Source organism: Anabrus simplex, chromosome 9, assembly GCF_040414725.1.
Source record: "Anabrus simplex isolate iqAnaSimp1 chromosome 9, ASM4041472v1, whole genome shotgun sequence".
Classification (NCBI taxonomy): Eukaryota; Metazoa; Arthropoda; class Insecta; order Orthoptera; family Tettigoniidae; genus Anabrus; species Anabrus simplex.
The window spans coordinates 36,239,634-36,377,327 of NC_090273.1; the positions used below are offsets into that span (position 1 = coordinate 36,239,634).

Below are 137,694 nucleotides of genomic sequence, written 5' to 3' on the forward strand. Positions count from 1 at the left end.
GTAACCACGGTATCCCCCACCTTTCGTAAAATTTAACTGAAAGGGCAGCTTTAATCTAGGGAGCGTGGGTTGGTGACAACAGGTTACCTAGCTGAGTCTGTCATTGCTTCCACTTAATTGTGTCAGGCTCCTCCCCTTCGTGCCCCAGGGGCTCTGATCTTTGGAGCGTGGGTTGGCGACCACGGGGCCCTCAGCTGAGTCCCGGCATTGCTTCCACTTGTGCCAGGCTCCTCACTTTCATCTATCCTATCCGACCTCTCTTGGTCAACACTTGTTCTTTTCCGACCCCGACGCTATTAGGTTTGCGAGGGCTAGGGAGTCTTTCATTTTCACGCCCTTCGTGGCCCTTGTCTTTCTTTGACCGATATCTTCATTTTTCGATGTGTCGGATCCCTTCCATTTTTTCTCTCTGATTAGTGTTATATAGAGGATGGTTGCCTAGTTGTACTTCCTCTTAAAACAGTAATCACCACCACCACCACCTCCCCTTCGTCTTTCTTATCCGACCTCCATTGGTCAATTCTTGTTCTTTTCCGATTCCGACAGTATTAAGTTTGCGAAGCCTAGGGAGTCTTTTATTTTCACACCCTTCGCTTTGCCGACACCTTCATTCTTTAAAGTGTCGAACCTTTCTCAATTTCCTTCTGATTAGTAAAGAAAGGAGGATGATTAGCCAGTTGAACACCCTTTTTAAATAATAATCACCACCATTATCAAGAAAGTCTTTAATCTTCGTATCTTCTTGTATTATCAAGAACAATAGTATTTCCATAGATGTCAGGGAAATAGAAACACTTGTTTTGTCGTCCTCTGTTAGCACCATAAGGAAGAACGGAGTAGAAGAAGGGTGTGCCGGACGTTATGGCACGTATCCTCGTACTTCCTGAGCACGTCTGCTTAAGATCAATGACCCTCGCTATTCACAGGTCAGCGAGAGCTACCTAGACTTCTAATGCCTTATCGTGATACACACCTTTTAAATACAGTTCAGGTGGAAACTGTTCTGTTACACTGGACAATAGCATCTCTAGCCGTGCTGATCCTGGAACCTGCTATCGATAGTGGAGTGTTCCTTCTTCCTTGTCAATAATCATCCTGAGATAATATAATTTTTATTTCGTTTTCTGTAAAACTTGGGGTGTTGCACCACAGTGCTGTTCTGGTTGGATCTTTTTTTTTTACTAGTTGTTTGACGTCGCACCGACTCAGACAGGTCTTATGGCGACGATGGGACAGGAAAGGGCTAGGAGTGGGAAGGAAGCGGCCGTGGCCTTAATTAAGGTACAGCCCCAGCAGCTTGGATCTATATAGTCCTCTCTTTCTTTCGTTCTTTCTTTCTTAGTCCTTTTACCGTCCAGGGTTGGTTTTCCCACGGACTCAGCGAGGGATGTCACCTCCACCACCTCAAGGACAGTGTCCTAGAGCGTGAGACAATTGGTCGGGGACACAAATGGGGAGGAGGACCGCCACCTCTCCTAGGCGGCCTCACCTGCGATGCTTAACAGGGACCTTGCAGGGGATGGGAAGATTGGTTCCCCCTGTGGGTGGGAGCGGTAGAATAACACCCACGGTATCCCCTACCTGTCGTAATAGGCGACTAAAAGAGGCCCCAGGGGTTCTGAACTTCGGAGCGTGGGTTGGCGACCACGGGGCCCTCAGCTAAGTCCTGGCAATGCTTCCACTTACTTGTGCCAGGCTCCTTACTTTCATCTATCGTATCCGACCTCTCTTGGTCAACTATTGTTCTTTTCCGACCCCGACGCTATTAGGTTTGCGAGGGCTAGGGAGTCTTTCATTTTCACGCCCTTCGTGGCCCTTGTCTTCCTTTGGCCGATATCTTCATTTTTCGAAGTGTCGGACCCCTTCTATATTTTCCCTCTGATTAGTTATATATAGAGGATGGTTGCCTAGTTGTACTTCCTCTTAAAACAATAATCACCACCACCTGGGAAGATTGGAGGGGATATACAAGGAAGAGGGTGGGAAGCGGCCGTGGCCTTACATTAGTACCCTCCCGGCAACTGTCTAATCTTCTCGACGGGTGAATATTGTACCCCAGTTTCGTTGAACAGTCCTCATGTTAAGTTAGTCATCACCCGACTTAATAATTCCGTGAGACTATTCATTGACCTAAGAAGACCGACTCCTACCTACAGTATTGGCTTCCATTTCTCAGCGGTATCATCTGAGTAGAAAAGGTGCTCTATACGAGACTCGCACCATTTTATTCACGGAGTCATCGCTGATCTTAACAGGAAACCCCCTGTGGGTGGGGGCAGTAGAATAACACCCACGGCATCCACTGCCTGACGTAATAGGGACTAATAGGTGTCCCGGGGACTCTGAGCTTGGGACCGTGGGTTGGCGACCACGGGACCCTTATCTCAATCCTGGCATTGCTTCCACTTACTTTTGCCAGGCTCCTCACTTTCACCTATCCTATCCAACCTCCCATGGTCAACTCTTCTTTTCCCAACCCGACGGTATTAGAGCACTGGAGGCCTAGGGAGTCTTTCATTTTCACGCCCTTCGTGGCCCTTGTCTTTCTTTGACCGACACCTTCATTTCTGAAGTGTCGGATCACTTCTATTTTTTCTCTCTGATTAGTGTTAGGCCTATATAGAGGATGGTTGCCTAGTTGTACTTCTTCTTAAAACAAAAATGTCCACCTCTCAACAGGAACGCGATGAAATCCAGACATCTGACAATTAGTTATCCCCCGAGTTTCACAGAGAGTCATTTGACACACATGCCCTGAAGAGTGAGCAATGGAGCTTGAACACTAGCGCCTTCTGTGGGTAGGGTTGGTAGAATACATCAACGGTGTCCATTGCCTGACGTAAGAGGCGACCAAAGCAGGGACCTGGTATTTTCAACTTGGTTGCGTGCGTTGGCGAACACTGTTCCCCTAGCGGAGTCTGGCATGGTTTCCACTATCTTGTGTTAGGCTCCTCAAATTCATCTTCCCTATCCGACCTCCCTTGGACAAATATTGTTCTTTTCCCACCCCGACTGTAATAGAGCACTCGAGACCTAGGGAGTCTTTCATGTTCACGCCCTTCGTGGCCCTTGTCTTTCTTTGGGCGATACCTTCACTTTACGAAGTGTCGGACGCCTTACATTTTTTATCACTGATCAGTGTTATATAGAGGGTGGTTGCCTAGTTATACTTCTTCTCACATTGCTGTCCGGCCCATCTGACGTATAACTGGCCCCTGTGGCCGGAAGGTTTTGGCAGAGACATGGAGTTATTGCAGGGTATCATAATTTAATAATTTTAGGTTCATTCACAGTTATATCTGTCCACTTTAAAGTTTTTGGTGAGATTTTATATTTCGGTTCATTCAGGTATTGATATCTGTTTGATTCCTCCACCATATACGCCAACAAATCATTACAAATGAACAACTTGACATCACAACCTATATTTTCAGGTTCACTCGGCAAAATTTTAACGCCAGGCGTCCACGAGAAAGACTCCAAAAACAGTATAATATCCTGTTAGGCCACTCACTCCAGAAACAGGGAGAATATTATCAACAGTGATTACATCTAGACCATCTTTGCTATCTGAAGCATCAGGTCATTGCTCACATGGTGCAATAAACGTGTCATTCAACTCATCACTTCCACATTAATGCATGACACTAGCACTCGAATTATCATTAGACAATTCATCTTCACTCTCCTCACAATCACGGGAAACATATGACAAATTATCAGCGTATAATTCATGTATAATATCACCAGGAGTCAGTCCACTGTTTTTGTTTACCGGGGCTGCCATTTTTTTTTTACTAGCATTGATGGATACAGGGAAGATATTCAAAGGCAAAAACAAATGCAACTGACGCACTAAAACGGGCAAAACCAGTACTAAAAGAAGCGTAATTTTTCTACCATTTAGGCACATCAACGATAATCTCCAAATAGTTCCTCAATAACCGTTAGATGGCATCAGAAGACAGACTTGCACAAACACGTATTTATACGTGATCGGCTGCAGAGCACCGTGCTTGGAAACACGTATTGATACGTGAGCGGACAGCATTGTGTTAAAACAATAATAAACACCACTTCTGGAAATATTGGAACCTTTTCTAAGGAAATCCTGCATAATTTGTACCTAAGACTACCTTGCTTAAAAACAGGGAGGCCTAAGATTCACCGCCATCTAGCACCACGTGTGACGTCACGCAAAGCCGAACATAGCCGACTCCGCTCCGACCCGGAACAGTCTCTTACTGTAGCACCCGACAGGGGCCAGCGGGTTCGCGCGCACTGGGACTCGCATTAATGCAATAATTTCAGAAAATACTGAAATATACACTTCCACTGTAGTACTCATGATGACATGAGATCTTCTCCAGTAGTCATTATTAAAAGTAACTATAAGTATATTTTAAAATTCGAAGTTCTTTTCCTTTTCAGAAATATAAATACAAAGTACACAATAAATTTGATATTAAATATCACTTTTGTCAGAAACATAATGCTGCTTATTCGTTTAGATACCAGTTCTCATTAAATAATACAACTGTACAAAGATAATATACACAATTTTATTCATGAGTAGCTAGTTATCTCCCTAAAAATTATGTCTTTAGGTAATCTCCGTTTCAACGCAAACCTCGTAATTATCTCTGTTTCTGTTTATATCTCCATGACAGTGAAAAGGTGGTGGTGGTGATTATTGTTTTAAGAGAAAATACAACTGGGCAACCATCAACGTTTAATAAATTGATATCAGGAAGAGGTCCGACACTTCGACAAATGAATAAATCGGCCAAAGAAAGACAAGGGGCACACAAGGCGTGAAAATGAAAGATCCATTCGCAGATCTAATACTGCCGGGGTCGGAAATGAACAACAGTTGACCAAGAGAGGATGGATAGGACTGATGAAAGTGTGGAGCCTGGCACAACTAGTGGAAGCGATACCAGGACTCGGCTAAGGACCAACCCACGCTCCCAAATTGAAAGCCCCGGAGACCCCTTTTAGCAGCCTCTTACGACAAGCAGGGGATACCGTGGATATATTCTACAGACCCTGTAACCTCAGAGAGTACCGAGCGAGTTGGCCGTGCGGTTAGGGGCGCGCAGCTGTGAGCCTGCATCCGGGAGATGGTGGGTTCGAACCCCACTGTCGGCAGCCCTGAAGATGGTTTTCCGTGGTTTCCCATTTTCCAACCAGACTAATGCTGGGACTGTAGGCCTACCTTAATTAAGGCCACGGCCGCTTCCTTCCCATCGTCGCCATAAGACCTATCTATGTCGGTGTGACGGAAAGCAAGTTGTAAAAAAACATCAGAGGGCTCCATGAAATCCGTTATATATTACGAACAAAAAGCCTACACAGTACCTCAGTTAAACTTTAATATTAAAGATTTCTAGATTGGATACTAATTCTGAATTTAAAAAAAATAATATGCATAGCTAAGTTATAACAAATAAAAATGTTTATTTAACAGATATTATCCTACGCTGCTATTAGCTCCGTAGCTTCTGGCCAGCATCAAGACCTCCATTTCAGAGCGTCATAGGTTCGATTCCCGGCCGGGTAGCTTTATAACTGCGTCTAGTTAATTTAACTCGGGGACAGGATGTTTTCTTTTTTTTTGCTAATGGTTTAACGTCGCATTAACGCATTTTCAGAGCTGCCGACGGTGGGATTCAAACCCACCATCTGCCGCATGCAAGCTAACAGCTGCGTGGTCCTAACCGCATGGCCAATTAACTCGGTACTCGTAACACATCCCTCCACATATAATTGGCGTTAAGAAGGGCATCCGATCGTAAAGCAGGCTCCAGTCCACATGTGCTGCACAGTTGGCACCCGACTTCACAAGGATGTGGGAAAAACGGAAGAAGAATAGGAAAATCCCATGGCACTATTGCTTTCCTATTGCATCTGTTATAGCTATGCACATTATTTTTAGAAATTCAGAATTGTTTGTTTTTTGTTTGTTGTTTAAAGGGGCCTAACAGCTAGGTCATCGGCCAAATTCAGAATTAGTATCCAATTTAGAAATCTTTAATATTAAAGTTTCATTGAAGTACTGTATAGGCTTATTGATGGTAATATATAACGGCTTTCACGGAGCCCTCTGAGGTTGCGGGACCTGTAGAATATAATATCCACGGTATCCCCTGCTTGCCGAAAGAGGCGGCTAAAAGGGGTCCCAGGGGCTTTCAGCTTGGGAGCGTGGGTTGGTGACCACGAGGTCCTTAGCTGAGTCCTGGCATTGCTTCCACTTCGTAGTGCCAGGCTCCACACTTTCATCAGTCCTGTCCAACCTCTCTTGGTCAACTATTGTTCAGTTCCGACCCCGGTGGTATTAGATCTGCGAATGCTACGGAGTATTTCATTTTCACACCCTTTGTGATCCTTGTCTTTCTTTGGCCGATACCTTCATTTGTCGAAGTGTCAGACTTCTTCCTGTGATCAGTGTTAAGCGTTGATGGTTGCCCAGTTGTATTTTCTCTTAAAACAATAATCACCACCACCTTCTCACTGTCATGGAGATATAAACAGAAATAGAGATAATTACGAGGTTTGGGTTGAAATGGAGATTAACTAAAGACATAATTTCTAGGGAGATAACTAGTATTCACGAATAAAAACGGTGTATATTTTCTTTGTATAATTTTATTATTTATTGAGAACTGGTAACTAATCGAATCTTCGTTTTACTTTAATATTAAAGTTACACTGAATTTTAAACATATCGTTTGCCGTCATGAAAATATTCCTTTTGTAACAGTAAATATTCTTTATTTACAGAGAGTTTTCCAAGGATTCTGTCTGAAGACAAAAATCTAACAGAACAGTTCTGAATAAAATTATTTTATGGTATATTCCTATCCCGCTGAAGTTCAGCATTATGTTTCTGACAAAGTGATATTTAATATAAAATGTATTGTGTAGGCGTACTTTGTATTTATATTTCTGAAAAAAAAACTTCAAATTTTAAAATATACCTCCAGTTATTTTCAATAATTATTACTACTGGGGATGATCTCATGTTATCACGTATAAAATGCGTTCTACAGAAAGTGTATATTTCAGTATTTTCTTAAATTATGACATTAATGCGAGTCCCATTAAACGCGCAACCGCTGGCCTCTATCGTGTGCTGGAGTAAGATACTGTTTGGGGTCGGAGCGGAGTCGGCTATGTTCGGCTTTGCGTGACGTCACACGTGGTGCTAGATGGCGGTGAATCTTAGGCCTCCCCTTAAAAACAAAGCTACATTTTCAATAGCACCAGTCAACATAAAGAACTGAGGATCAATTCTTAATTGCTCTTTCAGATAATTTGGACCAATGTGGTAATATTCTAGGAGAGGGATTCTCACATTTCACCTTGTAGTAGAAAGAATTTGAATACTGGTATAAAACCATCTTCTCTATAAATAAAATTAACGTTTTGTCTGTATATTATGAAACTGATCCCTTTGTTTTTATTATTTATCGGCATAAACTCCAACGCCTTTCCCCCTTAAATTGTGTAATGACTAAGTGTGAAAGCTTTATTCACGTAGTAGTTTACGAATTCCCCGACCAGTCAATGGATTATAAATACAGCCTACATAAATAAATAAATAAATAAATAAATAAATAAATAAATAGTCCGCCTCTGTGGTGAAGTGGTTAGTGTGATTAGCTGCCACCCCCAGAGGCCCGGGTTCGATTCCCGGCTCTGCCACGAAATTTGAAAAGTGTTACGAGGGCTGGAACGGGGTCCACTCAGCCTCGGGAGGTCAACTGAGTAGAGGTGGGTTCGATTCCCACCTCAGCCATCCTGGAAGTGGTTTTCCGTGGTTTCCCACTTCTCCTCCAGGCAAATGCCGGGATGGTACCTAACTTAAGGCCACGGCCGCTTCCTTCCCTCTTCCTTGTCTATCCCTTCCCATCTTCCCGTCCCCTGCAAGGTCCTTGTTCAGCATAGCAATAGAGGCCGCCTGGGCGAGGTACTGATCATCCTCCCCATTTGTATCCCACGACCCAATGTCTGAAGCTCCAGGACACTGCCCTTGAGGCGGTAGAGGTAGGATCCCTCGCTGAGTCCGAGGAAAAAACCGACCCTGGAGTGTAAGCAGATTAAGAAAGAAAGAAAGAAAGAAAGAAAGAAAGAAAGAAAGAAAGAAAAAATAAATAAATAAATAAATAAATAAATAAATAAATAAATAAATAAATAAATAATAAAATCAAAGGGATCAGGGTCGTGAGTTTCATGTAGCTATCGGCGGTTGTCTCGAGCGAACCACCAGCGAGGTACCTCCGTTGCTAGTTTCGCAGCCGGATATACGGCTAGATCTATTCCGTGGATCCAAGGTGAACACGGATGCCTCTGTTCAGCGGAGGTATTTCCAGGACTTCGTTCACCAGTATCTAGCCGCGAGAAATGTCTTCACGGATGGATCTAAGATTTCAGAAATTATGGGATGTTCTTTCGTCTCCGATAATATTAGCACGAAGGTATCGTGTTCCGGTGTCTGTAACATGTACAGTATACCGCGGAGCTTTCCGCCATCTTAAAAGAGGAAAGGGACCACTTTCTCGTGTGGACCGACTCGATAAATTCTCTGCCGTCTATTGACACTTATTTCCCGCAGCTCCCACTGATACAGCAGATTCATGACCTTCTAGCCAGGTTGTGTGACCCTGGCACCAGAATTACTTTCGCGTGACTCGCAAGACACGTTGGGATTGCGGGAAATAAACTTGCGGATGTAGCTGCAAAATAAGCGGTACTTTTATCACCTAGACCTGTAAATGAGCCAGCTGTCCAGCCTCGCGGTGTAGGGGGCGGCAACGCGTACGCCTGTCACCTGGCGGCCCCGGTTTAGGTTCCCGGCCGGGTCAGGGATTTTTAATTGTAATGATTAATATCCCTGGCCTGGGGACCGGGTGTTTTTGACGTCCTTAATCTTCCTTTCCTCACACACAACATTCCACACTACCGCCATTCCAATTACACGTTCATACAATATGGTATCAGTAGGGGCAAAAGATCCACATGGGTCGACGCCCCGAACAAAGAGCATTAAAAAAAAAAGAAAGATATATGCCAGCTAGGGATATTTGTTTTCAGCTACGTCGAACCATCTTGGCGTCATGGGAATCGGAGTGGCTAGCTATCCGAACTCCCAACAAGCTGAGAGAAATTAAGAAGACAACTGCCGTGTGGCGGTCCTGTTTCCGGTCTTCACGGAGAGAGGCCGTAGTTTTGTTGTGTATTCTGATAAAGGAAGGAGGAAGACTGCGCACTGTGACAGTAGATTATTCAAGGGCATGTACATTTCACGTGTCCGGCTCCATGGCTCAATGGTTGGCGTGCTGGCCTTTGGTCACAGGGGTCCCAGGTTCGCTTCCCGGCAGGGTCGGGAATTTTAACCTTAATTAGTTAATTCCGCTGGCACTGTGGCTGGGTGTAAATGTCGTCTTCATCATCATTTCATCCTCATCACGATGCGCAGGTCGCCTGGGGGAGTCAAATCAAAAGACCTGAATCTGGCGAGCCGAACTTGTCCTCGAACACTCCCGGCACTAAAAGCCATACGCCATTTCATTTCATTTTTCATTTCAAGTGTTTTGTTACGCAGGGAATAAATATTTTTAATTTATTTTAAATTCCTTTTCTACTCAGTTTGTACAGAGAGGACGATCACCTAGCTGCACATTCTCTTAAAATAAATCACCACCAACTACACCTGATTGATTGATTGATTGATTGATTGATTGATTGATTGATTGATTGATTGATTGATTGATTGATTGATTGATTGATTGATTGGAATGAATGAAGGCCCCATCTAGCGGCGAGGAAAGGAAATGTGCCGACTGCCGAAACCTGTCGCGCTCCCGGGGCAATGATAAATGACTGACAGATGAAATAAAATGTTAATGGAGAGTGTTGTTGAAATGAAAGATGACAAGGAACACCGGAGTATGTTCAATAAATTTCCAATTTCTTTGAAATCATTTAGGAAAAGGCTACGAAAGCAACAGATAGAGAATCTGCCACCTGGGCGACTGCCCTAAATGCAGATCAGTATTGATTGATTGATTGATTGATTGATTGATTGATTGATTGATTGGACCGGTGACCACGATTCCGCTAGCTAAGTCCGGGAATGCTTCCACTTATATTAATCCCCTTTGGATGGGGAAGCTAGAATATTCCACACTATCCGCTGTCTGTCGTAACAGGCAACTAAGATGGGCCTCAGGGGCTCTCAACTTGGGAGCGTGGGTTGGTGACCACGGGGTCCCTAGCTGAGTCCTGGAATTGCTTACACTTACTTGTGCCAGGCTTCTCACTTGCATCTATCCTATACGACATCCCTTGGTCAACTCTTGTTCTTTTCCGACCCCGACGGTATTAGAGCACTCGAGGCCTAGGGAGTCTTTCATTTTCACGCCCTTTGTGGCCTTTATCTTCCTTTGGCCGATACCTTCATTTTTGGAAGTGTCAGATCCCTTCAATTTTTTTTCTCTCTGATTAGTGTTATATAGAGGATGGTTGTCTAGTTGTGCTTCCTGTTAAAACTGTACCGGGAGGAACACCTCAATGCCGCGCATTTAAGATTCAGCGCCTAAAAGAACTCCTCTATTGGTAAAACAGGGAAACTGAAACTACACCAACTTGGAACTTTACTCAGAAGATGTCACCACAGAAATATGATGTAAATTTGTTATTGTGAAGTTTCCTAACCTGTGTGAATATCTACTTGTTTTGTTTCACATTCATCAAGAAGTTTGGACATTCTTCCACAGAGGACACCACTAAAAAGTATGTTTTTGCACCCTGGTGCGAGGTATAAGAAGTTATAATTTAAAGAAGTTTTGTATTCATAAGTTTTTTCTGACTGATGTTCATTTATTTTTGGGTTGGCAATATTTCCTTTTTATTTCCGCCAGGTTTGAATTTAGCCAATCACGAATTTCTGTAATTAATTTTCAACCTATCACACGCTTCTTGTTCGATTTTCTGTGTTACTTTTGGATCTGCCACTTAAATTAAGAGGGCGTGTCCTGATTCCTCCTGAATGATCTGGAACCTTCCCTGAGGGTTTATAAACTGCGGCTTTTCACGTCTCTTGGACAATTGATCGTCATCTTATTCAGTGTGTGTGTCAAAGCAGGAGGCGGGCGGCCTCTTTCATCGGTCAGCAGTACATCTACAAGGTAATGGCCACATAACATCTTTCTTTCCTGCTTACTCCGCAGTTTAACCCGAGGGAAAGGTCCGAATCGTTAACTATGTAACCTGCCTTTCTAAAAATGTAACTTTTTGCCAGCTAATGTAAAAACTTCATAAATCTTCAACTGTAAATCGGGGATAGAGTGTGATGTACCCTCTCCGAGCTCCCCTTCATCTAGGTTTGAGGTGATTGCATTTCATAACTGTTTTTCATTCTGTAATTGGTTAATGTAACTCCTATACGAGTCACCTCAGTAGTTTGGGAATAGCCCCTGTTTCGTCGGCCTAGAGCCCCTTAGGTTCTTTTAGTGTTCATATCTAGGAGTGCAATTATATGCTTCCATTCAATTTGTGTTTCGGGCCATTTACTTAACCTGTTCTTTTCCACCAAAAGGCCCTGTAGGTTGGGTACTAGATACCCCTGTATAACATTACCTTTTAATTTGTAAGTTGTGCGTTGATGGCGAGTGATTGTAGTTTTCTGACATTGCCTTGAATAGGCTAGAAGAAACTGAGAGCCTGTTAGCTCTTTTTCTAATTTTGTGATTGTAACGAGTGCCTCTGGAAGGCTAGATATTGTATTTTGGGAGCAAGTGCTCCATGAATTAGGGGATTTCTGCCCTTGGGTAAATTGGTGCTCTTTGTAAATTTGACCTTGTAGCTCAGGAAATGTAAAGCTAGGGGCTTAAAGCTCAAGGTGTTAAGGTTCTGAATCTTGGATTTTTTTCCCAATCTTGTTCAATGATTGCTACTTGTACCTGCAATATTGTCATGAAAATCTTGTCATGTGTGAAGTTCTGAAAATATAACCTTCAGTTTAAATTTTAAATTCTATTCTTGACATTGTAGTTAAACCCATTCACCCCAGCACCTTCTTTCACCTCTGCGTTCCATGAAAAACCCCGGAACAAAAACAATAATCACCACCACTTCTCTTCCGAAGTAGAAGGTGATGATGATGATGATGCTTGTTGTTTAAAGGGGCCTGACATCGAGGTCATCGGCCCCTATGAAATAGAAGGTTTAGGCTTGCGAATACTAAGATGTCGCCGGGCTAAGACGCTGTTTTTCTGAGCCCAACTTGTCAGGTTCGATCCTGACTCAGTCCGATGGTATATGAAGGTACTCAAATACGTCAGGCTAGTGTCGGTAAATTTATTGGCACGTAAAAGAACTCTTATGGGACAAAATATTCATACTCAAAGAATTGGAAAATGGATTCAGTCAAATGGACTCTGTGGCACTATCTGCGAAGAGAGATTGAAGATCTCGCACAACACCGTTACAACAAAGGATCGATATTGTTCCAGGAAAAAATCAGGCACTGATCAAAAGACGTGAGCAGGAGGAATTGGAAGCGAAAGAAAGGAAAATACGTAGGGAATTTTCGGGACCCAAAATAATAAAGATGTTTGGACGAAGAGAAAAAATGAAAACCTCTATCGGAATATAGAGAAAATTAAATACACAATTAAAAGAAGACTCAATTTTATGGTCAATGCCAGGCCAACTAAGAAGATTTTTGGTTACATTGCCAAATTAAAACTCACCATCGATTGGCTGGAAGAGATACGATGGGATCTACCAACAACAACTCATGTACGCATAGAGAAAAATCTGACAATTGTGCTATGATGCGGATCAAATCAAACTGGAAATGAATAGCCATTTACCTCATCTTTGGAAACTGAGCAACTCGAGGAGAGTCCCCGCACAGAACTGAACTAGTTACATGGTAATGAGATGAACTGTTAATTACCATTCGAGGTGAAGTATGCCGAGAAACCGGTATTTAGCGGACTGGTTCAGAGACCGCAAATATGCCCCATGGACAAACTCAAGGCTAAAACATGTGAGCAAAGACCATCTTACATAATAACAATGCTCTCCATGTTTTTATAGCGGCTCCTACAGCACCGCAAAGGAAAATAGTTGGTGGCCTAGTATTCGCTTGACAGAGAATTCGGATTTATCTTTTACTGGTCTCGTACGAATGGACTTTGTAATCATCCTACCATATCATTAAGATTTTATTAATAGGGCCGGGTGTTTTAATTTTCTCCGACCTGGCCTTTACTTCCTGTGGGTGGAGGCAGTAGATCACGTCCACGGTATGCCCTGCCTGTTGTAAGAGGTGACTAAAAGGGGCCTCACCGAGTGAGTTGGCCGTGCGGACAGGGGCGCTCAGCTGTGAGCTTGCATTCGGGAGATAGTGGGTTCGATCCCCGCTGTCGGCAGCATTGAAGTTGGTTTCCAGTGGTTTCCCATTATCACACCAGACAAATATTGGGGTTGTACCTTAATTAAGGCCACGGCCAAGTCTTTTCCACTCCTAAGATTTTCCTATCCCATCGTTGCCATACGACCTATCTGTGTCGGCGTGACGTGAAGCCAATTGAAAAAAGAGAGAGAGAAATAAAGGTGGGTGGGGGGGAGGGCACCAGGAACTATGAACTTGGGAGCGTGGGTTGGCGATCATGGGGCCCTTAGCTGAGTTCTGTTATCGCTTCTACTTATTTATGCCAGGCTTCTTACTTTCATATATGTTATCTGACCTGCCTTGGTCAGCTTTTGCTCTCTTTTGATACCGACGGGAACAGATTTGCAAGGTCTAGACATTCTTTCATTTTAACGCTCTTCTTGTCCATTCCCTTTCTTTTTCGAATCTTTCAATCTTCGAAGTGTCAGACGTCTTCCGTTTCACATGTGATTAGAATTAAGAGAACCGAGATCGATATCTGCAATCGCTTAAGTCCGGCCAGTATTCAGTATTCGTGAGATATTGGGTTCGAACCACACTGTCGGCAGCCCTGAAGATGGTTTTCCTTGGTTTCCCATTTTCACACCAGACAAATGCTGGGGCTGTATCTTAAATAAGGCCACGGCCGCTTCCTTCCTACTACTAACCCTTTCCTGCCCCTTCGTCGCCATGAGATCTATCTGTCGGTGCGACGTAAAGCAGCTTGTCATCAGAATTAAGAGAGGGTGGTTGCCCAGTTGCACTTCCTCTTAAAACAATAATCACCACCACCGCTTTGTTGGACAAACACTGAATAAATATTCTACGTGCCGACAGCGTACGGCATAGTGTGTCGAAGATACATTTTTTGTCCTTCAAAATGCCGACTTTCATTGCCATGCTTCAACCCAAAATCCGGGCACCGTAGGGCATCATTCGGCATTATTGTCTCTAAGCGGTGACAAGTATTCACTCACGTTTATGCATGAGGATACGGTAGATGAATTTTACTGTACACGAGGGACGCTCCTATGGACATATGTACATGTTTCAAGGTGACATACACACCGCTGTGATCACAATCGCTATTGGCTGACATCCAGTCTGTCGAACAGAATCAGTCAACCTCAACCTTATCCTCCATAATCGAGATGAGCCAGTACTGCAACTCATTCTTACTTTGTCAAGAGACACAATCTCGGTTCGTCTCTTAGTAGAAATCCCCCGCAGGTGGGGACGGTAGATAACATCCGCTATCCACTGCCTGTCGTAGTTGGCGACTAAAAGGGGAACTCCTAAAGGGTCTTAGCTTGGGAGCTTGGGCTGGTAACCACGAGACCCGTAGCCAAGCCTGTATTGTTTCAACTTATCCCCCTATGGGTGGGGACGATAGAATAACACCCACGGTATCCACTACCTGTTGTAAGAGGCGACTGAAAGGGACCCCAGGGGCATTGAACTTTGGAGCGTTGGTTGGCGACCACGGGGCCTTTAGCTGAGTTCTGGTATTGCTTCCACTTACTTGTGCCAGGCTCCTTGCTTTCATCTATCCTATCCGACCTCCCTTGGTCATCCCCCCGTGGGTGGGGGCGGTAGAATAACACCCACGGTATCCCCTGCCTGTCGTAAGAGGCGACTAAAAGGGGCCTCAGGGGCTCTGAACTTTGGAGCGTGGGTTGGCGACCACGGGGTCCTCAGCTGAGTCCTGGCATTGCTTCCAGTTACTTGTGCCAGGCTCCTCACTTTTATCTATCCTATCCGACCTCCCTTGGTCAACTCTTCTTCTTTTCCGACCTCGACGCTATTAGGTTTGCGAGGGCTAGGGAGTCTTTCATTTTCACGCCCTTCGTGGCCCTTGTCTTCCTTTGGCCGATATCTTCATTTCTCGAAGTGTCGGACCCCTTCCATTTTTCCTTCTGATTAGTGTTATATAGAGGATAGTTGCCTAGTTGTACTTCCTCTTAAAACAATAATCACCACCACCACCACTCCCTTGGTCAATTCTTGTTCTTTTCCGACCCCGACGGTATTAGAGCCCTCGAGGCCTAGGGAGTCTCTCATTATCACGCCCTTCTTGTCCTTTGTCTTACTTTGACCGATACCTTCATTTTTCGAAGTGTCGGATCCCTTCCATTTTTCCGTCTGATTACTGTTATATAGAGGATGGTTGCCTAGTACTACTTTCTCTTTAAACAATAATCACCACCACCACCACCACCATCTCCTTAAATCTCCCGATGAAATTTACGTCAGGAAGGGCATCCGGTCATAAAAACCCGCCACGACAGATTCATCTCATACCCGACTCCGTAGAGAAACGGGACAAGGGTTGGACAAACAAAACATTACTGTAAGAAATGTTACGAGATTTTAGGCCATTATCCAATTAGGTTTATAGCTCCCAGAAATATTTATCTCGTATATTACTTTTAAACAACAATCACTACTATCATATTCACAAATTTGGAGAAGGGTCGTACTAGGCAGTACTTAAGTTGTATAATATAATTTGTAACGTAGGTGGTATAATTGTGTCATTCAGACCCTAGATAGTTACTACTACATTAAACAATGTTTTCTTAATGTGTTGTTATTTGAATTTAATTCTTTTTAAAAGTAGGTTTCCAATCATGTAGCAACAAAACTTAAAAAAGAGAAAGAACAAACCCTGCAGCAAATGCAACAATACTAAAACGAGGCTCCGATAAAGAGGACCTTTCTATTTTTTCGAAAATATCTGAAGAAAAGAACGTCTTTTCTTTTGCTAGTGATTTAACGTCGCACCAGTACATCGAAGGTTTTCGGCGACGTAAGAATGGGAAATGGCTAGGACTGGGAAGGTAGCGGCCGTGGCCTTAACTAAAGTGCAGTCTACGTGATGTGAACATAGTAAACTAGGCAAAACCATTTTCAGGACTGCCGGCGGTGGGATTGGAATCCTGCACCTCCCGAATGCAAAATCACAGCTACGAGACCCTAACTGCGTGGCCAGTTCACTCGGTACAATTTTTGTGATCATTTCTCTGCTATGCAGGTCTTTTATAAATAACCTCCCTACAATATCCAATACTGCTAGTGATAATCTTAAAACTGTGGCTGTGCAGTTTTAGTCACGTACCTATTAGATTGCATTCGAGAGATTGTGGGTTCGAACACCACTGTCGGCAGCCCTGAAGATGGTTTTCCGTGGTTTTCTATTTTCACACCAGGCAAATGCTGGGGCTGTATTTTACTTAAGCCCACGGTCGCTTCCTTCCCACTCATATCCCGTCGTCGCCATAAGTAAAGCAGAATGTAAAATATATGAAAGTATATAATTATATAAATAACCTAAAATCGGTCAAATAAAGAGAAGTACAGGAAAACTCAAAATATAATTATTACATTTTGATGTTAGAGTGCACATTTTCCTTATCATTAGTTTTATGTTAGAGTGCACAATTAACACACACGGTACCCCCTGCCTGTCGCAAGAGGCGTTAAAAGGGGCCCGTGCGGCTCTCTACTAGGGGCGTGGGTTGGCGACCACGGGGCCCACAGATGAGTCCTGGCATTGTTTCCACTTACTTGTGCCAGGTTCCTCACTTTCATCTATCCTATCCGACCTCCCTTGGTCAACTCTTATTGTTTTCCGACCCCGACGGTATTAGAACATTCGAGGCCTTGGGCACTTTAATTTTCACGGCTTTCTTGGCCCTTGTCTTTCTTTGGCCGATATCTCCATTCTTCGAAGTGTCGGATCCCTTCCATTTTTTTCTCTTTGATTAGTGTTATATAGAGGATGGTTGCCTAGTTTCACTTCTTCTTAAGACAATACTCGCCACCCACCACCACCACCACCACCACCACCACCACCACCACCACCACCTTATCACTATTTTCGTATTAGAGTGCATAATTTTCCTTATCACAGAGCACGCTACTACTCTCATGTCAGAGTGCACAATTTTCCTGCCGGGCTGAGTGGTTCAGACGGTTGAGGCGCTGGCCTTCTGACCCCAACTCGGCAGGTTCGATCCTGGCTCAGTCCGGTGGTATTTGAAGGTGCTCAAATACGTCAGCCTCGTGTTGGTAGATTTACTGGCACGTAAAAGAACTCCTGCGGGACAAAATTCTGGCACCTCGGCGTCTCCGAAAACCGTAAAAGAGTAGTTGGGGCCGTAAAGCAAATAATATTATTATTATTAACAAATTTCCTTATCGCTATTTTGATGTTATAGTGAACGATTTTCCTTATCACTATTTTGATATTAGAGTACACAATTTTCCTTATCACTGGGTACGCTGCTATTCTGATGTTAAAGTGCACAAATTTCCTTATCACAGGCCACGCTCTTATTCTGATATTAGAATGAACAATTTACCTTAAAACAAGGTAAGCTAGTATTTTGATCCTAAAGAGCACAAGTTACCTTACCATAGGGTAAGCCACTACTTTTTTTTTCATGTATATAACTACAAATTCAGCAGGACCCTGGAAGGAGAGGAGTTGGCCGCGAGTAAGTTTGGCACCCGTCTGACAGATGTGTGGTATCAGTTGAGGGATAGTCATATTCAACGTCCAGTCTTGAACCTTGAACTTTCGAACGCTGTCTTTTCTATCCTGATGTAGCCTACTATCTATTGTGGTCGGGTATGAATATGAGCGTTAGAAGTTTAAACAGTGCATGCTCTCCACGACTAAACATAAAGAGCATTACTTTAATGGTTTTGTCGAATAACGAGACGTTTGCATACGTTCCATCCTATTCTATTATGTAATGATAAGATATACGAATTTCCACGAAATAGTTTTGTCTTGCACGACCACCCTAACGTCTCTCCCTCCGTTTGTCCACGGAGAGGCAACCATTTGGTATGCGGTGCCAGTCCCCCACACACCCAACAGTCCGGATGTTGACCCAAAAGCCCTCAGTTCTCTGCAGACCGTAGAGTAATGAAGAACTCCGTGGTGGTGACACTCTTGCTGCTGTCAGCGGTCGTTTGCCTAGCGGCGGCTATCAGACATCGTGGTAAGTCCATATCCAGTTTCTACATCATCATTCTTAAAGATATTTAAACAGTGATGGGAAAAATACAAGGAAAAACGAATTAGGATGAATTACAATTACCTAAGAAATATTGTCCTCGATTACTTTCAAGAAGAAAGCAGAAACCTTACAAATACAGTTACTTCACAGAACAGCAGTCTTACGGAAGTCACTGATATCTTTGCATGGGACTAGAACTTTGCAAGGAAAACGATATTACTTCATATTTCTTTTAGCATAGATTCATTAAGTGGCTATCATCACTAACCTCCTGTGGCTGGAGGTGGTAGAATAACACACAAGGCATCCCCTGCCAATCGTAAGAGGCGACTAATAGGGTCCTCAGTGGCTCTTAACTTGGGAGTGTGAGGTAGCGAACACGGGGCTTTTAGGCGAGGCATGGAGTTGCGTCCACTTGCTTGTGCTAGGCTCCTCACTGTCCGACCTCACTTGGTCAACTGTTGTTCTTTTCCGACTCCGATGGTATTAAACCCCTGTGGGTGGGGGCGATAGAATTAACACCCACGGTATCCCCTGCCTGTCGTAAGAAGCAACTAAAAGGGGCCCAAGGGGCTCTGAACTTCGGAGCGTGGGTTGGCGACCACGGGGCCCTTAGCTGAGTCCTAGCATTGCTTCCACTTACTTGTGCCAGGCTCCTCACTTTCATCTATCCTATCCGACCTCTCTTGGTCAACTCTTGTTCTTTTCCGACCGCGACGCTATTAGGTTTGCGAGGGCTAGGGAGTCTTTCATTTTCACGCCCTTCGTGGCCCTTGTCTTCCTTTGGCCGATATCTTCATTTTTCGAAGTGTCGGACCCCTTCCATATTTTCCCTCTGATTAGTGTTATATGGAGGATGGTGGCTTAGTTGTACTTCCTCTTAAAACAATAATCACCACCACCACCGATGGTATTAGATTGCGAAGCCTAGGGAGTCTTTAATTTTCACGCCCTTCGTGGCTCTTGTCTTTCATTAACCATGCCTTCATTTTTCGAAGTGCCGGACTCCTTACAGATTTACCCCTCTGCTTAGTGTTAATAAAGAATGGTTGCCTAGTTGTACCTCCTCCTAAAACAATAATCACCACCACTGCTATCATCGCTAAGTGAGACTGAACATCATACCTTGGAACTTTCAAATTATTTTTCCGTAATTTTTATTTTAGGTTAGTGACTTCTAGCATTTCAAACGATATGCCATTTGCTTTGCAAAACAATTGGTTCTTAAATTTCTCGTCGCAAAAGCTAATTACATCTTTACATTTGTTGACAAGATGACTTGTGTTCATTTTTTTTAAAAATTGCTTTACGTCGCACCACACAAATATATCTTATGGCGGCGATTGCAAAGGAAAGGGCCAGGAGTGGGAAGGAAGCAGCTAAGGCTATAATTAAGGTACAGTCTCGGCATTTGGCTGGTGTGATCCCCCTGTGGGTGGGGGCTGAAGAATAACACCCACGGTATCCCCTGCCTGTCGTAAGAGGCGACTGAAAGGGAACCCATGGGCTCTGAACTATGGAGCGTGGGTTGGCGACCACGGGACCCTTAGCTGAGTCCTAGCATTGCTTCCACTTACTTGTGCCAGGCTCGTCACTTTCATGTATCCTTTCCGACCTCTCTTGGTCAACTCTTGTTCTTTTCCGACCCCGACGGTATTAGGTTCCCGAGGCCTAGGGAGTCTTTCATGTCCACGCCCTTCGTGGCCCTTGTCTTTCTTTGTCCGATACCTTCATTTCTCGAAGTGTCGGATCCCTTCCATTTTTTCTCTCTGATTAGTGTTATGTAGAGGATGGTTGCCTAGTTGTACTTCCTCTGAAAGCAATAATCACCACCACCACCACAACCACCACCACCACCATCATCTAGGTACCTCATCCAGCACGGGTGAAACTACTAATTGTGCTGTAGTATAACTGTTCAATTTTCCTTCATTATAACTTAATTGCCTCCCATTTCTGCTTTCATACGATTTATATCGATTGCTAGAATGCAATTATTATTGGAATGTAACGACTGCAATTTTATTTCAAGACGTAAATTACGAGTAAATATTACATTTTGTAAAACGTAACGATTACAAGTGAAACTTATTAAAAAAGTATTCGTTTCTAGTAATTCGATTATTTTTACTCAATGACTTTCCAACTCTGTATTTAAATATGTAAATACATTTCTAGAAATATCTAAATACAGAATATCTTAGATTATTCATCTCTGATCTACATGTAGATCTACATTATTGATACAGGGTATTAACACATACTGTAGAAGTTAAGAGAGCTTTCTTAGAGAAGGTTGTTCTTAAAGCCAGTTATTCGAATCAAAGTATCAGTTCACTACTTTCGACATTGTTCGCATATATAAGACTAGTTTTACTAGCCGTTACTGGCGGGTTATTGAACAGCTCATAATCATCAGGTTAGCTGGAGAAGCTAATTAAAAATGTCGAGTGATGCTCGTCGAAGATGGAATATTAGCGTGTACATAAAATTCACGAATATCTCCATAATTATAGCCCACACCGTAAAAATACAGACAAAGCAAGACTGAATATTGTGTATAGCGTTAAGATAGAACTAATATTTCCGAACATATTTGGAAGTATGTTTGAAAATTATTAATTGCGAATATTTCCTTTATTGAACGCCGTATGGTAAAAACGCATAAAAGTAATATCCAGAGCCTGTTTTTAGTCATTCGACACGGCACCCCCTGTGGGTGAGGGCGGTAGAATAACACCCACGGTATCCTCTGCCTGTCGTAAGAGGCGACTAAAAGGGGCCCCAGGGGCTCTAAACTTTGAGCGTGGGTTTTCGACCGCGGGGCCCTTAGCTGAGTCCTGGTATTGCTTCCACTTGTGGCAGGCTCCTCACTTTCATCTATTCTATCCGACCTTCCTTGGCCATCTCTTGTTCTTTTCCGACCCCGACGCTATTAGGTTTGCGATGGCTAGGGAGTCTTTCATTTTCATGCCCTTCGTGGCCCTTACCTTCCTTATCCGATACCTTAATTTTCGAAGTGTCGGACTCCTTCCATTTTTCTCTCTGATTAGTGTTATATAGAGGATGGTTGCCTAGTTGTACTTCCTCTTAAAACAATAATCACCACCACCACCACCACCTGTGGGTGGGTGCGGTAGAATAACACCTACGGTATCCCCTGCCTGTCGTAAGAGGCGACTAAAAGGAGCCCAAGGGGCTCTGAACTTTGTAGCGTGGGTTGGCGACCAGGGGGCCCTTAGCTGAGTCCTAGCATTGCTTCCACTTACTTGTGCCAGGCTCCTCACTTTCATCTTTCCTATCCAACCTCTCTTGGTCAACTCTTGTTCTTTTCCGACCCCGACGGTATTAGGTTTGCGAGGCCTAGGGAGTCTTTCATTTTCACGCCCTTCGTGGCCCTTGTCTTTCTTTGGCCGATACGTTCATTTTTCGAAGTGTCGGACCCCTTCCATTTTTCTCACTGATTAGTGTTACATAGAGGATGGTTGCCCAGTTGTACTTCTTCTTAAAACAATAATCACCACCACCACCACCACCTTATGGGGGAATGGTAAGATTGGAAGTGCTAGACAAGGAAGAGGGAAGGAAGCCGCCGTGGCGTTAGTTAGGTACCATCCCGGCATTTGCCTGCAAAATAAGTAGGAAGCGACGGAGAACCACTTTAAGGATGACTGAGGTGGGAATCGATCCCTTCCTCTACTCAGTTGTCCTCCCGAGGCTGAGTGAACTCCGTTCCAGTCCTCGCACCACTTTTTTTAATTTCCTGGCAGTGCCGGGAATCAAACCCGGCCTCCGGGGGTGGGAGCTAATCACACTAACCACTACACCACAAAGGCGTATTTGAAGTAACCTATGAATGACATTTTGAGCAGCTAACGTTTGTGTGCCCGATCCATGTTATCATGTTGCATACCTATCTATTTGTGGTAATTGTTTGATATTGAAATCTCATTTTGTCAAGCGACTTATGACTGAACACACACACGGTATAGGTCTACCGTGAGAAAAGATTTTTTTTTCTTTACCGTTCTGTCATAAGACGTAAGTTCTTTTGACGGAAGCAAGAAATGCGGCATAACGTTAAAAGAGAGAGTAGGTCAAGCCTTGTAGTGATGAGGTAACCTTGCTTCCGGATGACTCCAGGTACATACAGTTGAAATTACTGTGTGTTCAGTGAGCACCGGGGCTTCACACAGGACAACAGAAGTATGAGATTAGTCCTCACTATCATACATGCTAAGAAGCATACCTTGTCGCATTTTAACTCTCGCCTAACACCTCTGTACCGGCAACGGGGCGTCAGCTGAGTCCTAGGTTTTAATTGTGTATGGCTCCTATAGTTCATCCTTTCTGTCGAATTCTTCTGATTAACTCTTCTGATCCCAACATCTAATAATAATAATAATAATAATAATAATAATAATAATAATAATAATAATAATAATAATAATAATAATAATAATAATAATAATAATAATAATGTTGTCCTTTGAGTCATCAGTCCACACACTAGTTTGATACAGCTCTCCATGCCACCCTATCCTGTGCTAACATTTTCATTTTGTCATAACTACTACAACTTACATCTGCTCTAATCTGCTTGTCATATTCGTATCTTGGTCTACCCCTACCGTTCTTACCGAATACACTTCCCTCAAAAACCAACTGTACAAGTCCTGGGTGTCTTAAGATGTGTCCTATCATTTTATTTCTTCTGGTCAAATTTACCCAAATCGATTCCCTCTCACCAATTCGATTCAGTATCTCTAAATTCGTGATTCTATCTACCCATCTCACCTTCAGCATTCTTCTGTAACACCACATTTCAAAAGCTTCCATTCTCTTTCTTTCTGAGCTAGTTATCGTCCATGTTTCACTTCCATACAATGCCACGCTCCAGGCGAAAGTATTCAAAAACATCTTTCTGATTCCTATATCAGTGTTCGAGGTGAACAACTTTCTTTTCTTAAGAGGCCTTTCTTGCTTGTGCTAGTCTGCATTTTATGTCCTCCTTACTTCTACCATCATTAGTAGTTATTTTACTACCCAAGTAATAATAATCATCTACTTCTTTTAAGACTTCATGTTCTAATCTAATATTCCCTGTATCACCTGACTTTTTCGACCGCACTCCATTATTTTCGTTTTGAACTTATTTATTTTCATCTTGTATTCCTTCTCCAAGACTCTGTCCATACCATTCAGCAATTTCTGCAGATCTTTTGCAGAGTCAGATAAAATAACATCATCGGCAAATCTCAGGGTTTTGATTTCCTCCCCTTGGACTTTGATACCCTTTCCGAATTCCTATTTGATTTCCTTTATCGCCTGTTCTATGTAAACATTGAAAAGGAGAGGGGAAAACTGCAGCCTTGCCCCACTCCTTTCTGGATTGCTGCCTCTTTTCGAAAGCCCTCGATTCTTATCACTGTAGACTGGTTTTGTATAGATTATAAATAATCCTCCTTTCTCGGAATCTGAATAATAATAATAATAATAATAATAATAATAATAATAATAATAATAATAATAATAATAATAATAATAATAACAATAATAATAATAATAATAATAATAATTGTACCGGGAGGTACACCCCAACGCCGCGCACTTTAATCAGAAGATGTCACCACCTAAATATTGAGTAATTTTGTTTTTGTGCTGTTTCCTACCCTGAGTGAATTTCTACTTGTTTTGTTTGACATCAAGAAGTTTGGATATTCTTCCACAGAGGACACCACTAAAAACTATCTTCATGCACCCTGGTGCGAGGTATAAGAAGTTATAATTCAAAGAAGTTTTGTATTCATAAGTTTTTTCTGATTGATGTTCATTTATTTTTGGGTTGGCAATATTTCCTTTTTATTTCCGCCAGGTTTGAATTTAGCCAATCACGAATTTCTGTAATTAATTTTCAACCTATCACACGCTTCTTGTTCGATTTTCTGTGTTACTTTTGGATCTGCCACTTAAATTAAGAGGGCGTGTCCTGATTCCTCCTGAATGATCTGGAACTTTTCATGAGGGTTTATAAACTGCGGCTTTTCACGTCTCTTGGACAATTGATCGTCATCTTATTCAGTGTGTGTATCAAAGCAGGAGGCGGGCGGCCTCTTTCATTGGTCAGCAGTACATCTACAAGGTAATGGCCACATAACATCTTTCTTTCCTGCTTACTCCGCAGTTTAAACCGAGGGAAAGGTCCGAATCGTTAACTATGTAACCTGCCTTTCTAAAAATGCAACTTTCTGCCGGTTAATGTAAAAACATAAATCTTCAACTGTCAATCGGGGATAGAGAGTGATGTACCCTCCCGAGATCCCCTTCATCTTGGTGCGTTTCATAACTGTTTTTCATTCTGTAATTGGTTAATGTAATTCCTATACGAGTCACCTCAGTAGTTTTGGAATAGCCCCTGTTTCGTCGGCCTAGAGCCCCTTATCCTCCTGTGGGTGGGGGCGGTAGAATAACACCCACGGTATCCCCTGTCTGTCGTAAGAGGCGACTAAAAGGGCCCTCAGGGGCTCTGAACTTTGGAGCGTGGGTTGGCGACCACGGGGGCCCTCAGCTGAGTCCACTTACTTGTGTCAGACTCCTCACTTTCAGCTATCCTATCCGACCTCTCTTGGTCAACTCTTGTTCTTTTCCGAACCCGACGCTATTAGGTTTGCGAGGGTTAGGGAGTCTTTCATTTTCACGCCCTTTGTGGCCCTTGTCTTCCTTTGGCCGATATCTTCATTTTTCGAAGTGTAGGATCCCTTCCATTTTTTCTCTCTGATTAGTGTTATATAGAGGATGGTTGCCTAGTTGTACTTCCTCTTAAAACAATAATGACCACCACCACCACTAGAGCCCCTTAGATTCTTTTAGTGTTCATATCTAGGAGTGCAAGTATACGCCTCCATTCAATTTGTGTTTCGGGCCATTTACTTAACCTGTTCTTTTCCGCCAAAAGGCCCTGTAGGTTGGGTACTAGATACCCCTGTATAACATTACCTTTCAATTTGTAAGTTGTGCCTTGATGGGCGAGTGATTGTAATGTTTGGATATTGCCTTGAATAGGCTAGAAGAAATTGAGAGCCTGTTAGCTCTTTTTCAAAATTTGTGATTGTAACGACTGCCTCTGGAAGGCTAGATATTGTATTCTGGGAGCAAGTGCTCCATGAATTAGGGGATTTCTGCCCTTGAATAAATTTGTGCTCTTTGTAAATTTGAGCTTGTACCTCAGGAAATGTAGAGCTAGGGACTTAAAACCCAAAATGTTAAGGTTCAGAATCTTGGATTTTTCCCAATCTGGTTTAATGATTGCTACTTGTACCTGTAATATTGGCATGCAAAAATTGTTAAGTTTAAAGTTCTGAAAAGATAACCTTCAGTTTAAGTTTTAAATTCTATTCTTGAAATTGTAGTTAGACCCATTCACCTCGGCACCTTCTTTCACCTCTGCGTTCCACGGGAAACCCAGTAATAATAATAATAATAATAATAATAATAATAATAATAATAATAATAATAATAATAATAATAATACAAATAATAGGCTTGGTCAAACACCATTCAAAACAAGAGAGTCGCTTTCTTTGGTCATCTGACATGAATGCCCAGCTCCATGGCTAAATGGTTAGCATTCTGGCCTTTGGTCCAAGGGGCTCTGGTTTCGATTCCCGGCCGGGTTGGTGATTTTAACCTTAATTGGTTAATTCCTTTGGCCCAGGGTTTGGGTGTTTGTGATGTCTTCAACATTAGAAATCATCTCACGTAGGGGCCCATCTTCACAGACATGCAGGTCGCTTATAGGCCGTTTACTAGGAATAGACCTCTACCAGGCCTCTCCGGAGGCCGTACGTCTTGATTGCCGGTATTATCTGACATGAATGAATTCAGGGAGATTATCCAAAGGATCTTTGCCTACTTTCTCGAGAAGAACAACATAGACCCTGAATCACTGAAGTAGTGAGGATCACATGTGATTACGTTCGGAAATGTCATCCTCTTCGCAAGAAAATTGGTGGACCCCGTAGTTTCTAGAAAAGGTCCAAACTCAAAAAAGGCCAGAAGTGGACTGAAGGGAGAAAAGAAGCTCACCGAGGGTGAATGCGGGAATACTGGGGAAAGCAGTTGAAATGACGTGGTCTACAGCTGGCCGAATGGTAGTAAAAATAATAATAACAAGAAGAATAGATTGGTGAAGGTCTTTCGATCTGATACTCGAGGTTGGGGACCTACCTAGATAGATAGATAGATAGATAAAGAATGGGTGAACCCTGCCTTCGCAGGGCTCCACACGTAGGTCTGTGAAGACCCTTTGTGTCCCTTAAACGGGTTTGCCTAGTCCAGACCTAGTGCTCCTATAAAGGATACCAGTGTCCGGATGTTGGCATTCCTGATGTCTTCCAGGCTCACGAAATGTGAGCCAAGGTATCGATGTCTAGTGCTTGCAAGAGCCTCACACTGACATAACAGGGACCTACCTAACATGAAATCTAATATTGAAGACGCCACACACACACTCCTGTTCCGAAAGCCAGAGGAATTGACCATTGGAGCTTAAAATCCCAGACCCAGGCAGGAATCGAATCCGGGACCCATTCAACCTGCATGCTAACCAGTTAGCTACGAAGCGGAACGCCAATTGATGTGCAAGTGGGGGTTAAATTATATCCACAAAATCCCAGGCCGTCGTTAGATGCATGAAAAAGGGGCAATCACTCATATCCAGAAGCTTTTAACTTGAGACGGTGGTGGTCACCATTGTTTTAAGAGGACGTACAACTAGGCAACCATCCTCTATGTAACACATGAGAGAGAAAAAATGTAAGGGGTCCGATACTTCGAAAAATGAAGGTATCAGCCAAAGAAAGACAAGGACTATGAAGGGCGTGAAAATGAGAGTCCTTAGGCCTCTATATCTAATAAGGTCAGGGTCGGAAAAGAACAACAGTCGACGAAGAGGGATCGGATAGGATAGATAAAAGTGAGGACCCTGGCACAAGTAAGTGGAAGTAATGTCAGGACTCAGCTAAGAACTCAGTGGTCGCCAACCCCACGCTCCAAAGTTCAGAGCCCCTGGGGCCCCTTTTATTCGCCTCTTAGGAAAGGTAGGGGATACCGTGGGTGTTATTCTACCGCCCCCACCCACAGGGGGATTTCAACTTGAGAGCGCATTTGACGACTACGAGTCACCTAGCTGAGTCTAGCATTGCTTTGGGGCGCTGGGCTTCTGACACCAACTTGGTAGGTTCAGTCCTGGTTCAGTTCGGTGATATTTGAAGGTGCTCAAATACGCCAGCCTCGTATCGGTAGGTTTACTGGCACGTAAAAGACCTGCGGGATTAAATTCCGGCATCTCGGCGTCTTCGAAAACCGTAGAAGTAGTTAGTGGTACGTAAGGCCAATAACATTATTATTACTAATATTGCTTCTGCTTACACCGGGCGAGTTGGCCGTGCGTGTAGAGGCGCGCGGCTGTGAGCTTGCATCCGGGAGATAGTAGGTTCGAATCACACTATCGGCAGCCCTGAAAATGGTTTTCCGTGGTTTCCCATTTTCACACCAGGCAAATGCTGGGGCTGTACCTTAATTAAGGCCACGGCCGCTTCCTTCCAACTCCTAGGCCTTTCCTATCCCATCGTCGCCATAAGACCTATCTGTGTCGGTGCGACGTAAAGCCCCTAGCAAAAAAAAAAAAGCTTCTGCTTACTTGTATTAGGTTCCTCACCTTCATCCCCCTGTGGATGGGGGCGGTAGAATAACACTCACGGTATCCCCTGCCTGTCGTAAGAGGTGACTAAAAGAGGCCCCAGGGGCCCTTAACTTGTGAGCGATGGTTGGCGACCGCGGAGCCCTCAGCTGAGTCCTGGCATTACTTCTACTTACTTATGCCAGGCTCCTCACTTCCATCTACTCTATCCGACCGCCCTTGGTCAACTCTTGTTGCCGGGCTGAGTGGCTCAGACAGTTAAGGCGCTGGCCTTCTAACCCCAACTTGGCAGGTTCGATCCTGGCTCAGTGCGGTGGTATTTGAAGGTGCTCAAATACGACAGCCTCGTTTCGGTAGATTTACCGGCACGTAAAAGAACTCCTGCGGGACTAAATTCCGGCACCTCGGCGTCTCCGAAGACCGTAAAAGTAGTTAGTGGGACGTAAAGCAAATAGCATTATTATTATTATTATTATTATTATTATTATTATTATTATTATTATTATTATTATTATTATTGAATCTTCCAGGTGGCTTTGATTTGCCCCGCAAGACATGGGTAGCCCTCAACAGAGTCCGTACTAACCACGGGAGATGTGGTTCAATGATGTTTAAATGGGGTATGAAATCTTCCCCAGCCTGTGACTGTGGTGCAGTTAAACAGACTATCGACCATATCGTCACCGAATGCATTGGAAGGACATTCGCTGGATCTAGCCAGGACTTTGTGGTTGCTTCTGCTGAGGCCATACAATGGCTAGAGAATTTAGATCTAAATCTTTGAACCCTTTTGCTTGCATGATTGTTTTCAATGTTATGTGTAAGTCTTATAATTATGTATATAATGGTTTGTGCTTACTGTTCATTTATATTTAATCTTTGTATTGTTTTGTGTACTTTACCATACGCTAATAATAATAATAATAATAATAATAATAATAATAATAATAATAATAATAATAATAATAATAATAATAATAATAATAATAATAATAATAATAATAATAATAATAATAATAATAATAATAATGCCCTTCGTGGACCTTGTCTTCCTTAGATCGATACCTTCATTTTTCGAAGTGTCCGATCGCTTCCATGTTTTCTCTCTGATTAGTGTTATATAGAGGATGGTTGCCTAGTTGTACTTCCTCTTAAAACAATAATCACCACCACCACCTCACCTTCATCTTTCCTATCCTACCTCTCTTTGTCAACTCTTGTTCTCTTCCCACCATGATGGTATTAGGTTTGCAAGGCCTGGGGAGACATTCATTTTCACGCCTTTCGTGGCCCTTGTCTTTCTTCCTTTTTGACCGACAACTGTTGTACGCTCTCTTAAAACAATAATGAGAACCACCTGGCGCTTCTCATTCCTCCTTTCATTAGGTTTACGGGGTTTAGAAATGTATTTGTCTTGTATCTTAAGGTAACAGCTTGACTTATATCAGTTTGATGATTTTACTGGGTGGTATGCTTTAGGTGCAGACCAGGAGGGTCGAGGGCTGAGATCAGGTCCTCTGGTGGAAGCCCTAAATCTGGGTAACACATCGACTAACGCGAGTCGAGCTGACTGTGTGTGGCGGCGAGGAATGGACCGAGATCCCTGTCCAGATCCGGATATCAAGTATTTTCTCTATACGAGGTGAGTGACTTTATTCTATACCTTTCATCATCAATGTAAGTTACTTTCCATTTCTTTTAGAATTAACTTATCGATTATAATCGATAATAAACATCGACATAACTGTTAGTTATTTCTTCTTTTTTTGCGTGTTTGAGTGTTCTGTATACAGCTGACCACGAAGGACCAGAATAGCTACAAAGTTATAAGTTTTAATAAAAGTTTAATATAAAACCGCCAACTAAATAAGTAAAACATTTTCTACCGTATTACTAAAAAATATAAATGGTGATGCAAAAGGTTCAGAGATCCCTTATCACAGACACAACGGCATTTGCCGAAAAAAGAAAATACACCAGTCTTTAAATTAATTGGCGATGGGTTAATCCGTGAGCCCTATTATTTTTCGTAGACGTAACAGTTATCATAACAGTGTCCAGTACGTGGCTTCTTTCGAGTGATTTTGCTGAAAGGGCATAGAGGTACATTTTAAATAGACTTTATCCACCACGCATTGAATGCCGACCAATTCAATTTACAGTTCTTGTCAGTTCCAACCAATCACAGTGAAATGTTATAGAATTGAGATTATCGCACCTGATAGGCAGCTGTTTGCAATTATCGAAGGTGATTCGCAATTTATTCCGATTGGTTACATTAAGTATAGTGGTGGTGGTGATTAATGTTTTAAGAGGAAGTACAACTTGGCAACCATTCTCTATATAACATGATTCACAGAGAAAAAATGGAAGGGATCCGACACTTAGAAAATTGAAGGTATCAGCAAAGAAAGACAAGGGCCACGAAGGGCGTGAAAAATGAAAGACTCCCCAGGCCTCGGAAACCTAATACCGTCGGGGTCGGAAAAGAACAAGGAGTGACCAAGGGAGGCCGGATAGGATCGATGGAGGTGAGGAGCCTGACACAAGTAAATAGAAGCAATGCTAGGACCCAGTTAAGAGCCCCGTGGTCGCCAACCCACGCTCTCAAGCTGACAGCACCTGGGGCCCCTTTTAGTCGCCTCTTACGACAGGTAGGAGTTACCGTGGGTGTAATTCTACCGCCCCCACCCACAGGGAGTAACCTAAAGTATAGTATTTACAATAAAGTGAGTAAATCAAGTACACGGAGGTTTGCAGAAGTGACCCAGCACATTGGTATGCAATAAATTCAATTAATTAATATTGTATAAAATACCTGTGTTATTTTCGTTTTATTAATACTGTTCATTACGCATTTCATTCAACAAATAGTATTACCAAATGCAGTCGAACTTCTATATGGCCTAAGTCGAAATTTTTCGATATCTCAAGGTAATTCTAATTTCCCTGCGGTATACTATCTGTTTTATATGCCATATTTTTTCTATGATTCGAAGTTCTATTATTCCAATATTTCGATAGCTCGGGGAATACTTAATTCCCCAGATGTAAATTATTTATCTTTATCTCGAAGTTTAGGTGAAAATACGGTTGGTTTGAATACTGGAGTTGAGACTTACGGATTGGAATATGAGTTGTGTGTTCACCTTGTGTACGGTACGGAGAAGTTATTTCTGTCAGTACTATGTGGTCTGCCGCATTCCAGAGCAGCCTGTGGCAAGGAAACGGGTTGGGGGTCAATGTGCGTCTCAGTAAGGCTGGCATTACACTATCAAAGAAATTTGTCAAAGATCTTTTGTAAAATATATGACAGTGTATTGGAGGAAAATTTTGCAAAATGCCCTTTTATCAAATTTTCTTGATAAAATGTATGAGCTTTGTGCTATCTTTTGCAAAAGTTTTTTCTTCTTAAATGCTACGAGAGGAATAGACAGTTGTGTTTATGTTTCGTAGATCTAGAGAAAGCATATGACAGGGTACCGAGGGAAAAGATGTTCGCCATACTGGGGTACTATGGGATTAAGGGTAAATTATTAAAATCATTCAAAGGCATTTATGTTGACAATTGGGCTGCAGTCACAATTGATGGTAGAATTTCTTGGTTCAGGGTACTTACAGACGTTTGACAAGACTGTATTATTTCACCTTTGTTGTTCGTAGTTTAAATGAATCATCTGCTGAAAAGTATTAAGTGGCAGGAAGGGATTCAGTTTGGTGGAAATGTAGTAAGCAGTCTGGCTATGCTGATGACTTGTTCTTAATGGCAGATTATACCGAAAGCCTAAAGTCTAATATCTTGCAACTTGAAAATAGGTGCAATGAGTATGGTATGAAAATTAGCCTTTCGTAGACAAAATTGATGTCATTAGGTAAAAAAATCCCCCGGTCTAGAACGCCAAGAATAACGGCCGAAAGAATTCGTCGTGCTGACCACACGACACCTCGTAATCTGCCGGCCTTCGGGTTGAACAGCGGTCGCTTGGTAGTCCAAAGCCCTTCAGGGCTATAGTGCTATTGGGTTAGATAAGAAATCCAAGAGAATTGTATGTCAGATTGGTGATACAAAGCTGGAACAGGTAGATAATTTCAAGTATTTAGGGTGTGTGTTCTCCCAGGATGGCCCCCTGTGGGCGGGGGTGATAGAGTAACACCGACAGTAGCCCCTCCCTGTCGTAAGAGGCGACTAAAATGGGCTCCAGGAGCTCTGCATTTTAAAGCGTGGGTTGGCGACCATGGGGCCCTGAGCTGAGTTCATGCATTGCTTCCACTTACTTGTGCCAGGCTCCTCGCTTTCATCTATCCTATCCGACCTTCCTTGGTCAACTCTTGTTCTTTTCCGACCCCGACGGTATTAGAGCTCTCGAGGCCTAGGTAATCTTTTATTTTCACGCCCCTCGTGGCCCTTGTCTTCCTTTGGCCGATACCTTCATTTTTCGAAGTGTCGGATCCCTTCCATTTCTCTCTCTGATTAGTATTATATAGAGGATGGTTGCCTAGTTGCATTTCGTCTTAAAACAATAATCACCACAACACCACCACTCCCAGGATGGTAATATAGTAAGTGAGATTGAATCAAGGTGTCGTAAAGCTAATGCAGTAAGTTCGCAGTTGCGATCAACAGTATTCTGTAAGAAGGAAGTCAGCTCCTGGACGAAACTATCTTTACATCGGTCCGTTTCCAGACCAACTTTGCTTTACGGGAGCGAAAGATGGGTTGACTGAGGATATCTTATTCATAAGTTAGAAGTAACAGACATGAAATTAGCGAGAATGATTGCTGGTACAAAGAGGTGGGAACAATGGCAGGAGGGTCCTTCGAATGATGATATAAAGGCTGTTAGGAATGAACTCAATGGATGAAGCTGTACGCATAAAACGGCTTGGGTGGTGGGTCATGTGAGGCGAATGGAGGAGGATAAATTATCTAAATAATGGACTCTGTTATGGAGAGTAAGACGTATAGAACTGAATGAGGCCACAGTATTAGTTGCAAATAGATGATTGTGGCGACCTTTAGTAAATTCACAGAGGCTTGCAGACTCAACGCTGAAAGGCATAACGGTCTGTAATGATGTATGTATGTATGTATGTATGTATGTATGTATGTATGTATGTATGTATTGTACCCTACAGGACCCTATGGTTCCGGCCAGGCGAATGCCGGTCTCGAACCCAGAGTACAGTAGTGAAAGAACTCCCACATGCGTGAGCTTGTGCACATAGTCTTACCTGAACACATATACACGCTCGGCCGCACAATCGCGCACTTCTCAGGGATAACAAAGGAGAACAAAGGGCAATATTAAGATAAAACACTAGGATATGTGACTAATCAGGTAAGAATCAGCTAAATTAAAATGAAAAAAAATATCTAACAGAAAACTTCCACGGTGTGAAGAATTATTTAATTTATTTTCCGGGTTGAACCGTGTTGTACTTGTACGCATATCACGTACAGTTTGCCGACGTTTCGAATACATTGCAGTATTCATTGTCAAGGCGACTGAAATACCCCTACTCGATCCGAGGTAATCAGTCTCCCAGGCAGAGTTACACTACTAGAGTGGCCTTGATCTTGGCCTTTTTATATCCTAGCCTATCTGGCTGGCGTAAGCCCTGGCTGTCTCGCGAGGCTTCTGGAAAGTTTATGTCACAGCCAGGTAGTGGGGGCTTGCCCGCGCTGTTATGTAATGGGGTTGCGGCCCGTGTGTTTATGTTGTGGTCTGTATGTCTTAAGCTATGAATGATGGGCATCCAAGAATTACTGATTTTGTATCCTTCTTCTAAATTTATGTTATTCGGATGTTTCTTGATTTCGATAGCCTCGCGGATTTTTCTTTCCAGATTCCAAGGGATAGCTGCTAGGATCTTGGTCTTGTCAAATGATATTCCGTGCCTAGTTTCGTAGGAATGCTTGGCTACTGCTGAAATATCTGTGTTTTGGTTCTTGGTGTGACGGATATGTTCTTTTAGGCGGGTGGAGATCAGACGTTTTGTCTCACCTACATAACAAGCTCCGCAGCTACATTCAATGTGATACACTCCAGGGGCCTGTAATTCTATTGTGTCTTTTACTGGTGGTAGATAACGGGCTAGCTTACGGTGAGGTTTATAGATAGTTTTTATGTTGTATTTGTCCAGTATCTTGCCGATCCTGTCTGTAGTGTTTTTAATGTATGGCAGTATCGCTGTTTTCTGGCGGGTCAGTTCTTCTTTCCCGTTGTTTTCTCCTGCGGCGGTCTTTTCTTTCTTCTCTTCTGATTTTTTAAGGACTCGTCGGATGTTATTGAGCGAGTATCCATTTTTCCTAAGGGTTTCCGTGAGGTGTTCTTTTTCTTCCTCGAGGTGCTCTGCGTCAGATATCGCTATGGCCCTGTTTACTAGTGATGTTAGGACAGCCTGCTTTTGTGATGGGTGATGATGAGACGAGGCGTGTAGGTACCTGTCTGTGTGAGTGGGTTTCCTGTATACTGCGCGACTCAGCGTCCCATTGGGGTTACGTATTACTAGCACATCCAGGAACGGTAGTTTTCCGTCTACTTCTATTTCCATGGTGAACTGAATATTTACGTGTATGGAGTTGAGATGGTCGAGAAATAGCTGTAGGTTATTGCTCCCGTGAGGCCAGATTACAAAAGTGTCGTCTACAAAACGGAGAAAACATTTCGGTTTCAGGGCAGATGTAGCTAAGGCTTTCTGTTCGAAGTGTTCCATATACATGTTTGCTATTATTGGAGAGAGTGGCGACCCCATCGCGGCCCCTTCAGTCTGTTCGTAGAACTCCCCGTTGAAATAGAAGTAAGTGGCGCTAAGGCATTCTTTAGCTAGTGTTGACAGGTCTTCTGGAAGTTTCTGATCTAATAGCGGAAATACTTCTGTTAGCGGCACCTTGGTGAAAAGTGACGTGACGTCAAAGCTTACTAATAGGTCCGTACTTTCAATTGATTGGTCCTTAAGGAGCTGGATGAAATGTCGGGAGTCCTTCACGTAGGTTTCAGTGTTTCCTGTATGTGGCTGAAGTAGTCCAGCTAGGTAGCGGGCGATCTCGTGCGTGGGAGAGCCTATAGCGCTCACGATAGGTCGCAGAGGTATGCCTTCTTTGTGGATTTTAGGCAGGCCATACAATTTTGGAGGTATCGGGTCCGAGGATATCAGTTTCTTCTGTATTTCGGCTGGGATACTGGAATTTTTTACTAGTGTGTGGAGTTTGTTCTTAATGCGGTTGGTAGGGTTCCTAATTTTCCTGTATGTAGAATCGGTGAGTAATTGTTCTATTTTCCGAGTGTAGTCTGTGCGTGTCATTATCACCGTAGCGTTGCCTTTATCTGCGGGTAGGATAATTGTTTCCGTATCTTGACGTAGTGTTTTTAGGGCATGAATTTCTTCTTTAGTCAAATTGGATGGCGGCGGCTTTGCGGATCTCAGTAGACATGATACATCCTGTCTGATCTCCTCTGCAGATTCGGTAGGAAGGTGCCGGATTGCAATTTCTACTTTGCTAATTATTTCTTCTACCGGTATACTATTCGGAGCTACTGCGTAGTTGAGTCCTTTTCTCAAGACCGAGGTAGTGGGTTCACTGAGTGGCTTATCTGTGAGGTTTACTATTACATTCTTCTTCAGTGGAGCAGGTGGTTTCGGTTTCTGTTTTTGTAAGAGGCGGTTGAATTTCTTGTTTTGCTTGGCAGTGGCTAGTTCCAGTGTACGCTGGGATTGTGTGTTGCTAATGCTGTCTAACGTGGTCCAATCATTGAGCGACAGAGTGCTGGCAAGTTGCAGGTGGAGATGAAATAATTTATTGTTGAGGTAGTCCAGAGTCTGTCTTGTGTCACTGATCCGTTCTCTGAGGAGTTTTGTGCTGGTTTCGTGAAGAATACGGTCAGTCCGTCGGTTCTTGGTGTGATATTTCAGTCTCACACATGCTGGTATAATGCTGTTGTCCCTGCAGCGTTTCAGAAAGGCGAGTCGAGCCAGGTAGTTACTCATTTTCTTCCGAAGGTTGTCGAACTGCCTAGTAGCTTTGAGAATATCCTCCCCGTAAAGGTTTCGTATCTTAGAAGTGAAGCTTCCACGGTGTGAAGAATTATTTAATTTATTTTCCGGGTTGAACCGTGTTGTACTTGTACGCATATCACGTACAGTTTGCCGACGTTTCGAATACATTGCAGTATTCATTGTCAAGGCGACTGACAGGATGTATCATGTCTACTGAGATCCGCAAAGCCGCCGCCATCCAATTTGACTAAAGAAGAAATTCATGCCCTAAAAACACTACGTCAAGATACGGAAACAATTATCCTACCCGCAGATAAAGGCAACGCTACGGTGATAATGACACGCACAGACTACACTCGGAAAATAGAACAATTACTCACCGATTCTACATACAGGAAAATTAGGAACCCTACCAACCGCATTAAGAACAAACTCCACACACTAGTAAAAAATTCCAGTATCCCAGCCGAAATACAGAAGAAACTGATATCCTCGGACCCGATACCTCCAAAATTGTATGGCCTGCCTAAAATCCACAAAGAAGGCATACCTCTGCGACCTATCGTGAGCGCTATAGGCTCTCCCACGCACGAGATCGCCCGCTACCTAGCTGGACTACTTCAGCCACATACAGGAAACACTGAAACCTACGTGAAGGACTCCCGACATTTCATCCAGCTCCTTAAGGACCAATCAATTGAAAGTACGGACCTATTAGTAAGCTTTGACGTCACGTCACTTTTCACCAAGGTGCCGCTAACAGAAGTATTTCCGCTATTAGATCAGAAACTTCCAGAAGACCTGTCAACACTAGCTAAAGAATGCCTTAGCGCCACTTACTTCTATTTCAACGGGGAGTTCTACGAACAGACTGAAGGGGCCGCGATGGGGTCGCCACTCTCTCCAATAATAGCAAACATGTATATGGAACACTTCGAACAGAAAGCCTTAGCTACATCTGCCCTGAAACCGAAATGTTTTCTCCGTTTTGTAGACGACACTTTTGTAGTCTGGCCTCACGGGAGCAATAACCTACAGCTATTTCTCGACCATCTCAACTCCATACACGTAAATATTCAGTTCACCATGGAAATAGAAGTAGACGGAAAACTACCGTTCCTGGATGTGCTAGTAATACGTAACCCCAATGGGACGCTGAGTCGCGCAGTATACAGGAAACCCACTCACACAGACAGGTACCTACACGCCTCGTCTCATCATCACCCATCACAAAAGCAGGCTGTCCTAACATCACTAGTAAACAGGGCCATAGCGATATCTGACGCAGAGCACCTCGAGGAAGAAAAAGAACACCTCACGGAAACCCTTAGGAAAAATGGATACTCGCTCAATAACATCCGACGAGTCCTTAAAAAATCAGAAGAGAAGAAAGAAAAGACCGCCGCAGGAGAAAACAACGGGAAAGAAGAACTGACCCGCCAGAAAACAGCGATACTGCCATACATTAAAAACACTACAGACAGGATCGGCAAGATACTGGACAAATACAACATAAAAACTATCTATAAACCTCACCGTAAGCTAGCCCGTTATCTACCACCAGTAAAAGACACAATAGAATTACAGGCCCCTGGAGTGTATCACATTGAATGTAGCTGCGGAGCTTGTTATGTAGGTGAGACAAAACGTCTGATCTCCACCCGCCTAAAAGAACATATCCGTCACACCAAGAACCAAAACACAGATATTTCAGCAGTAGCCAAGCATTCCTACGAAACTAGGCACGGAATATCATTTGACAAGACCAAGATCCTAGCAGCTATCCCTTGGAATCTGGAAAGAAAAATCCGCGAGGCTATCGAAATCAAGAAACATCCGAATAACATAAATTTAGAAGAAGGATACAAAATCAGTAATTCTTGGATGCCCATCATTCATAGCTTAAGACATACAGACCACAACATAAACACACGGGCCGCAACCCCATTACATAACAGCGCGGGCAAGCCCCCACTACCTGGCTGTGACATAAACTTTCCAGAAGCCTCGCGAGACAGCCAGGGCTTACGCCAGCCAGATAGGCTAGAATATAAAAGGCCAAGATCAAGGCCACTCTAGTAGTGTAACTCTGCCTGGGAGACTGATTACCTCGGATCGAGTAGGGGTATTTCAGTCGCCTTGACAATGAATACTGCAATGTATTCGAAACGTCGGCAAACTGTACGTGATATGCGTACAAGTACAACACGGTTCAACCCGGAAAATAAATTAAATAATCTAACAGAAAACATCGCTGCATTCAAAGTTTTACAATCAGGGATTTATTACATAAAAATATACTAATTACAAATATAAGAGCTTTCAAATATGATTGGGGTAAAGATAATGTTGAGCCGATGACAACCAGTTCACTGCCTTCACGAAACAGCTGTGCTGTAACAAGCATGTTACAATTGTGTAAGTAATGAAATCTAGAAAAATGGATATCTGCTGAAATACACATCTAACAGTAATTTCCATAAACTTTACTATGCCTCGTACCATCGAACCCCGGTGCAAACAAATATAAACACATAATGTACAGTGCCCTGACCCGGTCTCGAACCCTGGTCCCATGAAAAGCAAGGCGTTGAATATTCATATACAAACTATATAAAAGGAACACAACCAACATGTCCAAGGGGTCAATATCAAACGGGCCAGTGTTAAAATTAAAGTAGAACAAACAGAACAAAAATCTCTCCCTGCGTTCAAAACATCAAGGTCGTCTTCTCCCCCATACACACTCGACAAGCTGCAGACAGCCATATAATCAAGTTTCAAGACTGTGACGTCAGGCACAAGAACCCTCACCAGTCGTGCACTCGACAGGCTGCAGTCCACACAATTTATGAGCCCAGCTGACTGACTGCGTGCTAAGAAACCTCGCCTTTCAAAGTACCTCACATAATCTGGCTGCTTAAAAGCACTCTTTAAATACACACGGGCTATCCGCCCTCATCTCAATATCACCAGCAATATAACAAATCTTATTTCCGCCTCCCATGGGCTCAACCTTGATAATACAAAGGCACAATGCAGTAAACTATAGTCACATGGCCATAATAAGGCATCTCAAATGCATCCAATACTCTCTCAAACTGTGCTGGGGCTCTCTCATATCAATTCATACAGTCAGCTACATGCATAATGCCCACATCTCTCAAACATTCGGACTCGATCGCCCTGTCAGTAAAGCTAGGTGAATTACGGGGTAAATCCTGGTCTCAACTATACAGCCTACGTCTGCAGAGACAAATGCCTAAACGCGACACAATAAACAGTGCCTGCCTGTTTGACTAACCTACCATGACCAAGGGAGTTCGACCTGACCCATGAAGTTAACACGTACGCTAATATAATACTATCGAAATGAAATATAAACACACCAACAAGGAATCTACAAACTATCATCTACCCTAATGTACGGGGTTCGAGCTTGAGGCCTAGCTCTTTATTACCAAGAATTTTCCTACTATAAACTAACCTGTTGGCTGACGGCCCCCTATTCCTATCTAAATTTAAATGACATGCTTGAAACAGAATTGGAAAGCTCTGACCTTATATGATTGATGACATGACGGAGCGGCCCTTCCTGTGGACCACTGAATTTACCACATCATGACAAACTGCGACGCTTGCAGCAGATACTGGTGAACAATTGGAGACATTCTATCTTGCGTGAGTCCTTCGTACAGCTCCTTAGATGGTTGGAAGATGTCCCCTTCGACGTCGCGCTGATCAGGTACGCCCAACGTTCCTGGATCGATTCCCGATGTCGTGCCGGCTTCAGCTCTCGTTGTGGCTTCCTCGCAATGATGATGTAGAAGCTCGTTCTGGCTTATGCAGGGGTAATTCCTCGCAGATTCAGTAGTACTAGTTGTATGTGCAGCTCGAAGATAACACGTTGTTCTCGGTACCGACTTGCAGCATGACGACTTCGTTCAAGCAGCCTTACGGTCAGAGAATGAGGCTGATGTGCCAGGCGGCCTTGCATTTATAATCAGGTTGGCGTAGCCACGCCGCTTGATCGCGTGCAGGATACGCGCGCCCGCGACTCGAAGTTTTCCCGCACAAAGCACGTCAAGTACCCTACTTAACGAATGCATTTATGATTGCAGCCCTAATGCATATCAAAATTAAGCATAAATTATGCAGGTTGCAATTCTTGTATCAGATCCAATGCATCTCTTGCGTAACCAAAGATATTAATTTAATTCCTTCTTCCCTCCGAAGGTTAGTTTTGCCGGGATCCGGGAAGCGTCCCCAATCTTCATTAAGAGGCTTGGCTTGGGACATAACTCCCTTTAATGAGGTTCTGGAGATTGTCATAATGACGCTCTAGCTCTCTTCACACGAGAACGCTTCTTCTGGAATCTTTTATGAAATAAACTATAAGACAATGACCCCCTGGGTGGTCTTATGTAATCCCAATATCCAATACTAAAATCTATACTATTGGACCATGAACAGAATGGTTCAGTACGTATGTATGTATGTATGTATGTATGTATGTATGTATGTATGTATGTATGTATGTATGTATTGTTTCATCCAAAATATTGAATCGTAATTTCAGTTGGAATGTTTTTTAATTTTTAAAATATAAAATGATATTTGTTCTTGGCGTCGACCTCTGCAGATCTTTGCCACTACTTTCACTATATGAGAGGAACCTACGTGTAAGTGTAATTGCCGAAGTGTAAGAAAAGGAACATTAAGGACGACACAAAAACCCAGTCTCCAGGACAGCGGTATTAATCATCTACAAATAAAAACCCCTGAGCCGGCCGGGAATCGAACCCGGGGCCGCCGGGTGACAGGCGAACGCGTTGCCCCCTACACCGAAGAACCGTACGAGTTCAAATATTACTACAAGGAAAGTACTTATTTCCGAGTATGAAACAAGACGCCAGGAATATAAAATTAGAAATTTAAGACAGCAAGTGTGTATTTACCCGCCTCTGTGGTGTAGTGGTTAGCGTGATTAGCTGCCACCCCTCCCCCCCCCCCGGAGGTCCGGGTTCGATTCCCGGCTCTGCCACGTAATTTGAAAAGTGGTACGAGGACTGGAACGGGGTCCACTCAGCCTCGAGATGTCAATTGAGTAGAGGTGGGTTTGATTCCCACCTCAGCCATCCTGGAAGTGGTTTTCCGTGCTTTCCCACTTCTCCTCCAGGAAAATGCCGGGATGGTACCTAACATAAGGCCACGGCCGCTTCCTCCCCTCTTCTTTGTCTATCCCTTCCAATCTTCCCATCACTCCACAAGGCCTCTGTTCAGCATAGCAGGTGAGGCCGCCTGGGCGAGGTACTGGTCATTCTCCCCAGTTGTATCCCCCGACCCAAAGTCTGAAGCTCCAGGACACTGCCCTCGAGGTGGTAGAGGTGGGATCCCTCGCTGAGCCCGAAGGAAAAACCAACCCTGGAGGGTAAACAGATTAAGAGAAGTGTGTATTTAAACATAGCGGGGGCAATAAATACTAAACAGGAAGGATGCACACTTTTGGACCTGAAAAAGAAATTGAATGGATTACATAGCCAGTATTTGGCTGAAATACTGAAATTGAATATGATGTTTACATTATAACTTACATTTATTCCATTCATTTAATTTTGATTAAGTTTATTCTAAACAACTCACTTTTCTGATAAGCCATGTGAGGTAACCTAAAACCATGTGGGCTTTATATTAGTAGTATGAACAAGCAGAGAGATGTAGAACATGTGATGTACTCTACTGTGGTGGTTTAATTTGAAAAATACAGGTACTTTTTATGATAATTTCTGTCATTAAACCCCCCGTTTGTGAGGGCTATAGAACAACATCCACGATATCCCCTGCCTTTCGTAAGAGGTGACTGAAAGGAGCCCCAGAGGTGCTTTCCTTGGGCATGTGGCTCGGTGACCGCAGGGCATTGCTTCCACTTACTTGTGCCAGGCTGTTTACTTTCATCTACCATATCCGACCTCCCTTGGTCAAGACTTGTTCTTTTTCGACCCCGACGGTATTAGAGCATTCGAGGCCTAGGGAGCCTTTAACTTTCACCCCCCTTCGTGGCCCTTTTTGTTTCTTTGGCCGATACCTTCATTTTTCGAAATGTCGGATCCGTTCAATTTTTTTCCTTTTGATTAGTGTTAATAGAGAAGGGTTGGCCAGTTGTACTTCCTCTTAAAACAATAATCACAATCTTGACATGCCTGGTTAGACCCTACATTGTTCCCAATGCTATTCGGCTTTATGCGAATGTGGTACACGGTTACAGGTTTTGAATTCAATAAAATTATAATTTTTTCAGTACACTTCAAATATCGGCGTCATACTTCGCACTTACCTCGTATTAGATTTAAAAGCTCGAAAATAAGTTCAGTTCAGTTTTTGTCTGTCTGAATGTTTGTTTCAATATTACGGGAACACGGCTTGACGGAATTTCATTCTCGGTGTTCAAGTTTAGGATATCCAGAGAGTGCCATATATATGATTAGTAAACAGAGGCGTAGCAATATTAAGGGGACAAAATCAGGAAATGTCACATTTTTCGAGGTAAAATCGATACTAAGGGGGCGGTAAATTCGTGCTCGATTCAATTTGAAGGAGGTGGTTTCAATTTACCGACAGGAAGTCAAAAGGTTTCATGGTATTCCAACTTTCGGGGGAACCTACACGAAAAATGAGTACCAGGTTTATTCCTGGGGGAAAGGTGGCCGGGCGTAGAGCTAACCACTCTACCCCACCTTTGCCTTTGCCTTGCACCCCTCCCAAGCCTCTCATGGCCTTTGAAGATGACTTTGCTTTCTAAAGCCAATATCAACATCAACAGCTATTAAGAGATTTTTGTACAGTCAAGTCTTTTTTTATTTTTATTTCTTTACGTCTTTACCGACACAGATAGGTCTTATGGTGACGATAGGATAGGAAAGAGCTAGGAGTGGGAAGGAAGCGGCCGTGGCCTTAATTAAGGTACAGCCCCAGCATTTGCCTGATGTGAAAATGGGAAACCACGGGAAACCATCTTCAGGGTTCCTGACAGTGGGGCTCGATCCCAGTATCTTCCGAATGCAAGCTGATAGATATGTGACCAAAACTGCACAGTCACTTGCTCGGTGACGATAAGTTAGGACATGGCTAGGACTGTGAAGGAAGCATGCATGGTCTTAATTAAGATACAGCTGTAGCATTTACATGGTGTGGAATTTGGAAACCATGGAAGCCATATTCAAGGTTGCGGCACAGTTAACTCGCTCGGTAATGTTCAGAGAGGATGGTTGCCCAATTGTAACTCCTCTGAAAAGAAAATCACCATCACCTCCAGAGTCTAAGGCTTAAAACTAGCTATTACTTCTACAATGTCCGACTCGTTGGCTGAATGGTCAGCGTACTGGCCTTCGCTTCACAGGGTCCCGGGTTCGATTCCCGGCCGGGTCGGGGATTTTAACCTGCATTGGTTAATTCCAGTGGCCCGGGGGCTGGGTGTTTGTGCTGCCCTCAACATCCCTGCAACTCACACACCACACACAACACTATCCTCCTCCACAATAACACGCTGTTACCTACACATGGCAGATGCCGCCCACCCTCATAGGAGGGTCTGCCTTACAAGGGCTGCACACGGCTAGAAATAGCCACACGAAATTTTATTTCTACAATCGGTCCTTTGTGACAGCAAGTGGTAGTAGAAGAAGAATTTCTTACTTGATGTACAATTTCCTGTGTTTTTGGTTTACAGACAAAGATTGAAAGTTATTCTCTTCTTGTAGTGCTGATCCTCAACGTCGTAGCACCCTCTCCATCGTTGCTCGAGACTGGCTGCGCCTGAGTGGCTGGGATCCTAATCATGATAATGTGTTCATTATCCACGGATATGCTGGAGGAGACCATCAGTTACCCGTCGCTGTGCTCAGGGAAGGTAATGACTTTTTCTTCTATTGCGCATGTTTCTCCTTGGTACAGGAAAAAAGCCTGAAAGAGGGTAAGACCAAATGCTGTGTCACACTAGTAGTACGAGCGGCTAGTGCTTGTGGCAATAAACCTGTCACATTGGGCTAGTGGTGGTGGTTAATAAACCTGTCACACTGGACAAGAGCTTGTGGCTAATAAACCTGTCACACTAGGCTACAGCTTGTGGGTGATAAACCTGTCACACTGGGCTAGTGTTTGTGGCTAATAAACCTGTCACACTAGGCTAGAGCTTGTGTCTAATAAACCTGTCACACTAGGCTAGTCCTTGTGGATAGTAAACCTGTCACACTAGGCTACAATTTGTGGCTGATAAACCTGTCACACTGGACTAGAGCTTGTGGCTAGTAAACCTGTCACACTAGGCTAGTGCTTGTGGCTAGTAAACCTGTCACACTAGGCTAGAGCTTGTGGCTAACAAACCTGTCACAATAGACTAGAGCTTGTGGCTAATAAAGCTGTCAAACTCTGCTAGTGCTTGTGGCTAATAAACCTGTTACATTGGACTAGAGCTTGTGGCTAATAAACCTGTCACACTGGACTGGAGCTTGTGGCTGATAAACCTGTCACACTAGTTTACAGTTTGTGGCTGATAAACCTTTCACACTGGACTAGAGCTTGTGGGTAGTAAACCTGTCACAATAGGCTAGTGCTTGTGGATAGTAAACCTGCCACACTAGGCTAGAGCTTGTGGCTAGTAAACCTGTCACACTAGGCTAGAGCTTGTGGCTAGTAAACCTGTCACACTAGGGTAGTACTTGTGGATAATGAACCTGTCACACTAGGCTAGAGCTTGTGGCTAGTAAACCTGTCACACTAGGCTAGAGCTTCTGGCTAGTAAACCTGTCACAGAAGGCTAGTACTGGTAGATAACAATTCACTGTTAGTAACCTACTTGTTGAAGAAACTTTCCTGAGTGTGCAAGACAGCGGCTTTTGCATTCTTCTTCACATACAAATCACATGAGGGATTTCACAAACATTCATACTTTCTGAATAGGTTTAAGAAGTCTATAATTTGTTTTCCATTCCACTTAAATGCATCAGCAACCACTTTGCTTCCACAGAGAACCCAAGCGGATTAAGAAAGAAATACATTTCTTATAATTGATATTATCAGCAAGTTGGTGTTCATAGCAAATTATAAGAGGCATCATAATCAATCGGTAACTGGATATCCTGGTCATTAAGACACTGAATTTAGCTAATCGGGATATCTGTTAAATCTCGCTGTGGTCCTTCCATAGTATGAGCGAAGAGGGCTGTTATACATGATACACTCTATTACATTAATTTGCATATGTTTCAGCATACCTCAAGAACGGCAGCTACAACGTATTTACCGTGGACTGGGGCACTTTAGCTCGTGCACCCTGCTACCCCGCGGCTGTACACAACATGAGGACAGTGGCTCGGTGTATGGCTGGAGTGCTCACCTTCCTCCGGGACAGTGGACTTCCTGTCCACCGTACGACTTGTGTGGGGCACAGCCTGGGAGCGCACATATGTGGACTACTCGCCGGGTACCTCAACTTTAGGCTTCATAGGATTATCGGTGAGTCAACAGTGGGCACATATCTGGGGCTAGGTACCTCAACATTAGGCTACGTAGGTTTATTGATGAGTTAACTGTGTGGTTTGTTGGGTACCTCAACATTAGTCCACATAGGATTATCGGTGAGTTAACTGTGTGGTTTGTAGGGTACTTTAACATTAGGCTACATCGGATGTTCGGTGAGTTAACTGTGTGGTTTGTTGCGTACTTCAAAATTAGGCTACACTGTATTATTGGCGAGTTAACTGTGTGGTTTATTGAGTACCTTAACATTAGACTAGGTAGGATTTTTGGTGAGTTAACTGTGTGGTTTGTTGGGTACCCCAACATTAGGCTCCCTTGTATTATTGGTGAGTTAACTGTGTGTTTTGTTGGGTACCTTAACATTATCCCCCTGTGGGTTGTGGTGGTAGAATAACACCCACGATATCCCCTGCCTGTCGTAAGAGGCGACTAAAAGGGGCCCTAGGGGCTCTGAACGTTGGAGCGTGCGATAGCGACCACGGGGCCCTTAGCTGAGTCCTGGCATTGCTTCCACTTACTTGTGCCAGGCTCCTCACTTTCATCTATCCTATCCGACCTCCCTTGGTCAACTCTTGTTTTTTTCCGACCCCGACGGTATTACGTGTGGAGGCCTAGGCAGTCTTTCATTTTCATGCCCTTCGTGGCCCTTGTCCTTCTTTGGCCGATACCTTCATTTTTTGAAGTGTCGTGCCCCTTCCATTTTTTCCCTCTGATTAGTGTTTCACAGAGGATGGTTGCCCAGATGTACTTCCTCTTAAAACAATAATCACCACCACCACCACCACCACCTTAACATTAGGCTACATTGTATTATTGGTGAGTTAACTGTGTGGTTTGTTGGGTGCCTCAACATTAGGCTACATTGTATTATTGGTGGGTTAACTTGCGGTTTGTTGGGTACCTTAACATTAGGCTACAATGTATTTTTGGTGAGTTAACTGTGTGGTTTGTTAGGTACCTTAACATTAGGCTACATAGGATTTTCGGTGAGTTAACTGTGTTTTTGAGTACCTCAACGTAAGGATATATTGTATTATTGGTGAGTTAACTGTGTCGTTTGTTGGGAACCTCAACATTAGGCTACGTGGGATTATCGGTGAGTTGACTGTGTGGCTTGTTAGGTACTTCAACTTTAGGCTATATAAGATTATCAGTTAACTTGATGGTGACCGTGCGATTTGTGTCGTGTGCAGTGCTAGTTGCAAGTAGAGGATTGTGGAGGCGGTTAGTCCAACTTGTAGACCAGATGTGTTCACGCTGGGCATTTCGTTCCGCGGGCACACAACGTGGTAAGCGGACGGGGAGGAGATGAATGTATGTTATGCAGCCACAGTGACGTTTTGGTTGCGTCATAGACCATGGCTGTCATTTCCAGGCGAAGGCTTGCTAGTCAGACTCGATCATTGCGGCGATACCCGAGTTCGAAATGTTGACAGAAACTAATGAAAAAGAAAGGACCTTGCCGAATCTCACTGCAGAGAGCCAGTGGGAAGAGCAGTATTTTTTTGTGTGTGTGCTAGCAGTGGACCGTGTATAATCCCTTCCGTGAGGGCAGTCTATTATATATTATTATATACCACCACCACGGCTACTCATACCAATGTACAACAAGCCGCATCACCACCTGTCCAATCAGCACCTCACTGGTCCATAACACAACTCAAACCAATACCTCCGTCAGGGTTTGAACTAGAACCACTCCCAGAAAGCCTAATATCCAACAGTCTCTGCTAATAATGTGCTACAACTACCTCCAGCTTAACCACTCAGCTGCTGAGTGTCAGAACCCCACCCGCTGCAACCGTTGTGGTGATCATCACCACTCCGTCTCCAAGGTACCCAGCGACCAGGCGAAATGTGCGAATAATCTCAGCAATCATGCGGCTTCGTACCCTGGCTGCCCCTTCTTCAAAAAAGCTATTAAGGCACATTATGTCCGCTGTCAACTAAATTCAAGACTTCAGCCAGTCTCTCAACAACCTCCGTCCCTACAAAGCCTCAAACTCGCCCCCCACCCCACCGCTCCCCAATCCCTCAATAGCAACAAACCAAGTCACACAACCTCACCTTACCATAGAACTTTTAAAGTCATTACTTTCTCTCCTGATTGTTTAATGGTAATTCAAGACCCTTTCCCTTTAAACATTGCATACATAAGCAATGCCTGGCATCCCACAAGTCTCTCATAGCCCTTTTAAACGGGCTACTACAGATGGAACATTTCTTCGGGAGCTATGCTTTAAAGTCCCGAAAGCCCCTTTCTCCCCAAAACCTCGTCATGATCATTGGTAGAAATTCGCTTCCGACACCATATTTCAACTACTCCTCACACATCGCACCTCCTACTCTTCCTAATCACCGGAAGGTGAGGACAAAACTTCGACACCATCAAGATGGTAAATTCGCTAGAATCTTTAACCAATGAAATAAGCAATCTTCCAACCCGTCGTCCTGAGACAAAGGGCCTTTCTTTGAGGTCGGCAGTCCCAAGTTTCAACACCACTTGGTGCCGTGGCACCCAAAGGGGTCGCAAACGAGTTTGGATTTGGAAAGTAGAGCATGCTCATTCTAGGGGATGTTAGAATAAAAATGGTTGAAGATAGACTTTAAATATTATTTTTAGAAACTCAACGAAAGCGAAAGTCACAAAACACTAGAACACTGCGCAAAACCAAGCATACAACTTTTTAAATTATGTATTGCATTTTGCTCAATGGGTAATAGGAATTTTACTTTTCTTAGTGGAAATTTTGTCATTCCCATCTTCAGAAACAATTGAATCTACAGATATCATCTTTGTAGTGGTTTTCCACAGGGTTTGTATCTACATAGGAGGTGAGTTATATTTTGGTAATAATTAAGTTTGATAAAATATTACGTGTGAAAAGCATACAATACCATGTGCGCATTCGCTTTTTTCAGTGACTGTACGTTGTAACAAAAATTGTAACGTGTCCGTTTTCTTTGAGTGTGTAATACAGGAAAATAAAACAGTGTCTGTTAGTATTGAGCGCAGTATAAATCACACACGAATATTTGAAAAATATATCTTCTTCTTGCTATTATAGTGTATTCCTTTATACTGTACTGTAATCAACATTTCGTTGAAAATGGTCGAGAGAAGCTCTGTAGTCACAATCGAACGGCACTCTTCCAGGTAAGCTGCCAGCATTTATGTTAAGCCTGCCCAGCCACTCTGGGCTAGTCTCAACAGGAGCCCAGCTGAGCAGCTTTTTTGTAGATTGAACGCCGAACATCATCACTTGGACTCGGAAGTTGAAGACTTATAAATTGCCTAAAATATCCAAAAAATACCTGAAATGTGGCAAAAAGGTCGTATAAATGCGATCCAAATTCATTCGTAATTTTAGTTTAGATTATATATTTGACGAATGAATATAACGTTTAAAAATGCAAAATTCTGCGGGTAAGAAACATACAGTACAAAGATATATGAGCGAAATACTTCTTTCAGACAGCGCATAATTTTAGATTAATATAATTAAGTTAAAGGAACTTAGTGTTTGTTACAAAATATTGCAGAATTTATAATGACATATTTTTTCACCTAGAAAGAATTCAATGAGCCCGCAATAGGCATCCTGGAGAAAGAAAATGATATTGGTAAAACTAGAAATATTTGGCTTAACCACTCGAGGGTTACAGAAATTGAAATTCGGAAACTTTACCTCAGTTGGCTTTACACTACCGTATATCACAGTAGTCATCACCACGTTCTTAGGTGTAAAGTCCCCCTGTGGGTGGGGGCGGTAGAATAACACCCACGGTATCCTCTTCCTGTCGTAAGAGGTGACTAAACGGGGCGCCAGGGCTCTGAACTATGGAGCGTGGTTTGGCAGCCACAGGGCCCTTAGCTGAGTCGTGGCATTCCTTCCACTTACTTGTGCCAGGCTCCTCACTTTCATTTATCCTATCCGACCTTCCTTGGTCAATTCTTGTTCTTTTCCGACCCCGACGCTATTAGGTTTGCGAGGGCCAGGGAGTTTTTCATTTCCACGCCCTTTGTGCCCCTTGCCTTTCTGTGGCCGATACCTTCATTTTTAAAAGAGTCGGATCTCTTCCATTTTTCTCTGTGATTAGTGTTATATAGATGATGGTTGCCTAGTTGTACTTCCTCTTAAAACGGTAATCACCACCACCAGGTGTAAAGGATCGTCGATTTTCAGACAGAACGTGGCAAAACATAGAGAATTGTCTCTCATCAACGGATGTTAAGGGTTCATACTTGAAGCAAGTGAGGTCTTCCTCTTCATAAACACTCACATCAAAATGTTCTTTCAATATTTATCTTGCACATAGTTTGATACCCCTGTTTTTTTCAAGCTCTAGTTCTATTTTTTAAATTTCATTTTCGTTTCATTTCATCTCTTTTCAGATATGGTTCAAATATATGTATGTACTAGAGAAAAGATCTTTAAGACGTGATGGATGAACTAAAGATGATTCGAAATGGAGAAAGGCAAAATGGGACAAATAAAACTCACCCTTTTCCGGCCAACAATGGCCCAGAATGAACATACAGTATGTTCGGTCTCGTCTTTGGACACTCGTGAAATAAAGGATTTTTTCTCAACTTCCGAGCCCTAATTATAACAGCCTTATAATAAATGTATAATTATAATTACATCTCGAATTATTTAGATCTAAGAATGATACATTGTACAATTTCGTGCTATTTGCCTTTACTGAATGAACGTTTTACTATCAAGCATTTTTAACAGAGTACCGACTAGTGTCTTGCTCTACACTTTTTCAGGTTTGGACCCCGCCCGACCACTCGTACGGAACCAAAACAAGCTGAACGGAGGAGACGCTGGTGTCGTCCATGTCATCCACACGAACGCTGGACGATACGGCGAGCCTGGAAGGTTGGGACACGTGGACTTCTGTGTGAATGGCGGCCGCATGCAGCCCTTCTGTGAAAACAAGACTCGTGAGTGTTATTACATGATTCTTTAAAGCGTAATACCTTATGCGGCAAAACAATGGCCTCACTGTATTTCTCCAGCGGCATCCTTCACTCTATAGTCTGTGCCGTCTTTGCGTGTTCTCTTCCGAGACTTGACATGATAATGTCAACAGCTTGAGAGTGACGAGGAATTTGTCACAGCTGTCATATTTTCAGTACGTTCCCCGCATGTCGTACAGCTGATTACTGTACGCCATACAAATGAAGTGCTTACCGCACGTCAGCCACTATTACCATTAAGTGTTGAACGACTCTTGTGCGTAAGGCTCAACTGAGTGTAGAGTTCATAACAGCAAGCCGAAAAAGGCTGCCGGTGCCAGGAGTGATGGTCGATACCATAACTATGGTCCAATAGAATGAGGGGGGGGGGGGGAATTGAATTGATCATCCTCGATTCGAAGTAGGCTAATAATAATAATAATAATAATAATAATAATAATAATAATAATAATGTCCGCCTGTGTGGTGTAGTGGTTAGCATGATTAGCTGCCACCTCCGGAGGCTCGGGTTCGATTCCCGGCTGAGCCACAAAATTTGAAAAGTGGTACGAAGGCTGTAACGGGATCCACTCAGCCTCGGGAGGTCAACTGAATAGAGGTGGGTTCGATACCCACCTCAGCTATCCTCGAAGTGGTTTTCCGTGGTATTCCACTTTTCCGTCCCCAGGGGCTCTGAACTTTGGAGCGTGGGTTGGCGACCACGGGGCCCCTAGCTGAGTCCTGGCATTGCTTCCACTTACTTGTGCCAGGCTCCTCACTTTCATCTATCCTATCCGACCTCTCTTGGTCAACTTTTGATCTTTTCCGACCCCGACGCTATTAGGTTTGCGAGGGCTAGGGAGTCTTTTATTTTCACGCCCTTCGTGGCCCTTGTCTTACTTTGGTCGATATCTTCATTTTTCGAAGTGTCGGATCCCTTCCATTTTTTCCTCTGATTAGTGTTATATAGAGGATGGTTGCCTAGTTGTACTTCCTCTTAAAACAATAATCACCACCACCATCCACTTTTCCTCCAGGCAAATGCCGGAATGGTACCTAACTTAAGGCCATGGTCGCTTCCTTCCCTCTTCCTTGTCTATCCTTTCCAATCTTCCCATCCCGCACAAGGACCCTGTGTGGCCGCCTGGGCGAGGTACTGATCCTCCTCCCCAGTTTTATTCCCCGACCCAAAGTCTCACGCTCCAAGACACTGCCCTCGAGGTGGTAGAGATGGGATCCGTCACTGAGTCCGAGGAGAAAACCAACCCTGGAGGGTAAATGGATTAAGAAAGAAAGAAAGAAAGACAGAAAGAAAGAAAGAAAGAAAGAAAGAAAGAAAGAAAGAAAGAAAGAAAAAGAATTGAATTGGCCATCCTCAATTCTCAGTAATAATGATAATAATAATAATAATAATAATAATAAATGAAAATGAAAACCTACAACCAGTTCTCCAGTCATGACCGGGTCAGGGATGGAATGAATGAAACGGATATAGGCTATTAGTACGATGGGGTCGCCACTCCCAAAGTGATATATTAATGACTGATATATGCTATGAAATGAGAATGGAGAGTGTTGCTGGAATGAAAGATGACAGGGAAAACCGGAGTACCCGGAGAAAAACCTGTCCCGCCTCCGTCTTGTCCAGCACAAATCTCACATGGAGTGACCGGGATTTGAACCACGGTATCCAGCAATAATAATAATAATAATAATAATAATAATAATAATAATAATAATAATAATAATAATAATAATAATAATAATAATAATAATAATAGACCCCACCTGGTGGTAAACATTTTCACCATCAGAATGTTAGCCGTCAGGGTAGGAGAGGTGGTGGTTTTCTAATGACACGTAAAATAACCTTTGCGGGACTAAATTCCGGCACTTCGGCGTTTCCAAAAATCGTAAAAGTAGTTAGTGGGGCTTAAAGCCAATGACATTATTATTATTATTATTATTATTATTATTATTATTATTATTATTATTATTATTATTATTATTATTATTATTATTATTATTATACAATCTGCTTTTACGTCGCTACGACACAGATCTTATGGCTAGGAGTGGGAAGGAAGCGACCGTGATCTTCATTTGCATGATGTGAAAATGGGAAACCACGGAAAGCTATCTTCAGGGCTGCCGACAGTGGAGTTCGAACCCACTATCTCCCGAATGCAAGCTGATAGCTACGTGACCCAAACCGCACAGTCACTTGCTCGGTATACAATTTCTAATCACTACACTGTGGACCAGAAGCCTGTATTTAATTCCAAACTTTTCCGCAGTGCTCATATGGAATGAGGACATATGACGCTGTTGATGGTGATTTGTCTGTCGGATGGATGTGTTAAGCCTTGAGCAGAACCCATGGTGTTATTCGACTGGAGTAGGCTATGTGTCCGCTCCTGGTTTCACTCTTTCCTTTTTTTTTTTTCTAACACACATAACGTCATTCATTTCATCTCATTAACTGCTCTGATGAAGTTCCGTCTCATTGACTGAATGGTAAGCGTACTGCTCTTCGGTTCAGAGGGTCCTGCGTTCGATTCCCGGTCGGGTCGGAGATTTTAATCGTTTCTGATTAATTCTTCTGGCTTGTGGACTGGGTGCTTGTGTCCGTCCCAACATTTTCCTCTTCATACTACTGTAAGACAACATACCGCACTACCAACCACCACAGAAACACGCATTAGTGATTTCATCCCTCCATATAAGATTGCCGTCAGGAAGGGCACCAGGCCGTAAAACAGGGCCAAATCCACATATGTGTGACCCCACAAGTGTGAGATAAGCGGTAGGAAAAGAAGAACTCCTCTGATGAAGTTGACGTCAGGAAGGACATCCGGTCGTAAAAACTTGCCACGGAGATTCATCTCAATTCATACCCGACCCCGTAGAGAGATCTGAACGGATGGTTTAGAGGTATGCGTTCCAGATATTCCTTGATGTCAGCAGTTTTGTCAGGTTTTAGTTTCAGTTCTCCGCTAAAGCCGACGAAAAATAATTCCTAAGTTTGGTTACTTCTTGGACATTTCAAATATGTGTTTGACAGCATGTATTTAGAAATGTATCTCGTAGGATGTCCAGCATAATTTGCAGAGAGTTGATGTTTTGCCTAAATTACGCGAATTCTGAATAAGGATCTTTAAAGAAATACATTATTATTATTATTATTATTATTATTATTATTATTATTATTATTATTATTATTATTATTATTATTATTATTATTATTATTATTATTATTATGCCTTTGCTGGCGAGATGTAGTGTTTACAGTGCACTATGTCTTCTGGTATGGGCTATATCAAATTTGTTTCTTTCATTGACCTGTCTCAGTCTCATCCTTGGCTTTGACAATATGAAAGTGACTGAGGTATGAGTGATGCTAGTAATACCATTCCTTATGCAGCCAGTCCCTGTTATGAATGGTGTGAGAATATCGCTCATAGGGTCGGTTGGTTCATGCATTTCAGTGGGCTTGGCAGACTGATATGTAATAGCAACGTCTGGCTCGGTGAGGAAAGCTACGGGAAACTACCTCACTCCTCATTTCCCTAGTACGCCTCTTCAGTGACGCCTAGGCTATTTATGACAGCTGTTGGCGGAGCTGCAGAGGATCAAACCAGCCTTCGGGCTGAATACCCAATATACAACAACATACACATTATTATTATTACGTTATGTTAAAGGATTTAAATATGACTATTTGTTGATCCGACAGTACTATGGCTTGTAATTTGCGAGTAACAAACGAAACGGTAGAGGAAGAGGTGGGAATATGGAACCGCACTTTGTTTTTAAGCCATATATATTAGAAGATAAACTCGATTCATGCAAATGTATGGAATTTTGTTTCCATAATCTATTGACGTCCAATCCCTTAATTAATTCTTCGGTATACCAAACAAGAAATTTTATATTTAAGTTTTTGTGAACACACAGCAAACTCGTCTTCAGACTTAAGGTGTAGGTAATATGGACCCCAAAGGTGTCATCTAGAAAACTTCAAATTAAACACACATAAATATTGTGAGTTTTGATGACAAGTACAGTAGAAATTATAAATTGATGACTGCCAAAAATGATTTACAGTAAGTTCAAGACCGTTGTCCTTTTAACGGCGATAGTCACACACATACGTACTTCTTTCAGCTCCAGCACAATTATTGTAAGCCCATATCTCACAAATCATACATTGGACCCACAATTCCCCTTTTATGTCATCAGAAAATCTACCATCGAAAAACAAACAAGATGCATCTTCTTTATTAGGTTGAGGCTTGCCGATGGGCAGTTCCAAAGAACAATCAGAGTGATCTGAAGGAAAGTTTACAGATTCATCGCTTGAATCCTCAATTGCGGATTTATCCTGTCGAGTCTGTTCTGCTCTTCCTCCTCGTCCAGATCCTTTACCTCCAGGTCTCTGTCCTTTACCTCGACGTCCACGTCCTCGGGTTGTAACTGGATTTTCTTTTTCACTTATTTTCTTAATTGAGGCCTCTAAATGAGCTTTGTACGGTGATCCAGTTACAAGGGTTGCGGGGCATGCTTTTCTACCCCTTGTCGATTTCTTCTTTCTTGAAATGGGCACAGGGCGGATATCTCTAGGTGAAACTGTGAGAAACTGGGATCGCTATTTTGTAGCAAGAAAGGATACTGGTGTTCCGTTGGGTAAGGAGTGGTGTGAACATCCAGGAATAGCAGGATCCGAATGCACGAGTTTCATAGATGGAGCAGCTGTGGTGGGTTCTTGGTCTGGTGGAGGAGGTTCTTGTCTTTCGGCTTCTTGCTCGGCGGCGAGAAAGTCAGCGTCAGTGAAGAGCGTTCGATTGAAGGGCCAGATTCCTGTTACCTTAAAGCCATTTACTGCGATGGCACCAGTTGTACACTGCAGGTAGGCTTTCCCAAAAAGTTCTGCAATATCATAGGGTCCAAGAAGTTTTTCATGGTGTACCATCCACTGCCGAATGTGTTCACTGTAGTGAGTTTTAAGGGGACCCATGAATGTACGGTCCAAAGGTTGGAGTTTATGGGTCGTATAGACGGCAGGGAAAGTAGATGGACGTGATGTCTTCTAGGTAAGTCGATTATGTCAATGTTTCTCGTATGAGAATAATGTCTATCGAAGATAAGCAAAATCAGAGACGTCTCTGTTGGCACAGTCTTCTCAATAAAGTGTTCAAACCAAACTGTGAACAGCTGGTTCTGTACCCACCCTGAGGGATGAGCCCTCCCGATTGATCCAGGGGGAGCCCCTCTCATCAGAGTGTCTGTCATGTTCTTTCTGGGAAAGATAATCATTGGTGGAATATATGAGCCCCCCGCACTCATCGAACATATCACTGTGACCAAAGACCCCCCTGTGGGTGGGGGCGGTAGAATAACACCCACGGTATCCCCTGCCTGTCGTAAGAGGCGACTGAAAGGGGCCCCAAGGGCTCTGAACTTTGGAGCGTGGGTTGGCGACCACGGGGCCCTTAGCTGAGTCCTGGCATTGCTTCCACTTACTTGTGCCAGGCTCCTCACTTTCATCTATCCTATCCGACCTCTCTTGGTCAACTCTTGTTCTTTTCAGACCCCGATGCTATTAGGTTTGCGAGGGCTAGGGAGTCTTTCATTTTCATGCCCTTCGTGGCCCTTGTCTTCCTTTGGCCGATATCTTCATTTTTCGAAGTGTCGGACCCCTTCCATACTTTCACTCTGATTAGTGTTATATAGAGGATGGTTGCCTAGTTGTACTTCCTCTAAAAACAATAATCACCACCACCACCACCTGTGACCAAAGAGCCCCGCTCAGCAGCAGTAAGAGCGCATATTTGACGTTTCCCCTTCAACCCAACAACTTGGAGAAATTTATTCTGCACCCAGTCTCATCCACGTTCCATACTCTGTCAGGGGGTAGCCCAAGCTAATTATACAGCACCCCTAGTAGATCATAAAATACTGCAACCGGGATTTGAACCACGGTATCCAGCGGTGAGCGGCCGGTGCGCTGCCGCCTGAGCCACGGAGGCTTTCTTCTTTTCTTTCTCGATCAAAATAAAACGTAAACGACACGTGGCAGAAGGCAGTAAATGTATGTACGTATTGGAGACACGAAAAATCGACGAGGGAAAGGAGTTCAATCGTTGTAATATATCTGATAATTATTTATTTGTGCTTCCTACAACGACAGGCTGCCTAAATCTGACGAAGTGTCACTAAAATATTGTATGTTTGTTCAACCATGAAGTGTTTTCTGGAGTTATTTCTTTTCGTATGCAGTACTATAGAGGCGATTTCTAACAATTTGGACGGAGCCTTTAATGGACAAGACGGCTAAATCACAGTACAGGTACTTGGAAATGCCCACACTTTTGAAAAACTCAACTAAGAATTTTGATATGGTTCCTCTTGCCCCGATGAAAAGTCCTACAGCCCTTATACAGGGGATGTTGTATGATTCTCTGAAGTAGCTGATGGTTGGTTTTAGATGGGTCGCTTCTCCGCATCTACCACTGCTGGTTGACTGGAGTCGACCTCACATCTAATTTTCCCAGACTATTTTGAAGTTTAATTAGGCCTAATTAATGTTAATATCAAATATCGTCAACTACTACAAGTTTTTCAACGTTTCGTTCTCGCTAAACGATCGCACCACTATTATTAGAGAAATCGAAACTCTACAAAGAAGAATTTAATTGCCGAGAAAAACGAATCTAATGGATATTTTATTTGTTCAGGGAACTGGAAAAAATCCAAAGAAAAACAGCTCGATTTGTTCTGAGTGATTTCCGACAAAAGAGTAGCGTTACAAAAATGTTGCAATGTTTGGGTTGGGAAGAATTGAGAGAAAGAAGAAGAGCTGCTCGACTAAGTAGTATGTTCCGAGCTGTCAGCGGAGAGATGGCGTGGAATGATATTAGTAGACGAATAAGTTTGAATGGCGTTTATAAAAGTAGGAAAGATCACAATATGAAGATAAAGTTAGAATTCAAGAGGACAAACTGAGGCAAATATTCATTTATAGGAAGGGGAGTTAGGGATTGGAATAACTTACCAAGGGAGATGTTCAATAAATTTCCACTTTCTTTGAAATCATTTCGGAAAAGGCTAGGAAAGCAACAGATAGGGAATCTGCCACCTGGGCGACTGCCCTAAATGCAGATCAGTATTGATTGTATATAAGTGTCCTTACCTGCTAATTTGAAGGGCATAGAGCGCGCTAAATTCAAAATATTGAGTACAAGAAACCAGCTTTGCAAACCGCTAAACTACCGACACTGGTTTTTATAAGATGCCATTTGTTGCAGATCCCGAGCTGTGCAGCCATGCTCGGAGTGTGTGTTATCTGGCGGAGAGCATCAACACTGCTACATCGCGCTTGGCCACCCCCTGTAGTAGACGGTGTCCCACCGGCTTCTCCCGAAGAGAAGGAGCACGCCATGGAGACCCAATACTCATGGGAGAGCACACTCCAACTAGGTAAGCAGTGCACTGAGAATATAGTCTGGTCTTTCAGGGCACCATCCTTCTTGACATCTGATGTGTGCCACAATACCACAAAATGAGAAATTTTCGTCTGGTTCTTGCTTTAATAAAACTTGATTGACTTTCTACAAGATTTCACTGTCATTTAGAAAGTAGTTTTATGATACCTGTAATACATTTTGTCATCAAATAGAGTATTTAGAACTTTGCCTTACCAACTCTGGATTAGGTTCCCCCTGTGGTTGGGGGCGGTAGAATAACACCCACAGTATCCACTGCCGGTCGTACGAAGCGACTAAAAGGGGCTCCAGGGGTTCTGGACTTTGGAGCGTGGGTTGGCGACCACGGGGGTTCTTAGCTGAGTCCTGGCATTGCTTCCACTTACTTGTGCCCGGATCCTCACTTTTATCTATCTATCTATCTATCTATCTATCTATCTATCTATCTATCTATATATCTATCTATCTATCTATCTATCTATCTATCTATCTATCTATCTATCTATCCGACCTCCCTTGGTCAACTATCGTTTTTTTCCGACCCCGACGATGTTAGGTTTCCGAGGGCTCGGGAGTCTTTAATTTTCACGCCCTTCGTGGCCCTTGTCTTCCTTTGGCCGATGCCTTCATTCTTTGAAGCGTCGGATCCCTTCCATATTTTCTCTTTGATTAGTGTTATATAGAGAATGGTTGCCTAGTTGTACTTCCTCTTAAAACAATAATCACCTCCACCACCACTCTGGATTTGGTAAAGGGCTTTAATGCGACGTGGTATATACCACTGTGATGCCTTCAGCAGCAAGTTTCACCAATCAATCAATCAATCAATCAATCAATCAATCAATCAATCAATCAATCAATCAATCAATCAATCAATCAATCAATCAATCAATCAATCAATCAATCAATCAATCAATCAATCAATCAATCAATCAATCAATCAATCAATCAATCAATCAATCAATCACTCCCCACTGATCTGCATTTAGGGCAGTTGCCCAGGTGGCTGATTTCCTATCTGTTGTTTTCCTAGCCTTTTCTTAAATGACAGCAAAGACATTTGGAAATTTATTGAACATCTCCCTTGGTAAGTTATTCCAATCCCTAGCTCCTTTTCCTATAAACGAATATTTGCCCCAATTTGTCCTCTCGAATTGCAACTTTATCTTCATATTGTGATAATTCCTTCATTTAAAAAACCACTCTAAATTATTCGTGTACTAATGCCAATCCACGCCATCTTTCCACTGACAGCTCGGAACATACCACTTAGTCGATCAGCTCGTCTCCTTTCTCCCAAATCTTCCTTTGCAACGTTTTCGTAACACTACTATTTTGTCGTAAATCACCCAGAACAAAGCGAGCTGCTTTTCTTTGGATTTTTCCCGTTCTCGAATCAACTAATTCATATTCTCGCCTGGTGGCAAGACTTGAAAGTAACTTTTTGTGGAATAATTTGCAAGCGCAGTGCTTAGTTAGCACATCTACGCCACTTCAGACTCCTACGATCATTACAGCCTGTGCTGTGCGACGCTGAACACCGTCAGTTTAATTGTGGACACCCGGTAGATCCGGTGGAATATTCGCATCTTCATTACTCGTCTCTTCAGCTCGCGTAATGCGCTAGGTATAAAGACCTAATAATAATAATAATAATAATAATAATAATAATAATAATAATAATAATAATAATAATAGCTCGATTGTCTCAGTCGGTAGACCATGATGCTTTCAATCTCACGTTCGTGGGTTAGAGCCCAATGCTGTGCGTCTGTTTGTCCGCCTCTGTGGTGTAGTGGTTAGCGTGATTAGCTGCCACCCCCGGAGGTCCGGGTTTGACTCCCGGCTCTGCCACGAAATTTGAAAAGTGGTGCGAGAGCTGGAACGGGGTTTACTCAGCCTCGGGAGGTCATTTGAGTAGAGGGGGGTTCGAGTTCTACCTCGGCTATCCTCGAAGTGGTTTTCCGTGGTTTCTCACTTCTTCTCCAGGAAAATGCCGGGATGGTACCTAATTTAAGGCCACGGCCGCTTCCTTCACTCTTCCTTGACTATCCCTTCCAATCTTCCCATCCTCCGACAAGGCCCCTGTTCAGCATAGCAGGTGAGGCCGCCTGGGAGAGGTACTGTCATTCTCCCCAGTTGTATCCCCCTACCCAATGTCTCACGCTCCAGGACACTGCCCTTGATGCGGTAGAGGTGGGATCCCTCGCTGAGTCCGAGGGAAACACCAACCCTGGAGGGTAAGCAGATTAAGACAGGAAGAAAGAAAGAAATAATAATAATAATAATAATAATAATAATAATAATAATAATAATAATAATAATAATAATAATCATATGTGAATATCTTCAGATTTCGAAAACCACTGTTTTTTCAGATGATCAGCGTTTTATCAGTATATTAGCGTCATGCAACTGTTATTCTTCATTCTATGACTCTTCTATGTTTCCTTTGTTTCAGTGCCGCTGGATCGTTCTGCCTGTCCAACACAGACGAGCCATACTGCCCTAAGGCCCCAGGCCAGCCGGGAGATCCCCGATGTTGCAGTGAACTGTTGCCCGCGCAAGCACAGTTGGGAACCGACGGAATGCCTTCTCTCTAAATAAGAACTGCCGACCCATTATTAACCACAAAGAATATTGTCGAGGAGCTCCACCGAGAATTAAACATGCTGAATGCGGATGGCAGCAGTATTGTTTAAGAAAATATTCGTTTTCTGGAAGTCTTCTTAAAGATAGGCATTTCAAAAGTGTTAGTTATCGGCCTGCCCATTGTGCTGAGACATGTGCTGAGACGTGTGCTGATCTTTGGCCAAGATACGTTAACTGTAGATTATCAATGTGAGATGATGATGATGATATTTTGCAGTTTGAGAGTTTGTAAACTGATACATTGTCATTATACAGTATCATTTTACCCTAATTTTTATACTGATACTACAAACTCTGTATATGGTAATAAATAAATAAATAAATAAATAAATAAATAAATAAATAAATAAATAAGTAATATGAATTTAGGGCTGTCGACCATGTGGCAGATTACCTTTAAATTGTTTATTTAGATTACAGTATGTCTTAAATAATTTTAAAATCTTGGAATTTAATCGAACATTTTCCTAAATAAAATATTCCAGTCCTTCATTCCTCTTCCTATAAAAGAATATTTGCCCCAGTGTGCCCTCTTGAATCCCAACTTTATCTTCATATGATGTACATTCCTGTCTTTCATTGCAACATGTTACCGATAATAACATACCATGATAATAATGTTCTTAGTAAAGTATATTGTAATGAAGTTTACTCCACGATATTTGCTTTAGAGAGAAAAATATGATTCATTAAACCATCAACTTCCCGTATGTACGGGCTGCCAACAATGAAGGTTGAACCCACGATCTCCCGAATGGAAGCTCACACCTAAGTAAGTAAGTAAGTAAGTAAGTAAGTAAGTAAGGAAGGAAGGAAGGAAGGAAGGAAGGAAGGAAGGAAGGAAGGAAGGAAGTGTACAAAGGCCAGATCATCTGCATATATAAAGCTGCTTGTGTTTGGAGTCAACAGCTGGTCGTTGGTATAGATGTTGAAGAGAACTGGAGCCAAGGCGCTCCCCTGAGGTAGGCCATTTTTCTGTGCTTTTCGACGACGGTGCTGGCCTTGAAAGTCATCAAAAACCTGCGGTTATGAAGGAGATTGCTGATAAGTCTAGTTAGATGGAAGTCCTTGATTAGATTGAACAACTTGACCTGGAGTAACCGATGATGGGCAGTGTCATATGCCGCTGTTAGATCCACAAAGACCACTCCTGTCATCTGGTAAGTTTCAAACCCATCCTCTATAAAATGAGTGAGATTCAAGAGTTGGCCTGTGCAGACTTAGGCGAAAATCCTGCTTGCTTGGTTATGAGTTCAGGGTCAATTGCAGCCATTATTATATTCAGAATCATACGCTCAAATTGTTTATAGAGCTGGATAAGGAGACTAATAGGCCTATAATCTTGGGATGGTTTACTTCCTTGCCATGTTTCAGAAGAGCCACCACTCAGCTCTTTCGGTGGATCTTTGGTATTTGGCACTTGCTCATGCAGGTATTGAAAAGATCTAAGCTTATATCGTAATGGAACATATTAAGTAAATTCTTTCTTCATAATTTAATGATATATTTTGTTTACAACAAATATAAATAATGTATACCTAACTGTCTTAATCCTGTATTTTACCAACAACTAAATAATCTGCACTCACTCTCACGTATTCTAAGCCCAAAAAACATATCCATGACTATTCTTTCCCGTGTAGCGGAGAAAATGAACGAGTGCGAGTTTATCTTTACCAGAATCCACTAGAATTAACTTGCCCGACTTGGTACCGTATTCTTTTATCTGTCCTGAGTAGCTTTTTGTTGGCTATGGGCACGGTGAACATTTACTTGGAATGATAAGCCGCGAGAAGTTTGAAGGTAGAATATGCGTCAATAGAAAAAGTATTAGTAACAAGGGGTCCACAGTTATCTAACCAGATAAGAGCGAAGTTATCTGCGGAACAGTCTTGACTCTTCACGGATCCAACATGCGTGCAACATTTTTCTCACTGCTGTTAATAGTGGGTGAGTTACTAGTGCCTTATGCGGCCCTACTCATTACTGCATTTTAGATCGTTAATCATTTGTGTTATTATATCTTAACAGCGTGATAAGATCAATATGTGTTACTCTGCTCAGGAATGTGTGGTGCTGAGTAATGGCACTCAGAGCACGACTAGTGCGTGGTGGTGGTGGTGATTACTGTCTTAAGAGGAATCACAACTGGGCAACCATCCTGAATTAACATTAATCAGAAGGGAAAATGGAAGATTCCCCTGTGAGTGCGGGTGGTAGAATAACACCCACGGTATCCCCTGTCTGTCATAAGAGGCGACTAAAAGGGGCCTCAGGGGCTCTTACCTTGGGAGCGTGGGTTGGTGACCACGGGGTCCTCAGCTTAGTCTTGGCACTGCTTCCAATTACTTCTGCCAGGCTTTTCACTTTCATCTATCCTATCCGACCTCCTTTGGTCATCCCCCTGTGGGTGGGGTGGTAGAATAACACCCACGGTATTCCCTGCCTGTCGTAAGAGGCGACTAAAAGGATCCCCAGAGGCTCTGAACTTTGGAGCGTGGGTTGGCGACCACGGGGCCCCTAGCTGAGTCCTGGCATTGCTTCCACTTACTTGTGCCAGGCTCCTCACTTTCATCTATCCTATCCGACCTCCCTTGGTCAATTCTTGTTCTTTTCCGACCCCGACGCTATTAGGTTTGCGAGGGCTAGGGAGTCTTTCATTTTCACGCCCTTCGTGGCCCTTGTCTTTCTTTGACCGATATCTTCATTTTTCGAAGTGTCGGATCCCTTCTATTTTTCCCTCTGATTAGTGTTATATAGAGGATGGTTGCGTAGTTGTACTTCCTCTTAAAACAATAATCACCACCACCACCTCCCTTGGTCAACTCTTGCTCTTTTCCGACCCCCATGGTATTAGAGCAGTCGAGGCTTAGGGAGTCTTTCATTTTCACGCCCTTCGTGGCCCTTGTCTTCCATTGGCCGATAGCTTCAGTTTTCGAAGTGTCCGATCCCTTCCATTGTTTGTCTCTGATTAGTGTTATATAGAGGATGGTTGCCTAGTTGCACTTCCTCTTAAAACAATAATCACCACCACATTCAACAGACAAACCTACTGTATGGCTTCTTCGTTAGAATCTGGATGAGGATTCAGCCGAACACACTTTATTACAAACAAATATTTAAGAGATATAGCTAAAATAAAGTGCTCTTTTTTTTTTACTAGTTGCTTTACGTCGCACCGACACAGGTAGGTCGTATGGCGACGATGGGATAGGAAAGGCCCGGGAGTGGGAAGGAAACGGCCGTGGCCTCAATTAAGGTCTGGTGTGATAAAATGGCTTTTATTTCAACGTAATTATTAATTTTTTAAATTATAAATTATGTTGCCCATAGAGAGTTCTTCACATTCTCACTATAAGCAAGCTGAGAGCAGAGAAAAGCATGGCTACTAACAAGTCAGATATCTTATTGCTTTTTTATTTGTCTCCAAATTTAAAATTCCGTTTCACATTTCGTTATCTCAGATTAGACACGCAAATGTCGAAAATATGGCCAGTTGTGTTATTGTCTGCTATAGCGTTAGGGTGGCGAATGAAAAAAAAAAAGGATTTTTTCGTGTTGTATTACTCAGAAACAAAGTAACAGGACTCGCAACTACTGTATTTACATATGCACGGCCGACTTGATGTGTCGCTCTAGCTAGGTAAGGAGCGCAGCGAGGGATCCAGTCAGCCGTGACATAAGTCACATAGTTTGTAGTCGCACCCATAGATTGCGCACAGGTGCATAACTTGGTAAAACAGAACGTTGGTGTACTCCTGTGGGCAAGAGCGATAGAGTACGCCCATGGTATCCTCTGCCTCTCGTAAAAGGCGACTAAAACGGCGGATGCAGAGTGGATCTCGGCCCACAAGTGGCCACGGCTGGTCCGTGGTCCGACAGAACTGTACTCCGACCGGCCAACCGAGCAGAGGAGGTGTGGTTCTATGCCTCTGTAATCGGGAGACGGAGAGAGGCTATCCCTACCGTCCGCTGTTCTGAGAATGGTTTTCCGTGGTTTTCCATTCTCCTGTACTAAGACGAATGTCGGGACAGTTTTTAGTGTAGGCCACGGCCGCCAACCCTCTCACGTTCTCCTCCAATACAAGTCTCCTGGCCTGAGAGACGGCGTCAGCGTCTAAGAGGCTCGCCCCCCCCCCCCTTCAGAGGAGGAAAGAAAACATTTAGTAGTAGTAGTAGCGGTCCTGAACTTGGAAGTGCGTGTAGGTGATTACGGTTCCCCTAGCTCAGTCAGGCATTGCTCCTACTTACTTGTAACAGCTCATCAATTTCATCTTACCTATACAACCTTACTTGGTCAACTCTTGTTCTCTTCCAACCCCGACAGTATTAGGTTTGTAAGGCCTAGGGAAGTTTTCATTTTCACATCCACACCCCTTCGTCGCACTTTTTTGTTTACAGCAGAACACAATAAGCTGAAACCATGAATTGTATAGGGACCTTCGTAGTTTGGAAGAATCTTACTTGCTAAGTAAAACAAATCGCAAATGTGCGTAATTCTGTGTACTTTAGGTGCAATTTCTTTTATTTTTTCATTTAGCCATTTTATCGTCCAGGTTTGGTTTCTTTCCTCGGACTCAGCGAAGGATCTCACATCTACCGCCTCAAGGACAGTGTCCTGGACCGCGAGACATTTGGTAGGGGATAAAACTGAGATTGAGGACCAGTACCTCTCCCATGTGTCCTCATGCTATGCTGAATAGGGGCCTTGTGGGGGATGGAAAGACTGGAAGGGATAGACAAGGAAGAAGGATGGAATCGGCCGTAACCGTAAGTTTGGTACCATCCCAGCATTTGCATGGAGAAGAAGTGGGAAACCACCGAAAACCACTTCGAGGATGTCTGAGGTGGGAATCGAACCCCCCTCTACACAGCTGACCTCCCGAGACTGAGTGAACTCCCTACAACTTTTGAAATTTCGTAGTATAGCTGGGAATCGAACCCTGGCCTCCAGGACTGGCAGCCAATCATACTAACTACTACACCACAGAGGCGGACTACAAACATTTAAAAATTGGTAAAGTGTACGATTGTCGTTTATTTTTCCATCATAATTGTAGGCTCATTCATTTTACTACCTAAGCATTAGGGAAGAGAGACAGGTAGCGCGAAAGAGAGAGATATTTGACTGCTATGGCAAGGTGGGGAGTTTAGATCGACCCAGCCACTTTGTACACTTAATGCGTGCAAAAATCCTGTGCAGCTCTGTTATAAACGATATCAGAAATTTTCCCCCAGAAGCACGTCCCATTACGTAGAACTTCTGAATGAGTTTTGCTACACACCACTGTTGAATAGAGAGAAACTGAGGAAATATTCCTGCATCAACTTGTGTATACTGCAATAGACAGCTACTGTAGTCGAACGAGGACTCGCTGTGAAGTGATGTCTTCTCGGTCTTAGCTGTTGTTTCCACAGCACATCGGAAAAGTTGGGCACGCATGCGCAAAAGACGAAGTTCCTGCTTAGAAATTCTCGCTGAGCTGTGACCTGCACGGCACCCGGCGTGGAGCGCACTAGTTAACTGGTTGTGAGGAGAGTTGAATTATTTCTTATTCTCTGGCTGACGTCCTTTTCAAAACACTGCATTTGATTGTGGATAGTATTTTTTAAGTAATTTATTTTTCAAATAGACAATATGCTGCAGCACATCAGCACATAAGGTACGGCCGCCCCTGCCTTCAAAGCCTTTCTGGATAAGAATTCCTCTTTCTTCATCTCGATCACTTTAAAACGAGGATGCTTCCAGTTTGATGATTTGGTGTCCGACTCGTTGGCTGAACGGTCAGCGTACTGGCCTTCGGTTCAGAGGGTCCCGGGTTCGATTCCCGGCCGGGTCGGGGATTTTAACCTTAATTCCAATGGCACGGGGGCTGGGTGTATGTGTTGTCTTCATCATCATTTCATCCTCATCACGACGCGCAGGTCGCCTACGGGGGTCAAATAGAAAGACCTGCACCTGGCGAGCCGAACCCGTCTTGGGATTTCCCGGCACTAAAAGCCATACGACATTTCATTTTTCATTTGGTAATTTTTACCCAGTCTTCTGGAGTGTAGATATGTGTCATATGATGAATTAGGCAGATAACCTTCACCATTAGACATGTTATTGTCCAAATAAAACACATACAGTCACAAACAAACAATGATGGTCTGTAGATTAATGGACTTTGTTCACTATGGCAGTGACAAATGCTTAGTTACCTTCACCTTGCAGAAGAAGTTCCACCCTCTGTGAAGTAGCAAAAGTTATGGACTTAGTTTTCTATAGTAGCTTAGTGAATAAATCGAAGACTTGTTAGCCCCAGATTGCATTAATCCCCAAAATGACCAGCGGTGGATCTGGTCCACTTTGGTTGTGAACACCCCCAAATAAATAGATGCGCTGGCTCGCTGTGTTCGACATCTTTCCGCGCACGAACATCAGGAAACAGGAAAAGGATATGTTTGATCCCGACAGCTCTTTATAGCCCAGTTCGTAAGACAATATAAGTTTAACACTAGTTCGGATATGCATGGCATCCAATCAGTTGCCGTGCACTTTGCGCTTGACCCCTCGAGGTCTTGACATTTACGTGAAATTACTAAAAATATGCCCGTCTCCGTAGGGTAATGGTTATCACCTTAGCTGCTGTCATCGGATGTCCGGATTCGATTCCAGGTACTGTTAGAAATTTAAGAATGGCAGGAGGTCTGGTATATCGGGGTGTACCTGAAATGAGCTGTACCACTCCAGAACGATATGTCTGATGACCTTGCCATTTTCTATAAAGGTAAGTGGTGCATTATATGTGTGATGATATTTATATTTTATATTAGACGAAGGTAGAATATTATAGTGTGTGTTTGCAATTTATTTATTTATTTATTTATTTATTTATTTATTTATTTATTTATTTATTTATTTATTTATTTTAGTTTCTTTAGTCAGAAGCAATAACGTACAATGCAGTAATGGAATGTTACAATTACACAATTGATAAATAAATAAATAAATAAATAAATAAATAAATAAATAAATACATGGAATGAAATTCCTTGGGAAAATGTTTGAGCCTTTTGAAATATGTACGGGCGTTCGTCAAGGTGACGACATCTCCCCTATTCCGTTTAACTTCGTTCAAGACAAAGTTATTACAGAATGGAAAAGGGACGTCAAAGGTGTGAGCATCGGAAACTTGGGAAGCAAAGTCAAGGTGAAATGTTTAGCCTTTTCTGATGATCTAGCAATCATTACTAAGACCAGAGATGAAACCAGATACGCGTACAGATATTACACAATATAGCATAACACGCAGGCCTCGAGATATCGTACGAAAACACCGAATACATGGAAAATCTACATCAACATAGAAAAAAAAAAAAAAAAAACCCTCCCCTAGAGATGGAAAACGGCGCAATTTTACAGGTAAGGGTGTATTCTGCCCGAAGGCAGGTCCGAACCTCCGCAGAGGTGTGCCTGAGCTGGAGTTTACGCACGATAGGGTGGCCAGTTCCTTTCCGCTCCTCCATTCCCTTATCCTCCACTAACAGCGCGTGACAACTCATACAAATCTCGACCACGCCCAATGCTGCTTAACTTTGGAAATCTCACGAGATCCGGTATTTCAACACGGCTACGGCCGTTGGGCAATTTTACAGGTGTCCTCCTTCAAATATCTTGGAGAAATTATACTACCATCGGGACTAAACAGTAGGGCCAACATAGAAAGAGCCTCCAAACTCCATAAGGCGTACAGACTAACGAGGAATTACCACAACAAAAGAGTCATATCGCGTAATGCAAAATTACGACACGGCAAGACAGTTGTTTTGCCGGAAGCTTAATACGCCTCCAAAATCATATCCCTTGGAGGTCACTAAAATTATAGAAATTGAAAAACAAGAAAAGAAACTTCTCCGGAAAATTTATGTTCCCACGAGAGCAAATGAAATGTGTAAATAAATAAATAACAAATTGCAAACACGAACTATAATATTCTACCTTTGTCTACTATAAAATATAAATGTCATCACACATGGGAGCCTCCGTGGTTAAGGCGGCAGCGCGCCGGCCTCTCACCGCTGGGTTCCGTGGTTCAAATCCCGGTCACTCCATGTGAGATTTGTGCTAGACAAAGAGGAGGCGGGACGGGTATTTCTCCGGGTATTCTTGTTTTCCCTGTAATATTTCATTCCAGCAACACTCTCTAATATCATTTCATTTCATGTGTCGTTCATTAATCATTGCCCCAGAGGAGAGCTACAGGCTTCGGCAGCTGGCACAATTCCTACCCTCGCCGCTAGATGGGGGCTTCATTAATTCCATTTCTGACCCGGTCGAATGACTGGACACAGGCTATGGATTTTGATTTCATTTTCACCGCACATATAATACACCACTTTCTTTTACAGAAAATGGCAAGGTCATCAAGCAGTATTATTAGACCTTTATGTTTTATTATTCTATAGATGATTTGAGTAAAGAAGTGGAATCAGAGAGATAGGGCTTTTTGCGGATAATGTTACTCTGTATAGAGTAATAAATAAGTTGCAAGATTGTGAGCAACTGCAAAATGACCTCGATAATGTTGTGAGATGGACAGTAGGCAATGGTATGACGATAAACGGGGTTAAAAGTCAGCTTGTGAGTTTCACAAATCGGAAAATACCTCTCAATTTTCATTACTGCATTGATGGGGTGAAAGTTCCTTTTGGGGATCATTGTAAGTACCTACGTGTTAATATAAGGAAATATCAATATTGGGTTAATCACATAAATGGGATTGTAAATGAAGGGCACAGATCTCTGCATATGATTATGAGAGTATTTAGGGGTAGTAGTAAGGACGTAAAGGAGAGGGCATATAAGTCTCTTGTAAGACCCTAACTTGAGTATGGTTCAAGCGTATGGGACCCTCACCAGGATTACTTGATTCAAGAACTGGAAAAAATCCAAAGAAATGCAGCTCGATTTGTTCTGGGTGATTTCCGACACAAAAGTAGCATTACAAAAATGTTATACAGTTTGTGCTGGGAAGACGTGGGAGAAAGGAGACGAGCTGCTCGACTAAGTGGTATATTCCGAGCTTTCAGTGGAGAGATGGCGTAGAATGACATTAGTAGACGAGTAAATTCGAGTGGTGTCTTTAAAAGTAGGAAAGATCACAATATGAAGATAAACTTGGAATTCAAGAGGACAAAGTTGGGCAAATATTCGTTTATAGGAAGGGGAATTAGGTACTGGAATACCTAATCAAGGGAGATGTTCAATAAATTTCCATTTCTTTGCAATCATTTAAGAAAAGGCTAGGAAAACAACAGACGGGGAATGTGCCATTTAGTTGACTGCCCTAAATGCAGACCAGTAGTGCCTGAGTGATTGAGCGATTGTGCATTAAGAGGAAAACAGCGGACCTCTACTCATTAACTGAAAGGTCCATTGATGCCGTACGCAAGCGACACCTGAAATTCAATGGCCATATCTTTAGAATGGACAGCGACAGATTCCCCAAAATATTATTTAAAGTAATTAACTCAAAGAAGGTCAAATTTAACTGGCTAGCGGACCTCCAAGAAATGAATATCACGGACGACATCATAGAATATCGAGAAGCCTTTAGTATAATAGTAGGCAAGCACAAATTCGTGGAGAAACCTAAAACGTAAGCTGGTAGGAAATGGTCCACAGAATGCAAGATGCAACACAGTGCATTTACGAAGAGATTTCGGGAGAATAAGAAGTGAAAACCATCAAAAACCATCAAGCCAACGAACAAGTTCAAACGCGCTCTTTGAATGGACGTAACGAAGAAAGAAAGAAAGAAAGAAAGAAAGAAAGAAAGAAGGAAAGAAAACAGAAGAAATAAAATGCCTCAGATTAGCTGATCTTCATCCAGAAATGGGCCACTTTCATGGCGCTATCACAGTCTGCCATTAACTCTTGCGTTGTGTAAGGGTATCGGCTAGTTCACAGGTACGCAGGTATAACAACGTCCGTCTCTTTACACAGTCGCAGAGATCTGAACTCTGTAGGTATCCCTATTTATGTAAAGTGACTCTACATCTCTGAGCCTACACGTGGTGCCCCTGTGTAAGTACCTGGAATCGAATTCCAGTACTGATCTGAACGTCAACACTCTAGAGGCATTTTCAGTCTGCAATTTGTTAATAAGATAGTTGGTCTCTTTGCGGAGATAATTGTTCATTATTTTTTTTCATAGAATATTTTTCGAATGTGTGCTTGTAACTTTCCACTCTTTCATTTTGTTCTTACGTTTTATTTTACTTTCCTTTTTATGAAGTACACTGATGATATTGCAATAGCAACTCGACACAGTCAAGTACACCGTGTTGAGGAAAGCTTGGAAAGCGATGTGAACACCTTGGAAAAGTATTTTAAACAATGGCGGCTTTCCCCTAGTGCCAACAAAACTGAAGTTTCATCCTTTCAGTTGAACAACAAACTAGCACATACAAAACTTAATGTCACCTTGCAACAGAGCTCTCAGATTCAAACCCCCTGTGGGTGGGGGCGGTAGAATAACACCCACGGTATCCCCTGCCTGTCGTAAGAGGCGACTAAAAGGGGCCCCAGGGGCTCTGAACTGTGGAGCGTGGGTTGGCGACCACGGGGCCCTCAGCTGAGTCCTGGCATTTCTTCCACTTACTTGTGCCAGGCTCCTCACTTTCATCTATCCTATCTGACCTACCTTGGTCAACACTTGTTCTTTTCCGACCCCGACGCTATTAGGTTTGCGAGGGCTAGGGAGTCTTTCATTTTCACGCCCTTCGTGGCCCTTGTCTTTCTTTGACCGATATCTTCGTTTTTCGAAGTGTCGGATCCCTTCTATTTTTCCCTCTGATTAGTGTTATATAGAGGATGGTTGCCTAGTTGTACTTCCTCTTAAAACAATAATCACCACCACCACCACTCTCAGATTCAATCAGTTTCCCAAATATCTCGGAGTCACCTTTGATCGCACATTGTCTTTTAAGAAACATCTCTCAGACGGTCAGAAAGGACACCGCTACAATACTTATAACATCTGGAATCTGGAACGGATTGGGACATAATAAAAATGAAAACCTAAAACCTGTTTTCCAGTCAATGACCGGGTCATGGATGGAAGGAATGAATGAAGCCCCCCCATCTTGCGGCGAGGATAGGAATTGTGTCGGCTACCGAAGCCTATCGCACTCCTCTGGGGCAATGATTAATGACTGGCAGATGAAATGAAATGATAGTGGAGAGTGTTGCTGGAATGAAAGATGACAGGGAAAACCGGAGTCCCCGGAATAAAACCTGACCCACCTCCGCTTTGTCCAGCACAAATCTCACATGGAGTGACCAGAATTTGAACCACGGAACCCAGCGGTGAGAGGCCGACGCGCTGCCGTCTGAGCCACGGAGGCTCCCAGGGATAATAATAATAATAATAATAATAATAATAATAATAATAATAATAATAATAATAATAATAATAATAATAATAATAATAATAATAATAATATGATTAGATAGTTCAGCCAATACTGAAAGGACTTCAAAACTTCAGAGGGCATTTAGACTAACATATGATCACTACCTGCCTGCTGTCATTTCTTGATGGATACAGTACATCTCTTGGCACAGGCCAGAGTAAAGTGTAGCTTCCACCGAAGTCCCAGTCAACATCCATAGCTGTAACAATATGGAAGCTGCTGGGGTATGGGTAGTGCTGAGTAATGACATTCAGAGCACGACTAGTGCATCTGAGTGTTATGAAAGGTGCTGCTCACAGGGTCAGTCATGCTGCAATAGTACTTTCTGACCCAGTGAGGAAAGCAATGGCAAACTACCTCACTCCTCATCTTGCTTAGTACACCTCATTTTGGTGCTGCCATTGGTTTTGGGGGTTTCCTTATAACCGCATAACCTTTGGTGTGGTGCTATTTGAGGATCCAACCAGCCTCTGGATTGATGACAGACAGATGATCACTACAATGAACGAGTAATGTCACGCAATGCTAAAGTGAAACATTAAAAACAGTGGTCCTACTGGAAGCTCTATATGCATCAGAAACCTTAACCTTACGAAAGCATTCTAAAATTGCAGATAGTGAGAAACAAAAAAGTAAAATTCTTAGGAATTTTTTCGTCCCCACACAAGAAAACACATTTGGATCAAAAGGCGAACTGCAGACCTCTATATTCACAATACTGTACTGAGGAAGATGTTTGAAATATTTTGTACACAGTTTTAGGATGATATTAATAGAGTCACAAGAAGATTATTTAATGTAATAAATTCCCAGAACAGGAGAATAAATTGGCTGGAGGAAGCAAGAGGTGACCTGAATGAATAGAACACCAGGGAAGACATGAAAAATCGCGAAGTCTTTAGGACCTCAGTTAAAAAAAAAACGTGCATTTGTGGTGAACACTAGCAGGAGGACTGGTACATAGTGGTCAGAAGAACGGAAGAGGCAACGCAGTGACTTCATGAAGAGATTTTGGAAGTGTAGGAAGGCGAAAGTCATCAAGCCAATAAACAAATTCCAGCGCGCTCTGTGAACGGTCATAACGTCATAACGAAACATGAAGAAGAATAGGAACACCTCTCTGTTTGTGGTATAAATAAATAAATAAATAAATAAATAAATAAATAAATAAATAAATAAATAAATAAATACTATGTAATACGGTGATAGATAACATTCCTCGTCGACAAGAAATGAAACAAAGTTTATTCAAGTTCTTTTCTGTCCACAGGGATCCACGAAGGATGTCGGTCACTAGGGGAGCAGGCTCCGTCCAGAACGCCGAGACTTGTGTGTGTACCGGACATCGCGATGCCGTTTTCTTGCCAAAATCGTCGCAGTTTTCCCAGGGATGAGGTGAACCGGAGTTCACTACATAGCAGCAGGATAGCTGTGGAGAGCGAAGATGTCACCTTCATTCTCTTCACTAGGTAGTTATTATGATTTAAAAGTTTTCTGTACCTTGGAGAAATTTGTTCATTACAAACATGCATTGTCTTCCTTCTTCTTCGCTTCCTTTTAGGCCGTGACCATATCATTTCTGCCTTCACTTTATGCTAGTATCTTTTCATTCATTTTCCTACGTCTGTCCTTCTCTGTAGGATCATTTTTCCCTCCTGGCACCCCCAACGTCTCCTGAAAATCTGTTAAAATTTGTTAAATAAATTCAGATTGTTCAATCGTAAAAATGCCAGCGTTTCGCCGGAGTGCGGCCTGGGCTCAACAGTTAAAACTGCACATATCCAAGACATTTGCCGGTTAGTATACTGGTACCTATGTTGGTACTTTTACGATTGAGCAACCTGAATTTATTTGATGTTCTCAACCGGAAGAAATAAATTAAAGTTTCCTTGCGGGAACTTAATATCTGATCCTTGATTTGTTGTCTAAATAGTCTATATATCTGTCCGCTATGTCTTCTTCTCTAATCCCTATCTTGATCAAGCCAATTTTTACTTCCCGAATCTATTTTGATTCATTTTTCCGTTTCTGAAGATGTTTCCTTTCGTCAGTCTGCTCCTTTCCAATCAAACTAAGTGCCCGCAGCACTGACTCTTCTCTTCCTCAATAGTTCAACCACTCCTTGTCTTCCGGAACAATTCCTTGTTAGATTTGAATCCTCCTATCCCGATGTTTAATCTTTGGGCCCAAAATTGTCCTGAATCTATCTTTCTTTCTTCCTTTACCAGTCATGTCCTGTGAGTCCTAATTTAGTTCCATACGAGATCACCTTCTTGTTGTAGATAGTTGGTGAATATCACTATGCAAAACAACCTCTTTGACCAATCCTGAAAGCCCCTTTATCCAAAATTATCATCAAATTTCCAATAACCTTTTCTAGGACACAGTTGAACAGCATTGCCGAGAGATCATATCCTTGTCTTACGTCAGTTGTTTTTCTATGCCTCTGTGCCGTCTCTGGATACCGTGTCGGGGATGAGGTAAGATGAATTTATATGGTATATTTTTACGCCCGGATTCGAACCTCAGTTGAGGAGCTAATGAAAATGAAATGAATGATAGTAAATTAAATTGGATAAGGAGGTGGGAGGAATCAGCTATGACATATGAACTGGAACTATCCCGGCATTTGCCTGGAAGTGAATCTAAGAAAGCGAGATTTAGCGACATGTTTATCTCACGATGCTTATCAATTAAAAGCCTTGCAGCGATGGTTGCGTCAGTTGTTCCGCAATTTTTCGCAAATGTAGCTTGGTTATTTGTCAGCTGGATGGTCTCATATATCAACTTTCATGGTGTGGCTCAGAAGTCACATTGGGCGGTAATTGCCACACTCAGTGGGACTTACATTGTATTTGTTGCCACTCTCATAGCCTTTGTCCCTCTTTGACTATTTGGTTGAAGAGTCTTGTCATCCAATTTACTGCATCCTACCTTCGAGAGCATGACAACTCTGCCGGAATGTCGTCTGATCAGTGGATTTTTCTGTCTTCATTTGGTTTAAGGAAGCTTTGACTTCGGCGACGTCGACAACAGTGTCGATTGGGATTGGAGGGTGCGTGAATTCTTCTGCTGATCCTTCTCGAAGTAACTTGGCCAGCGTTCTCGTGCTTTCTTCCCATCAACAGGCAAGTTGCCCTTTTCGTCGTTAATGCCATGGAAGTGTAGAATATCTTCCATTTTATGATATCTGAATTTGGCAAGTCGGTAGATGATCCGCTCGCTTTCGTAAGTGTCAAGTTTCGCGTATAGATCTGTGAACCGACCGGTCTTTGTTGCAATTACAATCTTCTTTGCTTCACTGCGGTCTATTTTGTGATTATTCCAGTGGGAAGGTGTTCTTCCCTGCATAAACTTGTGATACAGCTGCTTCTTCCAGCAAATTTCGTCATTCTAATGCCATGCTCCTTCTTGATGCGACGTCGTTCCGGCTATGTTGCTCCTAAAACAGCATCCGCCTATTCGTGGACAGTCTTCTTCACATCTGTCCAACTTTCTTCAAGTATTGTGATCGCTGGTAGAACAACATTTTTATTATTATCACTATTATTATTTTACAAGTTGTTTTACGCATTTGCCTATCCCCCTGTGGGTGGGGGCGGTAGAATAACACCCACGGTATCCCCTGCCTGTTGTAAGAGGCGACTCAAAGGGGCCCCAGGGGCTCTGAACTTTGGAGCGTGGGTTGGCGACCACGGGGCCCCCTGTGGATGGGGGCGGTAGAATAACACCCACGGTATCCCCTGCCTGTCGTAAGAGGCGACTCAAAGGGGCCCCAGGGGCTCTGAACTTTGGAGCGTGGGTTGGCGACCACGGGGCCCTCAGCTGAGTCCTGGCATTGCTTCCACTTACTTGTGTGAGGCTCCTCACTTTCATCTATCCTATCCGACCTACCTTGGTCAACTCTTGTTCTTTTCCGACCCGACGCTTTAGGTTTGCGAGGGCTAGGGAGTCTTTCATTTTCACGTGCTTCGTGGCCCTTGTCTTCCTTTGGTCGATATCTTCATTTTTCGAAGTGTCGGATCCCTTCCATTTTTCCTTCTGATTAGTGTTATATAGAGGATGTTTGCCTAGTTGTACTTCCTCTTAAAACAATAATCACCACCACCACCACTTATGCATTTGCCTAGTGCGAAAATGGGAAACCATGGAAAACCACCTTCAGGGCTGCCAGCAGTAGGGCTCGTACCCTCTATCTCCCGAATACTGGATTCTGACCGCACTTAAGCGACTGCAGCTACCTCCGTGGCTCAGGCGGCAGTGCGTTGGGTTCCATGGTTCAAATCCCGATCACTCCACGTGATATTTGTGCTGGACAAAGCTGAGGCAGGACAGGTTTTTCTCAGACTACTCCGGTTTTCCTGTTATCTTTCTTTCCAGCGACACTCACCAATATCATTTCATTTCTTTTCACCTACCAGTTACTTATCATTGCCTCAGAGAAGTGCGACAGGCTTCGGCAGCCGGCACAGTTCCTATCCTAGTTACTAGATGGGGCTTAATTAATTCCATTCCTGAACCGGCTGAAACTGAAGACAGGCTATGGATTATTATTATTATTATTATTATTATTATTATTATTATTATTATTATTATTATTATTACGGTGATATCCGTGGAGCAGAAAGAGGTGATAGAAGGTGCGGGGTTGAATGGGTCTAACTACAATATCAAGAATTGAATTAAAACTTTAAAAGGTTATATTTCTTTTAGAACTTCATACTTAACAATTTTTTTCACTGAATGAACATAACAATGAAACATCAGGTACAATGCCAATCTTGAAACAAGACTAAGGAAATTCAAGATTAGTGAAATTTTACAGATTTGGGGCTTCAAGCCCTTAGTTTACAATTTCAGAGATACCGGATCCAGTTTACAAAACTTGCGAACTCTCAATGTTTCGACAAGGACGAAAGTATTCCAATTTAAGAGCACTTGCCCCAAAAGTTACAATTTTCAGCCTTCCAGAGGAACCTCACACTATAACAAAACTTTGAAAAGAGCTTACATGCTCTCGATTTCTTACAGCCCACTCAAGGCAACATTACATCAACATCTTACACTCTCTGGCCTCACAAGGCACGATTTACCAATGGAAACAATTTTACACAGGGGTATCTAGTACCCAACCTACTGGCCTTTTGCGAAAAAGGAACATGTTAGATAAATGGCCCGAACACAAACTGAATGGAGACGTACACTGCGCTCCCAGATAATGAAATATTAAAAACATACAGGGCTCCCGGCCGATGACACTGGGGCTAGTCCCAAGCTACTGAGGTGGCTCGCATGGAAATAAATTTAATATATTACAGGAAAGAAAACAGTCACGAAATCGAAGTCACCTCAAACCAAGATGAAGGGGAGCTCGAGAGGGTATCTCACTCTCTATCCCCGATTTACAGTTAAGGACTTTATGAAATTGTACATGAAAAGGAAGAAATTTACATTAAAACGGTTACATAGTTAAACATTCGGACCTTCCCCTCGGATCAGTATGCTGAAACAGCAAGAAAGATTGAATTTATGTGGCTATTACCTGGCTGATGTTCTGCCTGCCGAGGAACGAGGCGTCCCGCCTCCTGTCTTAACACACACACTGAGAAAGACGACGATCAATGAGACAAGGAAACTCCAAAAGCCGCAATTTGTTGTTGTTGGAGAAGATATGGGCTCTATTATTTCACCCAGTCACAACACGTGTTATCGTTATTTATATACCCTCAGGGAAGGTTCGAGAGAATTCAGGACTAATCCGGACACACCCTCTTAATTTTTATTGGCTAATTCAAAGTGAACAAGAAATGCGGGATTGGTTGAAAATTAATTACAAAATTCATGATTGGCCAGATTCAGAACTGGCGGAAAGAAAAAGAAGTGTCACCAACCCAAAAATAAATAAACACAGATTCAGTTATGCAAATCTAGAAATACGAAACTTCTTTAAGTCTTAAGTTCTTCCACCTTGCACCAGAGTGCGTGATCAGAGTTTTTGAAATGACATCTATGGAGGAAAGTTTAAACTTTTTGAAGTAAGCAAACACAAAGCAAATAAATCCAGTCAGTTTAGGAAACTTCACAACAACACAATTACTCAATACTTCAGTTTTTTTGCTAGGGGTTTTACGTCGCACCGACACAGATAGGTCTTACGGCAACGATGGGATAGGAAAGGCCTAGGAGTTGGAAGGAAGCGGCCGTGGCCTTAATTAAGGTACAGCCCCAGCATTTGCCTGGTGTGAAAATGGGAAACCACGGAAAACCATATTCAGGGTTGCCGATAGTGGGGTTCGAACCTACTATCTCCCGGATGCAAGCTTAACTCAATACTTCAGTAGTGACATCTTCTGATTAAGGTTCCAGCTTCATGAGTATCAGTTTCACCTTTTGGACGATGGAGGAGTTCATTGAGGCGCTTATTTTGAATGAGCTGTGTTGAGGTGTATCTCCCGGTACAATTATTATTATTATTCAATACTTCATCACGAAAATGACTGCATATCACATTCATTTGTAATGATTGGCTATAGCTTAAGAACAAGAGGTGTTAACAGCCTTCCTTGTGCATGCTAGACAGTATCTACATCTATATCTACAGTATATACAGCGATAAGACGGTTTCAACAGCCGAAATTCACATCAGATATAATGTTTTGTTGCCTGCCCTTTACAAGAAAAATACAACGAAACTCTCACAACCAGGAATTTAGTATTTTTCACATTGAAGACGATGTCACCCCAAGTGGGGTGACGGACCCTCATACAAAATACAGTATGTCTCCCCTTATGGGGTGACACGATAGTGTATCCAGGCCTCTCAACTTTAGGCTGTCGCACGAAACTAGCGCAGCATTCGCTGTTGTATTGCATTGCTTGTTTACGTAAGGTGTTCATACAGTGCAGTGCCCATTCCCTTCTCAGCACGCTGTGCGTTGCGCAACAGACAGTGGAATTTGTCTGACATACGCAACCATCAGAATTCAATTATTAATGGCAAGGAAAATAATGCTTTATTCTTACATACTGGTTGAGATTTAGCACTCAGATGAAATTGTAAACCGGGGCTACGTGTGAATAAAAATGTTTCTGCAAACCTGAGAATGTTCCCCAGTAACTGACACTGGCTGGTGATTTGGTTGAATCATCGCCCGATGCAGCACCGGAATCTTTGTTAGTGTCCTCACTACACAAACTAGTGTCAAATTCCGACTCGGAAAAGGTGGCATCACAATTCAAATCCTAAATGTCAACATCTCTTGATTCAACATTCGAACCCTTTTCAAGTTGTTCTATCTCTCTATCGGTAATCATGGCTTACTCAACACAGAAACACATAACATGAATTAAATTCTTGTCACAAAACTGTAAATTACAAGGAACTCGTTGAAAGGCGCGTAAATCAACAGATCACAATACAGAGCACAGTGTTCCACAACAACAAAGGTAAAAAAGTCGTCACCTCTGTAGGGGTGACGTTCGCTTTCTCTGTTGCATCGTCAACCTAATAACCATATGTCACCCCAATGGGGGGGACACAAAAATAGTAACTTTGAACATAAATTATTGTAACTATTCGGGCATCAATTCGAACGTTATCATTCTTTACCCGATACCTCCATTTCGAACTCCTAGTTGGGCTGCCTAATCAGATGAAATGGGGTCGCTCAACGGATACCTCAGGGTGTTCAGATGCCAAGTAAGACATGAAATCTTACTTCAAGTTACGCTTTACGTGAGTATGAAGAGATTAACAACTCACGGGTGACGCTTATAGAAACTCATGACATAATAGTAATAACCGTCAACCACTTTTTTAAATCAGAGTATTTAACTACGTGACAACTGGTCATGACTAAATGGAGTACTTAATTAATCAACAATTCACTTAGCTAAGGAACTAACTTACCAACTAGGCTATAATGAAAGAATTCATCACACATAAAATTGTAGAAAAATAATCAAGATATTTATTCACTAAATATTGGACTATTAAATTGGAATTTTATCCAAGGCATTACTTGTCATTGCGTATTAACAAGTGTGGATTGTGAGTCAGCGCTGGCTCGTAGAAAGAGAAATACTATCTAGTATTTAACTATGTAGATCAGTTCCATCATGAAATCAAAATTGAGTATGTACATATTTACAATCGATCACTGGACATCTAAGGTCCATACTGAAGTTAAGTCATAGATACAATACCAATATAATCAAGTTGTTACGAGAGCTCATTTGCTTTAAGACTAATTAAACTAGTCTGAATAAAACACACGGTTAAGCTGAAGTGTATATAAAGCCCACTAATAAGCTCAAACTTGAAATTAAACCAAATTATAACTTTAAATTGCAGGACTGAACTGTATATCACAGTTATATTTAATCGCCAATCATATTAGAATTGAGCGTTGAAAATATTAAATAGTAAATTGTAACTGATACTCAGTAAATGACGAGTCACTAATGAGTAAACTCGAATAAGTAAATCTAGATGCGTAAATTTAAATGCATAAATCCATATGAATAAATCCGAACTTATGCTTTATTACTACTTTCACGTTGTGCATGGATAACCACTTACGGACTAAGGCATTTGTTCCTAGTGCCTGTTAAAATTGGCTCCTACTCTAACATTTCCCTAGATGTTGTTCGTTGAGAAAATGCAAGTTCAAACAGAGTATATGTTAATCTATTCAGCTATCTAACTAACTTCAACACAACCTTTGGCTGTCATACACATGTCTTTTAGGCTCAATGTCCCTTTCCATAGTTATATTCCATAACATTCTACTTCAATGCAAGCTATTTTATTCAAACGCGCAGTTACAATGCAAGCGCTATGTCGTATTCAGAAACATATTATCATATTTATCGGTGTTGTGAATGCATTTGGTCAAAACACAGCTATAAAACGTATCGTAGTATTCCGATATTCATTACAGCACATCTAAAGTTGACATACGATCCCGTCACAAGCATAATTCTACAATAGTAAATTCTATTCATACCTTGGCTTAGGTCAATCCTGCGGTGTGGGCAATCTCACGTATACGAATCTAAAGAATGTAGCGTGGCACATCTTAAACTGCAGGCACTCAATGGCCCCTACGTAGTGCGTATAAAACTCCTCATTTCACTATATACCTCATACTTTTCCACAAGTTAGCACAATTGTAACCTTATTTCAACATTCATATAATATCTTAACATCGTAGCCTCAATATTAACTCGTCGCGTTCCCATATACATGACCATGTCAAAGCTACCACACTATGTTTCTTAAAACAACATTTTAAAATTGCTATATCTCATAACCTATGATTGAGTTCAATGCCCTTATTGCGAAGCAAAATAATGCGTGATTCCATGTGTTTATTTTACACCACGCGCAACCAAACGTGACGTCGACATGTAGCATTACTAATATGAAATCTCTGTAATCTGCCAGTATGTCATTACAATCAGCTGTTTCCAAAATTCTTTTTCAAACCTCTCGCTACATACGTGTATTTTGACCGATATACGATGACGTATATATCCAACACATTAGAATCTTATGCTATATTGCTAGATCATGAAACTACAGACTTAAGTATCTCACACTTCATTGGTAACATTCACTTGCATTTCTTATATATCGGTTTATATTTAACCCATCGGCACATGCCTAAGGCACATGTGTAGGCAAACCAAAAATTATGCAATTAAGTATTTTAAATGACTTAGCTCGCTCATGGTTGGTCCTGGTCCAGCTGTTCTGCTCCCAAATGGATGTAGTTGGGTCTGCGGTCAGGTCATGGGTTGGTCATCTGGTACACCATCTGCTTCCTCATCACGGGATTGCTGTCTGGTTTCCCGTTGTCTTCCTCATCATGGGTTGGTCGAATGGTTTCCCGTCGCCTTCCTCATCATGGGTTGATCGAATGGTTTCCCGTCGCCTTCCTCATCATGGCTCGGTCGTATAGCAAGATGTACTGGTCACCAGCTTGGTCCATCATGTATATTTAGCACATCATCTTCATGGTATTCTTGTCAGCAACTAAAATAAGGATTATAGTGCAGTGAACAGCCATTGTATAATTCTTTTTGAAGTTTGTAATCCTTAAATTTATTATTTCCTTTGTGGCTCTCCGACGTATATCTTCGATCTCGTTGGTGTTGATTTCAGTGAATGTATCTCTGTTGGCCGCTTCTTGTAGATCTCGGGAAACTTATTTTTATTCTGATTCAATAAATCGAGATGTATCTCTTCTTGTATGAGATCCCTTTTTTTAGATGCTGGCTTGGTCTCCCTTTGCAGAGTATAGATCAACTGCGCTCCGTATCCACCCACGCGTATCTCGTGGTACTTAGCTGATTCCTTTTTTTTTAATATCTCTAATCAACTCTGCTTATTTTTCGGTGAATTGACTTGTTTTCTTCTCGTTTCCGAGGCTTTTTCCTTTAGTTAGCTTCTGATCCTTTCTTCTTCCTTAAAAATTATACCGCGGTCGGTAGTTCCGTCTTCACTCTCCGTTGAGAAAAATTAAGATGGAGTTTTCTTAACAATCCCTAGTTTTCTACTTTTTTTCGTAAAACAATACAGTAGACAGTCCACTGTCCGTTTCACTCTCAATACTCGACCATTCCATGACGTGTATGGCCTTCTATGTCACCGCAACTGGTGTCTATTCTTTGCTTCCTATAGATCAAATGGGCCATACCTTCACTCGGCGCCATTTTGAAAGATGTCGCGGAGGTGTGAACGGGCACATTATGTTTTTGATTATCATCTACGAATGAAATTACGAACATCCGTAGCCCACAACAACCTGAAAAATGTATATCGCATTTCAGCAGTTTACCACGAAAAAAGCAAATGTACACGTCGACGCTAAAGTGTTAAAGAGATTTACGTGTTTCAAGCTTCGCTGTAGATAACTGCCAACGAGCACAGAATAACATAGAGATGGCGACTCATACCGCGATGCATTCGCTCGCTGAGGCCAAGATTTTTTCCCATCGCCATATTAGCAACATCGCCTGTGCCAGCCAACGAGTATAGAACTGTACGTGCACTTTTTAGTGATAGATTTTTGTACTCGGAGAGGAGTAAGAAGGAAGCACTGCCGGTTCCGGTAAACACTGCCAACTGAATGGAAATGAAATCTGAATTGAATTGATAGTATGATCGATCGATATGAATTTTCTAAAACTTTATTATCTTAAGGCCAACAACTTAGTCACACACAATATATAGTACTATATAATGTTTCCCGATGCGAATCTTGTTCCTAGCATGCATTCTATAGTTTGGCTTTGCTGTGTAAACAACAACAGTACGAGTACTTAAAGTGTACGCCAGATGTCGCACAGCGATGATAAGCGATTCTTAGTTTGTGTTTCAAAAGTTGCCAATACGAATCTCGAAAATAACCGAAGTCGATCGATTCAGCACTAGGGTGTAAATCTATCGCTAAAACGTGCGCAGATAGTATAAGATATGGCAGAGTACCTCACTAATGTGAGCCCAGAATTGAAGCCAACAGACACGCGTGGCCGCCATATTGTTTAGGCTACAATCTTATAGACCGGTTGCTGTCTGTTATTCATCAAGTTACTATACTTAAAGTAAATACAAGGATTCAGTATTATTATTTGAGTTTATTGAAATGTTGGAAAGAGATGCAACAAAAATGAAGATTTCCGGGAAGAGATGAGAAATCTACATATAAATGGCAGAACGAGTTTGACTGTGGTAACGCTAGATAAAAATGTTGTTCATGCAGAAATTCTGATGTGAGGAAAGCAATGGCAAACTACTTCACTCCTCATCTTGCCTAGTACGCCTCATTTTGGTGCTGCCATTGGTTTTTGGGGTTTCCTTATAACCGCATAACCTTTGGTGGTGCTATTTGAGGATCCAACCAGCCTCTGGGCTGATGACCTAACAGACAGACAGACAGTTAAAAATAGCCTGTGATAAAGGCAAAATTGAAAGAAATTAACGATTGTGACCCAGATCACACAAATGCGCAAGTCGGAAATTTGTGTAAAAAAAAAAAGATTGTTACTTTCCTTGTGTGCATAATTTTCCTGTCATAAGTCATTACTTACGAGCATGATAAAATATGGAAATCATATCTTTTGTAAAAATTGTACCCTCAGGTCGAGAAAGGGATAGGACAACCTTCCAGACGTAACTTTCTTAAATATAATTTTCACTTCTTGGTATTATAGGTAGCATATTTATGCTATTCCTATCCTCCAAGTTTCTTTTCTCAATTTGTTCTTTATATGTTTCTTCTTCCTCTTTCTCTTTAAGTAATCGCTCATTCAAAACGTCAGTCCTAATTTCTTTTTTTTAAATTATATTTTCTCATTTCACTTTCTAGACGAACAAGTGGCTCCCCTAAGGAACTCACAGTTGGAGATATTCAAGAATTTGACAAGTCAACATACAATACATCGGCGAAAACGAAGATTATAATACACGGGTACTTCTCCAGCGGCAAAGAGTTCGAGCACATCGCTTATGGTACGTACCGGATATTTTAGTATTTCTTTGTAGCATCCTTCTGGATTTCAGCTGGGTCTGCATTACTTCCCCTTACCCAAGCCTGACTAGCCTCCGTGGCTCAGACGGCAGCGCGTCGGCCTCTCACTGCTGGGTTCCGTGGTTCAAATCCCGGTAACTCCATCTGAGATTTGTGCTGGACAAAGCGGAGGCGGGACAGGTTTTTCTCAGGTTACTCCGGTTTTCCCTGTCATCTTTCATTCCAGCAACACTCTCCACTATCATTTCATTTCATCTGTCAGTCATTAATCATTGCCCCAGAGGAGTGGGACAGGCTTCGGCAGCCGGCAGAATTCCTATCCTCGCCGCAAGATGGGGGCTTCATTCATTTCATCCCTGACCCGGTCATTGACTGGAAAACAGGTTGTAGGTTTCCATTTTCACCCAAGCCTGACTCGCATAATGGATATTCAGGGTGATTTGAATTTTATGAAGAAAGAGGGCATGGGAAGATCTCAGACCGTGTGTTCAAAAGGAAGGATAAGAGTGGAGGTGATTTATAGAGTAGTAGAATCTGATGGAAAATCGTATGTGAAAATGAATACATTCCTCGCAATAGTTGACAAATTAGTTGTTGAAGTGAAAAGAATGTCAGTTTTATACCATGAAATTAATAAATATTATTTAGTTTCCTCGATTGCTTAAGATCCTTTTCTTCGGAAATAATTAAAGGTATATTTCTGTGTATACTGATATAACGAAAGCTTTGTGGAATTATATTCATAAGACGAAGCATCTGAACCAATAAAATAGTGTCCATTTTTAACAATTTATAAGGACTTGCTGTTGACGAAGGACATTCTGCTGATGAGTATTTAAAACCTGTTTGTCATAAATAATCAGCAGCATCGTTCGCAAATCCTGACACTGCCCTGCGGATGTTTGGTGTAGAATACGTATATCGCTTTGTTCCGGTACTGAGTCCTTCGCAAAACTACCGTGTTGCAAAATAAAAACAAGGTATACTAGATTTCGTACAATAATTTCGAAACTATAAAACCAAACCAAACCCCGTGGCGCAACAGCCCCGAAGGGCCATGGCCTACCCAGCGACGGTTACTCAGCCCGAAGTCTTGGAAATTACAAGGTGCCGTGTGGTCAGCACGACGAATCCTCTCAGCCGTTATTCTTGGCTTTCTAGACCGGGGCTACCATCTCACTGTCAGATAGCTCCTCATTTGTAATCACGTAGGCTGAGTAGACCACGAACCAGCCCTCAGATTCAGGTAAAAATCCCTGACCTGACCGGGTATCGAACCCAAGGGCTCTGGGTAAGGGGCAGGCACACTACCCCTACACCACAGGACCGGCTAGAAACGATAAAAATAGCGAAAAATATGTCCGACTCATTGACTGAATGGTCAGCGTTGAGGCCTTCGGTTCAGAGGGTCTCGGGTTCGATTCCCGGCCTGGTCGGGGATTTTAATCCTGTTTGATTGATTCTTATGGCTCGGGAACTGGGTGTCTGTGGTTGTTCCAGCACTCTCCTCTTCATATTCAAACAACACACTACACTGCCAACCACCACAGAAACACGCAATAGTGATTACATCCTTCCATGTAAGGTTGGCGTCAGGAAGGGTATCCGGTCGTAAAACAGGGCCAAATCCACATGTGCGACACAGTTCGCACCCACGACCCCCCAGGTGCGAGAAAAGCGGTAGAAGAAGCAGAAGAGGAAAAGAAAAAAGGGAGAAGAAGAAAATAGCGAAAAGAGTAATAACTGAGCCGATGAGTTCACGCAAATAGCTTTCAAGGTCAGATGGCACAATGGGTGGTACTTGTAGAATACATCCACGGTGCCCGCTGCCTGTGGTAAGAGGCGACTAATAGGGGGACCTCAGGGGCTCTCAGCTTGAGAGAAAGGATTAATCCGGCACTGCTCTCTTGGTCAACTCTGATGGTAACTTATTACATTTTCCAGGCCTAGGTAGTCCTTATTTTTCACGCCCTCCTTGGCCCTTTATTTCTTTTACCGATAACTTCATTCTTCGAAGTGTCGGACTTCCTCCATTTTTCCTCTGATTAGTGTTAATAGAGGATGGCTGCCTAGTTGTTCCTCCTCTGAAACAGTAACCACTACCACCAACACCGGCACTTCCGGTACTTCTTTATAGAAGGAGTTTGGAGCACATTGCTTCCGATACGTACTTGACCTAATACTTTTCTACACCAAGAACACGGAGGAAACTGTTAGCGTTTTAAAGCCTTTCTACTATTTCTAATTCATTCTTTCTCCAAAAATGATCAGACTCAATTTTCATTCTCCTATGATTTAAATTCAGAGGTGATATGGTACCCTTTAGACAATTAACACAACCACCACCACCACCACCACCACCAGACAGTAGACACTAAATGAGATAAATATGATGCCAAATAAAATTCGTCTCTCTCTCTCTCTCTCTCTTTCTTTCTCGTGGCAACGACTCATGGTGGTATAGACGCGAGTGAGAGCCTCTCCAGTATTTATCATTGCGAAGGTGTCATAAGACGGTGTTAAGTGTATTTCAAGTGTGCATTCAGTGGTGTTTTAACTTGTGCATGTGCAGTGGTACTTTAATTGGAAGAAGGTATCGTGATTCGTAAGTAATTTGCAAAAGTTTATCGAATTACAATGGGTAACTCACGGAAACAAGTGAAGGCTAAAGCCCGCATCGCTCAGCCCGCGAGCAGGAGTGCCACCCCACTCTCTAACGGCAAGGAAATAAACACGCTCTCATGTGGCAACTGCTGAAACTACGCAGGAACAAGTGAAGAACACCAACCGTTCTGTAAATTCACAGAACAGCGCTGCCAACATCTTGGCCTGTGATGATCAGTGCACTCCATTGGACACTTTGCGAACCAGTGTAAGCAAGGAGGTTATAGATACTACGGTGTCGCTAACGTTGGATAACCTCATTAAGAACAGTTCACTCCTCGACGAACTTGTAGACAGAGTAGCCGATAAGGTCATACAAAAACTTAAGGAAAGTATTGATTTTAATACTGATGTAATAAGAGAATTAAAATGTGAACTCAGCAGACGAGACGAGGCAATAACTGAACTTCAACGGCAGTTAGACGATAGGACAGATGAGTTGGAAAGTTATCAACGTCGGAACAGTTTACGCATATTTGGAGTACCTGAAATTGCAGGGGAAGACACGGACAAGCGCATTCAGGAGATTGCCACTCGGATCAATGTTCCACTTGATCCAGCGATGATCGACCGTTCACACAGAGTTGGTACCAGAAGTCACAACAAAACCAGGCCCATCATTGTGAAATTTGTTTCATACGCCTACCGAAATGCAGTCTTCAAATCAAAGAGGCTGTTAAAGAACAGCGGTATAACTATACGGGAGGACCTAACTAAGACCCGTACTGATATTCTCAAACGTGCTGTGAGCCATTTCGGACTAAATTCAGTGTGGACTATGGATGGTGTTATAATGGTGCGCGCTGGTGATGTGAAACATCGAGTGAAGACTGAACGTGACCTTGAGGAACTGAAGAAACGCTACCCAGCTCCACTGAAATGATGCGGTGAGGTAATTCGTATTCCTGTGTATCACTCTATTACTGGAAATACTTAGGACGAGAAGTAGAGATAATTCTGGCGAGGCTAACAATACAAAAGTCTCTCTTTCGCAACCATTCTATTTAGCGTAGTATATTAGTTATAATTTTTTTATACTTAGAAATATCTACTAACGCGATTCATTTTATACCAATTTTCTACTCATTTATTTTTCTCACTTCATCACATAATTTCTAAATCCTTAAGTTATTTTATATTTGTATAGGCTACTAAAATCATCGTACTTCTTTGTACGATTTGCTATTGAACTATTGAACCCTTTGTACTATATTGTACACATGACAAGTAATGAGTGTGTCTTATCTGATTTACTATACGATGTTAGTGTGAGAAACACAAGAAATCTTAAGGTCATTCATATCAATTCTCAGTCTCTTGTCGACTCCTCCCATATATCTGAGTTCCGGCACATTTTTGGCAAGAGTTCGTTTGATAGTATCGCAGTCAGTGAAACATTTCTTAAACCTTCAGTACCAGATTCTGCCATCTGTCTCGATGGGTATAATATTTTCCGTAACGACAGATTAAACAGAGCCGCTGGTGGTGTTGCAGTTTATTTGAAGAATAGCATAAAATGTAGTGTACTTAGTAAATCTCCTGGAGAGTACAGTAAGAAACCTGAGTACATAATCCTTGATATAGCCCTTTCAGATACTAAAATTCTTTTCGCTTGTATATATCGTCCACCAAAAGTAGGGTTCATGGATACATTCCTGAATGATATGTATTCTCATGTTATGAATTATAAATATATATTCGTTGTGGGCGATGTTAATGCTCGGTTCGGAACTGGGGCGTTTGAAAGCGAAAAAATACGTGATGTGCTCAACGCTTGTAACCTCGACTGCCTTCCATTCAATCCAACCTTTCATACTGCCACTTCCGATAGCACTCTCGACATAATCTCATCGAACTGCAATGAGTTGGTAGTAGAATACGGACAGGAACCAGCTGCCGGTTTTTCTGGTCATGACTTGCTGTATGCTGTATTCACTTTATCCACGCCAAAACAAATTCCTAAAACTATTCTTGTTCGAGACTTCAGTAAATTTGACGTGAACAATTTTCGTGCTGACGCTGAATTACTACCCTGGTATATGTTTTTTCAGTCTAATGACGTAGATCAAAAAGTATCTCTCTTCAACAGCTTTGTACTTTTACTCTATGACAAGCATGCGCCACAAAAAAGAATTCTCGTAAAACACCGGTCATCACCATGGTTCAATAAGCGTATTAAGGAATTGATAAGCAAACGGGACAGAGCTAGGAAGAAATTTATTAAAACTAAATTTCCAGATGATTACGAGCAATTCAGGATCTTACGTAACGAGACAAAACAAGTAATTAGGGACACTAAAGTGAAGTATACGTACAACATTTTCCGTAATTGTAAGAGCACCTCAGCTTCTTGGCGTGCTGCAAAATCTCTTGGTATTGGAGTTAGTCACTCTCTAGATAGCCAGATGCCTGTTACTCCATCTGAATTAAGTGAATATTATATGACATCAGTCTCTAACTCCAACTCTCCGAAAGTATCAGAGACTGCCAAACATTATAGACATCTCACTCCAAGTAACAGAGATAAATTCTATTTCATGTACGCACACCCTTCACAGGTGGAAAAAGCAGTCAGATCAATACGAACTAAAGCTAAAGGTCCAGATAATATTCCAATATCCATGGTTTCTACCTGCATGGACACATTTCTTCCTGCCCTTGTGCACTTATTTAACTTCTCTCTACAGAATGGAGTTTATCCCTCAGAGTGGAAGCGTGCCAATGTACGTCCTGTGCCCAAAAAGAAAATACCAACAGTCTGTAGTGATTTTAGGCCTATCAACATCCTCTGTGCACTTAGTAAGGCACTAGAAAAAATTGTTCATGAGCAGATATGTGAATATTTGTCTAAATACAACATTCTAAATCCCTACCAATCTGGCTTCAAGAAGGGCCATAGTACTACTACTGCTCTTCTGAAGGTTACAGATGATATACGCGCGGCCACCGATAAGAGGCAGCTTACTGTCTTATGTCTCTTTGATTTCTCTAAGGCATTTGACTCTGTTAATCATGAGTTGTTTCTTGCTAAGCTGAAGTCAATTGGCTTCTCCCAGAGTGCTCTGTCGTGGTTTGAATCATATCTGTCAAATAGATCACAAAGAGTCACGTTCGTTGACGGTCGATTCTCTAGCTGGGAATCAGTAAACTGTGGCGTACCACAAGGATCAGTCCTCGGTCCTTTATGTTTTTCTATTTATATTAATGACATATCTGAAGTCTTTAAAAGCAGTAGCTTTCACATGTATGCGGATGACTTACAAGCTTACTTCCACTTTTGTCCCACTAACGCATCTTCTTCTATAACGCATTTTAACCATGACATCTCTCGATTGATTGAATGGAGCGCAAATCATAACCTCCAATTAAATGTGGCTAAGACCCAGCTTATTTGCATAGGTTACACAAAACTCCTGAAAACTGTTGACCTCAAATCCCTCCCAGCAATAAAAATTCTAGAGACAGATATTCATTATAGTGACACCGTTAACAATCTAGGTCTAATTTTTGACAGAACCTTATCCTGGTCTGATCATACGTCAAATGTAATCCGAAAAGTTGTGTCATCCATGCATATTTTGAAACGTAACGTGTCATGTACACCACCTTTCATGCGAAAACTACTTGTTCAAAGTCTTATATTTCCAATAATTGACTATGGTTCAGTCGTATACAACGACTTATCTGAAACTTTGAACATAAAACTACAGAGGGTACAAAACGCATGTGTTCGTTACGTTACAAATGCCAGGCGTGATGAACACATAACACCCTATTACATACAGCTACAATGGTTGAAACTCCATGAACGTCGGGAAATCTCAGTAGCTGTTGCTACGCAGAAAATTCTCAAACTGAAGACACCATCCTACCTTTATAATGCATTTAAACCTATGGAGTCGGTACATAACAGAGATAATAGGTTTAAAAAACCACCCTTCAAATTCCCCTTCATCGTACCACTAAATTTAACAAATCCTTTGTTTGCACTGCATCACGTATATTTAACGTCTTTAATCTTCACCGTTTCGCAAGCAACACTAACTGTACCCAACTAAAGCAGTTCTTAACATCTATCTTTCTGGAGGAGTACGCAAGAGGCTGAGATCAGGCATTCTTGTGTCGAACAATCAGGAATATGTATATTTCGAAGAAAATTGTTTCTCTGCTTTAGCTTTATATTCTTTAAACCCATGTAGTCCAGAATAACAGAAGGGCTTAATGATTTACTTTCTTATTATATAATGTATGTCTTAACCTTACTGGATTTGGTATCTGTATTTTCATTTTTTTTTTAAGTTTCTTGTTTAGTTTAATACTTTAATATTATAAAAATGTAGTTACTGTTTTCATAAATCTGCATTGTATTATAAGAAGACGCTGCATAAAGGGGCTTTTCAGTCTCAGTGGCATGTAAATCATGATCAATAAATTCAATTCAATTCAATTCTCTCTGTGGGGTAAACCGTAACACCCACGGTATCCCCTGCCCGTCGTAAGAGGCGTCTGAAAGGGGCCCCAGGGCTCTTAACTTGGGAGCGTGAATTGGCACCCATGGGGCCCTTATCTGAGTCATGACATTGCTTCCACTTACTCGTGCCATGCTCCTCACTTTCATCTGTTTTATCGGACCTCCCTTGGTCAACTCTTGTTCTTTTCTGACCCTGATGCTATTAGATTTACGAGGCCTAGGGGGTCTTTCATTTTCTCGCCGATACCGTACGGCTCCATGGCTAAATGGTTAGCGTGCTGCCCTTTGGTCACAGGGGTCCCGGGTTCGATTCCCGGCAGGGTCGGGAATTTTAACCATAATTGGTTAATTCCCCTGGCACTGGGTGTATGTGTCGTCTTCATCATCATTTCATCCTCATCACGACGCGCAGGTCGCCTACGGGAGTCAAATCAAAAGACCTGCACCTGGCGAGTCGAAGTCCTCGGACACATTCCGGCACTACAAGCCATACGTCATTTCATTACGCCGATACCTTCATTTCTCGAAGTGTCCTACCTCCTCCATTTTTCCCCCTCTGATTATTTAATACAGGATGGTTGCCAAGTTGTACTTCCACCACCAGCACCAACTAGGGCGTGTTTTTTCCCATGCCCTTCGTGACCTTCAGACATCTTCCATACTTCCTCTTATTGTGGTTGAGAGAGAATGATTACCCTGTTGTACTTCGTCTTAAAACACAATAGCCTCATTTAAGCGGTCTTCTCGAGATTTCCTCTTAAATACGTGAACAGTTTGTATAAATGTTAGAGTGAATGAGAGCAAGTATGATTTAGAGCTATTGTTAGTAAAGTAGATAAATAATGTTAATCATTAACAAAATAGCTATTGTAATAATATTTTATTCCATTCATTTAGGTAGTTTCCATATACTGTACACAGTCTTATTAACTTTCAAATTATGTGACTATGTAGTGCATGTTCTGGTTAAGTGTAAGAGAGGGCCTTCAGCCATAACTTCGCCACATACAAAGGCATAAAATAACATAATCCCCATATTATTATGTTGCAGCCTACCTCACGGCAGGAGACTACAATGTGATTATCGTGGACTGGTCATCCTTGTCCAAGTGGTGCTACTGTGAGTACGTCTTGTACCGTATTGAGGGTGTAGGGCTGCAAGTGGGTCGTCTGCTGGATTTTCTCGTGTTTCGAGGGGTGAAACTGAGAGATATCCACCTCGTGGGCCACAGCCTAGGCTCTCACGTGGCCGGGGTCGCTAGCAGGTCCTGCAGTGCTGGTCGGATAGGCAGAATCACAGGTAGGTACAAGAGTGTTCTAATCTCTCATAAAGTCATGTATTGTACGGCGAAAGTTGATTTCGTTGTCTGGGAGACAGATGAGGGGTATTTCAGTCGGCTTGACAAAGAATACTGCAATGTATTCGAATCGTCGGCAAACTGTACAGAAGGTGCAGCAAACAACAACAACAACAACAACAACAACAACAACAATAACAACAAACTGTTCAATCCGCAAGAAGAACAAAATAACACAACAGACCGTGGAAGCTTCACATCTAAGAGGACTGAAATTAAATCCCTCCCCGGAATAAAGATGTTACCAACAAACCAGTAATTTTTCAGGAGAGAGGAAAGTCATTTTTGGGCTTTATTTCATGGTATACATTACATGAACCAATTGCCTATGCAGGTGTAAAATGAGTTCATCTATTAAAAACAATATTTCATTGATAAGTTAAAGTTTAAAAATAATTTATGAATATTGGAATTGATACAATGGAAAATAATCTGCAAGTATGTCTTACATTTGTATATAACAGAAGAGAAATCCTGTATTTACACTTGGAACACAAATGATAGCAAATAAAATTAGTGTAATAATAAAAATAAAGGCAATAGCAATAAAAATGAGAAGATTACTGAAAATGGCAATGAATATAAATCAGTAGCTTCAAGAATTCAGAAAATGGAAATTCCTTTTAAACACACAAAGAAAGTTTAAAGCAAAAAATTCTTGTCCTGGAAAAGTAACATTTAATAAATAAATAAATAAATAAATAAATAAATAAATAAATAAATAAATAAATAAATAAATAAATAAATAAATAAATAAATAAATAAATAAATAAATAAATTAATTAATTAATTAATTAATTAAATTAGCCGTATGAATCCCCTAAGGGCTATGGCCTCCTACAATGCAGGGACACTGCTCAGTTTAGTTCATCAGGTGAGCAGGTCCTGAAGAGCATTATTATATTGGCTGTAGTTTTTCATGGTAACGTATTACCGCATATTGTACAATGTGTAGTCTCACCCCCGAGTGAATGCAATGGTGTTTTTCTGGAACAACAATTCGCGAAAACGCACTGTTGCATTAATGACACGTGTACACTTTTATCCCAGGGAGAGTTCAGGTTGCCTCTAGGTGAAAGCGTAAACTTACGCACTTCGTTCTTGCATAGCTTCTTCTCCGAATGTTGTAGATGTTTCTTGTAATTTCTTGACCTTATCCTCCGTTGAAATTCTCTTGGCATACATTGCAAGTGCATCAAACAGTGATCAAATCTGAAGCTCTTTTATGCTCCAGAAACGCTCAATTTACATTATAAAGATTTAAAGGAACAATATAGAATAAACGAAGGATAATCATGAGAAAGTCAAGAATTAAAAATGGAATGCATTACTCCAAACTCAACTCGGAAATATATTTGAAAATATCTAAACTTACTGACACAATGAGACTGCTACGAATTCAGTTTTTAAGCCATTTTGAAAGAATGAATAACAGCAGTCTTACTTAACGACTACACAAATTTTCGCAAATCAAAGGTAAGAGATCATAATGGTATAAGCAAGTAGAAAAATACCTCACTGAATTAGGATAACCAAATCTGCAGGATAGGAATGCAATTAGGAAAATTGTACACACAGGGGCTTTTGAGGAAGACGGGAAGGAACCAACACGACTTACTTGGTCGGAAGAACAGAAGTTACAACAATCGACTGGGCAAGAAGGAAAACTCAACAAATGTCAGTTCCGCTTGACCTAAGTGGCCGAAGTGACCAAAGAAGAAGAAGAAAATTCCAAGAAAATATTTTAAAATATAGATGTAATTTGATCTATCGCATGTATTTAAATGATCTATTACACCTGGTGATGTAACAAGACAAGCACTGTCCATCATCTTGACTGATGTTCCATCCTCACACCAGGGAGGACAAAGTTCTGCTGGCTATAAACCAGCTTAAAGTTCAAATGTAAGACATAAGATGACACAACAGTATAGAGGCGCCATGACAAGCCCTAGTTCCACTGAAATCTCATTTTTCAGAAAAAAATATAGGTTACATCATTGTTATGCCTTTGCTGGCGTGACCTAGTGTTTACAGTACACTATGTCTGCCGGTATAGGCTAGAGCAATTTTGTTACTTTCATTGATCTGTCTCAGCTTTATCCTTGCCTTTGATAAAATGAAAGTGACTGAGTCTGTCAAACACACAGCAAATACAATGTAAATTAAAACAGTATAAACATATCTGTAAAACACACACTAACATACAAAGAATGACATGTTTCGTTCTACAAGAACATCCTCAGATTCTATCAAATCACTTAAAAACAAGCTCATATATGTACAGCAAAGGCATAACAATGATGTAACCTATATTTTTTTTCAGAAAAATGAGATTTCAGTGGAACTAGGGCTTGTCATCGCGCCTCTATACTGTTGTGTCACCTTATGTCTTACATTTGAACTTCAAGCTGGTTTACAGACAGCAGAAGTTTGTCCTCCTTGGTGTAAGGATGGAACATCAGTCAATATGATGGACATATATAAGCTTGTTTTTAAGTGATTTGATAGAATCTGAGGATGTTCTTGTAGAACGAAACATGCCGTTCTTTGTATGTTAGTGTGTGTTTTACAGATATGTTTATACTTTTTTAATTTACATTGTATTTGCTGTGTGTTTGACAGACTGAAAAGCCTTTGTTACATTTGAGGTATGAGTGATGCTAGTGATGCCATTCATTAAGCAGCCCGTTTCTGCTATGAATGGTGTAAAAATGTTGCCCATAGGGTTGGATGATGCAAGCATTTCAGTGGGCTTGGCAGACTGATATGTACTGCAATAGCAACGTCTGGCTCGGTGAGGAAAGCAACGGGAAACTACGTCACTCCTCACTTCACTAGTACGCCTCTTCAGCTGATGGCGGAGCTGTTGAGCATCCAACCAGCCTTCGGGCTGAGGACTAAACATACATACACATCGTTGTTCCGGGGAGGTCTTCATTTTTTTCACTGCACATCACGCAGTGGTTCCTGAGTTTAACCTTAATTAGGGGTCAGATTTGGAAAAATCGAACATTTAAAATACGATAGAAATAGCCAGATATATTTTAATAATTTCTTAATTTTATCTTCTTCATTAATTTCAATTTAACATACATGGCTAGTCCTGGGTGTTTCTATTTTTAACGTGAAGCATCATTCGAATTGAGGTCGGGTGTCGACGTTAAGCATTTTATATCTAACCCAAGAAGTGATCATAGATTTTTTGAATATTGAATACAGAGTGTAATAAACTTTCAGGACACTTTCCTTATACGTAAAAGAAAAAAGTATTTTATATAGATATGTGTCCGGAAACACTTTATTTCCATGTTAGAACTCATTTTCTGCAACTCTATATAGTACATTAGCCATGAGAAACACACAGGAACAGAACGTACCAGCATACCACATAAAACTCTTTCTCACATGAAATGTTCAAAATGCCCTCCGTTAACGATGACACACGCATGCGCAGAAATGGTGTTCCGATATAAACAAAGCATGGCGTACCCCCATCTCCTCACTTAACACATTGCTGTAGGTAGACAGCCCGCTACAAGACTTGTGAGTGAAATGGGCACAGTGGTGGATGTATAGCAGTACACACACTGTGCCTTCAGCACTACCCCTTCACTCCCTTCCCCCCCTTTTTAGCACTGGAGTGGCGTTCAACACTGCCCGTTCACTCCCTTCCCTCCTTTTCAGTACTGGATTGGCCTTCGGCACTACCCCTTCACTCCCTCCCCTCCTTTTCGGTACTGGAGTGGCCTTCAGCACTACCCGTTCACTCTCTTCACCTCCTTTTCGGTACTGGAGTGGCCTTCAGCACTACCCCTTCACTTCCTTTCCCTCCCTTTCGATCCTGGTGTGGCCTTCAGCACTACCCGTTACTCCTTTCCCCTCGTTTTCGGTATTGGAGTGGCCTTCATTACTACTCCCTCACTCCCTTCCCCTCCTTTTCGGTACTGGAGTGGCTTTCAGTAGTACCCGTTCACTCCCTTCCCCTCCTTTTCAGCACTGGCGTGGCTTTCAACACTGCCCGTTCACTCTCTTCCCCTCCTTTTTGGTACTGGAGTGGCCTTCAGCACTATCCCTTCACTCTCTTCCCCTTCTTTTCGATACTGGTGTGGCCTTCAACACTGCCCGTTCACTCTCTTCCCCTCCTTTTTGGTACTGGAGTGGCCTTCAGCACTATCCCTTCACTCTCTTCCCCTTCTTTTCGATACTGGTGTGGCCTTCAGCACTACCCGTTCACTAGCTTCCCCTCCTTTTCGGTACTAGAGTGGCCTTCAGCACTACCCGTTCACTCCCTTTCCCTCCTTTTTCGAAGAACTGATGGCGAGTAAGGTGTAATTTGATTTCTCTCGGCGAGATTGAACAGAAAACAGCAGATAAAGAAAATGTGACGATAAATTAAAGAAAATATTGAAGGTTTTGTGACCAAAAAATATGTATCAAATTTCAGCATATTTCACAAAATGTCCGAATATATTAGTAAAAAGAGGATAAAGGCTTGCGGGAAACACATGCAGGTGGAAACTAGATTCAATGAAGAATCTGCAGAACAAATGAGACGGCTATTGGAGCTTCGCAAACTTTATTCTGCAGTACTGGTTTCTGGTAAAAACAAACGACGTTGGAAATCATACATATCATTCATCATTGTTAAATCACATTTTGAAAATTAAAAAAAAGTCAAATGCAAATTCAATTGTATAAATAAAATGATTCGAAAATTTCAACTTGATTATTATTTCTAATTACACGTAAATCACTCCAGCGGCTTTACCTAGTACAGCCTACAAAGTCGCAATCTTACCCCTCAACAAATGAACTCTTACCCTACGATGAGGCGAGTTTGTGTTTTTGCAGCATATTTTTGGATATGTATAGATTTGTACTATAATTTTTTTTTTTATTACACGCCTAGCAGAATAATAAGGGGATAAGTCGAAGAATGTTAGGCGGAAATTGTATTTAATTGTAGACTTTTCCTTAAGGTTCCCTTTCAATAGCGCTAAACTTAACTTAAAATGTGTATGTGTACACACAGAGAGAGCATGGAATTATACCGATGTATCAAGTTTCCAATAGTCAGTCCCCGTATCCAATGTTGGCAGAAGCCCCTTAACATATGTTGGCCGCACTAGCCCCTTGATTAGCTAGTCTCTCATTGGTTTGAAGTAAATTCTTGCTCACAAACACTAACCTATGTAAGAACTAGGTGCCCTAAGCAAGAAGTGAAAGCGGAGGAGCAAAGGGAATGTTAAGCTGAGTAGTAAGTTTGTATATACAGGGTAAAAGGTAAGGGTGTATTCTGCCCGAATGCAGGTCCGAACCTCCGCAGAGGTATGCCTGAACTGGAGTTTACGTACGGTAGGATGGCCAGTTCCTCTCCGTTCCTCCATTCACTTGCCTTCACTAACAGCGCATCCCATCCAAATCTTGACCACGCCCAATGTTGCTTAACTCCGGAGATCTAACGGGATCCGGTGTTTCAACACGGTAGGATGGTACATGGTAAATAGTATATTTGTAATCGGCAATCCTGCGAAGACCGATGTGTGCTCACGCCATCTGTCAGACGTAATAGGACCTGCAAGGTTTGCCATTGAGTCCACCATAGAACGTTGATCGGTGCATCTGCCTATTAAGGCAGTGGAGACTTTTGGATGTTTGAAGAGTGTTGCGGCCGTGCAAAGTGAAATCTGAAGGACAAAGTTTTCGCGCGGAGGTGGCTCCACACTATTGTTGAGTTGAGAGGCGCATTCCAGAAGGAGACTGAGGCCATTCCTCCAGACATGCTTCAGAATGTCATGAGGAACTTCCGCGAACGTCTGCAAAAGTGCATCGCTACTGGTGGAAGCCATATGCCTGAGTGATTTTCAAGAAACGATTTTTGTTTTTCGTACTTCTGTAATGTACAATACTTTTGTTCCAGAATGAACTTTGGTTTGGTGTTTCTCTAATGAGCTTACGTTCCAGAATGAATTTTGGTTACGTGTTTCGTTAATGAACTTTTGTTCCAGAAATAAACTTTAGTTGCGTGTTACAATAATGACAATATGTGTTGCACTGAGAGCACAAAGAACCTTATTCTAAATGTACGTTACAGTTCAGAATTCACATTTACTTTTGTACTATTTCCCGTGGTCCGCCTCTGTGGTGTAGTGATTGGTGTGATTAGCTGCCACCCCCGGAGGTCCGGGTTCGATTCCCGGCTCTGCCACCAAATTTGAAAAGTGGTACGAGGGCTGGAACGGGGTCCTCTCAGCCTCGGGAGGTCAACTGAGTAGAGGTGGGTTCGATTCCCACCTCAGCCCACTTCTTCTCCAGGCAAATGCCGGGATGGTACCTAACTTAAGGCCACGGCCGCTTCCTTTCCTCCTCCTTGTCTATCCCTTCCTATCTTCCCCCCCCCCCACAAGGCCCCTGTTCAGCATAGGAGGTGAGGACGCCTGGGCGAGGTACTGGTCATCCTCCCCAGTTGTATCCCCCGACCCAATGTCTCACTCTCCAGGACACTGCCCTTGAGGCGGTAGAGGTGGGATCCCTCGCTGAGTCCGAGGGGAAAGCCAACACTGGAGGGTAAACAGATTAAGAAAGAAAGAAAGAAAGAAAGAAAGAAAGAAAGAAAGAAAGAAAGAAAGAAAGAAAGAAAGACTATTTCCCGTGGACCATCCTGCACATTCGGCCCCGTGGTGGGACTTAGAGTTTTCACGTAAATCTGGAGGTCCCGTGGCTATGAACACGGCAGTCAGGAAATACTACTAGCTTCGTTTGAAGAAGAGGAATGTAGCCTCAGGTGAGGCCGACAATCGCTCAGCTCGTCCTACAAGTTATGAGCCTCTGGAGGATAAAATCTTTCCACAAGCTCTAAGGCACTTACCCCAATCATCGGCTCAAATATCTACGTTTTGAATCATCAGTATTGATCTCATAGCAGTAATTTATAGTGTTATTCTCAATACAGGCAGAGCCTGTTGCCAGAGAATCAACCATACTAAACTGGGTTTCTCGCACTTCTGGATGTTTCAGGTCTGGATCCAGCACGACCTGGCTTCGCTTCTGTAGGTCAGAACGACAGACTTAATCGGAAATGCGCCGACTTCGTGGACGTGATACATACATGCGCCGAAGTTATGGGAATAGAGGAGCCCATGGGACATGCAGACTTCTATCCCAATGGGGGAAAATCTCCACAGCCAGGTTGCAACGGAAGTAAGTATACATTATTATTATTATTATTATTATTATTATTATTATTATTATTATTATTATTATTATTATTATTATTATTATTATTATTATTATTATTAGCGAATACGCCCATTAGGACTACGCAAAGTACTTAGAGCCGTGCTTTTGCCTTCCTTTGTGCCCATATTTCTTTCATTCTTTTACTGTGGGCTTCCTTTCTGTTTACAGACCAGGTTGTTCCAGTCTTCTTCCTTGGTCTTTCCTCTTGGCCAACTTGCCATTTGTGAATTATGGATCTGAAGATTACCCGGTTATGGAAATCTGCTGGTGTAATTTGTGCCTTATCAGATAGGTTTTTATTTCGCCAATCCCTATCATTGGGTTTGTTTTAGCTTTACTCCTATCTTTACAGAATTCTACTACTTGTTTTAAAAGTCTGTCTGAGTCCATTCTTTTAACATGCCTGTAGACTCTTAATCTGCGTTTTATAATGTCACTGTGGATGTTTATGTAATATTTTATCTCTTGTTTACCACTGAGTCAGTATCGTCCATCTGTGAGTTTTGGGCCTAGAACTTTTCTTATGATTTTGCGTTCCTTTTTCTCAGTGTTTTCAATGTCTGCTTTTCTGTTCAAAATGAGCGTTTTTGCTCCATAAAGACATTCTGGTTTAATTGCTGTATGTAATGTCTTAGTTTCGTGTACTTGTTGTATATATATATTGCAATTGGCTTAACGTCGCACCAACACAGATAGGCCTTATGGCGACGATGGGATAGGAAAGGTATGGAAGTGGGAAGAAAACAGCCATGGCCTTAATTAAGGTACTGCCCCAGCATTTTCCTGGTGTGAAAATGGGAAAACCACGGAAAATCATCTTCATGGCACGGCCAACTCGCCCGGTGCAGATAATTTGGGTTAGTCGTTATACAGTTTCCATCTTTTGGCATCTAATTTCATTGGCTTTTGTTTCGAGTTCAATTTCCTAAATTGTTTCTTCACCAAGATATTTAAAATGTGATACTGATGCCATTTTAGTCTCCATGAGTTTTTGTGCTTGTTTTTTACACGTTATATATTCTGTCTTTTCAAAAGATATCTGGAAAGCAATATTTTCGGCAGTTTCTTTTAGGAGTTCAATCTGTCTTTGGGCTGTTGAAATGCCTCGAGTTAAAGATTGCTAGGTCGTCTGCAAATGCTAGGCAATCTATAGTTAATTTTCCTCTGACTGAAGTGATTGGCTGGTGAATTTTGAGGACTAATTTCTGTTTGAGATATTCTTGTCCCACATTTTCAAGGACGCACGTTGAAGAGGAGTCCATCTCCTTGCCTTACTTAATAGTTCAAATAGCCGATATGTCGATACACAGCTGAACAACAACATGCGACTTGTTGGGGTACGATCAGATCCACGCCAATCTATTGGCTCCCGCTACTCACGGGAATAATGCCACTTGATATTTTCAGATCGAACGCCCTCTTTAGAGAGTACCGCAAAATCTACAAAAGCCCCCAACTGCCGGTACAGAAATACATCCCTGCGCTCAATCTTCACAGGTTGAAATCACAATAATAATAACAGTGGGGTTCGAACCTACTATCTCCCGAATACTGGATACTGGCCGCACTTAAGCGACTGCAGTTATCGAGCTCGGTGATAAATAAATAAACTCCCGCTTAGATTTCATTGGGATCTGATATCTGAGATCTGAGATGATGATTTTTATTCGTTATGCTCAACTTTGGAGCGCGTGTGAACTTATTTAGCACAACGTTTATTCTTGTCTTCCCAAAATATCTTCATCCTTTCGCTGTGCTTCTTTTTGCGTTCTTCCGTCCATCCTGTACCTTGTCTTTTAGGTTGATCAGCAAATTTGTGTTTGTTTATGAGATTTCGGAAATTTTTTTTTGTCTTGCAAGTTTTCTTCATTTATACCAATTTCCTGAAGATCTTTGTTTATTTAAGCCAGTTGTTGTGATTGTTTAGAGATACTGCGAGATTTAGTATTTTCTTTGTTAGCCTATTGCTATCCATCCTGATCAAGAGACCATGGAATTTTAATCTTCTTTTTCTAATGGTGTCTGTGATCTTTTCTGTTACTTGATATGTTTCCTGTCTTTACTTTTCATCCAAATACCATTTTCGCACTTAGGTCCGAGAATTTTCCTGAGAATCTTCCTCTCTTGTTTTTCGATGTTTTTATTGGTGATCTGCCACCAATTATCAGAGTTTCTGATGCACAAAGTGCTTTGGGTTTGGAAACTCTGTTGTAGTGTCATAATTTTGCGTTCTGGGGTATAGATTTGTTGTTGTATCTGCTCCAGACAATTTTGTATCCTTTTTGTAATTTTGTAATTTTTTCTTTGTTTGCTTGCTGCCGTTTGGTTGTATAATATCGCTTAGGTATTTGAATTTATTTACTTGGGAGATTTTCCCATACCTAGTGTTCGGAGGGTGGTTGTTAAATTCTGATTTTGTACCTTCCATATACTTTGTCATTTCATATGAAATTTGCTGACCTGTTCTTGCCGCTATTTCGTGAAGTTTTTCTACGGACTGGACTGTTGTTGGAAAGGATTGCCAAGTAATCTGCAAAGGCGAGGCAATAAAGGTGCATTTTGTTTTTGAGAAGTCTACCAAGTCTACCTTTAGCTTCATTCTTCCTTTCTCGAACCACTTTTCCCAGAACTAGATTGAATAGTAGTGGTGATAATCCACTGCCTTGTCTGACCCCTTTTGTAATTTCGAATGCCTCTGAAATTTCTCCTAAAAATATAACTTTCGCTGTTGTGCCTGGTAGAGTTTTTTGATCAATTCACTTGTTTTTTCTGTCGACTTGAATTTCCTCAAGTATGTTGAATAGAGTCCGCCTCTGTGGTGTAGTGGTTAGCGTGATTAGCTGCCACCCCCGGAGGCCCGGGTTCGATTCCCGGCTCTGCCACGAAATTTGAAAAGTGGTACGAGGGCTGGAACGGGGTCCACTCAGCCTCGGGAGGTCAACTGAGTAGAGGTGGGTTCGATTCCCACCTCAGCCATCCTGGAAGTGGTTTTCCGTGGTTTCCCACTTCTCCTCCAGGCGAATGCCGGGATAGTACCTAACTTAAGGCCACGGCCGCTTCCTTCCCTCTTCCTTGCCTATCCCTTCCAATCTTCCCATCCCTCCACAAGGCCCCTGTTCAGCATAGCAGGTGAGGCCGCCTGGGCGAGGTACTGGTCATACTCCCCAGTTGTATCCCCGACCAAGAGTCTGAAGCTCCAGGACACTGCCCTTGAGGCGGTAGAGGTGGGATCCCTCGCTAAGTCCGAGGGAAAAACCGAACCTGGAGGGTAAACAGATGATGATAATGATGATGATGTTGAATAGAGTCTGTCGGTCTATTGAATCATAAGCTTTTTTGAAGTCAACAAAGAAAATTCTTGTTTGTTTTGTTTTACGAATTTGTGAAATAGTTTTCATCATCATCATCATCATCATCTGTTTACCCTCCAGGTTCGGTTTTTCCCTCGGACTTAGCGAGGGATCCCACCTCTACCGCCTCAAGGGCAGTGTCCTGGAGCTTCAGACTCTTGGTCGAGGGATACAACTGGGGAGTATGACCAGTACCTCGCCCAGGCGGCCTCACCTGCTAAGCTGAACAGGGGCCTTGTGGAGGGATGGGAAGATTGGAAGGGATAGGCAAGGAAGAGGGAAGGAAGCGGCCGTGGCCGTAAGTTAGGAACCATCCCGGCATTCGCCTGGAGGAGAAGTGGGAAACCACGGAAAACCACTTCCAGGATGGCTGAGGTGGGAATCGAACCCACCTCTACTCAGTTGACCTCCCGAAGCTGAGTGGACCCCGTTCCAGCCCTCGTACCACTTTTCAAATTTCGTGGCAGAGCCGGGAATCGAACCCGGACCTCCGGGGGTGGCAGCTAATCACGCTAACCACTACACCACAGAGGCGGCTGCTGTGAAATAGTTTTAATAGTTTTAAGGTTTAAGATTTGTTTTGTGTATTATTATTATTATTATTATTATTATTATTATTATTATTATTATTATTATTAGTGGAGTCGGAGAATCACCTATAAAAGAGTTTGATTTTACCTGGTTTTCTGCTGTTCACAGTCACCAAGGAACTGTGTAGTCACAGTCGGGCCCACTTCCTGTTCGCTGAGAGTATTACTACTGATGTTGGCTTCGTGGCACAGCAATGTGATAACTGGCATCAATATACTGCAGGTTTCTGCTCCAACATCACCACTAGAATGGGGGAGCGGATTGATCAGAAAACGTGAGTACAATCAACTACAAGGATCCGGATCATTTACCTGTTTCTCTTGGGCATTCATCTGCTACTCTTTATGCCTGCTTCAGTGGTTATTTATTTCACCGGGCGGATTGGCCGTGCAGTTATGGCCGCGCAGCTGCGAGCTTGCATCCGGGAGATAGTGGGTTCGAACCCCACTGTTAGCAGCCCTGAAGATGGTTTTCCATGGTTTCTCATTTTCACACCAGGCAAATGCTGGGGCTGTACCTTAATTAAGGCAACGGCCGCTTCATTCCCACTCCTAGCCCTTTCCTATCCCGTTGTGGCCATAAAACCTATCTGTGTCTGTGCGACTTAAAGCCAATGGTGTGTTATTTCTCTTAAAAAAACAATGACTATCAAACAATTCTCTCTCTTCTTTGTCAATTTCTCGCACCGGCACAGATAGACTATGTCTTATGGCGACGATGGTATACAGCCTCAGTATTTGCTTGGTGTGAAAATGAGAAACCACGGAGAACCATCTTCAGCACTGCTGACAGTGGGATTGGAACCCACTATCTCCCAATGCAACCTCTAACCGCACGACCAACTCACTCGGTCCAAGTCCGTATCTGGAATCTGTCAAGTATGGCCGCGCATGACAGCACTCGGGAGAGGATGGAGCCTGACAGCGCATGCTCCCTCTGCTTTCTTCTATCTTGACGATATGTTGAGTCGAATACTTCGTCAAGTCGAAAATTTTACTAATTTGAGTTTGGACAGTAAACCGTAATATTAAAAGAAGCGTTTTGACCGATAGGCTGGACGGAGGAGCATTGCACTGTGTTGCCACATTCCTGCATTCCATTCTCCTTCTCTTCGCTTTCGGCTCACTTGTTCGTTCAGACCGCTGTGTTCTCTAGTACGTAACTAAGAAGTAAGAGGTTTGGCAACTCCATTCAACACGAGGCGGACGGCAGGCTTATTTCCATGGCAACCGCAGTGGGTCCGCCCACGTTTCCATGGCAACCATACCCCCTACTTCCTTCTCCCCACCCGCGAAGGCGCTAAACGGACCTCCCTCTAAAAACTGTCAGAATGTATCTTTCAACATTACGACTCTAGTTGACCAGGCAGGAAACGTAATGTCTCGAAAAAAGAGGTGATTTAAGGAACTCGAATGCTTCTTGTATTCACAGAATTTACTCAAATCTATGTCATGCCTATAAATATACAGGGTGTCCTTGAAGAAGGTTCCAATATTATTTTACAAAGGAGGCAGCACGCAACAAACGAAGGAAAAAGGTTCTACAACCATTGGTTGCTAACCCATTATCTTCGGAGTTATGGTCCACTACCATTAATGATCACAATGTTCCAATAATTTACCGAGGGCCGTATGCAATAAATGACGGAAATACAATTAAGAAAATGGAAATTGCAACACCATGAAGGCATTGGTCGTTTGTGTTGATTTTCAAGATATGGAACGATGCCATGTAGGTATGTATACGATCAAAGTTTCCGACCCATTGGATTGTTGATACAGGTGATTGGTCGCGGAGGAATCAACTCCAGTATACGGACTCTGGTGTAGCGTAGTTGACTTGCAGTCTGTGCAGTGAAGTGTTCCCCGTCAAACATGCCTCGACGACAGAGAAGAGCACGCTATCAACAACTGTCACCGTTTGAGAGGGCTCGGATAATTGGGCTGTGTGAGGCTGGATTACCGCTAAGGACTGTCGCTGCACGTGTTGGCCGACAGGCATCTACGGTACAACGTGTATGGCAGCAGTGGACAAATGAAGGTACCCACACTCGTAGACCTGGCACAGGCCCAGTGCGACAGACAACTGTGGGAGAGGATCGCCGCATCATTCGGATGGCCCGGATGGAACCCCATGCAACAGCAACGCAAATTCGAGCAGCTGTGGTACCCCACGTTACACAACAAACAGTTGGTAATCGCCTGCGTGCAGCTGGCTTATGAGCCTGTGTCCCTGCAGAAGGTGTTCCATTGACCCCACAACAGCGACGTGTAAGGCTGGCCTGGTGTCGAGAAAGATCGACGTGGGTCGACGAATGGCATAGGATCGTTCTTAGTGATGAATCGCGCTTCTGTCTTGCCCGCAGTGATCGTCGGAATCTTGTGCGCCGACGTACCGGGGAGAGGGGCCGCCCAGATCTTAGTGTCGAGAGGCCCACAGGGGCAACACCAAATATTATGGTCTGGGGAGCTATTGGCTTTAATGTGAAATCACAATTAGTGCTTGTTGAGGGCACTATGACTGCTCGACAGAACGTTGATAGGGTACTCAATCCAGTGGTTGTCCCTATGATGGCGAACATTGCTAACGGGATGTTTCAGCAGGACAATGCCCGGGTTCACACTGCACGCATCTCCAGACAAGCTCTCCACATCACAACTTTAGAATGGCCCGCCAGATCCCCGGACCTCAGTCCTATTGAGCATGTGTGGGACATGATGGTTCGACAACTGGCCAACCGCTCTCAGCCACCCACAACTCTGGAACAACTGACCCGTGCAGTGCAGCAAGCATGGGCCACAATTCCTCAGGAAGCGATCCAGGGCTTTATTGACTCCATGCCTCGACGAATTCATCAATGTATTGCAACTCGTGATGGGCACATCCTGTATTGATTGTTGTCCAAACTTGCTGTCAGAGGGACCTGAAAGTGTAATCATCGAATCACAACCGAACACTTGTCCTGCATGTTCAATTGCAGCAATGTAGCATTACTCCTTCTGGGTGTTGCAATTTCAATTTTCTTCAGTGTATGTTCCTAACTAAACATTGGTCGTAAACCTTTTAGCGTGTTGTGTTTTGATCTTATTATGTAGGAGGGGCATATCTCACACTCCGAGCATTTTGTAACGAATCAAATGCGAAACCATTGTACTTAGGCAATAGATGCAGTATGTTTTTAAGACTACTAAAATGTGTATATAGTTGTAAATATTTTTATCATTGTTTGTGAACTTGTATCCTTGTGCCATAAATAAATAAATAAATAAATAAATAAATAAATAAATAAATAAATAAATAAATAAATAAATGTGTGTGCATTTTTACTGTATCAAGCAAAGCGAGTAGTAAGGGCCATGGTGTATGCGGTCGCCATAAATGATATGGACTCACATCGAACACATGTTGTGAAGAGTAGATCAAAGCCATGATCATCATTGATGGTAGTGATAGCAGAAAACCATCTTCAGGGCTGCCGACAGTGGGGTTCGAACCCAGCATCTTCCAAATCCAAGCTCACAGTAAGGTGACCCACACCGCGCGACCAACTTGCTTGATGGTCCTCCATCTTATTTTGTCTATTCTTTCATATTTTCAAGCAGTGGCGCCGATTTTGGGAGGGGGCAAGGAGTTTTCTGACCCCTCAAAAATGATCTTAAGGGGTAGAGTGCCAATTCCCCTCCCCCCCAAAAAAATCCCCTCCTTGATGTTGAGTCCCGGTAAAGCGTGGAGTTTGGTTGTCTTCGGAGACTGGTAAGGCGTTAAATGTGGAGAAGGTTTTACTCCAAAAAATGAGATTAGGAAGCGGGCAGGCATTCACTTAGAGAACTGGATTTCCCAATGGAGACTGTTCAGGCGGTACATCTGATGGTAGGGCTTTTCACATTTCGTATCATGAAATTGACATTTATTAAGAGAATGTATTTATGAAGCAAATTCTAAATGTCTTACTGGTGATTATATTTGATAGCTTCGTACATAAAACATTCCTTCAAAATATTTATTTATGAATAAATTTATATTTTTCTGAAAACTCTTGAAAACTCCGTGCATAAAACTATATTCCAGAAACAAGTTCTGTTATTGTTAATATATAGGAATGTTTGTATTAATAGTCATTCCTCATTTAACATGCTCATGTTCATGTTCATTATGTCCCCCAATAATTACCCGAAATCGGCCACGCCTTTTCCCAAGGGTGGGATAATTTACTTTATTTCTTGATAAGAGCTAAGGAAGGATGATTGCCCGGTTGAACCTCCCATAAAATAAGAATCACCACTTCACCTCGCATGGCTTGTGAACTCGAAGCTGATGACTGTGTGGTGAACAAACAGTGTTGTCTCTGTCTCTGTGGATGTTATCAAACGTACTTCTTTCTTCTTTGTTCCAGGGCTAGTGGAATGTATTTCCTACGGACGGGATCTTCTTGCCCTTTCTACATCATTAGCGAGAATGGAGCTGGTACAGTGACGTCATCTCTGGTCCTATTAATACTACTCTTGCCAGCTATATTTAACACGGCGTGACATCAGCAGACCACTATAGTCCACTTGGCAATATCATGGATTCTTCCCGACGAATATTTGGAGGTGTTTCCCTCTAGAGTGAAAAGGAGAAGATGGGAAGTGAACGTTACCTCTCGAGAGGCTAAAGGTTACGTTGAGTGGTCACCAGTGGAAAATCCCAGACTTTTAGTTTCTCTATTAGTTGCTAAAGATCTCTCAATTTCCTTGTTAACGACCGGCGACTCATATGTCAAGCAGTATCTCCCCCCTCCTCCCCCCCCGACATTAACCAGATTTATGACTGTCTACAGCCACCTCTGTGATGACAAATAGCACATGGCTCTTGACCAATCGCAAGCTTGCTTTGTCAGTGAGAGTTCACTCGGAGTACTTCAAAACCGTGCCGGTCCTGGAGCCGGTTCGCTTGTCAGATCTCCAGTGTTGCACAATCTCATGCTGTTCTGTCCAGTCTTGCTGCTCGCTCTCAGTAGCTGCACAGTAAAAATGGAGAGTTGACAACGCTGTGTCTCGAGTTGGGCAAATCCTGGCACTTTGCAGTCAAGGAATGTAAGCAGATCTAGTCAGCTAGGCCTCAAAAGAGTGTCGGTCGTTAACGAGGAAGTTGCAAGAATAATAACAAGTGCTCGACGTAATTTAATTACCAGGTGATAGTGTTCCATTCACTACCACGTCACACGTACGAACAGGAAGTAACCATCAACTACAGTAACGGCCTATAATAACCTTAAACGTCATTTTACACAAAGATGACTCGAATTCGCTCTGATATTCAACAAAAAATTATACAGTTTTATACAATCGCATTACTTTGATTTCATCAGTGAAGCAGAGGAGATGAAAAACGTTCCTTAGATTTGCCATGCACTTATTCAGATCGAGGGCACATCCAAGATGTTGATTATGGAATTAAAATATGAGTAAATCTCCTTCCTTGAGCACTCATTCAGTAATTTTACCTTTCCTTATTGCTCCTAACAGAAGTTCCGGTGTACTGTCCAGTGTATCTGTGAGCCACCTAGCAGAGAGACAACATACCAAGGAGAACGTAAACTCCTACGAGTTACATGCTAATTGGTATTATTTGTAATAAAATTAAAATAAATTGTGTTAATTTTTTACTTACCTGTCATTTTTATTTAACCTATTCTATTTTTCACTAGAATAATTTTCATTCCTCTCTAATTTATGTAACTAAAATTATGCAACTAGATATTTATTTATTATTAAGTCAGTTAATATGTTAGTTTTCAGATCTCCGTCATGATTTCAATTTCTGATATACATACATTAATGATAGAAACGAAAGTAACGGACCCAGTCATTAAAAAAAGGGGAAGGGAGATTCCTTGGGAAAATCTTAAGTCCAAAAAAGTCACTAGATTCACAACCCATGTTCCGATTGAGACCGAATTGAGAACTTAATGAAAAAGTTTGAGAAGATAACAACTACTATGAGGAAAAGACGACTATTATTTTATGGGTGCATTAAGAGGATGAATCCAAAGAGAATGGCACACAGGATACTTAGTTTACAGGAAAGGTGGAAGGCACAAATGTTATAGCTTAAGGAGGTTCACAAAGACTTTGAAGAAGTAGGGATCCAGAAGGAAGATATACAGGAAAGCACAAACTTTAGAAAGAACATTGTAGGAATGAGGGATGCACCCGAGAAACTCGTCAAGTCACCCAAGATATCGGTTGAAGAGCGACAAAGGAGAAGTCAGAGAGTTAAGAACATCTGGAAGGAGTGCAAACAAAAGGGATTAAGTTTGAGAGATAGAAGATCTGGTGGATTGTGTAAACGTGGTCCATAGATGACCTTAACTAATGTAATCTTCTTCTTTTTCTATCGCTTTTCCCACATCTTTGGGGTCGCGGTGCGAACTGCGTCACACTTGTGGATTTGGCTCGGTTTTACGGCCAGATGTCCTTTCTGACTCCAGCCTTCTTTGGAGGGATGTAATCACTATTACGTGTTTATTTGGTGGTTGGAAGTGTGGTGTGTTGTATAAATATGAAGAGGAGAGTGTTGGGACAGTCCCCGATCCAGAAGAATTAATCAGAAACGATTAAAATCCCCACCCGGCCAGGAATCGAACCCGGGACCCTCTGAATTGAAGGGCAGAACGCTGACCATTCAGCCAACGAGACGGTCACCTTAACTAATGTAATTTATTTTATTTATCGTATGATGAAAGGAGGAATGTAAGCTATTTACAAAATATGTACAAACATATACACACACTCTCAAGTTCATAAAAATATTCACAATACTATGTCCAGATGGTTAATCCACTCAACGGCTTCTTGTGTTAGGTTGTGGAGATCTAAATGCTCTGAGGGGACATTCGAGCACTATGTGATCCATGGTTTGCCGTTCTTCACAGCAGTCGCAATGAGGAGATGACTTCCATCCCCACTTGTTCAGTATTGCTCCGCATCTTCCCTGGCCAGTCCTTACCCTATTTAGTACACACCACTGTCGTCGAGGTGAATGAAAGCCTGCGGACTGCTCCCAAGGGCTTTTAAGCAATTAATGATGTGTCAGGGAGTTTTGGCTCTGCCACTGATTGTTCCATGCATCTAATGTCGATATGATATATTCCAAACTAAAATACAGTATCTTAGCAGATGGGGGAAATGTTCAAGTGGTCTCACATCCGTCAAAGGCACAGCCAACGAAAATTATAAGTGCAATAAAAACCACTTCTTCTTCTCGTTGCATCATTTATAATCTAGGGGAATGTTTCTAATTACTCCTCTGTATTCAATATTAGTTAGCCTGTGAAGCTTAGAAGTTTGCAGTAGAATTTTACACAGATAATTAGCATTATCAGTTAAGAGTTTACATAAATAATGTATTTTTTAAAGAGTAAATTATTACCCAAATAGATAGTAGTATAGCTTACTTCTTCCTAAAATCTGTTAATGTAGTTACTCTTTTGTGGCACACGGCTAAGTGGTGCCGGTAACCTCGTTGTTTGTGAGACTGTGGTACGATTTGTCCATATATTATCTTGTGTTGGAAGACGTGAATGATGAATTGTGTCACTACGTGTCTTTGTTCTTGATTTTCTTTCGTTCAGTTTCTTTCAATCATAGCACTCGTAGCGTAGAAGTCTAGTTCTGTCCCTCTCCTCTCTTTAGCCTGTGTTAGGCTCTCTTACGGAGAGCTCGCGTCCAATATACGTTTGCCCAAGTGGCACAAACACTGGTCTTCTTTTGCTTGGAGACCAAGTTTATCAATGTGGTATACTTGGGCACAAAACATGACGGACTCAGTTCCTGGAAGCGAACTGGAAGCCAGCAGTCAATCGCACCCTGCACCCTGTTGGGTTAATGAGTTCTAAGTGATCTTTGTCTGGTGTGGAGTGGTTGCCAAACCACTCTCTTCGGTCTTTACCCTTTCTTCGTGTCGAGTGCAGTAGACGACATGGCTTCTCCGGCTACAGTAGACGTAGTGAATACTACTGTATAAGGCTCTAGTAGACACCGGGCTGCCGCTGGACAGTAGTGGTACAAGGCAAGGTCGTCATGGTTTGTCCCCAAGTATACGTTGTTAAGCTCCGGGAGCAAGAACGTTCAAATTCGTTTGATGCTACAGGCGGATGTTTAAAAATAATGCTTACGCATGACAGCCATTCCTTTTCCTTCAAAAATGCTCATGAGAGTAACCATTTACTTCTAAACCCATTTCACTCATGACATACCCTTCAAACTGATCATACAGATTCCTAACTGTAAGTGGTTGAGCTCTTTTCGGTTTCTCAATACTCCATGAGCCTTTAGTCCCACCTGTACCAGCACGAACTGCTACAGTATATGGGGAAACTCTGTTCTGTTTGGAACTACTACTAAATTGTTTTCATTCCTCCCCTGACTGGGAGACGGCGACGCCATCTCTCAGTCCAGGAGATTTATTATGGTGAAGATGATATCTGGGGGTTGGCGGCCGTGGCCTGTGCTAAGAACTATCCCGACATTCGCCTTAGTGTAAAAGCAGTAGCGACGCTAAGAAGCTGGGTGCCCCCCTCACAATAATTGAAAATGGGCCCCTCGTTTCCTGATAAGGAACGTTGCAAGTTTATTTCGTATTACAAGGTTGTATATTATTATTATTATTATTATTACAATGAACAGCAACGATAATAATAATAATAATAATAATAATAATAATAATAATAATAATAATAATAATAAATTATGCAATTTCGTTTTGAAATCCGAAGGAATTAAAACAATATACTTATATGGTACGAACACACACACACACACACACACACACACACACACACACACACACACACACACACACACACACACACACACACACACACACACACACACACAAGAAATGCATACAATATTAACAAATAATCTCGTTCGTAGGACCAAACAATTTACAACTCAACCGTTCAATGTAGGCACTGACTGCCGAGAGTTATAAACAGGCTCGAAACGTCAGTATTTAGAGTTTAGATAAGGAGGACGTCTTTGTCACCGCATCTTCGTTGACTACTGCGTTCTCAGAACTGGCTAACTACCGGACTTCAAAGCCTTGTTAATTGTTGTGAGTGGCAGCAAGGGATTGTTATTATTGGAACAGGCTGGGAAAATAACATTCTTTCAGAACTACCTTACTGCTATTAACGAAAGAAGCTCTGCACTACGACAGCCAAAGTTTGGAATAACCCTCTGTAATACAAATAATACTGTGTTGATGTTGTCGCTTTATCAATATGTAAAATCACTCTTCAGCTACTGAAGTAAGAAACAGTCACAAGCCATGCATCCCCCCCCCCTCCCGCCCTGCGGGGTTTTTATCACCGCCACTGTGTAGGAGAATGGTAATCCACGGAAAACGATTCCCAAGTCAGCCGAGGGTGGGGACCAGCGCCTCTCCGTCTTCCGAATACAGTGGTGTAGAGCCACGGTAGAGCCGTGGCCACCTCTCCTCTGCTCGGTTGGCCCGTTGGAGTGCAGAGCTATCGTACCACTGAGCAGTCGTGGCCACTTGTAAATCGCAATCTACTCTGCAGCCGTCGACCCTGTCTAGGAGAGGAGTTGCTGTTGATCTTGCAGTTGCTATGTTGTTGCTTTGGAGGTGGAAGGGCATTTCAATGTCCGCTAGGAACCAGCACTGATTCCCTTTCGTAGTCGACTAATACAGTCAGATATTGAGCTGAAACACACATTCCTTGCTGAACAACGATCATATATAGATTTTTCTTCTTAATTCCTTTTTTTAAAAGGTTCTTCGCCGTCTGAACAGATTTTAAGATAGTCTTCGGTCAGCATACTCAGATAATTCTGGCGGATATTCGCAGGATTCTTCCCTCCAATGCCACTAACGATTGGTTTTGGTAGCAGTCCCATGGGAGACAGGAGCAGTTTTTAAATAGAGTATTTATATACGATTTTATTTATTTATTTATTGAGTATCCTAATAGGATTTAGGCCGGCCCCGTAGTGTAGGGGTAGCGTGCGTGCCTCTTACCCGGAGGCCCCGGGTTCGATTCCCGGCCAGGTCAGTGAATTTTACCTGGACCTGAGGGCTGGTTCCAGGTCCACTCAGCCTACGTGATTAGAATTGAGGAGATATCTGACGGTGAGATAGCGGACCTGGTTTAGAAAGCCAAAGTAGTATAATAAGCGGGTTCTGCGGCCTCCTCCAGCGGGAAATTTGAATTCTGGCGGGAAATTTGAATTCTTGGCGGGAAATTTTAATTTTGGCGGGAGATTTGAATTTGTAAACAAAGCCACGTGCTTTTTGACAGCTGTCATCGACAACAACGCATCGCTAACCTCACTGCTGCCATCTTGACGGGCCTAAACCTCAGTGGTACCAACTTAACCTAACTAGCGCGAGGTAAACAAAGCCACGTGTTTTTTGACAGCCACGTGCTTTTTGACAGACAACAACGCATCGCTAACCTCAGTACTGCCATCTTGACGGGCCTAAACCTCAGTGGTACCAACTAAACCTAACTAGCGCGAGATAAACAAAGCCACGTGTTTTTGACAGCCACGTGCTTTTTGACAGACAACAACGCATTGCTAACCTCAGTACTGCCATCTTGACGGGCTTAAACCTCAGTGGTACCAACTTAACCTAACTAGCGCGAGATAAACAAAGCCACGTGCTTTTTGACAGCCACGTGCTTTTTTGACAGCTGTCATCCGCCATCTTTAAACTACAGAGCACCGTGCTGCCCTCTTCATCGCAGTAGCTGCAAATTCGTCACCTGTCATCGGCAGTGCTGCCATCTTGGCGGGCCTAAACCTTAGTGCTACCAACTTAACCTCACTAGCGCGAGATAAACAAATCCACGTGCTTTTTTGACAGCTGTCGAATTTGTAAACAAATCCACGTGCTTTTTTGACAGCTGTCATCCGCCATCTTTAAACTACAGAGCACCGTGCTGCCCTCTTTATCGCAGTAGCTGTAAATTCGCTACCTGTCATCCGCAGTGCTGCCATCTTGGCGGACCTAAACCTTAGTGCTACCAACTTAACCTCACTAGCGCGAGATAAACAAATCCACGTGCTTTTTTGACAGCTGCCATCCGCCATCATTAATCTATAGAACACAGTGCTGCCCTCTTTAGCTACTTACCTTTGAAATGTGGTGGCGGATAATTTGAAAAATGCTTTTTGACAGCAGCCATCTTTCAGCACCGTGCTGCCCTCTTTAGCTAGATACCTGTGGTGGCAGACAATTCTACGTGACAGCAGCCATCTTTGAGCACAGTGCTGCCCTCTTCGTGGTGGCGGGAAATTCCACGTGCTCTTGTTTGGAAACAAACTCTCGTGCTTTTTTCTGACAGCTGTCATCCGCCATCTTGCGTCACAAACCTCAGTGCTGCACTCTTTAGCTAGATACCTTTGAAATGTGGTGGTGGCAATTTGAAAAATTCTATGTGCTCTTGTTTGGAAACAAAGCCACGTGCTTTTTGGACAGCTGTCATCCGCCATCTTTAATCAATAGAGCACTGTGCTGCTATCATGCGGGCAATTTCGTCAGCTGTCATCCGCCTCCTTTAATCCACAGAGCACCGTGCTGCCTTCTTTATGACATGTAGCAGCGGGCAATTTGAAAAGTTCTGTTAGCTGTCATTCGCCATCTTTAAACAAGAGAGCACCGTGCTGCCATCTTTAGCTAGATACCTTTGAAATGTGGTGGCGGCAAATTGAAAAATTCCACGTGCTCTTGTTTAGTAAACAAACTCACGCGCTTTTTGTCAGCTGTCATCCGCCATCTTACATCGCAAACCTCAGTGCTACACTCTTTAGGTACATACCTTTGAAATATGGTGGCGGATAATTTAAAAAGAAAAATTCTACGGCAGCCATCTCTCGACGCTAATTGCACAAGATGGTGGCTATACATGACTCCTTAAGGGTGCTTACGCAAGATGGCCGCTATACATAGGTTCTTATGAGACGCCCTTGGGATGGTTGCGCAAGATGGCGGTTGCTCTTATGAGGTGGCTTAAGGGTCCTTGCACAAGATGACTAGAGACCCCCTAAGGATGCTTGCGCAAGATGGCGAACGCAAGATGGCGGTTATACACGAATCCTTATGAGACGCCTTAAGGGTGCTTGCGCAAGATGGCTGCTGCTCTTATGAAGAAAGCTAGCTTAGAGGCTAACGTGTCATGCTACTTCGATTCATTAAATTTGGGGGCTTAAATGCAAAATGTTAAATATCTCGAAAACGGTGCATCGTAGAGCAAAACGGACAAAATTTTTTCTGCCCATTACCTCGGTTCGCAGTACGAGGAACAAGAAAAACATAGTCTAATGATGAGATCAACGGTTCGGTTCCTACTAAGGCCCTTTGGCATTCGCTCTGTTTTAGTTTGTATTGAAGCAAGTCTTCGTAACATGATCTGGTCTAGCTATGGTAGAGAGTATAACGTGCCGTGCAGGTTCGATTCATTAAATTTGGGGCTTAAATGCAAAATGTTAAATATCTCGAAAACGGTGCATCGTAGAGCAAAACGGATAAAATTTTTCCACCTGATACCTAGGTTTGCAGTATCAGGAACATGATAGCATAAGAAAAACATAGTCTAATGATGAGATCGACGGTTCGATCCCTACTTAGGCCCTTTGGCATTGGCAGCTATCTAATTCTACAAGATGGCGGCTATACATAGCTTCTTATGAGGCGGCTTAAGAGCGCTTGCACAAGATGGCTGCTGCTCTTATGAGACGCCCTAAGGGTGCTTGCGCAAGGTAGCAGCGACAAGACGGCGACTATACACAGCTCCTTATGATACGGCCTAGAGGTGCTCACACAAGATGGTGGCTGCTCTGATGAAGAAAGCTAGCTTTGCATCGTGCAGGTATCTTTACAGCACTAAAACTCATACCTTTGAAATGTGGTGGCGGGTAATTTGAAAAATTCTACGTGCTTTTTCTTAACAGCAGCTATCTTTAAACAATAGCGGCTATACATAAGCTGTTAAGGCCTCCTCTTATGTCAAGGCATAGCTCTATCGAACAAGTTTAAACCTGCATCGGGATAGCTAGAGTAAGCACGTGCTGCAGTGATGACGTCATTGTGCATGTTTAGACTTGCAAATCACTAAAGAAACATAACAAGACTAGAATCGAACACTGCACTCTATGCCGTTAACTTTATCATATGATCGGAACATTGATTGAAGTGTTTAGAACACTAAATAAGTGATCAAGACTAAAATAGAACACTGTACTCGATACAACATGTGTTTAGAACATGTCAGGGGATACCTTTGTTCTAAGAAGATTAGATTACCGCACATTCCTTGTAGGGCTAAGAGGTTAAAGGGCTAATGCGCAAAAGGGCTAATGGGCTAATGGGCAAAAAGGGCTAAAGGGCTAAAGGGCTAATGGGCTAATGGGCTAAAGGGCTAAAGGGCTAGGGTGCCTCTCCTCTCTTTATCCGGGCTTGAGACCGGCTCTACAACTAGAGGCGGAGTTAACACCCTAAGAAAGGGAGAATGTTGGGAAATAATCTATACGAATATAGCTACTCGATCGACTATATACTACAGATGGATGACTTAGGTGAGGGTAAGCGCTTACTTAATAATACCTACACGACGTAATTCATGCTCTATTTCAAAAATATCTTCTTTGTACTGTGTGTAAACAGCATCATGATAGGCTCTTAGCAGCTGTAAACGTTTTACCAGTACGTTGGGGTCTTTACAGTAGCTTATATCTACATAGGGTAACAGAGGCTCGTTGTGAACTTTGAGTCTATATGCAGACAGTTGATGTGTAGGGACTTGTTTTGATGTAATACGTGCTTCAGCAGTAGCGTTTCTAGGAACAAACTTAACTTGTTTCGATAGCGATGAAGCGTTGAAATTTCCTTCTTCTTTACCTTGCATCTCTTCTTGAGATGTTTGCACTGAGACAGAACGTGTAGTAGGCTTAGGAAATGAAGTAAAATCATCAAGCTGTAATGGCAATGAAACATTAAGATTTTCTTCTTCTTCTACCTTCCCTTTACTACTGTTTTGATCAACATCATTATCCTTATTATCATAATCATGATCTTGCCTCTCTTTATCTTGAAGTTTGTGCTTAGTAACTGAACTTGCAGCAGGCCTAGACAACAAGGGAGAATTAAAAATCTCTCGCAGAGGTGTACTTTTTAAACATAAATCAGTGTTCGCTGGAATATGGTTGAGCTCTTTGTATTTTGTTCCCGATGAAGCTACATTACACGCGGCTTCATGACGTTGAGCGTTGTATGCGTTCTTGAACTCTCTTCTACAATGTTTGCATTGAAAAATTGTCCTACATGATATCTCATGACCTCTCCTGTGATAGCTTCGGGAAAATGCTTTTCCACACTCTTCGCAAATATACCTAGAAATAGGTTTTTCCATGACGGACTTTTATCTTCTGCTAACAGATTCTTCTTTGAATCTACTTGACATTTGTTACTCTCTACTTCGATGATGCGAACAGCTTAGCGATTAACAGTAAACTAACACAAAAGCGTATAACCAAGGTAGCAACAGTAAGGTTTAAGCCCATCAAGATGGCAAGAGTGAGGTTAGCGACGTTCTGTTGTTGGATTTTAAATTCCGCGCTATAACATGCATAAGGTGGCAGCCTTGAGGTTTAACGCCGTAAAGATGGCAGCAGTGAGGTTAGCGACGCTCTATTGTCCTTCAATGTGAGGTTAGGGTCCGTCAAGAAGACAGCTGTCAAAAAAGCACGTGGCTTGGTTTACTAAACAAGAGCACGTGGCTGTGACGTCACGGTCACTTAGTATGCTGCTTCAGCGTGCAAAGTTCAATGTCTACACCTACGTAGTTAACACTCTGCTATGTTCACAAGATTTTTACACATAACTATTCTTTATGTTTTAAGTTCGTGCACATAGGTTATGTTAAGATAGCAGCACACGTACAAGCGATGGTCGCACGCTCGCGTAGAAGTTGTTTAGTACGATAATTGATGTATGCATTATCAAAAGGTGATACGTACACGCTTTTAAACCTTGCTATTCTTACTGCTACTATGTTCGCAAGATTTTTAAACATCGCTATTCTTTGTGCTTTAAATACGTGCGCATAAGTCATGCTAAAGTAGCAGCGCAAACACATGTGAACGTTGTACATTCTAGCGGGATGTGTTAATATAGTTGATGCATGCAAAATCGATAGGTGTTGTGTACACGCTTTGAAACTTAACTATTCTTCGTGCTTTAAATCCATGCACATAGGTTATGCTAAGATAGCAGCACACTCTAGTGGGAGAAGTTTAGTACTCTAGTTGATGCATGTATAATCGATAGGCAATGCGTACACGCTTTTAAAATATTGCTATCTTACTGCTGCTGCTATGTTCACAAGATTTTTATACATCGCTATTCTTTATGCTTTAAGTTCATGCGTAAAATTATACTAAGTTAGCAGCATACTTATAAGGTTGTCGCACGCTCTAGTGGAAGAAGTTTAATACGAAAGTCGATGCATGTAAAATCGATAGGTGATGTGTACACGCTCTGAACTTGGGTATTCTTTGTGCTTTTAGTTCGTGCACATAGGTTATGTTAGGATTGCAGCACACACAAGCGATGATTGCACGCTGTTGTAGAAGAAGTTTAGTACAATAGTCGATGCATACATCATCGATAGGTGATGTGTACACGCTTTGAAACATAGCTCTTCGTTGTTCTTTAAGTTCGTGCACATGGGTTAGGGATACATAAAAGCGATTGCTACATGCTCTAGCGGAAGAAGCCTAGTACGATAGTCGACGCATGCATCATCGATACGTGATGTGTACACGCTATTCTTTATGCTTTAAATTCACGCACATAGGTAGCAGCACACAATTGCGATCGTTGTACACTCTAGCGGGAGAAGTATATTACGATAGTCGATGTATGCAAAATCGATAGGTGATGTGTACGCGCTTTGGAATATAGAGTCGATGCATGCAAAATTAATAGGTGATGTGTACACGCTGTTAAATGCTAAGATAGCAGTACAATCTAGCGGAAGAAGTTCAGGGTGATGTGTACACGCTTTGAAACATAGTTATTCTTTGCATTTTCAGTTCATGCACATAGGGTATGCTAAGATAGCAGCATAATCTAGCGGAAGAAGTTTTAGTACGAGAGTCGATGCATGCGAAATCGATATGTGATTTGTACACGCTTTGAAACATGGCTATTCTTTGCACTTTAAATTTATGGGTACAGGTTATGCTAAGATAACAGCACAATATAGCCGAAGAAGTTTAGAGCTATGTTTCAAAGCGTGTACACATCACCTATCGATGATGTATGCATCGACTATTGTACTAAACTTCTTCTACAACAGCGTGCAATCATCGCTTGTATGTGCTGCAATCCTAACATAACCTATGTGCACGAACGTAAAGCACAAACAATACCCAAGTTCAAAGCGTGTACACATCACCTATCGATTTTACATGCATCGACTTTCGTATTAAACTTCTTCCACTAGAGCGTGCGACAACCTTATAAGTATGCTGCTAACTTAGTATAATTTTACGCATGAACTTAAAGCATAAAGAATAGCGATGTATAAAAATCTTGTGAACATAGCAGCAGCAGTAAGAATAGCAATGTTTTAAAAGCGTGTACGCATTGTCTATCGATTATACATGCATCAACTAGAGTACTAAACTTCTCCCGCTAGAGTGTGCTGCTATCTTAGCATAACCTATGTGCATGGATTTAAAGCACGAAGAACAGTTAAGTTTCAAAGCGTGTACACAACACCTATCGATTTTGCATGCATCAACTATATTAACACATCCCGCTAGAATGTACAACGTTCACATATGTTTGCGCTGCTACTTTAGCATGACCTATGCGCACGAACTTAAAGCACAAAGAATAGCGATGTTTAAAAATCTTGCGAACATAGTAGCAGTAAGAATAGCAAGGTTTAAAAGCGTGTACGTATCACCTTTTGATAATGCATACATCAATTATCGTACTAAACAACTTCTACGCGAGCGTGCGACCATCGCTTGTACGTGTGCTGCTATCTTAACATAACCTATGTGCACGAACTTAAAACATAAAGAATAGTTATGTGTAAAAATCTTGTGAACATAGCAGAGTGTTAACTACGTAGGTGTAGACATTGAACTTTGCACGCTGAAGCAGCATACTAAGTGACCGTGACGTCACAGCCACGTGCTCTTGTTTAGTAAACCAAGCCACGTGCTTTCTTGACAGCTGTCTTCTTGACGGACCCTAACCTCACATTGAAGGACAATAGAGCGTCGCTAACCTCACTGCTGCCATCTTTACGGCGTTAAACCTCAAGGCTGCCACCTTATGCATGTTATAGCGCGGAATTTAAAATCCAACAACAGAACGTCGCTAACCTCACTCTTGCCATCTTGATGGGCTTAAACCTTACTGTTGCTACCTTGGTTATACGCTTTTGTGTTAGTTTACTGTTAATCGCTAAGCTGTTCGCATCATCGAAGTAGAGAGTAACAAATGTCAAGTAGATTCAAAGAAGAATCTGTTAGCAGAAGATAAAAGTCCGTCATGGAAAAACCTATTTCTAGGTATATTTGCGAAGAGTGTGGAAAAGCATTTTCCCGAAGCTATCACAGGAGACGTCATGAGATATCATGTAGGACAATTTTTCAATGCAAACATTGTAGAAGAGAGTTCAAGAACGCATACAACGCTCAACGTCATGAAGCCGCGTGTAATGTAGCTTCATCGGGAACAAAATACAAAGTGCTCAACCATATTCCAGCGAACACTGATTTATGTTTAAAAAGTACACCTCTGCGAGAGATTTTTAATTCTCCCTTGTTGTCTAGGCCTGCTGCAAGTTCAGTTACTAAGCACAAACTTCAAGATAAAGAGAGGCAAGATCATGATTATGATAATAAGGATAATGATGTTGATCAAAACAGTAGTAAAGGGAAGGTAGAAGAAGAAGAAAATCTTAATGTTTCATTGCCATTACAGCTTGATGTTTTACTTCATTTCCTAAGCCTACTACACGTTCTGTCGCAGTGCAAACATCTCAAGAAGAGATGCAAGGTAAAGAAGAAGGAAATTTCAACGCTTCATCGCTATCGAAACAAGTTAAGTTTATACCTAGAAACGCTACTGCTGAAGCACGTATTACATCAAAACATGTCCCTACACATCAACTGTCTGCATATAGACTCAAAGTTCACAACGAGCCTCTGTTACCCTATGTAGATATAAGCTACTGTAAAGACCCCAACGTACTGGTAAAACGTTTACAGCTGCTAAGAGCCTATCATGATGCTGTTTACACACAGTACAAAGAAGATATTTTTGAAATAGAGCATGAATTACGTCGTGTAGGTATTATTAAGTAAGCGCTTACCCTCACCTAAGTCATCCATCTGTAGTATATAGTCGATCGAGTAGCTATATTCGTATAGATTATTTCCCAACATTCTCCCTTTCTTAGGGTGTTAACTCCGCCTCTAGTTGTAGAGCCGGTCTCAAGCCCGGATAAAGAGAGGAGAGGCACCCTAGCACTTTAGCCCTTTAGCCCATTAGCCCATTAGCCCTTTAGCCCTTTAGCCCTTTTTGCCCATTAGCCCATTAGCCCTTTTGCCCATTAGCCCTTTAACCTATTTGCCCTACAAGGAATGTGCGGTAATCTAATCTTCTTAGAACAAAGGTATCCCCTGACATGTTCTAAACACATGTTGTATCGAGTACAGTGTTCTATTTTAGTCTTGATCACTTATTTAGTGTTCTAAACACTTCAATCAATGTTCCGATCATATGATAAAGTTAACGGCATAGAGTGCAGTGTTCGATTCTAGTCTTGTTATGTTTCTTTAGTGATTTGCAAGTCTAAACATGCACAATGACGTCATCACTGCAGCACGTGCTTACTCTAGCTATCCCGATGCAGGTTTAAACTTGTTCGATAGAGCTATGCCTTGACATAAGAGGAGGCCTTAACAGCTTATGTATAGCCGCTATTGTTTAAAGATAGCTGCTGTTAAGAAAAAGCACGTAGAATTTTTCAAATTACCCGCCACCACATTTCAAAGGTATGAGTTTTAGTGCTGTAAAGATACCTGCACGATGCAAAGCTAGCTTTCTTCATCAGAGCAGCCACCATCTTGTGTGAGCACCTCTAGGCCGTATCATAAGGAGCTGTGTATAGTCGCCGTCTTGTCGCTGCTACCTTGCGCAAGCACCCTTAGGGCGTCTCATAAGAGCAGCAGCCATCTTGTGCAAGCGCTCTTAAGCTGCCTCATAAGAAGCTATGTATAGCTGCCATCTTGTAGAATTAGATAGCTGCCAATGCCAAAGGGCCTAAGTAGGGATCGAACCGTCGATCTCATCATTAGACTATGTTTTTCTTATGCTATCATGTTCCTGATACTGCAAACCTAGGTATCAGGTGGAAAAATTTTATCCGTTTTGCTCTACGATGCACCGTTTTCGAGATATTTAACATTTTGCATTTAAGCCCCAAATTTAATGAATCGAACCTGCACGGCACGTTATACTCTCTACCATAGCTAGACCTGATCATGTTACGAAGACTTGCTTCAATACAAACTAAAACAGAGCGAATGCCAAAGGGCCTAAGTAGGAACCGAACCGTTGATCTCATCATTAGACTATGTTTTTCTTGTTCCTCGTACTGCGAACCGAGGTATTGGGCAGAAAAAATTTGCTCGTTTTGCTCTACGATGCACCGTTTTCGAGATATTTAACATTTTGCATTTAAGCCCCCAAATTTAATGAATCGAACTAGCATGACACGTTAGCCTCTAAGCTAGCTTTCTTCATAAGAGGAGCAGCCATCTTGCGCAAGCACCCTTAAGGCGTCTCATAAGGAGTCGTGTATAGCCGCCATCTTGCGTTCGCCATCTTGCGCAAGCATCCCTAGGGAGTCTCTAGTCATCTTGTGCAAGGACCCTTAAGCCACCTCATAAGAGCAACCGCCATCTTGCGCAACCATCCCAAGGGCGTCTCATAAGAACCTATGTATAGCGGCCATCTTGCGTAAGCACCCTTAAGGAGTCATGTATAGCCACCATCTTGTGCAATTAGCGTCGAGAGATGGCTGCCGTAGAATTTTTCTTTTTAAATTATCCGCCACCATATTTCAAAGGTATGTACCTAAAGAGTGTAGCACTGAGGTTTGCGGTGTAAGATGGCGGATGACAGCTGACAAAAAGCGCGTGAGTTTGTTTACTAAACAAGAGCACGTGGAATTTTTCAATTTGCCGCCACCACATTTCAAAGGTATCTAGCTAAAGATGGCAGCACGGTGCTCTCTTGATTAAAGATGGCGAATGACAGCTAACAGAACTTTTCAAATTGCCCTCTGCTACATGTCATAAATAGGGCAGCACGGTGCTCTGTGGATTAAAGATGGCGGATGACAGCTGACGAAATTGCCCGCATGATAGCAGCACAGTGCTCTATTGATTAAAGATGGCGGATGACAGCTGTCCAAAAAGCACGTGGCTTTGTTTCCAAACAAGAGCACATAGAATTTTTCAAATTGCCGCCACCACATTTCAAAGGTATCTAGCTAAAGAGTGCAGCACTGAGGTTTGTGACGCAAGATGGCGGATGACAGCTGTCAGAAAAAAGCACGAGAGTTTGTTTCCAAACAAGAGCACGTGGAATTTCCCGCCACCACGAAGAGGGCAGCACTGTGCTCAAAGATGGCTGCTGTCACGTAGAATTGTCTGCCACCACAGGTATCTAGCTAAAGAGGGCAGCACGGTGCTCAAAGATGGCTGCTGTCAAAAAGCATTTTTCTAATTATCCACCACCACATTTCAAAGGTAAGTAGCTAAAGAGGGCAGCACTGTGTTCTATAGATTAAAGATGGCGGATGACAGCTGTCCAAAAAGCACGTGGATTTGTTTATCTCGCCCTAGTGAGGTTAAGTTGGTAGCACTAAGGTTTAGGTCCGCCAAGATGGCAGCACTGCGGATGACAGGTAGCGAATTTACAGCTACTGCGATAAAGAGGGCAGCACGGTGCTCTGTAGTTTAAAGATGGCGGATGACAGCTGTCAAAAAAGCACGTGGATTTGTTTACAAATTCGACAGCTGCCAAAAAAGCACGTGGATTTGTTTATCTCGCGCTAGTGAGGTTAAGTTGGTAGCACTAAGTTTTAGGCCCGCCAAGATGGCAGCACTGCCGATGACAGGTGACGAATTTGCAGCTACTGCGATAAAGAGGGCAGCACGGTGCTCTGTAGTTTAAAGATGGCGGATGACAGCTGTCAAAAAAGCACGTGGCTGTCAAAAAGCACGTGGCTTTGTTTATCTCGCGCTAGTTAGGTTAAGTTGGTACCACTGAGGTTTAAGCCCGTCAAGATGGCAGTACTGAGGTTAGCGACGCGTTGTTGTCTGTCAAAAAGCACGTGGCTGTCAAAAAACACGTGGCTTTGTTTATCTCGCGCTAGTTAGGTTTAGTTGGTACCACTGAGGTTTAGGCCCGTCAAGATGGCAGTACTGAGGTTAGCGATGCGTTGTTGTCTGTCAAAAAGCACGTGGCTGTCAAAAAACACGTGGCTTTGTTTACCTCGCGCTAGTTAGGTTAAGTTGGTACCACTGAGGTTTAGGCCCGTCAAGATGGCAGCAGTGAAGTTAGCGATGCGTTGTTGTCGATACAGCTGTCAAAAAGCACGTGGCTTTGTTTACAAATATAAATCTCGCGCCAAAATTAAAATTTCCCGCCAAAAATTCAAATTTCCCGCCAGAATTCAAATCTCCCGCGGGAGGAGGCCGCAGAACCCGCTTATTATACTACTTTCGACCGGTTGCCCTACCTGACGTCAAAGAACTCGGATTAAGAATCTGTCTTACAAATTCTAACACGAGAATCGGGGATTTACAGCTAGATGCTTTTCTTAGATTTTAAATCGCTGTATCACGAACTATTGTTTTACAACCGGATGCCCTTCCTAACGCAAAACTAAGATTTTAAATCGCAAGAATTTGTTTTAAGACTAGTTGCCCTTCCTAACGCAAAACTAGCAGTATCTAGCCTCTTACATCATAGACTATTGTTTTCGACCGGTTGCCCTTCCTGACGTCAAAGAACTCGGATTAAGAATCTGTTTTACAACTTCTAACACGAGAATCGGGGATTTACAGCTAGATGCACTTCTTAGATTTTAAATCGCTGTATCACGAACTATTGTTTTACAGCCGGATACCCTTCCTGACGCAAAACTAAGATTTTAAATCGCAAGAATTTGTTTTAAGACTAGTTACCCTTCCTGACGCAAAACTGACAGTATCTAGCCTCTTACATCATACACTATTGTTTTCGACCGGTTACCCTTCCTGACGTCAAAGAACTCTGATTAAGAATCTGTTTTACAACTTCTAACACGAGAATCGGGGATTTACAGCTAGATGCTCTTCTTAGATTTTAAATCGCTGTATCACGAACTATTGTTTTACAGCCGGATGCCCTTCCTGACGCAAAACTAAGATTTTTAAATCGCAAGAATTTGTTTTAAGACTAGTTGCCCTTCCTGACGCAAAACTAGCAGTATCTAGCCTCTTACATCATACACTATTGTTTTCGACCGGTTGCCCTTCCTGACGTCAAAGAACTCGGATTATGAATCTGTTTTACAACTAGATGCTCTTTTAACATGAGAATCGGGGATTTACAGCTTAAAGATGGCGGATGACAGCTGTCAGAAAAACATATAGGTTTGTAAAGCACGTAGAATTTACCGCCACCACATTTCAAAGGTGAGTAGCTAAAGAGGGGGCAGCACGGTGATTAAAGATGGCGTTGACAGCTGTCAAAAAAAAGCATGTTGATTTGTTTCCAAACAAGAGCACTTGGAATTTGCCGCCACCACATAGAGGGCAGCACTGTTCTCTCTGGATTAAAGACGGCGGATGACAACTGTCAAAGGTAAGTAGCTAAAGAGGGCAGCACGGTGATTAAAGATGGCGGTTGACAGCTGTCAAAAAAAAGCATGTTGATTTGTTTCCAAACAAGAGCACGTGGAATTTGCCGCCACCACATAGAGGGCAGCACTGTTCTCTCTGGATTAATGATGGCGGATGACAGCTGTCAAAGGTAAGTAGCTAAAGAGGGCAGCACGGTGCTCAAAGATGGCTGCTATCAAAAAGCATTTTTCAAATTATCCGCCACCACAAAGAGCGCAGCACTGTGCTCTATGGATTAAAGATGGCGGATGACAGCTGCACGTGGCTTTGTTTACCTCACGCTAGTGAGGTTAAGTTGGTAGCACTAAGGTTTAGGCCCGCCAAGATAGCAGCACTGCCGATGACAGGTGACGAATTTTACATCTACTACGATAAAGGGGGCAGCACAGTGCTCTGTGGTTTAAAGATGGCGGATGACAGCTGTCAAAAACGCACGTGGCTGTCAAAACGCACGTGGCTTTGTTTACCACACGCTAGTTAGGTTACGTTGGTACCATTAAGGTTTAGGCCCGTCAAGATGGCAGTACTGAGGTTAGCGATGCGTTGTTGTCTGTCAAAAAGCACGTGGCTGTCAAAAAACACGTGGCTTTGTTTACCTCGCACTAGTGAGGTTAAGTTGGCACTACTGAGGTTTAGGCCCGTCAAGATGGCAGTACTGAGGTTAGCGATGCGTTGTTGTCTGTCAAAAAGCACGTGGCTGTCAAAAAAACACGTGGCTTTGTTTACCTCACGCTAGTTAGGTTAAGTTGGCACTACTGAGGTTTAGGCCCGTCAAAATGGCAGCAGTGAGGTTAGCGATGCTTTGTTCTCGATGACAGCTGTCAAAAAGCACGTGGCTTTGTTTACAAATTCAAATCTCCCGCCAAAATTCAAATTTCCCGCCAAAAATTCAAATTTCCCGCCAGAATTCAAATTTCCCGCGGGAGGAGGAGGCGGCCGAACTCTCCCATTATACTACTAGCCAAGAATAACGGCCGAGAGGATTCGTCGTGCTGACCACACGACACCTCGTAACCTGCAGCCCTTCGGGCTGAGCAGCGGTCGCTTGGTAGGCCAAGGCCCTTCAAGGGTGTAGTGCGATGGGGTTTTGTTTTTTTAATAGGATTTAGACGGGAACGTTAAATGTCGCCCATATATCCCTTACGTCGTTAAAAGCGATGGCTCAATAAATAGTTTCGACTGTATTTACTTTTTAACTGAAAATAAAGATTTACAAATGTTATATCAATAATTAACACCGTAACATTGTTAGAAAGTTTTCACATTTTAAAAAAAATAAATTTGAACACCGTTAAATTTAGTTACTTTGTACCATTTTTAAAAAACGTTTCGACATGTATGTTTTTTTCAATATTATATTACCTGACATGTTTATAAATATTTTGGAGTATTTCTGGAACATTAAATTTTTAGTACGTTGAGGCGGGGTGGTGGACTGATTTTCTCAGTGGCCTAGCTGCTGACTTCCCACCCGGAAGACTGAGGTTCGAATGCCTGTCGAGTCTGGGTTAAGATTTTCATCTCAAAAGCTACGTTGCTTCAGGAAGGGTATATGGTCTTAAACCCCCAACCAAAACCAACATGAGCCTCGGTGGCTTCAGCGACCTCAGAAAAAACTGGGATAAGTTGAGTATGATTCCCGGCCGGGTCAGGCATTTTCATGACATTAAGTTAGTTCTTCTAGCTTGGGGAGTAAGTGTATGTATTCGTCTTAAAGCACATCTTCATTTTGATACAACACACCATACTACCGATTACCACAGAAACACTCAATAGATTACAGTTCGAGTGTAATTTATCGTAATATGACTGACGTTTGACTTGGATTGTGTATCTTGTTCAAAACTCACCGAATTAACATGTCCAGCAAACTGGGAATTCGGATTGGGTCACGAAGCTATTCTGGCATTTGGGAGATACTGGGTTCGAAACCCACAGTAGGGAGGCCTGAAGATGGTTTGCCTTGTTTTCTTATTTTCACACCAGGGGGCTGTGCTTTCATTACGGCTATAATCTCTTCCTTCCCGATCTTAAACCTTTCCTATCTCATCGTCGCCGTAAGACCTATCTGAGTCCGTGCGACGTAACAACAACACAAACGATATGATGACGCTTATCAAGCGTGCACTATTCGTACGCTGCTGAAAACGTAGATTCTATTGGTCCAAGGTCTTTCTAAGTCGATGAGTTAATTAAATATATTCAAGTAATAACTAATGATTTTATGTAGATTGTAATCTATCATTATTACTAACCCACCTGGTGGTCTTGATCGATAAGTCTATACGGAATGATACCGTGGTTAGCCGGATCGAGTTCCATTGATCGATAAGTCTATACGGAATGACACCGTGGTTAGCCGGATCGAGTTCCATTGATCGATAAGTCTCTATGGTATGACACCGTGGTTAGCCGGTTCGAGTTCCATTGATCGATACGTTTTCATAATGAAAATGTGGTCGGCAGAGTACGGGAGGTGGTGGTATACAATTTCTAATTACCAGATTGCGTGCCGAAAGCCTGGATTGAATTCCAAACCTCTCCACAGTGCTCATATGGCGCGAGGACATATGACGCTGTTGATGGTGATTTGTCCGTCGGATGAGGACGTAAAGCCTTGACCAGACCCCTTGATGTCATTAGAAGAGAGTAGGTTATGTGCCAGCACCGAGTTCAACCCTCTCTCTTCCTACTATCATATATCACGTCATTCATTTCATCACATTAACTTATCTGATGAGGTTGACGTCAGGAAGGGCACCCGGTCGTAAAATTCCGTTACGAAGATCATCTCATTTCATACCCGATCCCGTAGAGAAACGGGACAAGGGTTCGACATACACACATTATAACACATTTAACAATTTCAGGAGATCCCACGATTGTTTTTACAACAAATCAGAAAACTTGAAGAAATAACAAAAAATTTAAATGAATAATAATGATTAATGATGCATATTGTATTTGTGCCGAAAAGTTTTATCGCTAACATCACTCGTATGGTACTTCCCCGCATTCACTTTAGGCTAGAATTACGTAATCTCTCCCTTCTTATTGAACTCAAAACTCCGCTTTACTGCATCATTCGAAGGGAAATCACCGACAGGCATATAGAATACAAAATCTGCATCCAGTTACGACTTCAAAATTGGCACTCAATTTCTACGCCTGATAAATAACTACATATACTCGAAGATTGGGGAGAAGGAGAAGAAGAAGAAGAAGAAGAAGAAGAAGAAGAAGAAGAAGAATAGAGTGGCCAGAGCATACGGGTGTGTGAAATTATATATTGTACGCGCACTTTTTAGTGATAGATTTTTGTACTGGGTTGAGGTGTGAGGAGGGAGCCCTGCCGGTTCCGGTAATATTGCCAACTGAATGGAAATAAAATCTGAATTGAATCGATAATATGTTCGATCGATATGAATTTTCTAAACCTTTATTATCTTACGCCAACAACTGTGTCACACACACACACACAATATATAATATTATATAACATTTCTCGATGCGAAACTTGTTCCTAGCATGAATTCTGTAGTTTGGCTTTGCTGTGTAAACAACAACAGTACTAGTATGTAAAGTGTACGCCAGATGTCGCACAGCGATCATAAGCGATTCTTAGTTTGTGTTTCAAAGGTTGCCAATACGAATCTCGAAGATAACCGAGGTCGACTGATTCAGCACTAGGGTGTCCATCTATCACTAAAAAGTGCGCGTACAATACTTTTCTCACAATAACTTTAAATGAATATTGAATTCTTTAATTTATATTATAACTTTTCAGTGCTAGCTAAACTAACGAAATTTTCATTAAAATTCCCGAAAATTTTACGTACAAACTACAGTTTTTTATTTACAGACCTGACAACACTGTTTACGCATGATGCTGATACTTAATGTGGAGATATCGTATTACAGGATGACGAAATTAAATGGGATTAGAAATATCTAGTAATCTTATGATGAGCAATTAAGTCCAAGTTTATTTTGTTACGTAGCGGCCTCGATTTTGCTGATAATCCTTTAAAAAGAAAGCGGGCCATCGCAGTTCCAAACATCAGACGGAAGTGATGATGTATTGAGATTACAAGAAAACAAGATACTAACTAATTTAGCTGAGGTGTGACAATATTTAACCTTGCATTAGTCTGGTGAAAGAAATTTCGCCCGTAGTCTGTTGGGGTGAAATATACCCCATTTTAATTTTTCTGATATGCATCATGATAACTTCATAAAGTGTTAACTCCGTTTGAAGGCATGCTTTGTGTGTTATAAATAAGTGCTGTATTAATATAAAGATGAGAGTACTTTTATCATTTGTTAAAATTGTTTAAATGAATATCACAAAAATCTGTTTTTGTACGCAACATTTAACTTAATCACAAGACATAGTACCTATAAAACTGTGGGAATATAATTCATTAAATTTCTCTTGTCTCTATGGTGGTTCCTGTAGATTCTTTACCTTTATTTTTTAAAGCCAACATGTTTTACGAAGGTCATGCCGAACTTATTAGCAGGAACTATGAAAGCGAATTAATTTACAAACTGCTCTCTATCAGCACATATAGACATTTTTATCCTTTGAAATCATTTAGAAACTGTTCCAGTCCAGGCTTCTTCTGGGATGTCACCAAGAGAATTGTTGAATGCAACAATGGTCACTTCTTCCGATGTAAATCGCTGCCCACAAAACTTTTCCTTGGTGTTTGAGAACAAGAAAAACTCACAGAGGTTTCGGTTAGGATGGGTGTGACAACGCTCGCACATTTTCTTCGACAGTCCTTGCAGCCCTGTGAAACGAAGTGTTGTCATGGTGTAGCAGATATCTTGGCTTTGATCTTGGATGCTTGGATTTCCAAATGATGACGACCATGGGCAGAAGTTCATTCACATACCACTTAACATTAACAGTGGGTAGAACAAACATTAAACTACCAAAAATGTGTTAGTAATTTCGTCCCCCACCAAAATTATGAAGAGTAAAATTAATTTTCATATATTTTTCCTTTCTAACCTTACCAAACACTTTCCATATAATAAATTACGTGAAGGCCATACATAAAAAACGTTTTCTTGGTATTTTTTAACATAGTCTTTCAGCGTTGGTCGTGGGATATTAAACGCCTTACTTACAGGTTTTTAATCCATTATCTTGTCCCTCACTGCCTTAATACCCTTTTCCATAGCCTCTTTATCCCACTGCTTGCGTTATCCCATCTGAAAATAATAATAAACTTCATAAATAACAAACAAAAATGAAGTGAGGCGAAATTGCGAACATTCTCTGATTTATCATAATGATCGCTACACTAGCTCAGCTTAGCATGAAAAATGAATCCTCCTTGTACGCAGAAACTAAACGTGGTGCTCACAACCAACTCTCACAAGACAACGGGATGAGGCTACGTGGCTAAACATTATGTACCAACCGTGCAAGCAGGAAATCTCTAGAGGGACGAAATTAGGTGCGTGGACGGAATTTCCCCCACCCCTACCTTACTGGCCCTCCACCCCAAAGGCCTTACGCTCCAGGACACTACCCTTGAGGCGGTAGGGGTGGGATCCCTCGCTGATATCGAGGGAGAAACCAAACATGGACGGTAAACTGACTAAATAAAAAGTATACTTGTATTTTTTGTAAATGTACAGAAATTGTCAGGAAAACAAAAGAAAATCTCCATTACATGGAGGGCCTGTTCGTTCATTGTTGATGATGGCCAGCATTCTGAACTGTATAGGGCCTTTGTAAATGGTTCGGTATTTACTTGTCACAAAGTATTCTGGTGATTTGATGCCATTTCACGTAGCGTCTGGAAAAGCCTCTCCATCCGAAGTGATAAGCGAATCAAGGTACAGTATTTTAATTGCGTAGTCTTGGCGAGATGACACACGGCTATACTGGTGGTAGGCCCCAGGGGCTCTGAACTTTGGAGCGTTGGTTGGCGACCACGGGGTCCTTTGCTGAGTCGTGCCATTGCTTCCACTTACTTGTGCTAGGCTCCTCACTTTCATCTATCCTATCCGATCTCTCTTGGTCAACTCTTTTTCTTTTCCGACCCCGACGGTATTAGAGTACTCGAGGCCTAGCGAGTCTTTCATTTTCACGCCCTTCGTGCCCCTTGTCTTCCTTTGACCGATATCTTCAGTTTTCGAAGTGTCGGATCCCTTCCATTTTTTCTCTTTGATTAGTGTTATATAGAGGATGGTTGCCGTACTTCCTGTTAAAACAATAATCACCACCACCTATACTGGTGGTTCCATAGATTTGAGTGCCGCATTGTAAATATTTAGTTTTGCTGATGTTTAGTCTTAAGTCATTCTCGCATAGGTGGTCTTTCCAGCTTAGAGTCCGTCTTCTGGATTCTGACAGATTCGGTCGACAAGAAACACGACATTAAACACGCATGTTTAATATAAATGTACGTAATTTTTTATTTTAAGGACGTATTTTCGTTGGACTACGAACAGTGTTCAATAACGTTCTAATAAAATTTCCTTTTCAAATGATGTAATAAATTGGCTTCTTTATTTTCACCTTCCTACTCATATTGTACACCTTTTGAAAGAAAACTGAGCGAAATCTTGAACGAAAAAAATCTGCTTCATACTTGTATAACTTACTTGCTCATTCGTAATAATTTCTTGTGTTACTGTCTAATGTATAGGTTTTAAAGGGAAGTTATTCCGAATACGCGGTGGGTGTATAGGAAGTGTATTTGCTGTAAGTTCGTATGGTACAGCTGTCGACGTCCTGATATTGTTCAGAAGAATGGTTGATCATTATCGTTATTACTATCGATATTATCTTCACACTTAACTTTATCTATTAATGAATATTTTACCGTTCATCATAATACCGTTTATCGGCTTATCTCATTCGCCACAATTACATGGTTGAATAGAGTGTATATTGTGATCCATCAGACCCTTAAAACACATGAAGATATGCAACATATCTAAAATTGCTTGGACTTAAGGACGATATTGCTCTGTTTGCTACTCGCATATCAGCAACGTTATATGAATCAACCTTGCACAGGGAAAGCGACTATATAATTGTCGTACCACGAAATATCGCTATGTGACAATGTTGAGGGGAGAGATACTGACCCGCAGCACATGTATCACAGAAATACTGTTCCATGTAACAATGGTGAGGCGAGAAATACTGACCCGCAGCACATGTATCGCAGATCGAAATACCGCTATATGACAATGTTGGAGGAGAAATACTGACCCACAGCACATGTATTGTACCCCTTTCGTGGTATACGTACATCAATCAGATTAGAACAGTCCTGCAACATGACACTAGAATGGAGTACCTAGGATGAGATCTTCGAACTAAGCCCGGTGTCGAAGTCTCATCTCTCCTACTGGAATAATACGCTAGCTGCATAGGTAGAGCATGCGGGTCAGTGGAACGTCCAAAGGGGCAGTAAACTATTTATACAGTAGGGGAACCTTAACTATGAGAGGAATGTTATTTTCCTATGAAATGAGAAGAATGAATTATGTTTTTTTTTTAAATTTTAATGCCTGAGAAAACACATGGATTATTTATACATGGATATGCCACCATATTAAACATGTAAATTAGACACTGTAAATTTTCTTGAGTGTGTGACTGTCCTTTCTAGTCCTTTCTCTCGATTCGCAATTCACTCTGAAAATATTCAAAACACTTTATGTACTAGTACCGTTGTACACATAAATAATTGGATGATGGCGTATCTTGCATTGCTCGCCTTATTTACACTATTAAATCATTTATTCAATTAACAAGTCGGCGTCCTACCGGCGAGAATTAACATTAGCTGTCGAATGAACCAGGTGAAACATATTCTGATATATGAGCTTGTTGCTTTAAGGGGCCTAACATCGAAGGTCATCGGCCCCTTTTAAAATATCTGAAAGTCGTATCACTTATTAGAAAAAAACCTATCTCGCTATATCTATTACACATCGTATTTTCCAATGGGATGTCACTTAAATATACACACGAACTGGACGTTTGTACAACGATGGTCCCTGTAACGAATCATATTTAACGCACCAAGGACCAACACAGTATTCAAATAAATATCACTCCTGTAAATAGAAGACAATAAATACACTCGACATTCACAAGATAAATCACGGATGATGGCATACGCCCGTAGTTAGTGGCAGTAGCAAAACTGCCTCTGGTGCTGCTGAGACACGAACTCGTGTCCTGTGATAATAGTGAAGCGTGACGTCAGCTCTGAAATCCCTAGTCGTTTAAATTAACATAAAGAAACGGGGAGTTCTCTCATTGATTGGAATTGTAGATTTACCTAACGGTGTTTATTTCTGACTGGTTGTATGTAATATCGATACCGGAGAAGGAAATTGAGCCTTTTACACACGTTCCCCGCACTCTGCGGTGTCAGTATTCCACACCCCTCCATACCTGGCCGGATTTTAAATCTCACCGGTCAGCTGTTAGCTTTGTCCTTGTCACTCACTCTCCATTTTTACACAAGAGGATTTTAAATCTCACCGGTCAGCTGTTAGCTTTGTCCTTATCACTCACTCTCCATTTCTACACAAGAGGACTTAGTTGATCCCGTTATCTGGCCACTTCGGCGCTTTGCTTTAAATTTCATATTACCCTTGGATGCCATACGCATCAATTAAACACATCGGCTTGCATCTAGCCTAATTTATACCATTTGCAGGAAATAAACAACATTGCGCGTATAATTTACTCAAATGGGGAGAGGCTCATATTTCATCAACACCACATTCAATGATATTTCTTATTCACGTGAATAGCTCGATCCACTTCTCGGCATACCCAATACATACATATTATAGAAGAAAGAAAAGCCCTATAACTAGGGACAAAATATTCTGACACTCGCGTTCTAAATAAACTCAAACATTATCACACTTCATTTGTCAAATCGTGGTTTCTTCTTCACCATACTTAATTTATACAAGGGAATGACCTAACACATTACTTGAAGCATCTACTAAAGAAAACCTTGAAATTTCTAGATTACTCATATTATTTATAATCGATGATACATGGAGTGATTTTTCATGTTTTAAATCTCTTTAATTCCCATAATGCTTCACGGTAAATCAAATGTATGGTCTTAAATGTATCACGCACTAATTCCCATAATAAATAAAGAAATTACAGTCTCCGACCGTGAAGAAAAATCAGTACTAACCCTATCAAGTAACTACTACCACCCCTTTGAGAACAACGAAATCCTACCCTACATTATTAAATAATTGGCATGCATTAAATATTTACATTTTTACAGGAAATAGATTTTCAAATATTTTTACGGTACTCATCTATCTGGATCACACCCACAGCTCACCCAAGAAGGCACATCTAATCGCTTAGTCGCACATTACGACCGCATCAGCAACCTGAAGTCCTGTGTTCGGCTGCCGTTGGGTTGATGGCATGATGTCTTGATCTCTCGTACAATGTAGGACGTTATTGATGTTGCGAGGAAGAAAGAGAATGATGTCACTGGCGCACAACACAATGAGGGAATCTAACTTAATTATAATTGCGATAAATGGCAACACATTATAATTTCTACGATCAGAGAGACTCATAGGCTCGAGCCCTCCAATCAAGCATCGGTATTGTCTTGTAGCCCGCTGCTTTCCCTATTGCCTCTCTATTCCACTATCGGCAGTTTATGCCCTAATTAAACACGTTCGCACTTTCACTGTTATTAGAAATCTGAAGCTAACCTCACGAACGTGGTTTAACTTTGCCTAATTCAGCACTAGTTTATGTTGAAGCACAGATAAACTGCTACGCTTGGGGTTTCTTAGCCGATATCGCTCTGAGTTTATACATCGTCACTGAGCCGTACTTTCTACTACAACTAATAATTCATCGTTACACAGTTATTCCTTCGACAGTTAATATGCTCGTGAACTTACTTACACGATTGCAAAGCCTACTAGCGTTCGACATTAGGTTCTCTTTACTCACGTATTTGTTCACTTAAGCATTCCGCATATCATATGACCGCCATAGTTAGGATTAAATGCTATACCCTGTTAATATCGATAAACTTTCACTCCAATCCACTGTTACATATCACTGAGAACTTCAGCTATATAAACACTAATTAAACAATTACTGACTGGTCACACTTTGTAGCACTGAAACAAAGAATACTGAAGAGTCACTCACATCAAGT

The 137,694-nt window shown here is 42.2% G+C and overlaps 2 protein-coding genes across 2 annotated transcripts; both read left to right on the plus strand.

The window, feature by feature from the left end:
* The first annotated feature begins 18,383 nt into the window (after positions 1 to 18,383).
* LOC136881009 (phospholipase A1 VesT1.02) lies at positions 18,384 to 61,114 on the plus strand. The gene is made up of 7 exons (XM_067153589.2): positions 18,384 to 18,459; positions 29,657 to 29,819; positions 43,933 to 44,081; positions 45,440 to 45,685; positions 50,487 to 50,663; positions 57,986 to 58,157; positions 60,624 to 61,114. The coding sequence occupies exons 1-7, from the start codon at positions 18,384 to 18,386 to the stop codon at positions 60,763 to 60,765; spliced, it is 1,125 nt and encodes a 374-aa protein (XP_067009690.2). The 3' UTR covers positions 60,766 to 61,114.
* A 1,576-nt stretch (positions 61,115 to 62,690) lies between these two features.
* On the plus strand, positions 62,691 to 110,080 carry LOC136880932 (endothelial lipase). Its single transcript, XM_067153462.2, has 7 exons — positions 62,691 to 62,764; positions 73,548 to 73,746; positions 84,652 to 84,794; positions 93,000 to 93,248; positions 100,327 to 100,509; positions 104,598 to 104,763; positions 108,883 to 110,080. Exons 1-7 carry the CDS (start codon positions 62,728 to 62,730, stop codon positions 109,016 to 109,018), a joined length of 1,113 nt encoding a protein of 370 aa, XP_067009563.2. The 5' UTR covers positions 62,691 to 62,727; the 3' UTR covers positions 109,019 to 110,080.
* The last annotated feature ends 27,614 nt before the right edge of the window (positions 110,081 to 137,694 follow it).

Coding starts and splice junctions, on each gene's coding strand:
- LOC136880932 (XM_067153462.2), top strand. CDS start 62,728: ATGCGTGCAACATTTTTCTCACTGCTGTTAATAGTGG. Junction 62,765..73,547: donor CTCACTGCTGTTAATAGTGG/GTGAGTTACTAG, acceptor TTCTGTCCACAG/GGATCCACGAAGGATGTCGG. Junction 100,510..104,597: donor ACAGCCAGGTTGCAACGGAA/GTAAGTATACAT, acceptor TGCTGTTCACAG/TCACCAAGGAACTGTGTAGT.
- LOC136881009 (XM_067153589.2), top strand. CDS start 18,384: ATGAAGAACTCCGTGGTGGTGACACTCTTGCTGCTGTCAGCGGTCGTT. Junction 29,820..43,932: donor AAGTATTTTCTCTATACGAG/GTGAGTGACTTT, acceptor CTCTTCTTGTAG/TGCTGATCCTCAACGTCGTA. Junction 45,686..50,486: donor TAGGCTTCATAGGATTATCG/GTGAGTCAACAG, acceptor ACACTTTTTCAG/GTTTGGACCCCGCCCGACCA.